Below are 144179 nucleotides of genomic sequence, written 5' to 3'. Positions count from 1 at the left end.
ATAAGTTTCAATTACTTTTAATATTTCAGTTTGTCTTCAAAATCTGTGTCTTCTTCCAGAGGTCCACTTTCAATAACAACATTTCTACTTGCCTTTCTTTAGAAACTTAAACTATCATAAAAGTCCTCATTTCTCTTTTCCTTCTTGAATTATTCAAAGTCTGGTGCCTTAGACTTTCTTCTTCTGCCAAGACTATGCTAACACTGATGAAATCTGCGGAATCTATTCCCTTGGGTTGGGGAATCTTCCTTATTCTCTGCAACAGTAAAGATTAAAGATGGATTTCTTCCTAAATTACTTAAGGGCAGATACACCAGTTACAAGTATATTACATTTTCTCTAAAGCACACATAGTTTAGTCTCATTAAGGAATATAAATTTATCCCATCAATTTGACTTTGACCTGACTTGAAAAATAATAGCCTTAATATTATGATGCTGAGAAGCATTTGCCTCCTTCCCAAGTCTTCTTTCAATCCAGAAAGACACAACGTTAGCTGAGAATGCAATATGTGGGAAATTACCTTGATGCAGTGGAAGCACTGACTGGCAAGCTATCCCAGAGGTCAAGGAACAGAAAGGCTTTCAGACCAAATTAAAATGACCAAACCACATGGCTTATTAAATTGATTAAAATACTGAGCAAAAAACAAGGAGAATGAAATGGGGTAAGGTAATTCACTTAGATAGGTGCAAACAGGGTGAAAGGACTATATTCCCTGAGTCCTAGGGTTCACAATGTGCATAAATCTTGCTTCTCTTTTGAAACATCAGCCTTCACGGGTGCTGGTTGATGAGGGCCAGAGTTAATGTCTAAACAGAGAAGGGCCCCAGGGGAAGATATCCTGAGCCAAGGACACAAACCTCCTCTTTCAGAGAGATGCAGGAGAAGTGTGCTTGATGCAAGAGTAGCATCAATTCATTTGTTGAACAGCCTTTGCTTTTATTTGCACTTTTTGGGCAGGACCAGAATAGAACCAAACTGGGTATCTTATTTGAACTTCTTGGGTAGGACTAGAATAGAACCATGCTGTGTGTCAACAAGTGGTGGCTAATTGAGGTTTAATAAAGTTCTTGGTCAAGAAGAAGTGGCATCCTCAAGATGTGGGTCTTTTCATCCTTTGCATCTAAGCAGCATATTTTTGTTCCATCACATTTTCTATTTATTCTATCTCTGGTTGTCATACAGGTTACTAACTTAGTATCTGTTTTACCAAATCATCTGAATTCTACCTATGTCTCACAAATTACTTCTTTTTCATTGTATATAATAAACCTATCCTGTGGGTTTTGCCTATATCTCACATGCTTATTTTCTAGCATATTATTGTCCATGTTTAGCACTTCTTATGAATTCCATCCATCCTATTTGTTTTTTTTTTATCTTCTATAGCAGAACTGAATATTCTCAACAGTAAAATCCTATTACATAATGCCATTAGCCAATCCTTCTAATTTGATTACTGTTATAATCACAAAATTTGTTCATCGTATTCCCCAATATTTTTCCAGACCGAGAAAAGAGAGCTTGCATTTTTTAAAGGAATTAAGAGACATTTGTCATAGTTCAACTGAGAGATGATTTTTGCCTTAGCCTGGGCCTACCACACAGGATGTGGAAAAATGGATGAAACTGAGAGAAAATTAGCAGAACTAGGTGACTGATTTTATGTGGGATTTGCAGGAGAAAAAGATATCAAGGATAACTCCAAGTTTTTTGGTTCTGTTTAAGTATCACTCACTAAGAAGTGTGGGAAAAATGAAAGAAGAGTTAATTGAGGAGTAGAAGGACGTGATAAATATAAATCCAGTTTTGGAATTATGTCCCAAAAATATACCAGTTGTCAATTTGTTAAATATTGATGTGAAACTTAGAAGACAAATCTATTGAGTATATACAAAGTTGGGAATATAGCGACATATAGATGACATTGAATACAATGAAATAACATGATTTCATCTAAGAAGATAATGTAGAAGTGATAAGAGAAGTCAGTGGATCAATATATATGACTACTTATACGTACATATTTATAGTGTACTACATGCAGGCCAATGTTTTAGTTTTTTATTGTGTCAACTTAACTAAGCTGAAACTAAGTATCTCAGAATTCCCCTCCGTATGTAGTTCCAGGTTAGCTTAGGCCACAGGAGCTATTTTTTCCTGAGATTTGGAAGATGAGAGTAAAGCAGCAGCCATATTTTATTAGACATAGAAGGCTGGTGAAAAACACGAGCCACGTTGCAAGTTAGGTCTGTCGCCACTCTTGTGGTTGGCTGGAGAAACAGCCAAGCCCACAGTTCCTGCGGGTCCAGTCAGTTTTCTCCTTCGGCTTCCTCAATTCTTCAATCAGATGATTACTTAGATCCAGGTATGAGTTTAACATTAGCTCCTTCTGCAGAACACACCCATCTCCAAAGTTGGAAGTGTAGCAACAGTGAGAGACTGGAATGAGTTTAGTCCAGTCTTTTGGTTTTTAGCTGATTCATACAGGTTTTAGGTTGTCTTGCTTCCTTCCCATCAAGTCTATTTTCACTCACTTCTTGCTTACCCTGTCAGGTACCCTACAGGCTCCAGTCATGCACAAAGAAGCATCAGCTTCACATAGACCATTGAAACAGCTTCCAGAAGATTCTGCTTCTCTGATCAAATTCTGAATGATACAGGTACAAACAATCTGATTCTGCTTTTGTGGCAATGCTACTGTAACACTAAGAAGAGCAGAATGATTTTGATAAGTTACATAGGACACAGCAGTGCACTGTACCAGTCATTAAACAATTATTTATCAACTCTAATTTCACCCTTTCATAGTTTGCTCTATGATCTCAGGTTTGGAATTCTGCAAACCCTACTTTTCCTTGGTCGGATAGCTTTTTATTAAATTTTGCCAATAAGGGCTGAAATAAGTGCAGTGGCACATCATATGAGTATGGTGATGAGAAGGGGTATTATTTTGGGCAGTGATGGTAATGGTAGCAAATTCTAAAGTGAGACTGTGCCTAGCGGGTAAGAGGAAAAGCTTGGTGGGGTTTGAATTTGGAGAGGTAGCCCAGAAGATAGTTCCTTTAAGTGCAAAGCAAACATGTGTAGAACCTGTGGGCAATAGGAGACACCAGCTAACATGTAACTTGTATATAGTGACCAATATGCATATGGAAGGATGCTTAACCAATTTATAAAGGAAATAACTAAAATTTAAAGTGATTTTGTTTGTGGCTTGACAAATCAACAGGATTAACTATATATTCACATTAGTGAAACTATAGATAAATGGGCCCTGTCACTTCTGCTCACAGATAGTGCCCATTTGGACAATTCTGTTAACAATACCTTACATAGAAAAGTTAAAATTTAATGCTTTTGACTCTGTTATTTCAGTTCTGAGAGTTTATTCCAATAATTTTATCAGACAGAAACTTAAAGACATATGTACAAGGGAATTTTTATTACAGAAATTCTTAAGATAACACATTTAGAAATTACCTAAATTCATAAAATAAATTCTAGTAGACCTATTAAAAGGAATATTGGGTAGCTATTAAATGTGGAAACAATGCACAGCAGAGGCAGCCAGTTGAGACCCAATATTGTTTTTTCCTTTCCTAATAGAATCCCCAGTATTTAGCTAGTCATGTGGTAACATGTAATTAATATGTTACTTTTCATCTCATTGCTAACGGTTGCTCTGTTACTAAATTCTGCTTAATGGCTTATAAGCATAAATGATTCCCTGAAAGGAAGGGCAAATGTGTTTTTTTCCTCTCTTCCTCCTTGTTGGCTGGAGTATGCTTTTAATCGTAGTAATGGCAGTAGTTCCAGTAGCCACCTTGAACCAAGAGGTGACCTTTGAAAGGCAGGCACCCACAGAGGAGTGATAGAAAAGACAGCTGGTGGCAGTGGGCAGGTGGGACAGAGAGGGGATGAGAAAATTCAGAAAATTATGTAAATATGGCACCCTCAAGTTGTACCATAGATTGTCATCCCCAAGGCTTCTGAATTTATTCCATTTATGTCACCTATTCTTCACATATCTGTTACTCAATTTAATTCTAGGTGATTATTTTTAAGAAAAATTAAAAAGCAGGTCATAGAGTGGCTTGTACAGTATGCTTCTAATTGTATATGTCTTTGTATGTGAGGAGACAAGGAAAGACAGAAAGGTGAAAATGAAAGAACATATGGCATCTTGTGGAACATAGATGATTTTCACTTCCCTCTCTATAATTTTTAGTTCTGTTTGGATAGTTTTACAAAATTGCCAATGTTCTCAAGATTAAAACAAAATAAAGAGTTTTTAGTTTTGCATAACTAAGCCTTCATCTAGATGAAAAGTTAAAATAATCACTACACACGTGCAAACATAGATTGGTAATTTATTTTAAAAATTTACATCATTTTGATAGTTTTTAATAGTAACTATTAAGGATTAAACTTAGGCTGGCCTTTATATGTGCTTATAGGTTAACTTATAGGTGAACTCAGGTATAAAACATGTTCAAGTATTATTGGTTTATTTAAAAATATAATTTGTAGTTCCCTAAAAATACTGTATTATTAAAAATATCCTATGAAATAATGAAAAATAAATCAAGAAAGATGAGAATCCCATCTATAAATATAAATATGGGATTTCAAAATCAACTATTAGCAAAATTATTTTAAGTGTAGGAGAAATAAATAAACCTACATTACAAAGATGTCATACTAAGAAAGCAATCACTGCTTCATATTAGACCACTGGCAAGTATGATCATATAAGTATTCTAAATACAAAGATTATACTTTCCATTTCTTCTATCTATTCTACATGAAGACCTCAAATAACACTGAGAGATGAATCATATGAAAAATAGCAATGTAAACATACATTTCATTATATAAAAGCTTGCTAAAAATCAACAGGAAATATATTTAATCAGGAAACTGGAAGAACTCCTATTAAGATAATAATTAAGAATATTCGCTATCATTATTTTAATTGACTATATTATCTAGACATATAATAAATATAAAACTTTATGAAAATAAAATAAAAACTGTGGATATTGGTGAGAAAGAAACAAATCTAGAATTTGCAGATAATAAAATTTTATGTAATTAGTTTTCAAAGGATAAAACAAAAAATTATCTAGATCCATGAATTGAATTTTCAATAAAGCTGCTAATATGGATATATAATTTGATATTTACAAAAACTGTATATATGTATATATATAAATATTTACACATTGATATGGTTTTCCTGTGTTCCCACCTAAATCTTATCTTGAATTGTAACTCCCGCAGTTCCCACGTGTCGTGGGAGGAACCTGGTGGGAAGTGGTTAAATCATGGGGGTGGGTCTTTCCTGTGCTGTTCTCATGATAGTGAATGAGTCTCATGAAATCTGATGGTTTTTTAAAGAGGAGTTCCCTGCACAAGCTCTCTCTTTGCCTGCCCACATCCACATAAGAAATGACTGGCTCCCCCTTGCCTTCTGCCATGATGGTGAGGCCTCCCCAGCCATGTGGAGCTGTAAGTCCATTAAACCTCTTTCTGTGGTTAATTCCCCAGTCTTGGGTATGTCTTTATCAGCAGCATGAAAACGGACATATATATTTAAGAATCTAAGGAATCTGTCATTTTTTTTCCTTTACATCCACAGCATTGATCAGTTAGAAATGTTGAAGGAAAAACATTCTTATTCAAAATAGTAACAAAATACAAACTGTCTAGGTATATCCTGATTCAGAAATTTAAGGAAGTTATACAAAGAAAAATATAAACATTTGCTCAAAAATTAAAAAATGCATGACAATAAATGTGAAAACCATAGCTCCAGATAAACAAATGTACACATTTAAATTCCATTAGAACCCTATTCTAATTATCAGAAAACTTATACAGTCATTATAAAATTTACCTGGAAACACACACAGTATGTGAATAAAGACAGTAAGAACAAGAAAGAGCTAAAGAGGATAATCAAACAGTAATTAGCAATGTAATACAGCATAAGTCCTGAAAGATGAATCAGTGAATGTAACACATGGTAGAGATAATTATCTCTACCATGAACAATTGCCCACTGTGTGGCAGGCAGTGCAACAGAGAGGTGCTACATGCACATAATATTACACCTGCTCAATATGAGTCAGATACTAGTACACCCACTTCATACCTGGAAACTGGGTCAGATAAGTTAATTTATTAAAAGTACCATAATTAGTAATCTGAAAATTTATGATTCAAAAGGAGTCATTACACAATGAAGATGCTAATCAAAGAGAATGATTACCTAATTTTCAATGTTCTAGACTGTATCTCCAGAGACCTAACTGTGGCTTGCTTTTTATAATGGAGGAATGTGAGATTACCTGTTGTATGCTTATGTCAAAACTTTTTCTTTAAGCTAGTTTGAGTGAGTTTCAATCCCTCATAGTAAAAGTTTCTCTAAAGTAGATACCAATATCCAGTATTTTTCTTAAATATCCTCCAAGACACCCATTCCATAACACATTCTAAATTAATATTAAAAACAATGTTACAATTGGTATATATATATGATTATATATATGATGATATATGATTATATATGGTTATATATTATTATATATATGGTTATATATATGATTATATATATATGATTCAAGTGGTGTATCATTGACAACTGGTAATTCATTGGAAAAAATCAATAATATCCTCATCTCACATTTCACTGCAAAATCATATTGTTTAGAGAATGAATTCATAAAATTTAAAGAATGAGATATTTAAATATATCTTTAATATAATTGTAAGAAATTATAGGTGGTGATACAATATTTAAGCTTGAAAATATAAAAACAAACACAGAAGAAAATATAAATGGATTCTATTAAAAATGTGAGTATTCCACATCACATATCATACATAAAATATAATGTCAAAGAACTAACTAAAAATATTATATGACCTAATGGTATATGAGCTAATACATTGTCATATATAAAGGATTTATACAAATTGATAAGGAAAACACATATAACATTTGAAATAAAATTAAAAAAATAAATAGTTCACCAAAACACAGCAAATAAAGTGGTTAGAATGTCAAATAATGTCAATAACAAAAGACATGTCAATGAAACTGACTATTTTTACCTATTATATCAGTAGTGATTTGAAAAAAAAATTCCTCTACCTACCAGTCATTATCTTGAATTTCTTCTATGCATACAATTTGGCATAAAATTTTGGCAATAATTTATCAAACATTTTAAATGTATGGATCCAGTAATTCTACTTTTTAGTAATACATTCTAAGAAAATAAACCTCTTTCTAGACAAAAGTAAAAGTTAAACATATTCATAATCATATCAACCTAAATGCCCATCAGTGATAGACTGGAAGAAAATATGGCACATACACACCATGGAATACTATGCAGTCATAAAAAAGAATAAGTTCATGTCCTTTGCAGGGACATGGATGAAGCTAGAAATCAGCACACTAACACAGGAACAGAAAACCAAACACCGTATATTCTCACTCATAAGTGGGAGTTGAACAATGAGAACATATAGACACAGGGAGGGGAACATCACATACCAGGGCCTGTCCGGGGGTGGGGGCTAAGCTGGGGGAGAGCATTAGGACAAATACCTAATGCACACGGGGCTTAAAACCTAGATGACGGGTTGATGGGTGCAGCAAACCACCATGGCACATGTATACCTATGTAACAAACCTGCACATTCAGCACATGTATCCCAGAACTTAAATTTTAAAAAAAGTAAAAGAAAGAAAGAAGAAAAGAAAGAAAGAGAGAGAAGAAAAGAAAGGAAGAAAGAAGAAAGAGAAAGAGAAAGAAAGAAAGAAGGAAAGAAAGAAAGGAAGGAAAGAAAGAAAGAGAAAGAAAGAAAGAAAGAGAAAGAAAGAAAGAAATAGAAAGAAAGAGAAAGAAAGAAAGAAAAAAAAAATAGGAGACTTCAGAGAAAATGACAGATAAGAGTCAGGCCTAACTTGCGGCTCCCACTTGGACAGACAGAGCAGCATGTGGAGACCTACATCATGTACTTTGCTACAAGAACTACCATAAGAACATACCAGGAAACTCAGAGAATCCATAGACCCTTTGAAGAAGGTAGATTGCTACTGCAGGCTCTGTGGGATAGCTGAGGAACTGTGAGTCTGCATGCTTTCTCAGCTGGGAGGCTTGTAGTGGGGGCAGGTTCTCAGCCCTGCTCACCGGCTGCCTGGAAATAAATTCAGTGCTGTTGTGGGGACATAGTGGGAGTGAGACTGGCATTTTGAGCTGTGGGCTTCATGGGAGCTGGGTGAGGCCTGTGGCTGCTGGCTTTCCCCTACTTCCTTGGTAACCTGTGTGATTCAACAGAGCCAGCCATAATCCCCCTAGGAACATAACTCCATTGGCCTAGGAACCACACACCCAACCCCACAGCAGCTGCAGCAAGCCCCACCCAATGAGACTCTAAGGTAAGACATACCTAACCCTGCTCCCACCTGATGTTTTTTCTCTACCCACCCTGGTAGCCAAAAACAAAAGACAATCCCTTGGGAGCTCTATGTTCCCACCTACTGCTTGATTCTCCCTATACTGTCACAGCTGATGTGCTCTTGAAAGCACCACCCAGTTGCTAGAGGGTAACCAACACAAAACCAGTGACCTTAACAAAAATACAACCAAGGACCCTCACAGAGTCCACTTCAATCCCCTGCTACCTCCACCAGAGCAGGTGCTGGTCTCCACCTCTGAGAGACCTGAAGATGGATCACATCACAGACTCTTTGTAGACCTCCCCAGTACCAGCCTAGAGCCTAGTAGTTCTGCTGGGTGGCTAGACCCAGAAGAGAAATAACAGTCCCTGAAGCTTGGCTCTCAGGAAGCCCCATGCCTAGGGGAAAGGGGAAGGCCCCATATCAAGGGAGCACCCAGTAGAACAAAAGAATCTGAACAGCAGCCCTTGAGTCCCAGATCTTCCTTCTGACATAGTCTACACGAATGAGAAGGAACCAGAAAACAATTCTGGTAACATGGCAAAACAAGGTTATTTAACACCACCAAAAGATCACACTTGCTCACCAACAATGGACCCAAACCAGTGAAATCTCTAAATTGCCAGAAAAAGAATTCAGAAGGTTGACTATTAAGCCAATCAAGGAGGCGCCAGAGAAAGACGAAGTCCAACTTAAAGGCAAACAAACAAAACAAAACAAAACAACAAAAAAAGAAGATATAGGATATAAATGGAAAAATTTCCAATGAAATAGATAGCATAAATAAAAAATAATCACAACATTTGGAAATGAAGGGCACACTTAGATAATGGCAAAATGCACACTTAGATAATTGCAAAATGCAAAATGCAATTCTATTGCTGGAAAGTCTCAGCAATAGAATTGAACAATAGATGAAAGAACTTCAGAGCTTGAAAACAAGGCTTTCGAATTAACTCAATCCAACAAAGACAAAGAAAAAAGAATTAAAGAAAATGAACAAAGCCTCCAAGAAGTTTGGTATTATGTTAAATGAGCAAACCTAAGAATAATTGGTGTTCCTGAGGAAGAAGAGAAATCTAAAAGTATGGAAAATATATTTGATGGAATAATTGAGGAAAACTTCCCTGGCCTTGCTAGAGATCTAAACATCAAAATACAAGAAGCTCAAAGAGCACCTGGGAAATTTATCACAAAAAGATCATTGCCTAGGCACATAGTCATCAGGTTATCTAAAGTCAAGGCAAAGGAAAGAATCATAAGAGTTGTGAGGCAAAAGCATCAGGTAACTTATAAAGGAAAATCTATCAGATTGACAGTAGATTTCTCAGCAGAAACCCGACAAACTGGAAGGGATTGGGGTCCTATCTTTAGCCTCCTTAAGCAAAACAATTATCATCCAAGAATTTGTATCCAATGAAACTAAGCTTCACAAATGAAGGAAAGCAACAGTTTTTTTCAGACAACAAATGCTGAGAGAATTTGCCACTACCAAGCTGGCACTACAAGAACTGCTAAAAGAAGCTCTAAATATTGAAACAAATCCTTGAAATACACCAAAATAGAATCTCCTTAAAGCATGAATCTCACAGGACCTATAAAACAGCAACACAATGAAAACAAAACAAAACAAAACAAAACAGAAATGTATTCAGGCAACGTACAGCACAATGAATAGTGTAGTACCTCACATCTCAATACAAACATAGAATGTAAGTGGCCTAAATGTTTCACTTAAAAGATACATAATGGCAGAATGAGTAAAAATTCACCAACCATGTATCTGGTGTCTAAAAAAGACTCACCTGACACATAAGGACTCACATAAACTGAAGATAAAGGCATGGAAAAAGATATTACATGCAAATTGACACCAAAAGCAAGCAGGAATAGCTATTCTTATAACAGACAAAACAAACTTTGAAGCAAAAGCAGTTAAAAAAGACAGAGGGATATTATATAATGATAAAAGAACTAGTCCAACAGGAAAATATCACAATCCTAAATATATACATATATGCACCTAACACTGGAGCTCCCAAATTTATAATTACTACTAGACCTAAGAAATCAGACAGACTGCAACACAATAATAGTTGAGGACTTTAATACTCCACTGATAGCACTAGAGAGGTCGTCAAGACAGAAAGTCAATGAAGAGACAATGGACTTTAATTATACCCTAGAACTAATAGATTTAACAAATATTCACAGAACATTCTACATTCCAACAACTGCAGAATATAATTCTATTCATCAGCACATGGAACATTCTCCAAGATAGACCATATGACAGGCCACAAAACAAGTCTCAACAAATTTAAGAAAATCAAAATTATACCAAGTACTCTCTCGGACCACAGTAGAAAAAAAATTGGAAATCAACTCCAAAAGGAAACCTCAAAATCATGCAAGTACATGGAAATTAAATAACCTGCTCCTGAATGATCATTGGATCAACAATGAAATCGAGATGGAATTTAAAAATTCTTACAACTGAGCAATAATAGTGACACAACATGTCAAAACCTCGGGGATACTACAGCCAAGGCGGTGCTAAGAGGAAAGTTCATAGCATTAAATGTCTAAGTCAAAAAGTCTGAAAGAACATAAATAGGCATTCTAAGGTCACACCTCAAGGAGCTAGAGAAACAAGAACCAAAGCCAAATCTAGCAGAACAAGAGAAATAACAAAAATCAGAGTAGAACTAAATGAAATGGAAACAACAACAACAATACAAAACCTAACTGAAACGAAAAGCTGCTGCTTTGAAAAAATAAAATCAATAGACCATTAGCGAGATTAACCAAAAGAAGAAGAGAGAAGATCCAAGCAAGCTCAATTAGAAAGGAAATGGAGATATTACAAGCAATACCATAGAAACACAAAAGATCATTCAAGGCTACTATGAACATCTTTCTGTGCACAAACTAAAAAACCAAGAGGAGATGGATAAATTCCTGAAAATATACAACCCTCCTAGATTAAATCAGGAAGAAATAGAAACTCTGAACACACCAATAGAAAACAGCGAGATCGAAATGATAATTAAAAAGTTACCAACAACAACAATAAAAAAAGTCCAGGACCAGACAAATTCACAGCTAAATTTTTTCAGACATTCAAAAAATAATTGTCGCCAATCCTACTGACACTATTCCAAAAGATAGAGAAAGAGGGAATCTTCCCTGAATCATTCTATGAAGCCAGTATCACTCTAATACCCAAACCAGGAAAGGACATAATTTAAAAAGAAAACTACATGAACATAGATGCAAAAATCTTCAACAGAATACTAGTTAACCGAATCCAACAGCATATCAAAAAGATAATCCACCATGATCAAGTGAGTTTCATACTGGGGATGCAGGGATGGCTTAACATTCAGAAGTTAATAAATGTGATACACCACATAAACAGAATTAAAAATTAAAATCACATGATTATATCGATAGGCACAGAAAAAACTTTGGAAAAAATTCAGCATCTCTTTATAATTAAAACTCTCAGCATTCCCTCTGAGAACTGGTACAAGGCAAGGATGCCCACTCTCGCCACTTCTATTTAACATAGTACTGGAAGTCCTAGCCAGAGCAATCAGACAAGAGAAAGATATAAAGTGCATCCAAATCAGTAAAAAGGAAGTCAGTCTGTCACATTTGCTGATGACATGATCTTATACCTAGAAAACCCTAAAGACTCATCCAAACAGCTTTTAGAACTGGTAAATGAATTTGGCAAACTTTCAGGATACAAAATGAATGTACACAAATTAGTAGCTCTGCTATACACCAACATCAACCAAGCTGAGAATCAAATCAAGAACTCAAACCCTTTTACAATAGCTACAAAAAAACAAAATACTTAAGAATACACCTAACCAAGGAGGTAAAAGACCTCTGCAAGGAACACTACAAAGCACTGCTGAAAGAAATCATAGATAAAACAAACAAGTGGAAACACAACCCATGCTCAAAGATGGATAGAATCAATATTGTGAAAAATGACCATATTGCCAAAAGCAATCTACAAATTAAATGCAGTTCTCATACAAATACCACCATCATCCTTCACAGCACTAGAAAAAAACAACCCTAAAATTCAAATGGAACCAAAATGAGCCCATGTAGCCAAAGCAATACTAAGCAAAAATAACAAATCAGGAGGCATTACATCACTTGACTTTAAACTATACTATAAAGCCGTAGTCACCAAATCAGCATGGCACTGGTATAAAAACAGGTGTATAGACCAATGGAACAGAGTAGAGAAACCAGAAATAAATCCAAATGCAGTCAACTGATCTTTGACAAAGCAAACAAAAACATAAAGTGGGGAAAGGACACCCTATTAACCAAATGGTGCTGGAATAATTGGCAAGCCACATGTAGAAAAATAAAACTGAATCCTCATCTCTCACCTTATACAAAAATCAACTCAAGATGGATCAAAGACTTAAATCTAAGACCTGAAACCATAAAGATTCTAGAGGATAACATCAGAAAAACCCTTCTAGACATTGGCTTAGGGAGAGAGTTTCTGACCAAGCAAATGCAAAACAACTTTTTTTTTTTTTTTTTTTTTGCTTCAACCCAAAAGCAAATGCAGCAACAACAAAGATAAATAGATGGAACCTAATTAAGTTAAAGAGCTTTTTCATGGCAAAAGAAATAATCAGCAGAGTGCACAAACAACCCATGGAGTGGCAGAAAATCTGCAATCTATACCTCGGAAAAAGGACTAATATCAAGAATCTATGAGGAACCTAAACAAATCGGCAAGAGAGAAACAAACAATCCTATCAAATAGTAGGCTAAGGATATGAATAAACAATTCTTAAAAGAAGATATACAAATAACCAACAAATATATGAAAAAAATGCTCAAGTTAATAATGATCAGGGAAATGCAAATCAAAACCACAATGCAATACCACCTTACTCCTGCAAGAATGGCCATGATCAGAAAATCAAAAAATAATAGATGTTGGTATAAATGTGAAAAGTGAACACTTTCACACTTCTGGTGGGAATGTAAACTAGTACAATCACTGTGGAAAACACTGTGGAGATTCCTTAAAGGACTAAAAGTAGATTTACTATTTGATCCTGCAATCTCGCTCCTTGGTATCTACCCATAGGAAAAGAAAGATATTATACAAAAAAGATATTTGCACATGCATGTTTATAGCAGCACAATTTGCAATTGTAAAATATGGTACCAGCCCAATGCTCATTAATCAACAAGTGAATAAAGAAAATGTGATATATATACACACCATGGAATACTCCTTAGCCATAAAAAGAAATTAAATAATGTCATTTGCAGCAAGTTGGATGGAATTGGAGACCATTATTCTAAGTGAAGTAACTCAGGAATGGAAAACTAAATGTGGTATGTTCACAATCATAAGTAGGAGCTAAGCTGTGAGGACACAAAGCCATAAGAATGATACAATGGTCTTTGGGGACTTAGGGGAAAGGGTAGGAGTGGGTTGAGGCATAAAAGACTACACATTAGGTACAGCATACACTGCTCGGGTGATGGGTGCACCATAAATCACCACAAAAGAACTTATTCATGTAACCAAACACAATCTATTCCCCAAAACTTATTGAAATAAACAAAAATAAAATAAAATAAATGAATATTGAAATCAACATCTAAAAGTCAGGTGAAACAAATAGTATGTACTATATATACCTGACGAATATTATAAACTTAAAAGTTATATTTAGGACAGTTTTATTACTAGTAGTAATGTTATAACAATATAATAAAAGGACACAAAATTGGATATACAAAATAAATAAGCTATATAAAATAACTTGAATTTTTATGAATAGTTTTAAAAAGGCTGACAATGATTATTTCTTCATTAATTTTTTCTTTTTTATGATTTTTAATACTTAATTTTTTCTCCTATAAGCATGACTTACTTTCTGACAAAATGAGAAAAGCACAATTTTATAATAAAAATTTATTAAGCATTAATTTAGCAAAAATATGAGATTGAGTTTAGCCTGGTATTTGCAAAAGGTGGACAGCTGAGCACTTTGGTATAAAAATATTCCTAATCAAAAATTGACCTTTTCTAATAGCAGATTCATAGACACCATAATGCCTTCATTTTGCTAGAGAAAGTAGAAGAAAAGAACGTGAGTAATCTGGCAATTATCAGTAAGATGTAAATATAACTAATGTCTACTGTGAGAAGTACTTTTACAAGAGGGCTATGGACCTGTCATCCCCAAATGGGAAGATCTGTACTAGAGTCTCATTGCCTCAGCATAGATTTAGCAGCTAGTCGGACATGTGGTACAGGAAAGCCTCATCACAAAGAGAGAACATGACTCAGAAAAACTGACTTTTGGGTGAAGAGAGACAAACACTGGCTACACATCACATTTCCAATGACTTTACTTTCTGCATACCTCAGAATCCAATATTCCCCACTCGCTGAGTAGTTCCTTGAGAGAAATTAGACATAAAGGATTTTCTAGCTGACCACTATTGGGCTACCATTACTTGTACAACCATTGTACTATGACTGATGTCATATAAAACCAGGGTTTCACTGGGGGTCACTAAGAAAAGGCAAATAACACGAGCCTCTATAACTAGTGGGCAGCTGACATGCCATCATTATTCTCCATTCTATCCAGACTTTCTAAATAGACTGAGCAGGGAGCACCCAAATCCACTTCTAGAATATACTTACCTGAGTTGCTTATGAGTTTTAATTCCCAGGAAAGACTTAGAAATATCGTGTCATGGATAGTCTTCAATGGTGGGCAACTGGTCAGTACATTTGGGGTCTCAAACGAACGTTGAACCTAAAGTAGTAAAGAAAGCCTTCAGAGATGTTCTAAAAGGAAAACCTGACTCTTTCAGGTGTGAGAAAATTCATGGTGTGTATTAAGGCTGTAGCTAGGTAATGTAAACAGAAGATATTTTTAGCTTTTCCTTAGATATAGCACATACACAAATTAATTGTTACTCTAAAAAGAATTCCCTGGGTGAGCAAAGCTATCAGAGTCAGGTTATTGGGAAAACCCACACTGGTTCTGTGTAGCATTTTGGAAGACCCCATCTTTGAATAAACTTGGAGTACAGGAAGGATTGTCAAGATGAATTAAGAGCTTTGGGATTTCCTATAAAAATTCACAAATGGTTCTCCAAAGATTTCTGGGGCATAACATTGAAAATAAAAGAAGACCCTACCTTTCGAAAAATTTCCTCTAGATGATGACTCCAAGAATACTCTTTGAAGCAGTAGATAATGTGGGAAATGAAGACTGAGCCATTTATTTCATGCCTCCAAGAAACATTATCTGCAAATAAAAGGCATCAAAATATTGGAGGATGTGATCTTTTATACATGTTGAAGACTCCTGGGGCCATAACTTTGGGAAAAGAGGGAAGCCAGTGCTAAATAAAGATGGACCTCCAGCTTCCATAGCAGTCCCAGAAACAGCCATCATGGACCCTAGTCACTCATAAATCCCCTTGATTTTCTAGTAGGCTAGACCGAAGTGATATCCTCTGGGTTTGCAAGTAGTGGAAAAGAGTGTAAGTCCTTTCAGCACTAACTACACAACAGAAAAATAATACAGCCTTGACATTCCTTGATTCTGGGAGTGTCATCCTGACTTGTTTCATACCATATATTTTTGCACTTTTTGTTGTATAAAAATATTTTCTATGACTGCTTCTGTTTACCATTTCAATATGACCAAGTTGCTCCTATAATTAAGAAAAAAAGACAATACTTCTCTAACTACTACTTTATTTGCCACCAGCTGCTGATTTCTCCTTACTTTTTAAAGTCAAAATTCCAATTCTGTCTATATTCACCATTCCATTTCCCTTATCCTGCTCACTCCTCTCAGGCTTCTCCTTCCTATACCTAACATTAACTTTGCCAACTGGCTTTCCCCAAGGTCACCATGACCTCCAAGTTACTAAATCTAATAGTCATTCATCAAGCCTCACTTTCACCTGATCTTTCATTCACATCAAAGTCTGACAATGCATACTCCTTGTGTGCTTTCTTATTCTCTGATTCTACTTTGTGAGTCAAATTTGCTGGTTCCTATTTCTCTAATATTGAACTCTAGGGTAATTTTAACCTCCATTTCAAGGCCTCTTCTCATGTGATTCTCAATTTTTAGATGATTTCATCCACTTTTAGGATATTAAATATTATCCTTAGGGCAGCATCTCTCAAAATTTTATCCCAAATGCAAATCTCTCCTCTGAAATATACAACTGTGCAGCTCTCTACTCTTCCTTTCATCTTAAAATATGCCAAAGCACCTCAAAACTTCCTGCAAAACTCCCATTTTAATTAATGCCCCACCATTTACTTGCATGCTGGAGTCACTTCTATCACACCTTCTTGTTCACCTGACCTATATTCACCAAACCACTGGGTGGTTAGTCATATTATTTTTCTATACTAATTGTTTCTTAGATACAACATCCTAAGACTATCAGTATCATCTATGGATGGCAGTATTGTGCTAGCATTTAACGTGTCCTCATGTATCGACTCTTGCTGTACCATAATTTATTCCACACTGAACCTCCAGAATGATCTTCAAAAACAAAGATCTTATCATTTAATTGCTTACAGCCTACTAGAATTTCCTGTTACTATTAGTATGAAGGACCATATAAGGCCTCAGGTGTTTCAGTGCCTGCCTCACTCTCCAGCCTCTCCACTAGCATCTCTCCTGACGCTGTGTTCCAGCCACCCAGCCTCCTCTCCTAAGCTCCTTGTTTGTAAGTTCTCCATATGCACTGGCTTTCCTGTCTAAAAAGTTCCTCTCTTACCCTTGATTTGTTAACTCCTTCATTTCTCAAATGTGAACACATATTTTTTAAGGCTTTTACCAGAGTTGACAATTATTATTTATTTTTCTTATATTGTAACTGTGTTTTTCCTGCAGTTAGTGCCTGCCTTTCTGACTGTAAACTCCATGAAGTTCAGTAACCATAACTGATTTAATTGTGCATCGTATGTCCTGCACCAAGCCCAGGCCTAGAACACAATTACATGTAAAAGAAAGAAGGAAAGAAGGAAGGAAGGAGGAAGGAAGGAAGGAAGGAAGGAAGGAAGGAAGGAAGGAAGGAAGGAAGGAAGAAGGAAGGAGGGAGGGAGGGAGGGAAGGAAGGAAGGAAGGGAGGGAAAGAGAGAGAAAGAGAAATAGAGAGAAAGAGAAAGAGAGAAAGAGAAGAAAGAAAGAGAGGAAGGAAGGAAGGAGGGAAGGAAGGAAAAAGAAACAATTTTGCATATTATATTGTATTTCCCCAACTAAATTAAGTATACTGTCAAAATTTGTACCAGGCCTTATATATCTCTTTAACTTCCTTCAACAGCTGTAAGTGTAGAACTTATTTTTCAAATAAAATCTTATTAAAACTCGAATACATTACATGAATAGGAGGGAAGCTAATCTAGTTGTTTATTCCCCAGGCTGGACTCAGAGTGTCCTCTAGTCCCTCAGTGCTCACATGCAGCCACAAACAACAGCTCTAATCACAACAAAGCTTTTAAGAAAGGCAGAAAGTCAGGCCCTACCCCAGACCTCTGAATAAGAAATCTACTGAATAAGCAAACTACTGAATAAGAAATCAAGTGATTTCTATGTTCATTAAGATTTGAAATCCCTAAATTAGAGCATTTAGAACTGTGAACTGTGCAAAGGAGGTATTTAAAAATTGCTCCTGTTATCCAAATCATTGATAGCATAGTATTGTGGATGATTGTTAAAGAGATTTCCTGCAATGCTGACCATGAGCAGTCAAGAATATTCTCTATTTTTCCATTGTATTATGACTTTCCTGCCAAAGGTCTGATTTTTTTATTCATTGACGTCATTATCCTAAATTAGTTAACATTTAGGCATTTAAATGTTAACTAGTTTCCTGAAACTAGATTAATAATAATAGGTCAAGAGTTACTGGGATGTGTGGAGCGAGTATAATGGTTTCAGTGGTTGGCTTCTTTAATTGCTGGTAAGTGGCTGTGGGGCTACACTGTGAGAAAATGATACTTTCCTGTGCCGTTGCTACATTCTAAAAACAAAATCAAATAATGCTTCACTTTTTGTAGTTACATTATTCCAAGTCTCGATGCTCACCAAATTCCTTCCAAAGTCCTGGTAACTTTGGACTTTTCTTCCCAAATCAAGATTATAGCTTTCTAATTATGAAAGTCTCAGCATTTTAAATCTTTTCTCCACTTAAAATATCCTAGTAATTAGAGAAGTAATGCTCTTATCGGTGATAAGACATGATCATAGCCAAGCCTACTATCTAGAAACCCACTAAGAAATTTAGAAATTATTTTCTCTGAAATCAGTTATGTGGTGTGGAAGATTCGAAAGCAATGAAGTCCTTTTCCACATGAACCTTTGTAACAGCATCATTACAGAAGTTACCTTGCAAGAGCCGACCACGTATATCTGCACTGGCGTTTCCACTGTCAGTGGTGAACCAAAAAATCCCAGCACCATCTGGGAGAGACATTATGTCTTATTAAAGAAGAGATATTTATAAATACACACACATACACATACACACACACATATGCATACACATACTCATGTGCACACACATCCACATATGCACACACATACACACACACGCACATACACATATGCATAGACATACATATACACACACAAATGCACACACATATGCACACACATACACACATACATATGCACACACATACACACATATGCATACACATATACACACATACACATATGCATATGCATACACACAGACTCTTTTACAATGATATCTTTACTGAAGTACATTTTATCATGGCATTACTTAAAAATGCAAGTACCTTACTACTAGAAATACCGCCTCACTTACTGGGAACAAAACAGAACCCACTTGAGTTTAGAACAACCATGTTGACAACATAGTCCCAGATGATTGGGATGTTTCCAATTATTCTACTTACAGTTTCTTTAAAAAATGGTACAGACTTAATACAATTTCGAAGTGCACTGGACCTAGGAGTAGTACTGAAATGTTGTTTCTCTTGCCCATCCCTAGGAAAATGAAGTATAAACGCCAAGCTAATTTTTAAAAGTGCACAGCTACTCCCGGGAGTCTCAAAATCAAGATTTACAGCTTTCTAATTGGAGACTCACTGCCTCTGCAGGCTTGCATGATGATGAACTTGGGTTTGTCTTTCAGACTCCGGCAGTTACGGTTGTTGAAAATTTCAGAGATGGTGTCATCGTGAAGAACATCTGGCTCTGGATCCCAGTGCTTAGTCCCACAGATTCCATTCAGGATGCCATGTGACATAAACACCAGGAATGTGCTGTCTGAGGACTGGTGCTCTGGGTGAGCAGCAAACTGCCTTAGTGCTGTTTCCATTTCCTGAAAGAGACCCTTGAGTCACTATCGATGAAATTTCCACATGTATGTAGTTTGTACTCAAATAGGTGGAGTTCACAAAAATGAACCAGTACTAAGGAATCAGATGGTTTAGACCGAATGGGATTGTAAGATGAATAGTGTTCTGACATAAAACTAGAAAATTTAGCTGTATAGAATATTAAAGCTAGCAGGGTTTTTATGTAGTATCTTGCCCAGTGGTTTTCTGTAAAACCTTAGGTTTCTGAAGATGCTGGGAGATGCAGTAAAATGAAGGCCAAGTGAGATGACAAGACACTGATAAGGCCACTTTGCTGTTTAACAATGGTGTTTCTGTAAGTTTTTATTTAAAAAGATAAAAAATGACAAATAATAAAAATATGAAATTCATTCACTATGGAACAGCAGAAAGTTAGTTTAAAATGGTCTCTCTAAAGTTTTGCAAAATAGAGCTAGAAACACTACTGTTTCATTACGTATTTGTGTGTGTGTGATTTGTTCCCCCATACCTGCCTTTACATTAAGACACTTGCTATTGACATTATAAAAATCTCACAAGATAATTCTGTAGGTATCAGACATTTCAGGGTGCAGAGGTTTGTCTTACGCAGACCATCAAGTAGTAGCTGTCTCCCAGATTGTGAACATCAGAAAGACCCAATGTTTTTACTAAAACTCTGCTACGTAGAATTTCTCTAAATACACACACACGCACACACACATACTCATATGCTATAAGATTGTGCATTAGAGAAGGCTAAAATCCAGGGGATCCTATTCTGGAGAAAATATAATTCCTATAATATATATCTTGCTCTTGCAGCTGCGAATTAAGAGGTTGAAAACTGTCTAAAGGGGCGGGGGGCGGGGGGAAGCAGCTTGTTGATTGGAATTTTTTATTGGAAATTTTCGGAAGGAATGGTACCAGCTCCTCTTTGTACCTCTAGTAGAATTCGGCTGTGAATCTGTCTGGTCCTGGACTTGTTTTTGTTGGTAGGCTATTAATTATTGCCTCAATTTCAGAGCCTGTTATTGGTCTATTCAGAGATTCAACTTCTTCCTGGTTTGGTCTTGGGAGGGTGTATGTGTCGTGGAATTTATCCATTTCTTCTAGATTTTCTAGTTTATTTGCATAGAGGTGTTTATAGTATTCTCTGATGGTAGTTTGTATTTCTGTGGGATCAGTGGTGATATCCCCTTTATCATTTTTTATTGCGTCTATTTGATTCTTCTCTCTTTTCTTCTTTATTAGTCTTGCTAGTGGTCTATCAATTTTGTTGATCTTTTCAAAAAACCAGCTCCTGGATTTATTGATTTTTTGAAGGGTTTTTTTCAGTCTCTATCTCTTTCAGTTCTGCTCTGATCTTAGTTATTTCTTGCCTTCTGCTAGCTTTTGAATTTGTTTGCTCTCGCTTCTCTAGTTCTTTTAATTGTGATGTTAGGGTGTCGATTTTAGATCTTTCTTGTCTTCCCTTGTGGGCATTTAGTGCTATAAATTTCTCTCTACACACTGCTTTAAATGTGTCCTAGAGATTCTGGTACCTTGTGTCTTTGTTCTCATTGGTTTCAAAGAACATCTTTATTTCTGCCTTCATTTAGTTATTCACCCAGTAGTCATTCAGGAGCAGGTTTTTCAGTTTTCATGTGGTTGTGCAGTTTTGAGTGAACTTCTTAATCCTAAGATCTACTTTGATTGCACTGTGGTGCTGAAAATAATGTGAATAATTAGTTCAGCCACTGTGGAAAGTAGTTTGGAGATTTTTGTATCCAAAGAAATATAAATCATTCTATTATAAAGATATATGCAAGCATATGTTCATCGCAGCACTATTCACACTAGCAAAGACACGGAATCAACCCAAATGCCCATCAGTAATAGAATGGATAAAGAAAAGGTGGTACATACACACCATGGAATACTTTCAGCCCTAAACAGGAATGAGATCATGTTCTTTGCAGGGACATGGACATGGGTGGAGCTGGAAGCCATTATCCTCAGCAAACTAACACAGGAACAACTAACCAAAAACTGCATGTTCTCACTTATAAGTGGGATGTGAACAATAAGAACACATGTACAACAGGGAGGGAAACAAGACACATTGGGGCTCAGTGGAAGGGATAGCATCAGGAAGAATAGTTAGTGGATGCTGGGCTTAATACCTAGGTGATGGGTTGATCTCAGCAGGAAACCACCATTTCCTTTGTAACAAATGTGAACATCCTGCACGTGTACCCCAGAACTTAAAATAGCTTGAAAAAAAAAGAACTTAAAGCAGAACTGCCAGAGAAACCAAAAATACTTCCAAACTCACTCTACAAGTACAGTATTACTCTGATACAAAAACCAAACCAAGATACATTAAAAAAAAGAAAGAAAACTATTGGCCAATATGACTGATGAATATTGATGCAAATACTAGCAAACAAAATTCAACAACACATTAAAAAATTGTTCTTCATGACCAAGTCAGATTTATCCTAGGGATGCAAAAATGCTTCAACATATGCAAATCAATGTAATGTAATACACTGTATCAACAGAAGAAAGAACAAAAAACATATAATCATTTCAATTGATTCTGAAAAATAGATTGACATGATTAAAAATGCCATCATCATGAAAATTCTCAAAAAAAGAACAGGTAGAGAAGAAACACTTCAGCATAATAAAAACCATATACAACAGACCCACACATAGTAGTATACTGAGCAGGGAAAAACTGAAAACCTCTCCTCTAAGATCAGAAACATGGCAAGGATGCCCACTTTCAACACTGTTATTCAACATAGCGTTGGAAGTTTTAGGCAGAGCAATTAGACAAGTTAAAGATAATAAAGGGCATCCAGATGGGGGAGGAAAAAGTCAAATTATCCTTGTTTGCATATTATGTGTTCTTATATTTGGAAAAACCTGAAGACTCCACCAAAAAACTATGATAGCCGATAGACAAATTCAGTAAGATTGCAGGGTACAAAAATCAATCTACAAAAATTGGTAGCATTTCTATCGGCCAATGGTAATCAATATGAAAAAGAAATTTAAAAATTTCATTTACAATAGCTACAAATAAAATTAAATACCTAGGAATTACATTAACCAAAGAAGTAGAAGACCCTCACAATGAAAACTATAAAACATCAATGCAAGAAATTAAAGAAGATGTGAAAAAAATTTAAAAATTCCTTGTTTGTGGGTTGGAAGAATCAATATTGTTAATATGTTCGTACTACCCAAAGCAATCTCCAGATTCAATGCAGTCCTTATCAAGATACCATTGACATTCTTCACAGAATCAAAAAAAAATTCTAAAACGTATATGAAACCACAAAAGACCTGAAATAGCCAAAGCTATCCTGAGCAAAAAGAACAAAACTGTAGGAATCACAATACTTGACTTTAAATTACACTACAGAGCTGTAGTTATCAAAATGTCATAGTACTGACAGAAAACCAGACACGTAAATAAATGGAACAGATTACAAAATGCAGAGATAAATTCATACGTCCACAGTGAACTCATTTTTGACAATGGTGCCAAGAATATTCGTATGTTGGTGAGAGGACAGTCTCTTCAATAAATGGTGCTGAAAAATGAAACTAGATATCCACATGAAAAAGAATGAACCTAGACCCCCAACTTTTGCCATATACAAAAATAAAATCAAAATGAATCAAAGACTTAAATCAAACACCTCAAACTATGGAACTATAACAAAAAATGGAGAAACTCTCCATTCCTTTGGACTGGGCAAAGGTTTTTTGAGTAACACTACAGAAGCATGGGCAACCAATGCAAAAATGGACAAATGGAATTATATCAAGTTAAATACCTTCTGCACAGCAAAGGAAACAATCAACAATGTAAAGACAAAACCCACAGAATGGGCAAAAAATTTGCAAACTATTCATCTGACAAGGCATTAAAAACCAGAATATATAAGGAGCTAAAACAACTCTATAGGAGAAAATTTTAATAATCTGATTTAAAAATGGCCAAAAGAAGTAGACATTTCTCAAAAGAAGACATACAAATGGCAAACAGGTATATGAAAAGGTGCACAACATTAGAGAAATGCAAATCAAAACTACAATAAGGTATTATCTCATGCTAGCTAAAATGGCTTTTATCTAATAGTCAGGGAATAACAAGTGCTAGCGAGGATGTGGAAAAAGGGAACCCTCATACAGTGTTGGGGATAATGTAAGTTAGTACAACCGCTATAAAGAACAGTTTAGAGGTTCTTCAGAAAACTAAAAGCAAGCTACCATATGATCTAGCAATTCCGTTGCTGGGTATACACTCAGTATGGAAAGAAAATCAGTATATCAAAGAGATATCTGCATTCCTATGAATATTGCAGCACTATTCACAATAGCCAAGATTTGGAAGCCAACTAAGTGTTCATGAACAGATAAATGAATAAAGAAAATGTGGTACTTATTCATAGTGGAATATTATTCAGCCATAAAAAAGAATGAGATTCAGTCATTGGCAACAACATGGATAGAACTGGAAGTCATTAGGTTGAGTAAAGTACGTGAGGCACAAAAGGACTAAGATCACATGTTCTCACTTATTTGTAGGAACTAAAAGTTAAAATAATTGAACTCAGTGAAATATAGAGAAGAATGGTTACCAGAGGCTAGGAAGCATAGTGTGGGGTGCAGGGAAATTGGGGAGGGTTAATTCCTCCAAAAACTGTTAAAAAGAAGGATTAAGACCTAGTATTTTCTAGCAAAACAGGGTGACTAAAGTCAATAATAATTTAATTCTACATTTAAAAATAACTAAAAGAGCATAACTGAATTATTTGTAATACAAAAGAGAAATACTTGAGGTATGGATGCCTCACTTTTCGTGATGTAATTATTATGTATTGCATGCCTATATCAAAATATCTCATGTAAACCATAAATATGTTATGTGTATACACATAAATATATACCTAAAATTGAAAATTAGAGAGAGAAAAAAACAAAGATGGAACATGGGGAAGTTCCTTCATATAATTTAATCTAGGAATCCTCTTATGCAGCATATATGTCATCCTCCCACCCTGGGTTTATCCTATGTAATTAATATCAAGGAAGATGGGAATTCAAAGAACGCTATTTTTTTTTTTTAGAAGAGCCATAGAATAGAAGTGGTCTAAGCATCTGGGTTAGCCCTTTGAGAAGAGCTCCCATTAGAAAAGAAGGATGATTTTAGAATTTTCATGAATGAGAAATAAGTTTCTAACATGAGCCATTATAAATGTTTCACCTTTTTAAAACATCCTGCATTAATGGATACAGGTGTGTGTAATTTCATTTATATCCCTAAATTATTGGAATGCTTTAATTTCAGGATACAGATTTTTAATTATCTATTCCTTAATGATTTATGTATTCATGTGAGTGCAATAAAAATGGGAACGTTGTTTGTCTTGTTCATTTTTCTCTATCTAGTCCATAGAACAGGGTACGGAATACAGTTGGCGTGTGATTATTATTTTTTCTAGTAGCCTAGAAAGTAATATTGATTCTAATGAAATTATTTAGTGAAGGGTTCTTTTAACAAGTATTTATTGAATACACCTTACGGGCAACCAACTGTTAGATGAAAGCATACCTATGAATAAGTCAGACATTTAAAAATTTTATCTTAAAGCTTAAAGTCCAATGGGGGAAACTGAATTTATTTTTTAAATTACCAAAACATGTAGTAAAAGTTATGGTAAAGAATTATAGGGCATTTCAGGAATAGGGGCTCTGAAATATAGTAGTAGAAATGGAGAGAGAGATCCAAATTTGAACAATAAATCCATAAACTTGACAAAAGCTTGAATGTTGGGTGTGAGTGAGAAGTAAGAGCTCAAGATGAATTTCGGGTTTCCGGTTTGAATAACTAGTAATGGTGACATCATTAACCAAGATAGAAGAAAATGAAAGAGAAGCAGCATGGGGGAAAATGGCACGTTCAGCTGTGGGAATGTTCAGACAAAGGCATCTCTGGGAGATGTGAGTGAATATGTTCACTAAATATTTGAATTGTAAAGTCTGAGACTTAAGTGGGTAATCAGCATTTAATACACAAATTCAAAATTTGTTCATATAGATGTGCACACAGGAGTAGTGAAACTATCGGAATAGCCTCTGTGGAAGCAGAATAGATTAAGAAGAGAAAAAATAATATCGTCAATCTATGAGAATTACCCATAGCCCTCCCACCCTGGGTTTATCCTATGTAATTAATATCAAGGAAGATGGGAATTCAAAGAACGCTATTTTTTTTTTAGAAGCACCATTACCTAGGAAGGGAGAAAACACTGCTTGAGAGTCTTGTGTGTTAAGGTAATTTCCAAATGGTGGACCTGAAGAAAGACGGACATTGAAATAGCCTCACCTTCTCTGAAGAACTTTACCCCAATGTGTTGGATACTCTCTACTGAATTTTTTTTCCACACACTTGACTGATTGATAATAAGTCCTGTTCAAGATGTAAGTCACTTGAAACCATGCACATCACTTGGGAAACAAGAGGGTCTTCACATGAATGACTAGACAGTTATTTAATAGCTAAGGCAGAATAGAGTATCTGTGAGTGACACCTTTAGTCTCTGCTTTGTATGGTGAAAGTGGAATCAAGGTATCTTCAGATATAGAATTAATAATTTTCTTGACATGTGTATGTCAAGGTGGCTCCTGAGGCATCACAGGTGTGTGAAAGTAAAGTTGCCCAACTCAGTTTGATGAACAGTATGGGGGAGAAAAAGACATATATGGTTGGATCCCTAGTTTTGCTAAGATTTATCACAGTAGAAAGTGGTTAACTGCCTCATATGAAAAATGAAATATAGCTCATTCACACTGCCAAATCTCTCTCCTGTTCTACATAATATTTGATGGTGGTGTGATTTCCGATTATTTCCTTGATTCATTTTGAAATAATAAATAATATACTTTACTCTCATTTCTTCTCTCGTCAGTTTTGCACACTAGCTTAATTCTCTTCTGTGTAAGTTGATCAGAGTTTCCCAGGTGCAATTTACTCCATCTTTTCTCACCTCCAATTATCCCTTTTTTCCCCAATGTCTTATTGTGGTAAAAATACATACCACAAAATTGACCATCTTAACATTTTTAAATGTAGTGTTTGATACTAAATCCATTCATAATGTCATATAACAGTCACCCCCATTTACCTTCAGAATTCCTCTTTATCTGGCAAAGCTCAAATTCTGTATCATTAACTAATAACTCCCCACTTCCTCCTCCCCACAGTCCCTGGCCATCACCATTCTACATCCTGTCTCTATGAATTTGATACCCTAGGTACCTCATGTAAGTGAAATAATACAGTATGTGTTTTTCTATTGCTGCCTTATTTCACATAGCATAATGTCAAGGTTCATCCATACTGTAACAAATGTCAGAACATCCTTATCTTTTAAGGCTGAATAAAATTCCATTATGTGTATATACCACCTTTTGCTTATCCATTTATCAGTTATTGGATAGTTCCACATTTTAGATATTGTGAACAGTGCTGCTATAAATGTGGATGTGTAAATATATCTTTGAGATCCTGCTTTCAATTACTTTAGTTATGTACCTATAGGTGGAGTTTCTGGAGCATATGGTAACTCTACTTCTAATTTTATGAGGCACTACCATACTGTTTTCCAAGGTGGCTGTACCATTTGAAATTCTCACCAATAGAACACAAGACTCCAATTATTCTACATCCCTGCAAACCCTTTTTATTTTCTGTTTGTTGAGGTTTTTTTTTGATGGGAGTCATTCAAATGGGTATGAGGCAGTATCTCACTATAGTTTTCGGCAACATCTTCTTTCATCCTATTGTTGGGGATAAGTCCCAGTCAGTTTTCTTCATCAGCCAAGCATAGATGTTTCATGAGCCATAAAGCTCGAAAATCCAGTTAGCTTCCTCCACTTCATTTCCACTCACCCACCATTTTCATTGAGATTATATTCTCTATTAGAAAAAGACACAGTTCGTTTTTCTTCACTTTTACTGAAATACAAAATGTTAAATATGCAAGCTGTACTAATGAAGGTGCTCCTTGAAGTTGATAAAGGGGGGCTGGGCTGCTTGTGGCTTCCTGCAGGGGAGAGAAAAAACAGAATGTCAAGATGGTCACCCCTTGCTGCCTTCATCCCATCCCTCATCATGATTCTTCTTGCATCTTCTTCCATGTGCTTTTGCCACTTCCTTTGACTTCCATCTGTGACATCTTAGTCTATTCACCAAAATGTGATCTTTGTAAAACCTAATTTAAAGCATATTACTTCTTTTTTCTAAAGCACTAGAACGGCGTCCTGTCTCACTCAGATAATAATTTTTAAAGGTTTACCATGTGATAACATAGAACCACGTGATCTGGCTTCTCACTGCTTTTCCTAATTTGTCTCTGCCATTTTCTCCACTCATGTTCTCTTTTGGTCACACTGTCTCATTGCAGTTCTTTAAACATGTTTAGTGCATTTCTACTACAGGGCATTTGCACTGGCTGTATTCTGTGCTGGGACATTTTTCCTGCATAAGAACCACATTATTCACTCCCCAACTCTGTCCATTCTGTATTCTGATTTCATTATTTCAAGAAAAGCTTTTGAGTGAAATATCTATAGGAGTACAGCATCCATCATTCTGTGTTTTCCTTTGTCTTCCTTTATTTTTCCTTTTATCTTTTTTTGCTCTCTGGCCTGTGATATATTTACCACTTTATGTCTTCAGAGTCTGTTTCTACTCACTAGAATATAAGCTTTCTGAGTGTAAGAAATCTATTTACATTGTTATTCGACATATTCCAAGCATCTAGAACAAAACCTGGTGCACAGTTAATGTTGGCAAATATTAGTCAACAAAAAATTCAATGTCCAAATGTAGCCCCATCGGATGGATTAGGCCCTGAAAGCTGTTATGCTGAAATGATGCAATATTGTGACTGAAGTGTCAGAAACCAAGAGTAAAAATTATGTGGTAAATGTTGGAAGTATTGAGAACAACTTTATACATTTCACTATAAAATATAATTTTAAGTATGTATCTTAGAGGGAGATTGATAATAGTCTTATAATCTAGTGTTAAATAAAGCTATTATGAGTGAAGAAAGTAATCATTTAGTCCACACTCAATGTACTCATTCTATAACATTTTGGTCAAAATAATAACAAAAGTTACATGGGAGCTTGAAGGAACTTCTGAATGGTGATTGAGGATTCAAAAGCCAACTCTGAGTGATTGGTGATCTGCATTGTGAGAACAGTCTGAGAACCAGAGCCTGGATCAACACAAACTCTACAGTGTAGGATGTATTCTGTACCATCTGGTAATGGTACCTGGATGTCAGTAATGTGGTATTTGCTGTGACATCCTCACTCAGAGGATCAAAATGCTGCTTTCTCCAGAGTTAGCTCCTTTGTTTACTCTGTTTTGTTTAGGGTTTGATGCAATGTTTGGCTGCTTAGTGTGTCTCTTTCTCTCTTTCTCTCTCTCTCTCTCTCTCTGTATGTGTGTGTGTGTGTTTGTGTGTGTGTGTGTGTGTGTAAGAAAGGGGAATAAAAGAGAAAGACAGACTATGAGAGATAAATGAATATAAATAGTAATGGAAGCATGAGCATGTTTCTATTTTAATAATTGCTATCCTTGGTTTTTCATTATCACATTCTGCTGTGGTTTTCCTTACCTGCTTGATTGATTGATTGCCTGATTAATTGTAGAGTTGGAGGAATCCAAATGCATATAAGTCAGAAAAAAGTAGCAGATAATCACCAGACTATATCAACAAAAACACCAATTTGACCATCCAAGTACTCAGCTGTCATTTGTCATTGGACTTAACCACCAATATCACTCTTTCATTTATTTCACACACCACCAACAACTCTCAATACTTAACCATTTTCAATTGCCAGGAAAGAGGTAGAAATATCTTGTCATGGACAGTCGTTCTATGGTGGGCATTTGGGCTTTAGCCCTTGGAGTTTCAAATGATTGCTGTACCTGAAAAAGAAAATAGGCTGTAGATGAGATATGACTCTTTTCAAGTCTCAGAAAGCATCTTTTACCATGTACCAGACAACACCTGGAATGAAGTGAGCTTGCAGGTTTCATAGAGCCAAGCCCATGGGCATTCTAACTCCTTAACATTGTACCCTACCTCTTAGAATTGACACTCCATGTCAGACTGTACTCTTTACATCAAAATAAACACCTCATGTCTAATCCGAGGTCTTTAAACATCCATTTCCTCTATTTTCCATTTCTGACCTACAGATCTGACAATAAGTTATCCCCTGAAAATTGTTCATGAAAACTGGATAAGGAAGGACTCTGTACTTTCAATGCTCACCAAGGCTGATTCCTCAATTGAAGGAGAATTAAATCCCAGTATCTTATCTTTCTTTTTTTTTTTTTTTTTTTGAGATGGAGTCTTGCAGTGTCGCCTGGGCTGGAGTGCAATGGTGCAGCCTCGGCTCACTGCAACTTCGGCCTCCAGAGTTCAAGCAATTCTCCTGCCTCAGCCTCCCAAGTAGCTGGGATTACAGGTGCCCACCACCACGCCTAGCTAATTGCTTTTTTGTATTTTTAGTAGAGAGGTGGTTTCACTATGTTGTCCAGGCTGGTCTCAAACTCCTGACCTCATGATCCACCTGCCTCTGCCTCCCAAAGTGCTGGGATTACAGGCATGAGCCACCGTGCCCAGCCCCAGTATCTTATCTTTAAGACCCAAACACTGAACAACTTTCATATCTCCACCACCAAGCTGATCTTGTAGTTTTTTTTCGCATCAACTAATTGGTAAGTCTACTTATCCTAAATCCAGAAATTTCAGTTCCTTTTTCTATGAACATCCTGGAAAGTACAATGTCTAACTCCCAATTATCCAAGAAGGTTTAAAAGATTTAACTTTCTAGATCTCTATTCACAGGAAATCTGTCTCAATTTATGCTGCATTTCCTCCTCCTTCTCTTCCTCCTTCTTCTTATTTCATTACTTTTTTTTTTTTTTTTTTTTTTTTTTAAGACAGGGTCTTACTCTGTCATCCAGGCGAGAGGGTAGTGGTGAAATCTCAGCTCATTGCAACCTCTGCTTCCTGGGCTCAAGCGATTCTCCCACCTCAGCTCTCAGGTAGCTCGGATTACAGGTTCCAGTCAATAAGTCAATATGCCCGGCTAATTTTTGTATTTTTTGTAGAGATGGGTTTTGCCATGTTGCCCAGGCTGGCCTCAAATTCCTGGATTCAAGCAACTCCACCCTCCTTCGGACTCCCAGAGTGCTGGGATTACAGGAATGAGTGACTGTGCTGGTTCTGGATGGCTTTCTTCTATAAACGCCAGAGGTATATCTTTCTTTTCCCGTAGGAGTTTTACTGTTCTCTACAATTTTTACTTTATTAATAATTATACTATTCTGTGTTAATACCAATCCCATTTTCTCTTTAAACAAGAGGGTGCATTTATCTATGTATTTATGCATCTATTTATTCAATAATTATTAATTGAATATCTGCTACATGCCAGGTTTGTTGAATTGCTGAGCAAATCCCAGCCATCATGAAGTTTGCATGTTAGTGAGTAAATAAAAGTAAAATAACAGACACATAAATAAACTATTAATATATGCTGAGTGGGTGGAGGTACGAGCTATGGAGAAAAATAACATAGGAAGTAGTGGGAATAAGGAATGTCCCAAGTCGGGCAAGCAGTAGCAAACCTTTCCTTCTGCACTTTTTTATTGAAAGAATGACTTCTTTTTTGTTCCCTCTCACATCTTTATGGATCCTATCGCAGTCTGTAAGCACATATTTGTTTGTTAACCCACATTTTCAGTATCCATATCTCCCACGAAAATGTGAGTCCTAGATAGGATTACATCATGTAGGCCTCATTTACCCCTCTGTCACCAGGAGGAAATCCATGACCTAGCAGACCACCCAGATTTTATTCATTTAATAAATTAAGAAATAAAAATTATTTCAACATATTTTTCCTTCTCTAAAACTTAAGAACTTATAGTCCATAACATAAAGCTTATGGTTGATATTATTTTATTTTACTTTGATCTTCTGCTGGGATATATTGGAATTGTCTTTTCCTTAGCCATATTTTAAACAACTGAATGACAGAAACTAGGTACCTGTCTACTTTCACTTCCCTGACAAAGATTGTCATTGTGAAGTAAAAGGTGAATCATGACAAATTCTTCCTGAAGAAATAAATGAATAACTAGAAAAGAGACACTTACCTTCCGAAATACTTCCTCTAGGTGGCAGCACCAAGAATATTTCTGGAAGCATGTGATGAGTTGTGTGATGAAGATAGAGCCCATTGTGCTGTCTCTCCAGGACACGTTATCTGTAATGATACAGATGGGTATGCCTTGGGCTATGACTTTCACTATGTTTTTGTTCATATTTTTGTTTTGAGAATGTTTTTAAAAAGAAAAGCATAGCTTGGGAATTATCTTTACAGATTTGTAGGAAGCACTTACAACCTTACATTTACCCACTTTCGACAGAAAGTAAACAGAAAACCTAGCAAAAGGTGATCAAAAATTGCAGTTTGTAAGCATTGCAAGAGATTGTGTATTGAATAAATTTTGATTCTTGGGATTGACTTTCTACTACAAAACTCATGTTCATTCTCTCAGCTTTCATAGGGGCTTGAGAAATAACTGGAATTATCCCACTTTACAGAGGAAGAAATGAAGCACAGAAAGATGAAGGAACTTCCCCATGTTCCCACAGTGAGTAAGCAACAAAAAATTGCTACCAGGCTCCAAAGCTGTTTGCAGATTATGCCACACCGTCTTTCACCATATAGTAAACAAAAATAGATAAACACATGACCAGTTTCAGTGATAGAAGATGAAAAAAGTGATAAAAATCTACTGTACAGGATGGTGCCAGTAGTAACCAACATTGTATTATGTACTTGAAATTTGTTAAGAGAGTAGATTTTATGCTAAGTATACTTCTCACACACAATCACAGAATGATGATAACAATAAACAGAGAAGTGTAAGAATCTTTTGGAGAAGAGAGATACGTTTATGGCATAGACAGTGGTGATGATTTCAGGAGTACATACATATCTCCAAACTCATTAAGTTGTATACATTAAATATGTACCATTGTGTATGTCAATCATACCTCAATAAAGTGGTTTTAAAAAGTAAGATTTAAAAATATACAAATCAAAAACAATTAAATGTACGCTCCTTAAGATAATTACCTAGACATGAAATACTAACCAGTGTTCCCTGAGATTAGACCTAATCAGCCCCACCCTATCATTTTCTACTTGTTTTAAAGGGTATCCACAGTTCTAGCAAGGCATACAATGGCACTGCTCATTGTAGAATCAGATGGGAAATATGGAGAAGAAGACTTGAAGTTGGTCATTTGAGAAAGAGAAGCCATTCCTGGAATCCATAAAAACACTTTGTAAAATGTTAAATGGGCTTAATAGAAAAACAGAATTCATCATATGTTTAAATGGTGAGTGGTGAATGGGTTTCCATGTATCGGGTTGCTTTAGGAATCTGTTCTCACAGCACACATAAGATCATGTAAAATATGTGGAGAGCACACAACATTCAATCAGATCATTGTTTCCTAGGGATTCTTGATTTTCTAGATTCATTCAAAGGTGGCCTCAGGCCCACAAATCCCTTACTGCCACTGAAAGATACATACGTGGCGTTGAAGAGCAGAAAGCAATGAAGTCCTTCTCCACGTGGGTCTTGTAAACAGCATCTTCCTCCAGGTTCTCAGGTGACTGTGAAGAGGCCACTTCCAAGGATGCTGGAGAGTCTCTGACCCACAGTTCCCCACGGTTTGCTGTGGAGACATTAACTTTCTGCACACTGCTGTGCCTCCCACAGAATGGCTATCACAGTTGCCCACCTTGTTCTTTTTGAATGTTCATTCTTACTAGTTTCATACATACAGACCCACACACATACAAACGCGCAGAAACACACACACACAGAGACACACACACACACACACACACCACTTTTCTTTCTCTCCAGTGTCATTCAACAATGTGCCTACTGATAGTGAAATCATCTTGAATTTAAGATTTTCTAGAAAAAAAATTCTGTTTTCTTTTGAAAAATAGCTCCCAAGAGCTATGAGACAATTGGTCTCAAATTTCTGGCCTCAAGCCATCCTCCTGTCTTGGCCTCCCAAAGTGTTGGGATTATAGGCATGAGCCACCATCCTCAGCCAGCCATGAAGCAGTTGAATCTCTGGAGCAAAGTGGAACTGCAACATTCTAAAGTCCCCTGATCTCTTTACTAATTTCCCCCTCAATAATTATAAGAAAAAGGGATGCTGTTTTACATAATGGCCCCAGTTTCAAATGAAATTCTTCTCAAACCACACAATGTCAAAATGTCTGTAAAACATTTACAAATCAAGCTATTATGAAAATGATTCCATTCCAAAGTTTGAGTATTTCTGTTTAACTTTGATTTAGGGATTCTGATGATCTCCTTCACCACTTACTGTGGATAAAATTGTACAGAAATTTCTCCATTAATTATGATGAGACAATTTCTTGTTATACCAGACCCTTAGGTAGAGTTTCTTTAGAATTCAATGTACTTTATTTGCACTGGATGGGGTCTAAGACTGTTGCCCCTAAATATAAACCAAACATCACAATCCTGTGCATACACCCTTCATAACTGTTAGATGTTCAGTCTCAGCACTCACCACCTCTGCAGGCCTGGACAATGATGACCTTGGGTTTGTCCTTTAGACTGAGGCAGTTGCGGTTGTTGAATATCTGGAAGATGGTGTCATAAAGCAGCACATCTGGTTTTTTCTCATCATGCACAGTTCCGCAGATTCCCTCCAGGATGCCATGAGACATGAGTACCAAGAACGTGCTGTCGGAGGACTTGTGCTCTGGTCTGGCAGCAAATGCCCTCAGTGCTGACTCCATATCCTGTAAAAGAGCAATGTCTAACTTCAGTCAGAGAAGCATCACAATTAATGGGACCTCCTAGATTTACCATGAGCGAAACAAAAAGCATACGTAACATCCAGGTCATGGTGCTTCACATAGTGCTTACTCAGTCATGACAGCTGTTTTATGGTTTTATTTTTCCTTCTCTATGGGGCTGTGGATTCCCATTTTCTCTTCCTGCTGACATACTGTCTTCTTAGTATATTGTATATTGTTATGTGTTACTCATGTTACTTTTTCTTTTCCATCTCAATCTTTTCTCTCCTTACCTACCAAGAGTCATGTGTTATAAATGCAACACACCACATTCTTTGTAAAATCCATCCCACTATGCTTAGAATAGAATCAAACTTCTGGCCTGACCATACACCACCCTCATACTATGTCCCTTCTCCTTCAACCTCTAGTCACACTGGTCTTCTCTTTGTGCTTCTCATTTGCCAGGTTCATTTTCAGTTCAGCTCTTTCACAGGTAGCGTCTCCTACTTTGAAGGCGCTGCATTCATGTCTTTCCAGAGCCATCTCCAACCAACCCAAAAACGTTGCTCCCCACCCTACAATTCTGTCTCATATTTCCTTTTTCTTTTCTTTTTACTTGCTTTTGGCTGTCTTGTCGCTGTTTTGTAGACACATATGTGCACACCTGGTACTTGAAGTTGTCTTTGTTCTTACAATTTCACTGTTTCTCTCTACTGTAACCTAGATGAATGCTGGCTGGGAACTTCCTGTCTCATTTACAGACCTATTCCCAACGTTAGGAATAGCTCTTAGCACCAAGTTTAAGACTCAATATTTGTTTTATAAGTGTACTGCCATTTAACATTCATTACTCTATAATTTACTGGGGATTCTTGGGGCTGCATCCCAATCACATGATTTTGGAATTCAATAAGAAACGTGAAAACACGTGTCAATCATGTTTAGTCTAGTTTTCCAGAATTGAGGATATTTGGAGGACCAAAGAGACATAGATTACCAGTCTAGTACTCTTATTTTGTATACACACAAACACACACACACACACCCAGAGGTTGTTAAACCGTGTTGAGCTCTTTGAAGCTAGGTAGTTATTAGAAGGATGTGTCTTGAATATGCATGTGTTTGTGGCGGCTGAGGGATTCTTACCCTGGCTGTCAGATTCTCTTCTACATCTACACTATAGTCCAGACCCTCAAGTAGCTCCTTCATCCCTGTGATGTCAAAGTCAGCTCCATTCCTCAGAGGCAGATGGTCAAACTCTGTATTGCATATGATGAGAGCCAGGCGTGTGCGGTTGTTTCTCTCCTTTATTGGATAGATCTGCAAGATATGGAGATGCAATAAATTTAATTTACTCAAGTCTCCTTTCAGCCTCCTTATGCCTATCAGTGTTGCTTTTTCAAGTCTTCATGCAGCTGCTCTCTGCTCTAACTTGTATCAAAAGACACTGACTTTCTCTCTCTCAAGAACCCAGGGAAAGAACCAGGACATATCTGAAATGGTTATTAAGAATCTTGAGGAAACTAGATAATTCCTACCCCTTTTCTTCTCCCTTTTCTTCTTCACCTACTCCAATCTTTCTTAGCATTCAAATTTCAGGTCAAATTTCATACAAAACAAGAGATGTTATCATTGACTCCAATGAAAAATGAATACAGCAAAAATCTTTCCCTTTGGAAGCATAGCTATTTTGTTACTATTTTTAACACATAAATTTATAATGTTTTTCAAGCTTTAATTATATTTCCCAAGCATCCTTCATGTCTAGACTTTTCAACTAGAGTGCAACCAATTACAAGTCAGCTATATTATCCTCCAAATATGTTTATTCCATGGCTAATGCTACAATTGCCATAAAATCCAAATAATTACAAGAATAAATACAGGAGCAATAGAAATACCAATTTTCTTTCAACTCATGATAAAATGATCTGCATCATGGATTGAGAAAGGATTGGTATCATTGTGAAGTCACATAATCTTTCCCTTAGTAAAAGCATTATTGAAAATGGTTACTGTCATTCCCACGCCCAATCATTTAGTGCTGTAAGAAATGGTGCACTGAAGGAAAGCAATGATTTCTCTTCTTTTTTTCTGTTTCATATTGATAGCATAGCACCTCTTCAGCTCTTTCTTTACATAGTCTCAGGAATTCTTCATGAGGGCAAAGCTTGAGGGCATCAGTAGATTCTCCTGACTCAGGTGGTCCAGCCTCCATATTCGGATGAGCTGCAGGATATTGCATAACATAAATTGTGATTTCTGCTTCTGTGACCCAATTTATCACCTAAGAAGATCGAGAGAGAAGACGTCCTGGGAAGATTTCTTCACATATAGGGGTTTTAGTTGTATCTCATATCGAGTATTCTACATCAGGAGATGTATTGTTACGGGAAAAGATAGAAAAGCAGATCCACCCAAACATGTAATCATAGATTCTGATCATTCTGGGGAAAATGTGTCAATGATGTTGGGGTTAAATTTGGCCTTTCCTTATACAGTCAAAAGAATTTGATTTTTCCAAAGGTTTTACTCCAGGATACTCATTTATCTGTGTGGACTTTCTATTGTGTCTGTGCAAGAGTATACTGAGTAAATAGTTGTCAGAACACTATCTACTACAAATTTAATGTGTGTTCCATGTCCACTATTTAATTTCTACTATCACACGTAAAAAGTAAAATTAAACAGGTAAAATTAATTCTAATAACATTTATTTAACATAACATACAAAAAGTATTATTTTAACGTGTATTTTTAGCCACAAGCCAAATGCTTAATAGTTATCCCATACAGGATGGAACAAAATTTCATTTTGCAGTAATCGTCCCCTCCTAATCCCCACTACACATACAGATACATATATACACCAAACCACAGAATATTGAATCTTGTACTTTCAAGGCATTATTTTTTTTAGCAACTTTACTGTTAATTTTTAATGATTCTAGAAGAAATGAACTTCAATTATCCCTGTGCAAATTGTAAAGCCAGCTATTTGTAAAGCCAGCCAGTCTGAGCTCTGGAGATGTAACAAGTTTAAGAGTGTGTATGAATATCAAACCTTCTGAGCATCTCTTTTCATAGATTACACAGTGATATATGACCTTTGGTCCTATTTCAGAAAATTCTGCCAATGTGAAGACATGCTGGATCCTTGGATATTCCCTGGTCAGAGGGTATGTTTTCTAATCCAAAGTTTCCTGTTTCCAGTTCACTTACAGGTTTGGAGAACTTCCTAACTTAGTCATCTCCTAATGATCATTATGTGTGTATGTGAGATACAGTGTTTTCAGGTAAAATTAGAAATTAGATAGAATTTCTATCTTACATCCAATAATAAAATTAGCATGAAAGCAAATCATTTTATTACAAGATAGTACATATTATACTGCAGACTGCTGCCCAAACAGAGCTGGGTACACCCTAGGTACTCTGGCAGTGTACATAAAGTTTCCTGGGATCACTCTGGAGACTCCAACTGCAGATAGAGCCCAGGGAGACAGTAGACCCCTCCTTTGAGGGGTTGCAGCTGCCTTATTCCTGCCACAGCCTCTGCTAATCAGATAGGTTACTTCAGTTTAGAATTGAATGCTCATTGTGATATCTGGGTTTGCTGAAACCATTCTGAAGCCTCTATTACTTCTATTCTAATTCCCATTAGTTGCACTATCACTGACTTTTTGAAAATGGAGATTATTTCCATGCCACCCCAGGTTTGAGAATAAAACTAAAAACCTGCAAAGGAATCAGTTTAAATATTAATGAGAATGCTACCTTCTTATAATCTTGGACAACTATCATACTATCATGTGCTCCCTGTTGGTAGGAACACCCCTTCTTCACAGAGGAGTGCTGATTGAAAAAGCTCATTTGATATAGTGAGGTCTCAACCATTTATATTTCCTTTTGTTTAGCACTATTTATCATTATTGGTAATCTGTAATACTTCATGGCTCAAGATTTCAGCTTAAATTCTGGGGGGAATTGAGTCTGTCTCTGGTGAACTTCAATATGATAATATTTAACCTTTAATAATACATAATTCAATCTGGGTCAAAAGTTCTGAAAAGAGGTTTTAAAATTTTAGACATTTTATGGAGATTCTCCTTATCATAACTCGCAGAAGTAAGCACTGGAAAAGTCTAGTTCATAGCATCCACATAATAATTATGAAAACTAATATTTATTGAATGCATATACTTTATTTATTTATTCATCCTACATTATTTAGGCATCTGCTATGTGCCAAGAAAACTACTGATTACTGTTATTAATTGGTGAAGAAACCAGTTGCATTCTGGTGGGAGAAACTTGGTAGATGTCGTTTCTGTCTACTGAGATGAAAAGGGAATAAAAATGCAACAGTTTTGTCCTGGGGAACAAAGTGTATAGTTTTAGCTGTATTTGTTTTGTGATGCCAGCAAAACACTCAAGTAGACCTGTTGAATATGCAGCTAGAGCTAAGTGATCCTGGAGTTCAGAGGAGAGAGTTCCGGATGAGAGCTAATCTCATGGGAGTTGTTGGCCTGGGGTGCCTGTCATCATAATGCTTCTAGGCTTAGACGATCTTCTGAGAAAGTACTGGAATTGTCTTCATTTCACAGATGGTAGACTAATAACTAGGGAGCTAGGGAAGTTAAGCAACTTGCAGGAAGTCACATAGGTCACAGGTGACAGAATTTAGGTTTAGTTCTATGTGTCCCTTACTACAAGGTGTGAACTATTAACTATTTTTGTACACAGTCTGAACACAAGGACTCAGCCTTTTAGCTGATTGTAAACTGGATTCCACCCCACAAAAGGGAAGTGGTCTCTAAAAGGACAAAGATAGGTTTAGTGAAAATGATAGTTTTGGAAGGGAAAGATAGGGGAATCACAGAAGACACTGCTTAGGCCTTGGAGTTAAACAGATTCAGGGAAAATTGAGACATTCATTGTAAAAGATCCAGTCTTACCTTTTTTATTGGGGGATATTTGGTCTATGTTAAAAAAGGTTTGAAGAAGCATTTGTCCTGCCATACGTTGCTTCTCTTGGATAGAGTCTGCCATGACCCGAACTTTGTCTTCAGTTTTAGCATCATAATATTTTTTTTTTTCCTCTTCCTTCCAGTTCAGCACATTTTGTTCCACCAAGTTATCCAAAACACCAGTGAGGAAATCTTTGCCCAGGGATTCCAACATCTTAAGTGGCTTTTTTCTGTGGTTGCCTTCTGTTAGAAATAGAAAGACTCCTTTAACTATGGGTACAGCTTAAAGAGTTTCACCCTCACTTTAGATATAGTTCTATAATGTGAAATACTTCTGAAAGTATGTCCTACTTCACCATCTGTCTTCTTGTACCTATAGAATTCTGTCATTCATCAAATTCCTACCAGGTTGTTTAACAATTTATTGCCACTTAATACTTTTTATTTTCTTTTTTGTTCTTTTTTCTTTTCTTTTCTTTTAGCTTCTCATCTTCCTTCTGTGGCATTGGACCTAATGCTAACTTCCTGGTCATCCACTGTATTCATTTTTCTCTTTTACTGGTTCACGGCCCATAGTGATAATGATCTGCCTAAAATATATATTCCTGGGAAAGTCAATGCTCTTTTCTAGAATATAAATTCTTCCTACTAGATTTTTACTTCCTATGTGATTTTTACTCTTTTCTGTATTTAGTTTTCTTGGTGAAAGAACTAGATCTTTGAATTTGCGTTTTTTTAACCTGCATCCTATACTCACATCTTTGTATTCAAAATGTTTAAAAGTACTTAATATGCTTGCTAAATACATAAATTAAAGAATAAATGGATGAGTGCATCTATATTTATAATTCTTTCAAATCTTGTTCTCAATGAAAATTTAAAATTGAAAGTAACCTGATTACTAATCTTCCAGTGTGGTGGATTAATTTAATTTGACACCATGTTAATGTATTACTCCTCAGAGTAATTTGAATATTTATAAGGAAATATAGATATCAAAGTAATACATCCTTTGTTTCAATACAACAGATATGATTTTGGCAGATTGTACACAGAAATGCTGGATATATTATCAATTCTCAATCAATGCTATGAAGACAATTATACAATCCATGTAGATGTAAGGATAGTGTTGTCACAAAACGACATCTAAAGAAATCATGTCAGGACATTGCACAAAAGCTTTGGCATAGAAGCACCAGCCTCATTGTCTGGGTTATCTTGAATTAATATTTTCATAAATGTTTATTGGGCAGCTATTATGAGAAAGACATTAGACATTACAAACCAGGAATAAAGTTACCTAATATAAATTAACTTAATAAAGGATAATATCTCCCATGTACTTATTATAAATAAAAAATGAATGCATATAAAACAATTTAAATCATTATTATAATTATCATTATTATTTACAAATCACTGTAACAAAAGTTTTACAAATGTTAATATACTGGACCCTCACAATAAGCCAGTGGGGTAGTTATTATATTCCCTATTTTATGTTCACCATTTAAATAACAACTTGTGTCACATCACATGAATTAGGATTCAAATATTGTTTTTTTCACCATAGTCTATATAGTTAATCATGATACAGTTCAGTTAAAATAGTTAATATTCATTGAGCCCTCATCATGCCAAATGCATTACTGAAATTTCACAAAAATTCCATGTAAAACATATATTAACCTCTCTTATATGGAAAATGAAAGGTAATAAGTAATTGACTCAAATAATGTGAAAGAACACCGAGTATATAGTAACTGGGAACAAGAATTGAAATCTAGGGGTTCAGAATCCAGAGCCCCCATTCTTAATTCATCAAACTACATTGCCTGACAGTTGGTGAAGAGCTTCTTAAAAGAATATAGACAAGATGTTTAAGGGGCTCAGAAAACATTAGTACATTCCAATAGGTGAGATCACAAAGGCTTCTGAGAAGAGGTAGCAAAAATACTAGTCTTGCAACACCATGTACAGATGTTGCAACACAGTGTGATTTGCAAACAGTACACAGATTAGTGTGTGGGATATCCAAACTACCTGAGTTCTGGGCTTCTGTTTTATTTATTTGTGTGCTCAGTAAACTAGTATAGTGTTGACTGAATAAATGATATGTGAAGAAATATAATAAGCAATAAAATTGAAGAGTTTTTAACAAAAAAAATGCCACCTATGACAAACACATAGCTAACATCATACTCAATGGTGAAAAGTTGAAAACTCTTTCTCTAAGATCAGGAAGAAGACAAAGATACTCACATTTACCACTTCTATTCAATGTAGTTCTGACCAGAGCAATTCGACAACAAAAAGAAATAAAAGGCATCAAAATTGGAAAGGAAGAAGTTTAATTGTGCCTGTTTAAAGATGAAATGGTCTTATATACAGAAAACCCTAAAGGATCCACCAAAAATCTTTTAGAACAAATAAACAGATTCAAGAAAATTGCAGGATAAAAAAAATCAACATATAAAAATCTGTAGTATTTCTGTATAATAATAAACCATCTTTAAAAAATAAATTTCCATTTAAAATTGCTACAAAAATACTTAGAAATCAATTTAACCAAGTAGGTAAAAAACATGTACACATAAAAGTATAAAACTCCAACCCGATCAACATGGTGAGACTATGTCTCTACCAAAAATTTAAAAAGTTGGCTGGCCATGGTAGCATGTGTCTATAGTCCTTGCTTCTTGGAAGTCTGAGGTAGGAGGATTGCTTAAGCCCAGGAATTTGAGATTATAGTGAGCTGTAATTGTGACACTATACTCTAGTCTTGGCTACAGAATGAGATCCTGTCTCAAAAATAACAACAATAATAACAAATCTCAAAACTATAAAATATTGATAGAGGAAATTGAAGAAGACAAAAATAAGTAGAAATATATTTTGAGTTGATGGACTGGAAAATTACTATTATTAAAATGTCCCTAATACCCAAAGAAATCTAAAGATACAATACAATTCTTATCAAAATTCTAATGGCAGCTTTTACAAAAATAGAAACAAATCCTAAAATTTATATGGAATCACAAAAAAAAAAAACCCTGAATAGGCAAAACAATTTTGAGTAAAGGGAACAAAGCTGCAGGCATCGCACTATCTGAGTTCAAAATAGACTGCAAAGTACTACAGTCATCAAAATAGCACAGTAGTGGCATAAAAACAGAAACAGAGAACAAATGAACAGGATGGAAAACCCAGAAATAAACCCAATTATTTACATTAATTTGACTTTTCAACAAAGGTGTCATGAACACACAATTGGGAAAGAACAAATTCTTCAATGAATGGTATTGGGAAAATTGTAAAACCACATGCAGAAGAATAAAAATCTCTAAACATATACAAAAATAAAATGAGTTAAATATGTAAATGTAAGAACCAAAACTGTGAAACTACTAGAAGAAAACAGAGGGGAACAGCTTCATAACATTGGTCTAGACAATGATTTTTGGATATGACACAGAAGGACAGGAAACAAAAGCTAAAATATGCAAATGAAATTACATCAAACTAAAAAGCTTTTACACAGTCAAAGAAACAATCAAAAGATTAAAGAGATAATCAACAGTATGGGAGAAAAGATTTGCAAACCATGCATCTGATAAAGAATTCATATGCAAAATACAAAGAACACGAACAATTCAATAGAAAGAAAATAAACTGATTTTAAGCAAAGGACCAGAATAAACATTTTCCAAAAGAAGACATGCAGAGAATATGTATATGAAAAATGATCAACCTCTCTAGCCATCAGGGAAATTGAAGTCACAATGAAATATCACTTTGCACCTGTTGGAACGGCTATTACCAAAAAGACAAAAGATAACAAATGGTGGAGAGGATGTAGAAAAAAAACTCTTGTACACTGTTGGTAAAACGTAAATTAGGCCCTGCTTAGTGGCTCCTGACTGTAATCCCAGCACTTCGTGAGGTCAAGGCGGGCGGATCACCTGAGGTCAGTAGTTCTAGACCAGGCTGGACAACATGGTAAAACCCTGCTTCTAGTAAAAATACAAAAATTAGCCGAGCGTGGTGGTAGGCACCTGTAATCTCAGCTACCCAGGAGGCAGAGGCAGTAGAGTCGCTGGAACCCTAGAGGCAGAGGTTGCAGTGAGCCTGGATTTCACGACTGCCCTCCAGTCTAGGCAACAGAGTGAGACTGTCTCAAAAAAAAAAAAAAAAAAAAAAAGTAAATTAGCATGGTCTTCATGGAAACCTATATGGAGACACCCCTGAAAGTTAAAAATAGGGCTAAAGATATGATCAAGCAATCCCTCTATTAAGTATATATCAAAAATTGGAAAATCAGTGTCTCGAGGAGATATCTGAACTTCTATTTCCATTGCAGCATTATTCACAATAGCCAACATGTAAAATCAACCTAAATGTCTGCAGACAGATGAATAGATGAAGAAAATGTGGATTATATACACAACGCAACACTATTCAGCTTTTAAATGGAAGTAAATCCTATCGTTTCTGACAATATTGATGAACATGAAGAACATTGTATTAAGTAAAATAAGCCAGGCCAGGCACCAAAACACAAAATATCACATTATCTCACTTATGCATATTATGCATACAATCTAAACAGGTTAAACTCATAAAAGCAGAAGGTTATACATAGAAAATATATACAATGTTTATTTGTCAAATAAATAAATAAGTAAATTAAAAGTATGGCCTGAGGTATAATCTACACATTCTGATGGCATCCATTATATGCTTAAAAGAATAAATACATCATTCTTAAATTTATGGATTCAGCCTAGATGTGGATGTCGGTATTGAAACCCATACATCCAATAGACAATGAGATAACTACATCTCACAACCTCATTCAACTCAACTTACAAAGATGAACTGTTTGTTTTTTCATTTCCATCATTCTCTTTTCCATATACTAGTAAATAATATCTATACTCCAAGTGCAAAAAAGCAGCAAAACCTGGTGATACTCAACCTCTTTGGCCTTCCCTATATCTTATTTCCCTTCTTAAGTCACATTGCATCGATTTTATTTGCTAAACATTTTCAGAATCTGACCACTTCTCTCAATTCTAATTGTTCATTACTTCTATTCAGGCCAACATCCTTTCTTTCTTAAGAAATAAATTCATAAGAACTTTATCAATCTACTCTCCATCCCTTCTGTTCTACTCTTTGCAACGAAGAGTGTTCCAATATCTAGATTTGACCATGAAAACTTTCAGCCTATTCTAATCTAGGCCTTCTCATTCACTCATCTTCTGATACTGTTCACACCTTGTACATTACATTCAAAACGTTCTGCCCTTCATTTAATCTCTAGAAAGCTTCTATTTAGGGATCTCTGTATTTCCAGCCCCTACCTTCTCATTCATTCTTGTTTTCCTACTGCTGTCTGTCTAACCTTCAAGTCTCAGATTAGATGACACTTTTCTCAGGGAATCAAGTCTCTACTTAGGGATCTGTGTATTTTCAGCACCCCCGCTTCTAATTTCTTCCAGTTTTTGAACTGTTCTCTGTCTATCTGTCTATCCTTCAAGTATCAGATTAGATGGTATTTTCTCAAGGGAATCCTCTCTGATTCTTCCAGAGGAGACAGTGTCAGAGGTATATGCTCCTACGGCACCTTGTATCTCCTTAGAGTAGCATATTTGTTTCCATTTATTTATTTATGTATTTATATATTTTTGTGAGACAGAGTCTCACTCTGTCACCCAGGCTGAAGTGCAGTGGTGCTATCTTGGCCCACTGCAATCTCTGCCTCCCGGATTCAAGCGATTCTCCTGCCTCAGCCTTCTGAGTAGCTAGGACTACAGGTGCACGCAACCACGCCTGGCTAATTTTTGTATATTTAGTAGAGATGGGGTTTCACCATGTTGGCCAGGCTGATCTCGAACTCCTGATCTCAGGTGATCCACCCATCTTGGTCTCCCAAATTGCTGGTATTGGATTACAGGTGTGAGCCACCACATCCAGCCATTTTTTTTTCCATTTAATTGTGATTCCCAGCCTACTTATCACTATCCACTGTTAGAATTTATGCTCTGTGAGGACAGGAGCCATGAACTATATCTGCACTATTTTTGGCATTCGGGGGATATTTATTAATTATTTACTGAATCAGTAGTCAAGTCCATGTAGGAACAAATGAATAAAATTTAAGTGTGGCTCAACTCTTGAGGAATATGAAACCACCTTTGCAAAATTATAACTGAGGAAATTACAACAATGAACGAAATCAGACTGGGAAAGCATTTGTGGCTACCTGCCTGTGGTTTTGTGCCCCCCACCCCCCCAGCGATGGATCTGGAAGCTAGCCTAAGTGGCCGCCTAGTTCTCTTTGACTGGGGGCTGGCTCTGGTGCTGTCTCCACTGGCAGGCACTGCCAACCCAATGTGCATGCATTTAATTGCAATGGAGAAATAATCCTGGAGAGATGTCCTCTAATTGTAGCCCTATCACAGGGTTTCTGTCTGTATCTGCATTGCAGGGTGTCTGGATTGGTGAGTATCCTAGGTGCTGCCAATGCCTCCTTCCTTCTCCTGACTGGTTCTGTGGCCCAATAGTGGGGTGTCTTTCTGTAGCCCCATTGCAGGGTGTTAGCATTGGTGAATATACTAGGCACTGCTAATGCCTCCTTCCTTCTCTCGACTGGTCTGTAGCTCTGTGATGGGGTGTCTGTAGCCCCATTGCAGGGTGTCTGTTTGTAGCTCCACCACGGGGTATCTGTTTGGCTCCACTGGGGTCTAGGTTGGCTCTAAGTAGTAGGAAGAGTCTTGGTTCAGGAGACTTCTCCTCAATCAGGACAATTTTGAGATTTCTCAGACAGAGAATAGGAGGATAGTTCGGAAGGGATACTCTTGGAGTTCCTGTTTAGGGATCATCTGATTTGGAAGGCCTTCTGTCTGTCTCATCTTTGTGTGTGTTCGTGTATGTGGAGGGAATCTCAGAAGGAATTGCTGAAGGAAGTCCAGCAGGCCTAACTCAGAGAACTCTTATTTGGTTACATTCGATGAGCCCTGGAGAAAGCTCAACAGGCCTGTCTCATGGTGACTATCTGCTCTTTGCCTTACCCAGAGACCCCATTGTGAATTACTATTCTGAGGTCGTGCCTCCCCACCTGGAGTGGATCAAAGACAACAGGGACCAACAGGAAAAAGTCTGAGCTTTGCCAGGTTGATATTGGGTGCTGAACGAGGTGACTAGTGTCTGTTCTGTTATGTGAATTCTGCTGGGATAGAAAATGTTAAATGGTTCCCCATGAAGCCAGTTGGGCAGCATCTTGCATTTTAAGAATCTTGCCTATGTTTCCATAAAACAGAAAATGGTGATTTTCTCTTGTAAAGTGGCTTGAACCCCACAACTATGGTGAGGTGAGCAGGGTGATCAGAAGTCGTTCTGTTCTTCTGGAAGTTGCAGAGGAAGGGAACCCAGAAATCTGGTATGCCAGCAAAAAGAGTAAGAAATTCTTACCAGCTAGGTTTCTGGTCTCTCTTTCTCCATCTGTGTAAACAGTAAACATCACTATATGTTTCTCTGTAAAGGTTTGATTAATAGAAAAAAGAATTTACAAGACTAGTCTTAGCCTGTAGCAAATCTGGTGTATTTTTGTTAAGAATTTGTCTTTCAGTGTCCTGTAATGGAAAGAGGGGTATCACAAGATAGAACATGGGTTTAGGACCCCTATAAGCCTGCTTTTCAAGCCAGCTCAGCAGGCTGGCCAATTATAAACTTTGCTATGGGTCCCTGAAACCAATACTGTATGAAATTTCTGTCTTGTTTGGCCTCCTTAAAAGCTTAATCTTGTGACCATATGTGGATACTTTCTTTTGGTTTATACCATCCAGCCCTAAAAATTTTTCTTGAGCAGTTAAAAGCCTTGGCAAGGTTAAAAGTGGCTTCTTTAGTCTACTTCTTAGAATAGCAATAGAAACTGCTCAATGCTGTAACTCAGTAGCTAAGACTTTGCCTTTTGACAATAGAGGCCCCGGCTCTATTGTTGGCTTCTGGAATGATTTCTTTCTGGTTTGCTATTTGCATAACTTTGTCATTTAATGAGGTTCCCCCACAACCCCATGGATAGCTTCTGATTTCCTCTCTTGAATTTTCCTTTCTCTGAACTACCTTGGTGAAATTCTAAATCTTGTAAAAAGAAACTGCTTACTAAGTCTTTGAAGCACCTGGGAGGTTACTTTTGACAAAGTTCAAAAGCCAGAAATGTTGGCTGCATGGTTAAAGTTGGGTAATAAGAAATTTAAAAGGATTTTTTTAAGAGCACTATGGTTAAAAGTCAGCTTAATTAAAAGTGAATAAACAAGTTATGGATACATTTAAAAGGCCTTTATGTTTTTCTCTTCTTGGATCTTGTTTTTCTGTAAAAAGGTTTTTTTCTTCTTAGTAAACCGAATTATTTTTCTCCATTTTTTGTCTTGCCACTCTTAATGCACACATGAGAGGCCCTAAGATAACTTCTGGTAGCCTGGGACTCCTTGGGAAAAACAGGGGAGGCACCACAGACCCCATTTTGGGAAAAACAAACAACAAAAAACAAACAAAAAACCCTCTGTTTTCTTCATGACAACCAAGGAATTAAAAGTAGATGGATCCCTCTCAAAATCAAAGGCTCTGTTCTGCTTTGCATTGTGTTGTCTGATGGTTTGAGTTTTGGGGATATCAGAAATTACTTTGCATTATGAGATAGCTTTGGTGTATAATAACTAGGTAGGAAATATACTTTAAGGGATGGCTAATAGTATTTTCGGAGGGAAACTTGGCTGTTTGCACACTTGGGTCAGAGAAGCATGCTCTGGGCCACCTGGAAGATATGGAAACATCCCCATGCCTGACTGAGAGATGAGACCTCCATGGGGGATGGGCTGATTTCAAAATGGGCTGATTGGCTTTAGGTTGCCTTGCAATAAAATGCAGGTTAGAAGCACTGCACTGTCTTCTCCAGTAGTATTTCCTTCCTTTTGGGGATCCAGGATCCAGTATAAAATGGCATCCTTCATTTTGGAGATCTGTCTTTGCCTTCAGCTGTGCCTGCTTATTTAGCTCGGAAAAAAATGCATGCTTTCCTGGCTCTGTTCCTCCAAGGGCTCCACTCTGAAGCCAGTAATCCAGTTAACAACTGGCAAATAAAAAATCTTACAAGTGCTGAAATTTCTGTCTGTCTGTGTATTTATATAAACTTCTACAATTCTGATATAATTTACTGTACATTATTAGTAATTATAGTTGTTATGTAAAATTGTTGGATGCCACAGAAGTAAGCAAAATTCCTAGTCAGTTATAGCTTTAATAGTGTCTATAGACTTTTGTCATCCACAGACATTTTATCTTGCCTTGGTCCTTTTCAAAAGGCAGTTTATAATCAGATATAGGACTCTGAGTGCAGGTCTCAGATAACTTTAAAAATTGTGCTGTTGGAATAGAGGAAAAAAACGAAACTTCCAGGACTCTCATGGAGAGCTGATGTCTTAAATGTCAGTAATCCTTTTGTTTTCAGAGTCAGGATAACTTACTTCTTTAGAGATATTTGCAACTTTTAATAAGTAGGTAAAATACACTCCTGTGAAAAAATTGTGAAGCATTTTTTTCTACCTGATTTCTCCAGAATTTGGAAACTCTTTGTAAGTATTCTCAATTTATGGCAGCATGGCTAATTCCGTAAGTACAATAAAAATCTGTTTTCTTTTGTAACATGACACAATTGGAGAAATTGGTTATTTTACCAAGGCTTTGACTGGAATGGCACGCTTCCCTTAAAGAATCAAAGTTGACTTATAGAGCCAATAAAAGCCCCTTGGGGAATCTGGCTTCATACCTTGTCTACATAGAGTCCTTGTACAAGGTTCTTGATCTGTAGTAAGTAAAGAATATCACTTTCTAACAGGTTCATGAGCTCCAAGTTATCTTGGGACCTTGAGAGGAGAGGAATTTACCCAACACATAGGTATTTAAGGGTAAAAATACATGGTTGGGATCGGCTCTTAAAAAGTCTTATCTGAGATTCCTCATAGAACAGAGTTCCATCAAAGCCAATTTAAACAAAAACAGCCTAAATAAAAAATAATTATTCTTGTTGCACTTTATGCAAATAATCAGGCCAAGTACAGTAAGACTAAAGCTTATTTTGGTAAACACATTAGTTCTATCATAATTTATTTTTAATAAAAATAGGGTCTGGAGAGAAAAATTATGCTTCAAAAGAAAACATATAATATACCTGTTGTTAGTTTTCCTTGAGTTTTTTTCTACAGTTTGGACTAAATCCTAAATTCTTTGTGGATTAGAAGTCCCCAAATCAGTGCTTTCAAATCTTTGCTTTTAAAATTGAGAATTGTACTCCTCATCCTAGGATTTGTTATTTACCTTACAGGAGGCTGTTGGCTTAAATATTATAGCAAAACTACAGAGGAAAGTACTAATGTTTTTGCATTCCAAGCACTGGAAGCCCAGCGAGTCCTGCATGAGTATGCTCAGACAGTTGCAAAGTGGTTCCATTCTTCTCACCTTGGGGTTCACTCTAATTTCCACTGTGTCCCCTGTCAGCAGGAAGAAGCCAGAGTGATCGATGGCCTTTTCCCATCTTCATAGCCTACACCTTAAGATTAAGCTATTAGAAAACCCAAATGGAGGGATTGAAACTGCTTTTGCAATATCATAACTGAGGTAATTACGACAGTGAAAGAAATAAGACCTAACCGACTCTATCTTGCTTCTATCCCTTAAGCTGTTCTTATTCATTCCTGGGCATAGGCCAAACTGACTTTGGGAAGGAATTCAGTTCGTGGTTTGACTGAAACAAAACCGATAACAGCCTTTTCTCGAAAAGACCCTCTTCTTGCCTGGGGTCCGGTCTCCCTTTGCAGGACTAACAAATTAGCTAAAAGACTAAAAATTACAATGTAAGCATCATGCAGCCTCTGGCTCCTAGAGTTGGAACGTCCTCATTGTGCTCCCAGGGATAATATCACTTTATAAAACCTAATATCGGCACTTAAGATATTTTTCAGACACTGCACTCAGTGGATCAGCTGACACCACCCAGATCAGTAATCTAACCCAACCAGTTCTGCCATCACATCCAGGAAGAGAAGACAGCAAGAAAACCTCACTTTGACACCCTATGATTCCATCTCCCACCTGAGTAATCAGCACTCCCTACTTCCCAAGCTGCTACCTGCCAAATTATCTTTAAACGTTCTTATTTCTGAATGCTTGGGGAGACTGATTTAAGTAATAATAACACTTCCCTCTCCCGAACAGCCAGCTCTGCGTGAATTACTCTTACACCATTGCAATTCCCCTGTCTTGATAAATTGGCTCTGTCTAAGCAGTGGGCAAGGTGAACCCACCTGGTGATTACAAATTCTTAATAGCAAACCAGGTAAGTTTGATTTCATTTAACAGACGATAGTTGCATGTTGGACGTTTCAACAGAAGGAAGGCATGTTCATTCCCTTATTCATTCAGGTATATTTAATGAGCATAAATTCTTGAAACTTACTCTGCTATTATCAGGGGTACCGCTTTGGAAGCATGTCTGTACACTTTAAAGTTTGCAGTCAAGTGGAAAAATAGATATGCAAATAAGTAAAGTGAAAAATATTATAAGAATGTAAATAATTAGCAGACACTCAAGAAAAGCATAAGCAAAGTGTGTCTCAGGTAGAAGACAGCTGTCCAGAGAAGGGAGGGCTTGGCACTGAGACCCGAAGGACTGGTAGGTATTTGTCCCCTGGAAAACTAGGAGCTGGTCTCTTGGCAGAGAGCAATAAGGAAAGAAGCACAAAGGCTTGAGGGTGTCTAGCGTAACCAGAGAACTGGGAGAGCTGGGCTTTAGAAAAAATAGAAATGTGAAGCCAGGACTGAAGTGGCAGTGATCAAAGACAGGGCAAGTATTTGAAGATGTTTGCAGAAAGTTAGATTAATGGCAGAGTTTGAGAGTCATGCCAACCTGAGACCACTCCTCAACAGACTTTCGACCTAAAGCGTATTTTGAAGGCATTCTCTAAGTGCCTTCAACTGTAATATGGAAATAATAGCACAACTGTATTGATTGATTTTAAATATTAAATCAGAGAGGGTGCATGAAATGGCTATCATATGGTAAGTATTTTTTAAAGAAACGGTTACTATAGATTATTTTTTGTTATTATAATAATCACTGAATGAAATCTACAGTGATAATAAAAATGGAAGGAATCAATTAGAGGAAAAAACTCATCAAGACCACAGTTTTGGTTCCAGGCAAAGTGATGTAATGCTTAAACACATTATAGGATACAATTCCTAAAGAGTTTAAGGTAACAATAGCTGACTACATTTGGTTGTTTATAATTATCAAACCACGACTTGTTTTTGACTAGTGGCTTTCAATTTCCCCTATCTTTGTATAATGATCTCTTGATTCTTGAGCTTAAGTTAAATGTCGTGAAGTGAGACATAAACCCCGGACAGAATTGCTCTATAGGGAGAATCAAAGGAGTAAAGAAACTCAACAAGAAGGTAATATGATTGAAGTAAATACAGTATTTTTTTATGAAGCTGATATCATGCTTTACAAAGATTAATGGAAAAACTGGATACACATGTTTCAAAACGTAGAAAAAATTGTCTGAAAGTTCAGATATTTAAAAAAAAGGCAATAGGGAGCCACTGTCCATCCCTGAGCAAAGTTAATTACATTAATAGATCACTAGCAGGTAAGCAGAGAGTGTTAACTAACTGGTCAACTTTCCTAATAGCACTAATCTGTACACAAACCTATGTCAAGTCAGTTTCATAAGAATTATGTGATGATCTTCAAAGGTAATAAATGCCTGCAGGGTATTTAAGATTGAGCTATTCACGGTAAGGAAGTGGGTAGTCATCTGACTTTTTTTATATGACTACAGATTGCTGTGGTATGTGATAAGGTTTAGAATTCACTGATCTAGTCCAATTTCTTCCTTTTCCTGTGAGGAGAATGAAGCCAAAGAAGTGTTATGACCTGCTGGAATAATAGCTGCCCAAGTAACCCATGACTCTATCCCTTAGGCTTTTTCAGCTTCTGTATATAAGACAGGTGACCTAAAAGTTGTGTGCAGAATGGATTGGAGAGTTAAGTGCTGGAGAGAAGGATATCAGTTAAAAACAATAACAACAGCAAAACAAAACAACTGTGATATTAACCCATGAAATATTATATTAAAGTAGTTAGTACCAGGACCAAAGAGAAAGGGGAAAAAATTGAATCACTTTAAACAGACCAAGAATGTAATTCACAATAAGAGATGTCAAAGAGGATAACAATTCAGAGGCTCTCAGATCTGATTCTGGGAGAAAGGTTTATGATCTGGGCAATTAATTTTGAATCAAAAGAAAGATTTCAGAGAGCATTTCGAAACCTCTAGAATTGTCTCACACAAATAACTTCCTCTGGCTTTCTTTACCCTCCCTTTGATTACCAGAAGCTGAAAGAAAGGAATTAACTTCTTTCTGGCTCAAAGACATCTGGAAAACATATGACCTCCATCAATATCTCTAACACCAGGTCCCATGATTCAAACTACACACAATCAGTAAGAAAAGGAATTCAGCATGGGTGCTATCGGCTCACTTCCTTTCTTGTGTTTATTTCAGAGCAATAAAACAAGTGTTTTCTAAGATCCTACTCCCAAGCTCCTAGTCAGAAAAGGACTCACCTGCCATAGGGAACAGCCTCTGTCCTTTTCTACAGCGTTGAAAAGAGCCTCAGACTCAAAAATGAAAGTAAACTATGTATTTCCTTATTGCAAAGGGCGGAAACGTGTAATTACAGATTGTGAAACTGCTGCTCAGAATTCCAGACTCATTATCAGGAAGTGCCTTGTCATCAGCAAATTGGCATCCAATTACTGGAATTTAGTTTCTGACTTGGGGAAAAAAAAAATGAAAATGACAAAACATTATCCTGTGGGTTGACACGTCATCTTGTTTCTTTTCTTGTTTCCTGTGGCCACCCCAACTTCTTCTATCCGTCTCTTCTCTTCCTGATCTCTCAGTTTTTCTTTCTCTGATCACAAAGAACTACAATGACTGAAGGAGTTTAATCTAACAACTCTTCTTTCATTTCCTCATAAGAATTAACCAAATAGTTCATATTTCTGGCTTTTTGGGCAGGCACTGAGCTGCAGGAGTTTTTACATAGTCCAGCAGCTCCTGGAACTCTAGTGAGGCAGGAGTCCCGTCCACTCCCATGGGAAGGGGGCTGAAGCCAGGGAGCAAAATGGCCTTGCAGCAGGTCCACTCTCACAGAAGCCTGCAAGCTTAGATCCGCTGGATTAGAATCCCCACTAGCCAGCATAGCAGCCTGGAGTACGCCAGAGATGACCGAGTTCCCCAGGGGAGGGGCGACTGCCATTACTGCAGCTCTAGTCAGCGGTTTCCCCCTACCAGTGCTAGGGAAGCTGGGCAGATTGGACTGGGCAGCAGTCTTCACAGCGCAGCACAGCCGCTGTGGCATATCATGGCCAGACTGCTTCTTTAGGTGGGACCCGGATCCATCCCTCCTCGCCCGGCAAGAAATCCTTGCAGAAATTCCAGCAACTCCAGCTAGGAGTTTACAGACAGAGCTCTCATTTCCGTCGGACAGAGCACCTGCGGAGAGGGGCAGCTGTGGTCTCAGGTTCAGCCAACTTAATCTTTCCTGCCTGCTGGCTCTGAAGAGTATCAGCGATCAAGACAAGGGGGATTCCCCCAGCCCAGTGCACCAGCTCTGCTAAGGGATAGCCAGACTCCTTCCTTAAGTGGGTTCCTGATCCTGGGCCTCCTGACTGGGTTAGACTTTTCAACAGGGGTCGCCAGACACCTCATACAGGAGAGTTCCAACAGGGATCAGGTCAGTGCTCCTCTGGGAAGAAGCTTCCAGAGGAAGGAGCAGGCAGCACTCTTTGCTGTTCTGCAGCCTCCATTGATGATACCCAGGTGAACAGTGTCTGGAGTAGACCGTCAGCACACTGCAGCAGACCTGCAGAAGAAGGGCCTGAATGTTAGAAGAAAAACAAAAAACAGAAAGCAGCAATAACAGCATCAACAAAAAAGACCCCACAAAAATCCCATCCAAAGGTCAACAGCTTTAAAGATTAAAGGTAGATAAATCCACAAAGATAATGAAAAACCAAAGCAAAACTGCTGAAAATTCCAAAAGCTGGAATGCCTTTTCTCCTCAAATGATTTCAACACTTCTCCAGCAAGGGCACACAACAGGGCTGAAGCTGAGATGGATGACTGACAGAAGTAGGTATCAGAAAGTGGGTAATGACAAACTTTGCTGAGCTAAAGGATTATATTCTAACCCAAGGCAAAGAAACTAAGAACCATGATAAAAGATTACAGGAACTGTTAATTAGAATAACCAGTTTAGAGAGGAATACAAATGTCCTGATGCAGCTGAGAAACACAGCATGAGAGCTTCATGATGCAAACACAAGTATCAATAGCTGAATCAACCAGGCAAAAGAAACAATATCAGAGCTTGAAGACTGTCTTGCTAAAATAAGGTAGGTAGCAAAGATTAGAGACAAAAATAAAAAGCAATGAACAATACCTTCCAGAACTATGGGACTATGTAAAAAGACCAAACCTATGACTGATTGAAGTACCTGAAAGAGATGTGGAGAATGGTGCCAAGTCAAAAAACACACTTCAGGATATCATCCAGGAAAACATCCCCAACCTAGCAAGACAGGTCAACATTCAAATTCAGGAAATTCAGACAGCCCCAGTAAGATACTCCACAAGAAGATCAATCCCAAGACACCTAATCATCAGATTCTCCAAGGTTGAAATGAAGGGAAAAATGTTAAGGGCAGCTAGAGAGGGAGGCCAGGTCACCTACAGAGGGAAGCCCATCAGACTAGCAACAGACTTCTCAGCAGAAATCCTACAAGCCAGAAAAGACTGGGGACCAGTATTCAACATTCATAAAGAAAATAATTTCCAACCCAGAATTTAATATCTGGCCAAATTAAGCTTCATAAGTGAAGGAGAAATAAAATCCTTTTCAGACAAGCAAATGCTGAGGAATTTTGTCACCACCAGGCTTGCCTTGAAAGAGGTCCTGTAGGAAACAGTAGTCATGGAAAGGAAAATCTGTTAGCAGCCAGTATAAAAACACACTAAAATACACAAGCCAATGACACTATGAAGCAACTACATTAACAAGTCTGCAAAATGAACCAGGCAACATCATCATGACAGGATCAAATTCACACATACCAATATTAACCTTAAAATAAATGGGCTAAATGCCCCAATTAAAAGACACAGAATGGCAAGCTGGACAAAAACACAGGACTCATCAGTGTGCTCTTTAGTTTAATTAGATCCCATTTGTCAATTTTGGCTTTTGTTGCCATTGCTTTTGGTGTTTTAGACATGAAGTCCTTGCCCATGCCTATGTCCTGAATGGTATTGCCTAGGTTTTCCTCTACGGTTTTTATGGTTTTAGGTCTAACATGTAAGTCTTTAATCCATCTTGAATTAATTTTTATATAAGGTGTAAGGAAGGGATCCAGTTTCAGCTTTCTACATATGGCTAGCCAGTTTTCCCAGCACCATTTATTAAATAGGGAATCCTTTCCCCATTGCTTGTTTTTGTCAGGTTTGTCAAAGATCAGATAGTTGTAGATATGTGGCGTTATTTCTGAGGGTTCTGTTCTGTTCCATTGATCTATATCTCTGTTTTGGCACCAGTACCATGCTGTTTTGGTTACTGTAGCCTTGTAGTATAGTTTGAAGTCAGGTAGCGTGATGCCTCCAGCTTTGTTCTTTTGGCTTAGGATTGACTTGGTGATGCAGGATCTTTTTTGGTTCCATATGAACTTTAAAATAGATAAAACCACAAAGATGGGGAAAAAACAGAGCAGAAAAACTGGAAACTCTAAAAAGCAGAGCGCCTCTCCTCCTCCAAAGGAATGCAGCTCCTCACCAACAATGGAACAAAGCTGGATGGAGAATGACTTTGACAAGTTGAGAGAAGAAGGCTTCAGACGATCAAACTACTCCGAGCTACAGGAGCAAATTCAAACTAATGGCAAAGAGGTTAAAAACTTTGAAAAAAAATTAGATGAATGTATAACTAGAATAACCAATACAGAGAAGTGCTTAAAGGAGCTGATGGAGCTGAAAGCCAAGGCTCAAGAACTATGTGAAGAATGCAGAAGCCTCAGGAGCCGACGTGATCAACTGGAAGAAAGGGTATCAGTGATGGAAGATGAAATGAATGAAATGAAGTGAGAAGGGAAGTTTAGAGAAAAAAGAACAAAAAGAAATGAACAAAGCCTCCAAGAAATATGAGACTATGTGAAAAGACCAAATCTACGTCTGATTGGTGTACCTGAAAGTGACGGGGAGAATGGAACCAAGTTGGAAAACACTCTGCAGGATATTATCCAGGAGAACTTCCCCAATCTAGCAAGGCAGGCCAGCATTCAGATTCAGGAAATACAGAGAACGCCACAAAGATACACCTCGAGAAGAGCAACTCCAAGACACATAATTGTCAGATTCACCAAAGTTGAAATGAAGGAAAAAATGTTAAGAGCAGTCAGAGAGAAAGGTTGGGTTACCCACAAATGGAAGCCCATCAGACTAACAGCGGATCTCTCGGCAGAAACTCTACAAGCCAGAAGAGAGTGGAGGCCGATATTCAACATTCTTAAAGAAAAGAATTTTCAACCCAGAATTTCATATCCAGCCAAACTAAGCTTCATAAGTGAAGGAGAAATAAAATACTTTACAGACAAGCAAATGCTGAGAGATTCTGTCACCACCAGGCCTGCCCTAAAAGAGCTCCTGAAGGAAGCACTAAACATGGAAAGGAACAACCGGTATCAGCCACTGCAAAATCATGCCAAATTGTAAAGACCATCGAGGCTAGGAAGAAACTGCATCAACTAACGAGCAAAATAACCAGCTAACATCGTAATGACAGGATCAAATTCACACATAACAATATTAACTTTAAAGATAAATGGACTAAATGCTCCAATTAAAAGACACAGACTGGCAAATTGGATAAAGAGTCAAGACCCATCAGTGTGCTGTATCCAGGAAACCCATCTCGTGCAGAGACACACATAGGCTGAAAATAAAAGGATGGAGGAAGATCTACCAAGCAAATGGAAAACAAAAAAAGGCAGGGGTTGCAATCCTAATCTCTGATAAAACAGACTTTAAACCAACAAAGATCAAAAGACACAAAGAAGGCCAATTACATAATGGTAAAGGGATCAATTCAACAAGAAGAGCTAACTATCCTAAATACATACGCACCCAATACAGGAGCACCCAGATTCATAAAGCAAGTCCTGAGTGACCTACAAAGAGACTTAGACTCCCACACAATAATAATGGGAGACTTTAACACCCCACTGTCGACATTAGACAGATCAATGAGACAGAAAGTTAACAAGGATAACTTATTTCTTTAGAGCTGTTTGCAACTTTTAACAAGTGAGTAAAATATCCTCCTGTAAAAAAATTTTGAACCATGTTTGTTTCTCTCTACCTGATTTCTCCAGAATTTGGAAGCTATTTGTAAGTATTCACAATTTATGGCAGAATAGTTAATTGCATAAGTACAATAAGAATCTGTTTTCTTTTTTAACAGGACACAATTGGAGAAATTGGTTATTTTACCAAGAATTTGACTGGAATGGCATGCTTCCTTTAGAGAATCGAAGTTGACTTATAGAGCCAATAAAAGCCCCTTGGGGAATCTGGCCTCATACCTTGTCTACACACAGTCCTTGTACAAGTTTCTTGATCTCTGGTAAGTAAAGAATATCACTGTCTAACAGGTTCAAGAGCTCCAATTTATCTTGGGACCTTGAGAGGAGAGGAATTTACCCAACTCATAGGTATTTGAGTGTACGAACGCATGGCTGGGCTGGGCTCTTGAAAAGTCTTATCTGAGATTCCTCATGGAACAGAGTTCCATCAAAGCCAATTTAAACAAAAAACAGGCTAACTGAAAAATAATTATTCTTGTTGCACCTTATGCAAATAATCAGGTCAAGTACAGAAAGAGTAAAGCTTATTTTTGTAAACAAATTATTTCTGTCATAATTTGTTCTTAATAAAAATGAGTCTGGAAAGAGAAAAATTATGCTTTGAAAGAAAACATATAATATACCTGTTGTTAGCTGTCCTTGAGTTGTTTTTTTTTTTTTTTCCTGCGGTTTGGAATAAATCCTAAATTCTTTGTAGATTAGAAGTCCCCAAACTAGTGCTTTCAAATCTTTGCTTTTAAAATTGAGAATTTTACTCCTCATCGTAAGATTTGTTATTTACCTTACAGGAGGCTGTTCACATAAATACTGTAATAAAACTACAGAGAAGAGTACTAATGTTTTTGCACTGGCTTCCTAGTATCCTTGCCCTTTGCTTCAACGCTGAACTAGTCTTATGACTTGGTTTTGGCTAACATAATGCAGTAGAAGGATCCGGTGCAATTCCCAGCTCAGGCTTTACAAAGCCTGGTACTCTTCTTCCTCGTGGACACCTGAACCTAAATGAGGTTGAGCCTGAGCTACATTGCTGGCTAATAAGACACATCATGTGGAAAAGAGCCCAGTTGCCCCAGCCAAGGTCATTCTAGACCAGCCATGTGCTTTCCAAACATATGAGAGATCCCAGCCTTTCGGTAAAGATGCCTACCCCATGCACAGGTGATCTCAGACACATGGATAATCTCAGCAGAGTCAAGACCGACCTAGCTAACTGGTAACCTTGTGAACAATAGTAAATGCTTATTGTGTTAAACTACTGAGGTTTTGGGTGTTTTGATACCCAGAAATAAATAACTGGCAGACACATATTTACCTATACCTTTTTTCCTTATAGCACCAGTATCATATTATTATATTACCAACAATTTGCTCCATTTGTTTAATTTTTGCTTCACAACATAGGACAAAACCTTTAAAAATCCAACACATTAAAATTCAATACTATGTGATTTTTATAAATCTATAAATTATTAAAAGTGTCAATTCAATATAATTTTAAGTGTTTTGTCAAAGTAATACATTCATGAGACAGTCCATAATACAGAAAAGAATGCAATAAAAATCATATTTCCCAGTACAACTCTCCCCACCTTTAGTCCCACATACTGGATGTAATTTCCTTCAATTATTTTTGTTTTGTTTTGTTTGGCAGTAACATTTGGAATTCTCAATAATGACTATTACAGCTCTGTGTTTCCTGAAATATAGAACATAAACAATGCCATTGACTACCTCATATGAAAAACGAGATGCAGCTCACTTACATAGCCACATATCTAGTCTATTCTACCTAATATTTGATGATGTCATGATGTTCAAACTTTTTAATTGATTAATTGTGAAACAATAAATAATTTATTTAACCCTAATTTCTTCTTTCATCAATGTTGCTCAGTAGCTAAAATTTTCTCTATGTAAGTTGATTAATGTTGCCCTCATACCTTCTCACTTTCAATTATGTCATTATATTTTTGCAATTTTTATCGTAGCAAAATGTCATAACAAAATTACAAGCTTAACAATTTTAAGTGTACAGCCAAATAGTATTAAATACATTCATAATTTTGCACAACAATCACTCATCTACCTCCAGAATTCTTTCTATCTTGTAAATCTGAAACTTTATAACCATTTAATGACTCTTCATTTTCTCCTGCCCTAGCACCTGGCAATCACCATTCTACTTTCTGTCTCTATGAATCTGATAATCTAGGTACCTCATATAAGTGTGATCATATTGTATTTTTGTGTGTGTGAATGGCTTATTTTACCTGGCATAATGTCCTCAAAGTTTCTCTATATTTTAGCATATGTCAGAACTTCCCTCCTTTCTATGCTAAATTATATTTTATCTATATATGATATTTTACTTATCCATTTTTCAGTCCATGGAAACTTTTGTTGCTTCCACATTTTAGATATCATGAACAATGTTGCCATGAACATGGGTGTATAAACGTATCTTTGAGACCCTGCTTTCAATTATTTTAGGGATGTACCCAAAGGTGGAGTTTCTGGATCCTATGATAATTCTGGCTTTAATTTTGTGAGGAATTGCCATACTGTTTTCCACAGTGGTGCCATTTGACATTCTCACCAACAGAGCACAGGGTTCCGATTATTCTACATCCCTGCAAACACTTGTTATTTTCTGTTTGTTTGTATGTTTTGATGGGAGTCATTCTAATGGGTATGAGGTGGTATCTTATACTTTTAAACACCATCTTCTTTCATCCTATTGTTGGCGGTAAGTCACAGCCAGTTGTTTTCATCAGCCAAATGTAGATGTTACAGGAGCCATAGAACTCGAAAATCCAGTTAGCTTCTTCCACTTCATTTCCACTCATCCACCATTTTCATTGAAATTATATTGTCTATTAGAGAATCTATGAAGATACAGTTCATACAATCTAAAAAGATACAGTCTTTACTTTTATCGAAATACCAAACGTTGAATATCAAGCTATACTGGTAAAGGTGCTCTTTGATGTTGACAGAGGAGAGCTGGGCTGTCTGTGGTTTCCTGCAGAAGAGAGAAAGGACAGAAGGTCAAGATGGTTACCCCTCACTGTCTTCATCCCATCCTTCATTATGATTCTTCTTCCATCTTCTGCCATATGGTTTTGCCATTTCCCTTGCCTTCCATCTGTGACCTCTGTGTCTATTTAGCGAAAAGTACTCAGGAATATATTTGTAAAACCTAAGTTAAATTATGTCACTTCTCTTTTCCAAAGCACTGGTAGGGTTTCCTATCTACTCAGATAATATTTTTTTAAAGATTTACCATTTGATGTTCAAGCACATTGTGATGAGGCTCCTCACTGTTTCTCCTAATTTGTCTCTGTCATTTCCCTCACTTGCATTCTCTTTTGGTCACACTATCTCATTGTAGTTCTTTTTAAACATGTTCAGCATATTTCTGTCACACGGCATTTGCACTTGTGTTCTGTGCCAGAACACCTCTCGTGCATAAGAACCACATGATTCACTCTCCAACTCTGTCCATTCTTTATTCCAATTTCATTATTTCAAGGAAGGTTTTCCTGAATAAAATACCTATAGTTGAACATGTATTTTCTACAGTCCAATAACTGTGACTGAATGTCAGTAATGAGACAGCCAAGTAAAAAGGGCTCCCTGGCAGAACCTCCTACCAGCCTGTGCACTGGGAAGAATGTGCACTGCGGTGGAGCCTTGGGAAGTTCATGCCATTTGCAGCAGGGAGAAGCCTGGCCCCTCCTCTTCCTGGGTGGTACCTGGTATTCAATCTGCGAGGCAGGAAGGGCATTAGCAGGACTCTGGCTCTGTGAAGGGTCTGTTTCCCATTTTTTTTCCTTTTCACACAATAAATCCTGCCCTCCTCACCTTTCAGATTGACTGTGAGTCTAATTTCTCATGGTCGTGTGACTAGGACCCCATCTTTAGCTGAACTAAGGAGAAAGTCAATAACAGGAATGTGACACATGCACTCAGAGGACCAAAGCCTTGCTTTCCCCATAGTTAGCTCCTGTGTTTACTCTGTTTTTTTTTCAAGATCTGATGCAATGTTTGGTAACTAAGTGTGGCAGGTGGGAGAGAAACAGAGAGAGAGACAGAGATATTGTATGAGAGATAAATGAATATAATTAATAATGGTAATATTTGTACATTACTATTTTAATAATTACTAGCCTAGGACTTTCATTGTGTATTACATTTTGCTGCAATTTTCCTTACTCCTTGATTGATTGTATAGTTGGGGAAAACTAAATGCATATAAGTAGAATAAAAAAGAACAAATAAATACTCACCAGACTACATCAATAAAGAACACTAACTTGACCATAGAAGCAGTCAGCTGTCATTGGTCATTGAACTTCACCACCGATATAGCGCTTTCATTTATTTCACCCTCCAACAACTCTCAATACTTACATTTTCAGTTGCCAGGAAAGAGGTAGAAATCTCTTGTCAAGGATGCTCGTTCTATGGTGGGCATCTGGGCTTTAGCCTTTGGAACTTCAAATGATTTCTGTACCTAAAAGAAAAAACAGTGGATGAGATATGAGGGATTTTGGATTCTCAGAAAGCGTCTTACACCATGAATCAGGAAATGCCTGAATGAAGAGAGCTTCCAGGGTTGATAGCACCAAGCCCATGGATATCCCAACTCCTTAACACCACTACTCTACCTCTTAGAATTGACACCCCATGTCAGACTGTACACTTTACATCAAAATAAACACTGCATGCCTAGTCAAGGTTTTTCAACCTCCATTTTCTCTATTTTCCATTTTTGACCTACAGATGTGGAAATCAATTAAATATCCCTTGGGATATGCTCATGAGAACTGGATATGGAAGACTTAGTACTTTCAACCCCTACCAACGCTGATTCTTCAATTTAAGGAGAATTACATCCCAGAATCTTGCTTTAAGGCCTGAACACTGAACAACTTTCATGCCCACACAACCATGCTGACCTCTGAAATCTTATGCATGGACTGATCAATGAGATCCTGCTTACCGTAAATCCAGTATTTCCAGTCTTTTTCCAGGAATACCCTCAAAAGTACAATGTATAATTCCTGATCATCCAAAAGGACTTAACTTCCCAGTTCTCTATTCACAGAAACCCCGTCTCAATTTATGGTACTATCTTCTTTAAACATCAGTGGTATATCTTCCTTTTCGCACAAGAATTTTACTATTCTCTACAATTTTTAATTTAGAAACAACCACACTTTCCTGCGTTAATACCAATCCTATTTTCCCTTAAAAAGAGAAGGAACATTTATCTATTCATTTAGGCATCTATTTATTCAATATATATTAATTGAATGTCTGCTGTATGTCAGGCATATTGAGGTGCTGAGCAAATCCCCGCCATCCTGAAGTTTGCATGTTAGTGAGTAAATACAGGTAAAAAACAGACACATAAATAAGCTATTAATATATGCTTAATGGGAGGAGGTAAGAACTGTGGAGAAAATAAAGTAGGAAGGATGGGGAATAAGGAATGTCCCAAGCTGGGCAAGGAGTAGCGAACCTTCCCTTCTGCCCTTTCCCATGGAAAGAGTGATTTCTTTTTTATTCCCTCTTACATGCCTTTATGAATTCTACCACAATCTGTAATTACACATTTTTTTGTTAACCCATATTTCCAGTATCCACATGTCTCACAAAAGTGTGAGTCCTAGGTAGTCTGAAGCCATGTAAGCCTCATTTACCCCCTTGTCATCAGGATGAAGCCCCTCACCTCCATCCAATTTTTATTCATTTAGTAAATTAATCAAAATTATTTCAAAATATTTTCTATTCTCTGAATTTTAATAACTTATAACCCAAAACAGGAAGCTTATAGCTGATATTATTTTGTTTTACTTTGCTCTTCTTCTGGGATATATTGACATTTTCTTTCTCTAAACCAGATTTTAAACACCTGAATGACAGAAATCAGGTGCCATACTACTTTTGCTTGCCTGAAAAAGTGTGTCATTTTTATTCGATTAGTGAATAATGATAAATTCATTCTGAGCAAATAAATAAATGACTAGAAAAGGAAATGGAAGTTTACCTTCTGAAATATTTCCATTAGGTGGCAGCAGCAAGAATATTTCTGGAAGCATGTGATGAGTTCCGTGATGAAGATGGAGCCCCTTGTGCGGTCTCTCCAGGACACGTTATCTATGATGATACAAACTGGTATGCCTTGGGCTACAACTTTCACTATGTTTTTGTTTATATTTTTGTTTTTGCATAGCTTAGGAATTTACTTGATAGATTTATGGGAATCCCTTATAACCTAACATTTACTTAGGTTTCACACAGAGGAAACAGAAAAGCTGGCAATGATTGAACAAAAAAGACAGCTTGTAAGCATTATAAGAGATTGCATAGTGATTCTATTTTGATTCTTGGAACTGACTTTTTATTATGGACCTCATGTTCACTCACTTTGCTTAGAAGAGGGGACTTGAGAAATAACTGGAATTGTTCCACTTTACAAAGGAAAGAATAGAAGCTCAGAAGGATGAATAAACTTTTCGGTTCAGTGAGGAAGCAACAAAAGATTGCCATCGGGCTCCAAGATTGTTTACAGATTGCACCATGATGTCTTTCACCATATAATAAACAAAGTAGATGAACACATCCAAAGTTTCAGTTATAGAAGATTAAAATATCATAGAAAAATACTGTATAATATGGTGCCAGTAGTAAATAATACTGTCTTATATACTTAAAAATTTGCAAAGAGAGTAGATCTTATGTAAATTATCCTTATCACACCCTTGCAGAATGATGATAATAATAAATAGAGAGCTGGATGAATCTTTTGGAGGAGAGATGTTTACAGCATAGATTTGGGTGATGATTTTAGGGGTGTGTACTAATCTCCAAACTTATTGAGTTGCATGTATTAAATATGTACAGTTTTCATATGTCAGTTATGCCTCCATAAAGTGGTTTTAAAATAAGACTTGAAAATTTACAACTTGGAAAGAGTAAAATATAAAGCCCTTTAGGATGATTACCTTGAGGTGAAATGCCAACCACTGTTTCCTGTAATTAGACCTAATTAGCCCCACCCTAACGTTTCTTACTTTTTTTAAAGGGCATTCACATTTTTATCTGGACACTTAATAACATTGCTCTTTGTAGGATCAAGTGGGATATATGTAGAAGAGGGCTTGAAGTTGATCATTTGGAAAGGCAGCCAGTACTGGGATCCATAAAACTTCTATTCAAAATGTTAAATGGATTTACTAAAAAAACAGAATCCATCATTTATGTTTACATGATGTGTGGCGAATGGGGTTCCTTGTATTGTATTGCTTTAATATTTGGTATGCCTTTGACTGTAAAGTGTAGCACTTATAATAAAAGTACAATTTTTTAAAATGTGTGTGTGGGAGGGGGAAGGAATCTGTTCTCACAGCACACGTAAGATCATGCAAAATATATAGACAGCACATACCATTCTCTCAGCTCATTGTTGCATAGGGCCTATCTTGATTTCACAGAATCATTCAAAGGTGACCTCAGCACCCCCAAATTTTTGACTGTTACTAAAAGACACATACGTGGTGTTGAAGAACAGAAAGCAATGAAGTCCTTCTCCACGTGGATCTTGCAAACAGAATCTGCCTCCAGGTTCTCAGATGAGTGTGAAGAGATGACTGCCAAGGATGCTGGAGAGTCTCTGACCCAGAGTTCCCCATGGTTTTCTGTAGAGACATCAACTTTCCTTTTTTTTTTTGTATGTTACTTTAAGTTCCAGAATAGAAATGCAGGACGTGTAGGTTTGTTACATAATTATACGTGTACCATTGTGGTTTGCTGCACCTATGAACCTATCATATAGGCTTTAAGCCCACATGCATTAAGTATTTGTCTTAAGGCTCTCCTTCCCCTTGTCCCGCACCCCCCGACTGGCCCCAGTGTGTGATGTTCCCCTCCCTGTGTCCATGTATTCTCATTGTTCAACCCTCACTTATAAGTGAGAACATGTGGTGTTTGGTTTTCTGTTCCTGTGTTAATTTGCTGAGGATAATAGCTTCCAGCTTCATTCATGTCCCTGCAAAGGACATGATCTCATTCCTTTTTAGGGCTATACAGTATTCCATGGGATATATGTACCACATTTTTTTTGTCCAGTCTATCATTGATGGGCATTTGGGTTGGATCAAGAGACATCAACTTTTTATACACTGATGTGCCTCACTTAGCATGGCTATCACAATTGCCCACCTTGTTATTTTTCAGTGTTCTTTCTAACTAATTTCATACATACATACAGACCCACACACATGCAAACACACACACACATTTTGCTTTGTCTCTAGTGTCATTCAACAATGTGTAAATTAATAGTGAATTTATCATGCCATTACCAGTTTTCAGTTAAATTATTGCTGCTTTCTTAAAAAAACAAAACAAAACATACATCCCAATAGTCATGAGGTAATTGGAAGTCAGGAATAAAAAGAGGGAGAGAGAAGATTGACTTAAATCCCCTCAAGTTTCCTTAACTCCCTACTCATTTTCCCTTCAATAATTATGAATAAATAGGGTGCTTGTATCACATAATAACTTCAGTTTCAAGGGCAAATTCTTCAGAAACCACATCATGTCGACATGTCTGTAAATCATTTACAAATCAAGCTATCATGTAAATTATTCCATTTCAAAGTTTGAATATTTCTGTTGAACTTTGATTTAGGGATTTGATGATCTCCTTCACCACTTACCGTGGATAAAATTGTACAGAAATTTCTCCACTGATGAGACAGTTTCTCATTATATCACCCCCTTAGGTAGAGTTCCTTCGTAATTCAATGTACTTTATTTGCACTGGATGGGGTCTAACATTGTTTCCCCTAAATATAAACCAAACATCACAATCCTGTGCATACACCTTCAAAACTGTTAGATGTTTAGCCTCAGCACTCACCACCTCTGCAGGCCTGGACAATGATGACCTTGGGTTTGTCCTTTAGACTGACGCAGTTGCGGCTGTTGAATATCTGGAAGATGGTGTCATAAAGCAGCACATCAGGTTTTTTCTTTTTATGCGCAGTTCCGCAGATTCCCTCTAGGATGCCATGAGACATGAGTACCAAGAACGTGCTATCGGAAGACTGGTGCTCTGGTCTGGCAGCAAATGCCCTCAGCGCTGACTCCATATCCTATAAAAGAGCAATGTCTAACTTCAGTCAGAGAAGCATCGCAATTAATAGGACCTCCTAGATTTACCATGAGCGAAACAAGAAACATATGTAACATCCGGGTGGTGGTGCTGGCTGTTTTATGTTTTTTTTTGTTTTTTTTTCCTTTGTAATGGGGCTGTGGGTTCCTTTTTCTCCCTGCTGACACACCATACACTGTCTTCTTAATATATTGTATATTTTTATATGTTACTTATATTAATTTTTTTTTATCTCAATCTTTTCTCTGCTTTCCTAACAAGAGTCATGTGTTATAAACGCATCACACCACTGTCCTTGTAAAACCCAACATACGTTGCTTGGAATAAAATCAATCTTCTGGCCTGACCATACTCATCCTTACACTATGTCTGTTCTGCTTCAATCTCTAGTCACACTGATCTTCTCTTGTGCCTCACATGTGCCAGTTTCATTTTCAGCTCAGCTCTTTCACAGGTAGCTCCCCCTACTTGGAAGGCGTTGCATTCGCATCTTCCCAGAGCCATCCCATTCCTTCTGGTAGCGCCATCCAACTCCTGTGTTCTCTCCCCACAGAGGCCCGCACAGAAACATCGCACCCCATCCAACATTCTCTCTCATGTTTCCTTTTTGCTTACTTTGGATTCTCTTGTTATTCTTATATAGACACATACACACACTCATTCTCTGAAATTGTCCGGTTTTGCTTATATTGTGAGATTTTACCTCCACTCTAACCTAGATCCTTGTAAATTTGAAACTTCTTGTGTCATATACAGACTTATCCACAGTATCAGGAAAAGCTCTTGGCTCCAAAGTTTGGATTTAATATTTGTTTTAAGAGTGCACTCCTGGGCCGGGTGTGGTGGCTCACGCCTGTAATTCCAGCACTTTGGGAGGCCAAGGTGGGCAGATCACAAGGTCAGGAGATCGAGACCATCTTGGCTAACAAGGTGAAACCCCATCTCTGTTAAAAATACAGAAAATCAGCCGGGCGTGGTGGCACGCTCCTGTAGCCCCAGCTACTCGGTAGGCTGAGGCACGAGAATCGTTTGTGGGAGGTGGATGTTGCAGTGAGCCGAGATCACGCCACTGCACTCCAGCCTGGGCAACAGGGTGAGACTTGGTCTCAGAAAAAATAAAAATAAAAAAAGAGTGCACTCCTGCCTAAAACACATTACTCTGTGATTTTGTGTGGAATCTTGGGGCTACATCCCAATCACCTGATCTTATTGGAACTCAATAACAATTGTGAAAATACATGCCAATCATATTTTGTCTAGTTTTATGGAATTGAGGGTATTTGAGGCTCAAAAGAGACACGGATTTATGTATTCAATAATTTCATTTGCTAGTGCATGTGCGCATGTACACACACACACACACACACACACACGAACCCAGAGGTTGTTAAACCTTGTTGAACTTCTATAAAGCTCACTAATTATTAGAAGAATATGTGTTGCCTATGGATGGGTGTGAGATGGCTTAGGGGTTCTTACCCTGGCTGTGAGGTTCTTTTTGTCAACCACAGTGTAGCCCAGGCCCTGAAGCAGCCCTTTCATTCCCAGGATGTCAAAGTGAGCCCCATTCCTTGCAGGCAGATGATCAAACTTTGTATTGCATATGATGAGAGCCAGGCGTCTGCGGTCCTCTCTCTTTTTTATTGGATAGATCTGCAGGAGATGGAGATGAAGCAACTTTGATTACCCGAGTCTCTTTTCAACTTCCATATGCCTCACAATTTTGCTTTTTTAAGACCTCATGCAGCTGCCCCCTTCCCTAACCTCTATCAGAAGACACTGCCTTCCTGTCTCTCAAGAGCCCAGAGCAAGAACCAGGACATATCTGGAATGATTATTCAACCTCCTTGTCTCTCTAGAGCCCAGATCAAGAACTGGGACGTGTCTGGAATGATCATTCAAGAATCTTGAGGAAACTAGAATAATTCCTACTCCCTTCCTTCTCCTTTTTCTTCTCCACCTACTCAAACATTTCTTACATTCAGGTTCAAACCAAATTTCATATAAACCAAGGGGTGTTGTCATCGGCTCCAGTAAAAATAAATATAGCAAATTTTCTTTGCCTTCTGTATTATGATTATTTTGGTACTATTTTCAAAACATAAACTTACAATGATCTGCAAGATTTAATTATACTTTTCAAATATATTTTATGTCTAGGCTTTTCAAATGAGTACAAACAATTACTACTCAGCCATGTTATCTTATAAACATTTTATTTTGTGGCTATATCTGAAATTGTAATAAATCCCAAATAGATACAAAAATCAATAAATGATAAAAAAGAGGAAGCTACATTTTATCATGGATTGAATGAGCATAGGTATCTGTTTGAAGCCATATGAACCCTTTCCTGCTGAAAGCATCTATCATAAAGGTTACCACTGTCACCACCCCCTCATCATTTAGTGCTTTAAGTATTTGTGCATTTATGGCTGGCACTGTGGTTCCCACCTGTAATCCCAGTGCTTTGGGAGGCCAAGGCTGTGGATCTCATGAAGATAGGATTTGGAGAACAGACTGGGCAATATAGGGAGACTATATCTCTACAAAAATTAAAAAAAAAAATCAGCCTGGCAAGGTAGTTGCTGTAGTCCTAACTCCTTGGGAGGCTGAGGCTGGAGAATCTCTTGAGCCCATGTGTTCAAGATAGCAGTCAGCTATGATCACACCACGGCACTCCAGGCTGGGCAACAGAGCAAGACCCCATTTTTAAAAATGTGCATTTAATGAAAGCAATTGTTTCTCTCTTTTTCCCCATTTCATACAGAGAGCACAGCACCTCATCATGTTTTTTTTTACACAGTCTCAGGAATTCTTCATGAGGACAAAGTTTGAGTGTATTTGTAGATTCTGCTGACTCAGGTGGTCCAGCCTCGATTTGTAGAAGAGCTGTGGGATATCACAAAATATAGATTATAGTTTCTTCCTCTGTGAACCAATTTATCACCTAAGAATTTTGAGAGAGAGAGAGAGAGAAATCCTAGGAAAAAGACTTCTTTGTAGGTAGGGGTTGTAGCTGTAGCTAATTTCCGGCTTAAGGAAATGTATTGTGAGAATTCCCTGATAGAGAAAGCAGTCTCCCACAACCCCACCAAGAAGAAAATGTAACTATAGATTCCAATTATTCTGGAGAAAAAAATCTTGATGATTTAAAGTTAAATTTGGCTTTTCTATCTTCAGAAAAACTGTTTGATTTTTCCAGTGGTTTTACACTAGGGTACTCATTCATTTATTTGGACTTTCTGCTGTGTCTGGGCAAGAGTGCGCTAAATAAATACTTGTCAGAGTGCTATTTGAAATACAATGTGAGTTCCATGTGCAATATTAAATTTTCTAATATCACATTTACAAAAGGTAAAAATAATTGTAATAATATATTTATGTAACATAATATATTCAAAATATTATTATTTCAACATGTTTCACTAGCCACAGGTTATGTCTGGTGGCTACAAAAGTGGATGGGACAACATCTCATTTTGAATTGATAGTCCCCTCCTAGTTCACACCACATACAGATACATGTATACAACAAACGCTTAATAGAATATTGAATTCTGTACCATCCTGGTATTTTTTAAGCAACTTTTATGTGAATTAATAATTATTCTAGAAGAAATAGGCTTCAGTTATCTTTCAACAAATTGTGAAATCACCTATTTATGAATAAAGGTTGTCTAGTGACAACACAGTCCACAATAGTACTGTGTCCAAGGTCAAAGGGACAAATATTTGTATGAGATTCTGACATAACTCTGGACATCTTGTCTCTAAACTGCTGGACAGCCAACACTGTCCAACTCATATTTTATAATGTGAGGAAATAATATATCTGTTTTGGATAAGTTTGCTTCTGAGTAATTCTGATCTATCCCCTTGTGAAATGTAATATTGATCTCTTTTGACCGATATTGTGCAAAAAACTGGGAGATTATTGAGCCCTCCTTCTGGAAAAGAAAAAGGAATTTACGTATACAAATTCGAAGAAGAATTTAGTAAGATCTAATAACAAGATTTCCTTTCATGAAAGAAATAGACAAGCATACTTTTATGTTTGGTTACGTGACTCAACCAAGACATAGGAATCATGAGTAAAGTAATATTATTCTGTATAAAATTTATATTGTTCTTTAATATTTCATGTATTTTTTATATTTCAATCATTTGTTTCTGTTCATTTTTAATAATATTTTAAAGTAAATGTCTTGCTAAAGTGTATGATAAAAGCCTGAGTTCTGGGAATGCAATAAGTTCTAAGTGTGTAAGGAAACCATACCTTCTAAGCATCTCTTTTTTCATAGATTAAACAGTGACAGATGCTTTTTCTTCTCATTTCAGAAAACTCTACCAATGTGAAGACATCCAGGGTCCTGGGATATTCCTGGTCTGAGGGTATGTTTTCCTGTTTAAAGGTTTGGAGAACTTCCAACTTAACAGCCATCTCCTAATCACTTTTATGTGTCTGTGTGTAGAACAGGTGTTTTCCAGTAAAATTAGAAATTAGACAGAAATTCTATCTTATATCCAGTAGTAGAATTAGAATAAAAATATTATTTTATTACAAAATAATAAATACTATAGGGCAGTCAGCTTCCAAAAAGAGTTTTTATTAGCCTGGCAGTGCAACAAGAAGTAATGTGGAAATCAGGAGTTTAGATAAAAATTTCAATTTGAGTCTTATCTGTTATCTAATGAAACAGGAATCTCTCAGGAATCTGCTCAGGAATCTCTTTACATTGACACAACAAGAAAGGGAGTGGTGGATTGGTACAGGATCAGAAAAGCAATTTCCCACAGCACATAGGGACTTATGTGGTTATCTCCTGACTAAATCAGATCATCGGTATATAGTGTGTATATATATGTGTGTGTGTGTGTGTGTGTGTGTGTGTGTGTGTGTGTGTAAACAGTTTGTTAAATAACAAACGAATAGCTAGGATTCTTCTTATCCTGCTATCCTGCATTCCAGGTTCCAATGCTCTGCTGGAAACCCTCAGAATTATAACCATGTCCAAAGGCCTAGCCAAGGCCTGTACCTCTTCTTATAGCCCAGCCCACCCAGCTTCCTGGTCTGCTGGGCCAGTGTACTCAAAGTGTTCTGGGATCGATCATTCTGGAGAATACAAATGCAGATAGAGTGCAGGGAGCCACTGGACCCCTCCTGCAGGGATCTGCAGCTACCTCCTTCTTGCCACAGCCTCTGCTGATCAGATAGGCTATTTCAGTTTGGAGTTTAGTGCTCATCATATATGATATCTGGGATTGCTAAAATCATTTTGAAGCCCTTATTGCTACAAATATGATTCCTACTTTTTGCATTATCTCTGATTTTTAAAAACCGCTATTTTTTCCTCATGCCATTCCAGGTTTGAGGAAAAAGAAAATACTTGCAAAAGACCAGTTTAAATACTAATAAGAATGCATCCTTGCCTAAAATCTTGGACAACTATACTAGCATGTGGTTTCTGTTGAGGGGAAACTTTCCCCATAGAGAAGGGGAGTTTATTTTGCATAGTGAGGTTTGAACAATTTATGTTACTTTATGTTCATGATCGTATATGATTATTGGTAAGCTGTAGTAGTTCAGGGCTGAAGATTTCAGTTTAAAGTCTATGGCAAATTGAGTCCTTCCCTGGAAAACATGGATCTGAGAACATTTAGGCTCTAATAATACTGATAATTCAATCTGTGTCAAAAGTTTTGAAATGTTATAAAATTTAAACATTTTATAGTAGTTCCCTGATCATAATTTTGTAACTCACAGAAATGAGTAAGCACTGGAAAATTCTAATTTGTAGCGCCCAAATAATAATTAAGAAAGCATTCTTTATTGCATGCATATACTTCATTTGTTTATTCATCACACATTAATTAGGTATCTGCTATGTGCCAGGATCTCCATTAATTACTGTTATTAATTGGTGAAGAAACCAGTTACATTCTGGTAGCAGAAACTTGGTGCATGTTACTTCTTTTTACTGAAGCGGAAAAGGGTTAAAAGTGGAGCACGTTTATTCTGGAAAACAAAGTGTTTAATTTTAGCTGTATTCATTTTGTGATGCCAGTGAAACACTGGAGAGAATTATTTTATATGCCGCTACAGCTAAATGAATCTGGAACTCAGATGAGGGAGTTCTGAATGAGAGCTGGTATCTTGGAAGTTGTTGGCATGTGGTGACCGGCATTTCAATGTTTCTAGCTGTAGACAGTCTTGTGAGAAAGTACTGGAATTGCCCACATTTCACAGGTGGTAAGACTGATGACTAGGGAGAATGGAAGGTCAAGAAACTTGCATGAACTGCATAGTTCACATGTGACAGAATCTAAGTTTAGGTTTAGGTATCTCCTACTAAAAAATCTCTCTTATTAACTATTTCTGTGCACAGTCTAAACACAAGGACACAGCTTTTTGGCTAATTGGAAATTTGATTCCATCCCATAAAAGGCAAGATGGTCTCTAACAGGACGATGACATGTTTACTGAAAATGAGAGTTTAGAAATGAAAGTGTAGGTGGATCACAGATAACACTGCATGGGCCTTGGAGTTGAATATATTCTGGAAAATTTAACATATTTATTGTGTTAGATGCAGCCTTACGTTTTACACTGGTGATCTTTTGGTCCATATTGAGAAGTGTTTGGGTAAACATTTGATGAGCCACGCGATTCTTTCTCACAGAGTCTACCAAGATCAGGGCCTTGTCTTCAATTTTGGCATCATAATATTTTTTCTTTTCCTCTTCCTTCAATGTCAGAACATCGTGTTTTGCCAAATAATTAAAAACACCATGAAGAACATCTTTGCCCAGGTATTTCAACATCTTAACTGTTTTTTTTTTGTGTGTGTGGTTGTCTTCTGTGAGAAATAGAAAGACTCCTTTAACTATGGGCACAGTTTAAAGAGTTCTGCCTTCACCTGAGACATAACTCTGTAATATGAAATTCGTCTAAAAATACATTCTATTTTACCATGTCCCCAACGAATAACACACATCTTTTTTTGCAACTGTAGAATTCTCTCACCTATCAAATTCATACCAGACTGTGCTTAGCAATTCATTTCCTCTTAAATTTGTTTTTATAGCTTTTCTTCTTCCTTCTGTGGCATTGGGAATAATGCTAACTTCCTGATCGCCTGCTATTTTCATATTTCTCTTTCTCTTGCTCACAGCTCATGATGATGATAATTTACCTGAAATGCACACTCCCAGGACAGTCCATGCTCTTGTCTAGACTGTAAATACTACTAGACTATACAATCTTGCCTCTTTGCTGTATTTAGTTTCCTTGAGGAAAGGACTATATCTTTGAATTTGCATTTTTAGCACACATCCTATACCCACATCTTTGTGCTCATTAACATCTTTGTGCTCAAAATGCTTAAAAGTAGTTGGCATGCTTGCTAAATACATGACTTAATGAACAAATGAATGACTGCATCCAGAGTCCTAATTTTTAGCATCTTTTCCTCAATCAAAATTTGAAATTGAAAATAATATGACAACTAATCTAGCATGGTGAATTTATGTGACATCAGGTTAATCACTACACCTTAGCATAACTTGAATTTTTATTGAAAAATATAGGTATCAAAGTGATAAATTTTTGTGCCTGGCCCTCTTCTAATTACTGCCAGTCATTGGTACAGCAACCTGTTGCATTCTGGTGGGAGAAATTTGATATATATTAGTTTCTTTTACTAAAATGGAAAGGGGTTAAAGTTGGAACAAATTTGTTTAGAAGAAAAAGTGTTTAATTTTTAGGTAATATTAGTTTAATAAAGCCAATGAAACACTGGAGCAGAATTGTTGAAAATGCATCTAGAGCTAAATGAGTCTGGAGCTCAGAGGAGAGAGTTCTGGATGACAGCTAATACCTTGGGAGTTATTGGCATGTTGATGCCTGCCAACACAATGTTTCTAACCTTCCACAGTCTTGTGAGAAAGTACTGAAATTGTCCCCATTTCATAGATGGGAAGATTGATGATTAGGGAGCAAGAGAGGTTAAGATACATGCAGGAAGCCACATAGATTATTAATAACAGAATCTAGGGTTAGGTTTGAGTATGTCTTACTACAAGCCTCTACTATTAATTATTTCCATGCACAATCTGAACCCAAAGACTCAGCCTTTTAGCCGATTGGAAACTGGATCCCACCCGACAAAAGACAAGGTAGTCCCTGAAAGAAAAATTATAGGTTTGGTGAAAATGATAGTTTCATAAAGGAAGGAGGATGGGGGATCACAGATGTCACTGCATGGGTCTTAGAATTTAACAGGTTCTAAAAAATTGGAAATATCCATTGTAAAATATCCAGTCTTACTTTTTACGCTGGTCGACTTTTGATCTGTATTAGGTAGGGTCTGGATAGATGTTTGTCCAGCCACGTTGTTCTTTAGCGTGTGGTTTATCACCAAGTTATTCAATCCACTCTGAAGGACACATTTGAACAGAGCTTCAAAATTCTTACGCCTTTTTTTTTTGCAGCTGTCTTCTGTCAGAAATATAAAGACTCCTTCAACTATGGGCACAGCTTAAAGAGTTTTGCCCTTGCTTTAGACAAAGCTCTGTAATGTGAAACACCCTTGAAAATACATTCTGTCTTACCATGTCTTCAACAAATACTCATTATTTCTTTGTACCCGTAGCATTCTGTGACCCGTCAAATTCCTACCAGGCTGTGTTTAACAATTCATTGTCACTTAAGTTTGTTTTTTATAGCTTGTCTTTTTCCTTTCTGCGGCATTGGGCCCAGTACTAAATTCCTGGTCATCCATTGTATTCAGATTTGTCTTTCTCTTGCCCAAATCTCACGATGATCTACCTGAAATGTGTGCACCCAGGACAGTCCATTCTCTTGTCTAGACTGTAAATTATTCCTACTAGACTGCAGGATCTTTCCTTTTCTCTGTATTTAGCTTCCTTAGTGAAATAACTATATCTTTGAATTTGCATTTTTTAACACACAGGCTATACCCAATTGTGCTAATTAACAGTTTTCTGCTCAAAATGCTCAAAAGTGCTTAATCTGCTTGCTGAATACATAAGTAAACATGCAACTTAATCGTTAAGTGGATAAATGCATCTAGATACCTAATTCTTTAGCACCTTTTCTCGAACCAAAATTTAGAATTGAAAATATTTAACAAATATTATGGTAGATTAATATGACACTGAGTTAATGTATTACTCATTGGTATAATTCAAATTTTTACCAGGAAACATATATATACATATATATACACACATATATACATATATATACACACATACACATATATGTCAAAGTAATAAATCGTTTATTTCAATACAAGTGATATGATTTAAGCAGGTTGTATGTGGAAAAGCCAGATATCTCCTCTCTTCTCAGTTAACTCTAAGAAAGATCGTTATCTAGTTCATCTAGATATAAGGATAGCTTTCACACAAAATACATTTTCTAAAGAAAACATTGCAGGACATTGAATAAAATTTTGGCCCAGAAGCACCAGACTCATTTTCCAGGTTATCTTGAGTTCATATGCCAATAATGAACCAACCATTATTAGAAAGACACATGGAAGTTACAAAACAGGATAAAAAGTTACCTAATAGCATTTAATAAACGTAGCATCTCCTATGTATTTTTTGTGATTAAAAAATGAATTCATATAAAGCAATGACAATCATCATCATTATATAATATGAATAATTATCATGATTATTATTAACAATATCGGTAATTCTCATTATTGTAATGATTTAATAAATCAGTAATTATCATTATTATTATACTCATAATAAATCAGTAATTATCATTATTATACTGATATAATAAATCAGTAATTATTATTATACTGATATAATAAATCAGTACTTATGATTATTATATCATATCAGTAATTCTCATTATTATTTACAAATCTCTTTTCTAAGTGCTTTACAAATAGTAGTATAATGGACCCTCACAATAAACCAGTAGAATATTTATTATTTTATCAATTTTATAAGTCATTTAAATAATAGCTTGCCCTAAATCACATGAATTAGGGTTCAAATACTATTTTTACACCACATTCCATAGAGTTAACCATGACAGGCTTTTGGTGATAATAGTAATATATGTTGAACCCCCGTGAGGTCAAGTGCTTTACTGAAATTTCACAAAAACTCCATGCAAAATGTATATCAACCTCTTTTATATGGAAAAGGAAACATATACAGATAAGTTGCTTAAGAAATTGAGTGTAACCCTGTGAAAAGAAAACAAAGTATATAGTAACTCCAGAGCAGGAATAGAAGTACAAGTGTTCAGAATCCAGAGCCCCAACTCTTAAGTCATCAAGCTACATTACATGACAGTTGATGAAGCGCTTCTTAAGAGAACACAGATAAGATGCTTAAGGAACTCAGAAAAGATGATAAAATTCCAGGAGGAGAGTTTACAGAGGCTTCTTAGGAGACAAGACAAAAACGTTGGTTTTAAATGCAATGTAGATGTTGGAACAGAGAATGTGAAGATTTGCAAAGAGTACACAGATTAGTTTATGGAATGTCTACTCTGCCTGAGTTTGAAGTTCTATTTAACTTATTTGCATGCTTAGTAAACGAATATAGTATTGACTGAATGAATATGTGGAGAAATATGAAAGGCAATTAACCTAAAGAGGTTTACAACACAATAAATGCCACATATGACAAACACACAGCTAACATCATACTCAATGGTGAAAAGATAAAAGCTTTTCTTGAAAGATTAGAAAGAGGACAAACACACCCACTTTCATCACTTCTATTCTAGAAATCCTAACCAGAGGAATTAGACAACAGAAAGAATTAAAGGCATCAAAATAGGAGAGGAAGAAGTTAATGTGTCCTTTTTATGAATGACATGATCTTACATACATTAAGAAAACCCTAAATGCTCCACGAAAAATCTATTACAACTAATACACAAATGCAGTAAAGTTGAAGGATACAAAAACAACATGCAAAAATTTGTATCATTTTTATAATAACATCAAACTAAAAAATTGGATGATAAAAATCTCATTTATAATGGTTATAAAAAATTTCATGAAATAATAAGGAATAAATGTAACCAAAAGGCTAAAGACGTATATACTCATACCTATAAAACATTGACAGAAGAAACTGAGTGAGATTCACAAAACTCGAAAGATATCCCGTGTTCATGAATTGGAAAATATTACATTATTATGTATGTACTACCCAAGAAATCTATGAATTCAGTACAATTCCTATTAAACTTCCAATGGCATTTTTTACAGAAATAGGAAAATCAACCTTAAAATTCATAATGAATTATGAACAAATTTAAATAGCCAAAGCATTCTTGAGTAAAGAACAAAACTGGAGGCAGCACACAACCTGACTTTAAAACATACTGCAAAGTTATAATAATCAAACATAGTACTGGCATAAAAACAAACACAGAGAACAATGGAATAGAACAAAAAGGCCAGAAATAAACCCAATTATTTACAGTAAATTTATTTTTTACAAAGATCAAGAACACACAATAGGCTAAGGACATTTTCTTCGATAAATGATGTTGGGAAAATTAAATATCCAAGGGCAGAAGAATGGAATTGGGCCCTTATTTACCACCATATACAAAAATCAACTCAAAATGGATTAAAAACATAAGCCTAATAACTGAAACTATGAAACTACTACACGAAAACATGGGAAAGCTTAATGACATTGGTATAGACAATGATTTTTGGATATAACACTAAAAACATGGGAAAAGAAAGTAAAATTAAGATATGAGATTACATCAAACTAAAAAGCTTTTGCAAAGCCAAGGAAACAACAGTGTGAAGAGATAACCAACAGAATAGGAGTAAATATTTGAATCCGTATATCTGATAAGATATTAATATTCAAAATATATAAGAAACACAATTCAATAGGAAGAAAACAAATATTACAAAATGACCCAAGGACCAAAATAGGCATTTTTCAAAGGAAGATGCATAAATGGACAACAGGTACATACAAAATGCTCAGCATCTCTGTTCACCAGGGAGATTAAAACCACAATGAGATAATGCCTCACACCTGTTAGAATGATTAGACTGGATATTATAAAAAAAAAAGATAACTAGTGTTGGAAAGGATGTAGAGAAAAAGGAACTCTAGTATACTGTTGGTGAAAACATAAATTAGTACAGTCATAATGAAAAACAATAGGAAGCTCCTCACAAGGTTAAAAATTAAAATGAATTAAAAATGTTAAAAATGATGTAGCAATCCAAATATTTAGTATATATTTTAAACATTAAGTCAGTGTGTTGAAAAGACATATACACTTCCATTGTGATTGCAGCATTATTCACAATAGGCAAGATATAAAATCAACTTAAGTATCTGTAGATGGATGAATGGATGGAGAAAATATCGTAATGCAACAGTATTCAGCTTTAGAAAAAAGAAAGAAATCGTGTCATTTGTGACAACACTGATGAACATGGATAACATTATATTAAATAAAATAAGCCACGCTGGGCACCAAAAAACAAATACTATATGATCTCACTGATGTGTAGACTCTAAAAAAGTTAAACTCATAAAAGCAGAGGGTAGAATGGTGGTGATTAGGAGGAGGCAGGAAGTTTGGGGAGATGTTGATCAAAGGAAACGACATTTCAATTAGATAGGAGAAATAAGTTTAAGAAATCTATTGCACCACATAGTGACTATATTCAATGATGTATTCTTGAAAATTGTTTGACAGTGTAAATTTTAAGTGCTGTAATCACAAAAAAAGATAAGCATATGAGGTAATGCGTATGTTATTTAGCTCTTTAGGCATTCTACAATATATATTTCAAACATCATTTTGTACATAAGTATATAAAATATTTATTTGCCAATTAAATAAAATAATTTTTATAAAAAACAATTCAAGACGTTTGGCTTGAGAGCCTCTTTTCATAATCTATAAATTCTCATAGCATAAATTATAAGTTTAAAATAGTAAATAAATGACTCAAATTTATGGATCAGCCCAGATGTGGATCCCGTATGGAAACCCATACCTCCAACAATCAGGCGTCACTTAAAATAATCCCACAACCTCATTCAATTGAACTTTTAAAATTGAACTGCTAATTTTCTTCTATTTCCATCCTTCATTTCCTGCTCCATATAGTAAAAAATAACACCTAACTTCCAAGTTCAGGAAGGCAGCAAAACCTGGTGATATTAAACTTCTTCTGCCTTCTGTATGTCTTATTCCCCAGCTCAATTCACACTGCGTTGATTTTATTTACTAAACATTTTCAGAATCTAACCACTACTCTTAATTCTAATTGTTCATTACTTCTATTCAGGCCAACACCCTTTCTTTCTTAATTACGCCAAGAACCTTATAAACCTTCTTTTTGTCCCTTCTATTCTCTTCTTCACAATGAAGAGTGTCCCGATATCTAGATTTGACCACGAAACCTCTCAGCTTATTCTAACCTAGGCCTTCTCATTCAGCCTCATCTTCTGATACTGTCCCCACCTTGCTCATTACAATTAAAATATTCTGCTCTTCATTTAATGTCTAGTCCAGTCTCCCACCTTCTCCTTGCTTCCTATTCTCCTATACTTTCTGTTTATTCTCCAAGTCTAAGACCAGATGGCATTTTTTTTTTCAGGCAATCCTCTGATTCTCTGAAGGGAGACAATGTCAGAGGTACTTGCCCCTAGGGCACCTTGTTTCTCTTTAGGTAGCATGCTCTTTTACCTTTAATTGTGATTTCCAGCCTACTTCTCAGCATCCACCATTAGATTTTATGCTCTGTAAGGACACGTGGCCATAAACTAGGCCTGCACTACTTCTGGCATTCAAGGGAAGCCTAATAATTATCTACTGAATCACTAGTTGAGTGAATGTATAAACAAATGAATAAATTTTAGGTATGGCCCAACTCTTGAAGAATATTTAATAAAAGGTAAGTAAGTTTGATTTTATCTAATAGACAATAAGCACACACTGGAAGTTTCAAGCAGAAGGAAGACATATTCATTCTGGAAAATTTGGTGAGCAAAAGTTTGTGAAAAATACTCTGCTAGTGGTGAGGGTACCATTTTTAGGAAATATTTTTACACGTTGAAGCTTACAGTCAAGTGGAAAGATAGATATGGAAATAAGTCAAATAAAAAACATTATAAGAATTTAAATAATGAGCAGATGCTCAAAAAAAAGCATGAGCACACTGTGTCTCAGGTAGAAGACAGCTGTCCAGAGAAGGGAGGGCTTGGCACTGAGACCTGAAAGACTAGGAGAAATTTGCCCTTGGGACAAGTGAGGGCTGGTGCGCTAACAGAGAGCAGTGTGGGAAGAAACACAAAGATTTTAGGGTGTCTAAAGTAATTAGGAAGCTGGGCTAGCTGGGCTTTAGAAAGTATTGAAGTGTACAGCCAGGACTGAAGTGGGCGTGATCAGAGATAGGGCCACCATTTGAAGATGTTTGTTTGCAGAAAATTGACAGAACGTTAGAGTGTCGAGTTTAACAGTCAGGCCAAACTAGATTCACTCTTCTCAACAGACATTAGACCAAAAGAAAATTTTGTAGTCCTTTTCCAGACATCTTCCTCAACTATAAAATGGCAATAATAGCACAAACTTAACTGTCTGGTTTTAAATATTCAGTCAGAGAGAGTGCAAGAGATACTGATCTCACAGTATTATTTTTAAAAAACAGTTTTTATTGATTATTTTTTGTTATTTTAATAATCACTGAATTGAAGATGCAGTGATAATAAAAATGAATGGAATAATTTAGAGGCCAAATTCATCGAGAGCAGTTTTAGTCCTAGGCAAAGTGATGAGATGTTCTTACACATTTTATATAGGGTACTGTTTTTCACTAGTTTTATTTAACAAAGTCCAACTACACATGGTTGTTTATAATTATTGACCCACTTAACTTATTTTTGATTTGCGCCCTTCAGTTTCTCCTATCTATTATCTCATGATTCTCCTGACTCCAGTCTATGACTGGTAAAGTCAGCCTGCCCGGCCAAAGAGGTAGCCATGGCTATGAATTTGACTTACTCCTCCCTGGCCAAATGCTTTTTAGTATCATAAAATAGACAAAAAATTTTTTAAAAGCAAGCAATTCCAGCATTTTAGGAGTGTCAGTTAAATGTTGTGAGGTGAGACGTAAACCTGGAGATAATTAAGCTACTGGGAGAATCAAAGGAATAAAGAAACTCAACAGCAAGGAAGTACAAATGAAGTAAAATACAGTAAATATTTGCTTTTTTTTCTTATGAATGTAAAAATCATGCCTTAGAGTGATTTAATGGAAAAATGAATAAGTATTATTTTGAAAGACAGAAACACCTATCTGAAAGTTTAGATATTTTTAAAAAGGCAATAGGGAGCCAATGTATGTTGCTGAGTAAGAAAATTACATTAATAGATCCCTAGCATGTGAGAGGTGAGAGTTAACTAACTGACCACCTTTGCTAATAATGCTAACCTGCAGAAGAACCTGTGCCAGGCTAGCTTCGTAAGAATTGTCTGCAGATCTTTAAAGGTTAATAAATGTCTACAGTCTGTTAAAGATTGAGCTATTCATGGTTGAGAAGGCAGTGGTAATCTGATTTTTAATATGTCTTCAGATTCTTCATATATGTTATAAAGTTTAGAAAGCACTGATCTATTCCGGTTTCTTCCTTTTTCCAATGAGGAGAATGAAGTCAAAGAAGCAATATGACCTGCTGGAATGCGAGCTGCTTAAGTAGCCCAGGACTCCAACTTATAGGCTTTTTTAGCTTCTATGTATAAGACAGTTGGCCTGAAAGTAGTGTGCAGTATGGACTGAAAGGTTAAGTTTTTGGGAGTGGGAAGCCAGTTAAAAGTCTAGGATAGCAATCTAAGATATATTACAATAGTCAGTACCAGGACTACATAGAAAGGTGGAAAAATTCAATTATTTTAAACAGACCAATAAGATAATTCAAGATAAGAGATGACAACACGTTGAGAACACAGAGGCTCTCAGATCTGATTGTGGGGAGAAGGTTCATAGTCCGGAGGATTAATTTGGAATCAAGAGGAAGCAGAGAAGATTTCAGAGTGCATTTAGAAATTTCCGGAGTTTTATCACACAGATAACTTACTCTGTCTTTCCTTACTCTCTCTTTGATTACCAGAAGCTGAAAGAAAGGAATTAAACTTTTTCTGGCTTCTAGAGAACATACTCTCCTTCAGTGTCTCTAACACAGGGTCTCATGGTTCAAACTACATACCACCAATAAGAGAAAGATTCAGCATGCACACTACTGGTTGATTTCCCTTTTGGTATTTCTGCCTGTCACATAGCAATAAATCAAGATTTTTCTAAGACCTGAGTCCCAAGCTGCTAGTCAGAAAAGGGCCCCAGACTCACCAGCCATAGCTAACAGCCCCTCTGTCTTCGTACACCACTGGAAAGTGCCTCAGACACAGAAATAAAAGACACCAGGTATTTCCTTATTGCAGGGAGTGGGGACAAGTGATTACAGATTATGAAGTTGCTTCTGGGAACCTCTAGTTTCATCATTGGGAAGTGCCCTGTAGTCAGCAAATTGGCTTTCTAATCTTGAACTCTAGATTCTTCCCTGGGGAAAAAAAATGTAAATGACAAAACATTGTTTTGTGGGTTGAAACCTCAGCCTGGTTTTCTTTTTCCTTTTCTCTCTCCATAGCCCCACATCTTCTTCTATTCATCCTTCTCTTCTGATCTGTCAGTTTTTCTACCTCTGCTCATCTAGAAACACATATCCTGAATGAGTAAAATCTAACTAGTTTCCTTGCATCTTCCCATAAGAATTAACCAAATATTTTGTATATCTTGGGTTTATTTATTTTTCCTTTCAATTTTTATTTGAGTTTCAGGGGTACATATGCAGGTTTGTTACAAGAGTATATTAGGTGATGCAGAGGTTTGTGGTACAATTTAACCTATCACCTAGGTAGTGAGAATAGCACCCAGTACATAGTTTTTCAGCTCTTGCCCTCTTCCTTCACTCCTCCCTCTAGTTGTTCCCTGTGTCTGTTATTCCCATCTTTATGTCCATGTGCACACAATATTTAGCTAGAACTTACAAATGAGATCGTGTGATATTTGCTTTTCTGTTTCTGCATTAATTTGCCTAGAAAAATGGCCTCCAGTTGCATCCATGTTGCTGCAAAGGGCAGGGTTTCATTTTTATGGCTGTGTAACATTCCATAGTAGGTGTGTACCACATTTCTTAAAATCCAATCCACCACTGATGGACACCTGGGTTGATTCTATTATTTTGGCTATGGTGAATAGTGCTGTGACAAACATTTGAAAGCACATGTGTTTTTGATAGAACAGTACGTTTTCCTTTGAGGATTCAGTCAGTAATGGGATGCTTGGACAAATGATAGTTCTATTTTTAGTTCTTTGGTAAATCCCCAAACTGCTTTTCACAAAGATGGATGCATCACATTACCGGACTTCAAGCTATGCTAGAAGTCTGCAGTAACCACAACAGCAAGGTATTGGTACAAAAAAACAGACACATAGCCCAATGGAACAGAAGAGAGAACCCCAAAATAAAGCCACACACCTAAAACCAACTGATACTCAACAAAGTCAACAACAACAGCAAAAAGAAACATGGAAAGGATTGTTTATTCAATAAATGTTATTTCTTGTTTAAATTATGCTGAGGAATCATGATGAAGTCTTCTCCTCCCCATGTCCCTGTCATCTTACCCTTTGATTGGAGACAGTTCTAAAGGAATCCTCTTATCTACTTCCTGGAATGCTGTTCTTCAACTGACTAAAACTGCTTTAACAGTTAATTTTTACTTAGGGTGGCAATTCACTTCTGCTTTTTGATATTCTCTGAGCAAAGACTGATCACAGATGTAGTCTCAGGTTGAAGTAGAATATGCCTGATAGTACAAAAGAGATATGCCCAGAGAAACAGTTAATAAAAGGCAAAAAAAAAAAAGACAGTAATGTGTTCAACTATGAAGGTTTTTAAAAAGTCAGAAATTAACTCTCATTTAATATGTTTAATATTAGAAAAAAACTCATATTTGCAAGTAAGGGATAGTTCTTCGAATCCTCCCTAAATCTTAACATCCCTGAGTGAATGATTTCACCCCAAACTCGTTTTCTCTGCACCATGCCAGGACTTCATTGTGCACACCATGCATCCTAGAGTTTCTTCAGGGTGTCATGTACCATCTGCCAAGCGCTTCATTTTGGATGGCTGTCTCATCTTTTCAAGAAGTCTGTGAACTACTGAGGGTGTAGGGTTGATTCAAAACTTACTTTCTTTGTCTTAAATATTTTTGCAAAGGGTAGGAACATGCAGGTTCTGTTCATGGATTTGTCAGTAGTAAATTGTGGGATTTGGGAAAAGTTCCTTATCACACTACACTGTCACTGTCATAACTAGCTGTCTTCCCCCATCTCTCCAGCTGAGCTCTAAATTATTTGAAGTCAGATACCTGCTGTAACTTATACTGCATCCCCAAAGCAGAAAGACCAGCAAATGATCTTTCTTTTTTTAAAAATGGCACAAAATAAATTTTTGTTCAAGAAAGTAATAAAAACATTGCTATGTTTGTAAGTCTGATTTTCTTTTTTAAATTTTTATATTTTATTTTAACTTTAAGTTCTGGGAAAGAAAGGTGCCAATAGCCTGTTTGGGTCTGACAGATTAAGTCGAACACTCTAAATTCCTTAGTCACTCTCAGTTCCAGTCCCTGTTTCTTCAGTGTGGGAGAAAAATGAGGACAAGTTTTCATTTTTCTAACAGATTTATTATTTCAAAAAAGTTTACTATTCAGCAGACATAATTCCAAAAACCTTTACAGAAGGATCTCTTCTTCCTTCCTGTGAGAAAAAGAAATAATAATAAAAAAAAAAGTAGGAAAGAATTTTGTTAAAGACTTGCAAGTTATAAAGTTATACCACCAATGGGAACATACACAATTTTAAAAGGAAAGACCACATGCTATGTTTAAATATACCCTGCTGAGGTGAAGGACCGAAACATCCAGAAGTGAGAGTTCATGGTCTTACAGCCACTTCTAGGCCAATATCAGCTGAATCTCAGAAGAGGTCTAAATGAAAAACTTTGGGAGAAGAGCAACGTGCTCTGCACTGACCAGAAGAAAGGCATTACTTCAGTATTTTCTGTAAATGGCTTGATTATGCCTTATCCAAAATGCATGCTACCAGAAGTATTTCAAATTTTAGATATTTTTGTATATTGGAATTCAGCAGTATACTTACTGTTTTAACATCCCTAATCCAAAAACCTATAATTTGAAATGTTTTAATAAACATTTCCTTTGAATATCTTGTGGGCGCTCACACAGTGTTGGATTTTAGAGCATTTCAAAATTCAAATTTTTGGATTAAGGATTCTCAGCCTGTAGACCTAGAGTTCTTGACTAAAATGGACTTTCAGTACCCTTTCCTCAACCTTCCCACACTCCCGACCATACACATGTACCTGCCCACAGACATTCATACAGTTTCCTTATTTTAATGTCCTGGGAAGAGGTAGAAACATCTTGTCAAAGTCACTCTTTCAGTGGTGGGCATCTGTGCTCTACCATCTGGCTGCTCAAATGAAAATCGAACCTAAAAGAGTAAAGAGAGTCTGTAGCCCTTTTTTTGTTTGCTGAGATATTTTTTCAAGAGTTTCTCGAGTTATGCCAAAAAACTACAACAAATATAGCAAAATAAGTGACAAAAACAAAAAGTACTTCCATCTGCAACAAGTATAACCATATATGTATGTAAGCATTGAACGACCCTCCTCAGGGCATTTTAAATCTGCTGCTGGATCTAATAGCCATCATAGACACAGGTAAATTAGAGTGCATTCATTTGTCTCTGCAGGGCAGGAGCGGGGTGAAACTGAATGACTGTTTTCTCAAGGCTGTGGGTCTTAATAGATTGGATTAGGATCCTAGGTTTGTCCACTCTCCAAAGAACTCCAAAACTCTTTTGGAAAGAAGGGCATTATTGGAAGATAAACATGTCTGGATCTGCTTTCTATGCTTCCAATTGCAATAGCCAAGCATTCAGGGAAATAGAGTGAAATAGCATCCACTAGAGTCCTACCTTGCGGAAAATTTCCTCCACATCACAGGAACAGGCATATTCTTGCAGATGTTCAATTAGTCTCATAATAAAAACAGAACCCTTTGTGGGATGTCTCCAAGAAACATTATCTATGGATAAAGCACATTTCAAATCTCAAGACTGGCTCTTGACTGAAGAAAGAGAAGAAACCCTAGTATTTCTACTCCAGCTGAGGAATGTTTGAAATCATAAATTTAGTAGCAAATAAGGAAAAGGCAGAATGGGGTAGAGGGGAGTGATTGGGATTTGGAAACGAAATATCTAAATGTACATTCCCAAAGTGGTATTACTGACTGTGATTTAAGTTAATTATGCATTCTGATATTTAATAGACTCAGCTAGCTATACAGGGGATGGTAATAACTCCATACACAAGAGGTATCTGAGGTCATGCAAGTGTTTGAGATAACCCAGGATATGCAATACTCAGCCTACATGGGGTAATTATATTAACAAATTCTCAATTTATGTACTTCATAAAAGATTAATCGAAATTAAATAACATTGACAGTAAGATATTTACACACAAAAAGTTAACTATAAAAATCATAAAACAGAACAAAAGTAGAAATCTAGGAGGAGTAGATAAGGAAATAAGCACATTATATTGGAGGAAAAAAGTTCTTATGAAGAAGAGAAATATTAAAGAAAAACAATATTAATTTATTACATAGTAGACACAGAAGTAATGAAGGCATAAAATTATGCAAAGGAAGGTATAAGAGAAAAGCAGCAGCAATAGCTCTGTATATAATGGCAGACACATTCTTTAATGACACATTTTAGCCAGTTATAATGGTCATAAAGTATATATTGATAATAAAATTCTATTTAGAAACACAGCTATCTCAGCTAAATGAAGCCCTTAACTGAGACTTGTTCTAGTAAAAGGAAGTAAGTGAAAGATATGGTGGAGACAGATATCTCTGCAAATGTTTTGTGAAATTAAGGAAGTAGATAATTATTTTTCTTCAGGAGATCACTATGATGTGGTTGGGATTGGCACAGCAGAATGTGGAGATAGGTTTAACATGGAAGTTATAGATAACTGAATTGGAGTTTCTGACAGTCATCTGGAAGGGAGGAGTAAGGAAAGTGAAAGAAAAGAAAGACACATAAATCAGCCAGATTGATGATGAGAAGCCAGGGGCCTACAAAGAACTACTTAGAGATCAGTGAATGGCATGTGGAAGGCTGGGATCAAAGGACACTAAATAACAGTTCTGTCTAATATTAAACTCTGCTATATGTACTCAGGCTGAAAATATATGGTGTTTTTGGGTGGTGTCATTGTTTCTGATCATTGTGGAAAAAAATTATTGAGTTCTACATCAGGGCATGTTCAACACAATGTAGAACCAAGCTTCTTCTGAAAGAAGATATCTCATTTTAGAAAATATTTTAGAAAACTTAACTATTTGAGCAGAGGCAGGGCCTTTGGGCCAGAGGTGACCAAGAGAATGCGAGTCCTCTCAGGAAACTGCCAAAGGTGGTGAATGAAAGGATTTAAATAATTTTTATTTAAACCTTGCTTAGAAAAGTAACTGAATTAAGTTATCAAATATATACATTTTAAATAATAGCAGTTTTTTAATGTGTGCTTTATTTTGTGTCGTGCCCAATATTTCAAATATATTAATTTATTAAATCCTTAGAAAAATAATACTTATATTCACATATTAGTGAGCAATTCAAGGAAAGCCCAAGGAGGAACTAGTGGAACTGGTTTACAAATACTAAATGTCTGGGTCAGTCAATAATAGCAAGATTCTTACTCCAAAGCATACATTTAGAAAAATTCAAATATATTCTGTCTTATACACTTCATGCTTCTGCGTAAAACCCGTTTTAATTTAGGGCCCCAAAGTGTCTCTCTTGCTGTTCTACTTTTCGGAACCTTGCTCCTACTCTTCTCCTATAAATATTTGATGTCTGGGCAAATTGGACTAATGAATGATCTCAACATGGCGGAATTTTCTGTGCAGAGTCATATTCTAATGTACTACAGCACATACCATCTTCCATTTAATTCTCTGTTATTGCTCAAAGTTCCAAAAATATTTTGAAACATAGATGAATTCTTTAATTAGTAATGCATTGAACAGATATGTAAAATTGATCTCTTGGATAAAGAAAATTGTGTGTATAACTTGGAACAAAGATTGAGCTGGTCTTGAGTTGTTAATCACCACCTCTAGTAGGTGATTGTCACTTTTTGTATTGATAGCCCCAACAAAGATGTCCTGGTAGAAACCTGTTACCTGGTGTGGAAGAGCAGAAAGCGATAAAATCCTTCTCTATGTGGGCTTTCTTAATAGCATCATCTTCAAACTCTTCTGTAGTTGGTAAAGATACGTTTCTTGAAACTCCCGCTGAATCTTTTAACCACACCACACCATAGCCGTCTGGAAAGACACAATTTGATTTGTTACTACTATCAATGGCTGAGAAGATGTTTTCCTCCTAGCCTCTGTTCAATGAGATTTATTAATGTGTTTGCTCTATCATTAATTCACATGCAAATACACACCTACATTTCAGTTACAATCTTTTCAACAATGTTTATCTTTTCTAACCATCAAACAAATTGTAAAAATTTCCAAACATCAAAATCTCAAGCTTGAATATGGAACAAATATCTACCAACCAGCCATTCAATTCACAGAAGCTGCAATCTGGAATACTGACAGTCCATGTTCTTTGACATTAAAAGACAAACAATAAGAAACCAGAAATTCCTGGATTCATACAGAGTAAGATAGTATTTGATTGTCTGGTGTTCTCAAAGGCATCAGCACTCACCACCACGGCAGGCCTGGATGATGATCACCTTCGGTTTGTCCTTCAAACTTGGGCAGTTCTTGGTATTCAACATTTTAAAGATTGCATTGAGTTGTAACACATCTGGGACTTGCTCAGAGTGTTTCTTCCCACATATGCCTTCCAGAATACCATGAGACATGAACACCAGAAATGTGCTGTCAGAGGTCTTGTGCTCTGGGCGGTGTGCAAATGCCTGTAGCTCTGTAGTCATGTCCTGAAAGAGACCATATCACTGATTTTTGACTATGTAATTAACTATCATGGTACCTTGGAAAGTCAATAAATAAATACTTAAGGAGTTTCTTAAGGAATTCCATGACAAACAATGGGGTGCCAAAAAAAAACGTACTCTTAGTTTCAAGAAAGGTGAAGGAAAGTGTTATAGGAAGTCATCCAGAGTTATCTTGTAGAGAGACGGTGGCATTACTGAGTCAATAAAACATTTCCCAATTCAGTTATACCAGGCTTGTGCTGAATGACTCTTATGTTACAAAGGACCATGTAGTATCCAGCACTCTCTCATGGCAAGTTTGTATTTTAGATTATCAAGAGATTACATTTCTTGGTCTTACAACCAAGCTTTCTAATATTATTTAGTTATACAAGGGGCATAACCATGTTTCTGTTGTATAATAGAACTTACCGAAGCAGCAAGATTTTTTTTCACATCTACACTGTACCCCAGATTTTGTAGCAGCATTGTCATGCCTGCGATGTCAACCTCAGCTCCAGTTCTTCTGGGAAGAGTGTCAAATTCTTCATTGCAGATAATGAGAGCAAGACGTGTGCGGCTTGACTTGTCCATTATTGGATAAATCTGTAGGAAATGCAGTTTGAATGAACAGCCTTGTTCTCTCCAATTAAATATTTCCCTTACTGGTTTATGACAGCTTCCCCTTCCTTAGTCCTATCAAGATACCAAACCCCATGAACCATACACTGAAAAGGAGGAACAGAAATGAATGCTGCTTCAAGAGTATGCGTGGACATTACAAATGCCCAGATGGCAGCTGAGCTTCTGACTTCATTGTTCTTGATAGGCAGGATTTTGAAAGATGCACAAGCTTTGAAGCAAAAATGACTGAATTCTAAAACTGATTGTTCCAATTTCTGATTCTTTTTCTTTGGGAAAAATATTTAACAATCCCCTGTCTCAGCTTCTTGATCTCTAAAATGGGCTATGTTTAAGGTTAAAAATTATGTATTATCATGTGCAAAATGCTTAGAACAATGCCCATTCATAATAAGCATTCAATAGCTGCCATCACTGATGTTATTTACCCAGGAAGTGGATCCAATTTGGAACTCTTTCTATAAATCTGGGATTCTAGGATATAGAAATTCTTTATGTAAGGGGAGCAGAAGTATGATTCTCCAGAACTGCTCAATGAAGTTGGCTCTAAGAATAAGCCACTGCATTTCAGAACTGCCTCAAGTGTTCCTTTCACCCCACTCTGTCCTTGTGTCCTGAGCATGGCACCTCTACCGGCTTTTCTTTCCATATCCTTTGAGCTTCTTCTAGGGAGCAAAGCTTGACATTCCCTTCTGAGCCTGAGGATGTGGGCATAGTTGGGTTGTCCTGCACTGCCTGAAGAGCTGCAAGAGACAAAGAACATCATGAACAGTGGCATCCCTGTTTGTTCCACTTTGTGTTTGTTACAGCCTCACCTACGGATGAAGCCACAAAAGAGGAAATGCACTCTGAGGAGGACAATCCTGAGCTACATCATTAACACAGCTGAGTGAGTTTGCTCCTAATAGAGCACATTTCAAGCCAGAGATTTCCAGGTATGTGTTACAAGTATCTTCTTTCATATTTCAGGATCAGCCTTTCTACAAGCATTTTAGATACTAACATAGAAAGGGAAAATTTCAATTCTATGCCTGATGAAACACTCAGAAAACAAACAATGTGTGAGATAAAATAGTTAGAATATAAACTTTTTTCAAAATATTCAAACCCTAGGATAAAATTTAATGGGATCAGGTCTTAATTTAATCTACTAAAATATTTTTTAAAATACATGTTTATCTTTTTATTTATTTACTTAATATACATGGTAGTAAGCACTAGGAATATTTTTTAATGAATCTTTGTCCTGTTCTTCAGGATATCTTCCTTCTATGTATACATATGAAAGGACATGAATATTGAATATACGAACTAGGATGAAGATATAATGATAAATGCTAAAATCAAGGTACACACTAGGTGGATTCATAGCACTAAACATTCATTGCACAGACACATAGGAAATGTTTTCACAGAGTTTATGTGAGAAAATCCTTGAGCCTTTTATTTCATCACAGGTTCAACACAATCCAACAATGTGATGTCCTTGTTAAAGAAATTAATGTAACCTTTGTTTTAAAATAGAAATAAGTTTTCTAGATGTGTGGAGGATCTTTTAGAAACTATTAAGGCAAAAAATAATATTTAATTTTAAAACCAAATTTGATAAATGGTTATACAATCAGTTAGATAAACAAAGGCAGCATAAAATGTGTTGATGTGGAGAAGAACTAATTAGAATAGATATACTGGAGAAAATTATAGAATAATCATTTGTTGGATAAAATGTTGGATTCCTTCATAAAGAAGTGTGAAAACAATAGAAAAAACTAAATAGAAGTAGTTAGGTTATTTTTGAGCTATTTTTTCATAGTAAAGAAGACAGTATTTCTTTATATATTGAATATCCCATGCTGTGAAACATTTAAGAAAATATTCATGATATCCAACCTTAATAAATTCAGTAGAGTAATATCTGAACTTGATAAATAATTTGCATTCCTAGCCTCTACACTGCTTTCAGATATAAGTTTCTTTTAAGAGTGCACTATGGGAATAGGGGTTCTTTAATAAAATAATAGAAGTAGAAATAGAGAGATGGTTCCAAATTTGAGAAAAGCCTGCATAAAACTTGGCCATGGCTTGAATGTTAGAGGTACATGAGAAGAAAGGGTCCCATATGAGTTTCAAGTTCCTGGTTTGAACAACTGGTTACAGTGGCACCAATAACCAAGTTACACAAAACCGGAAGAGAAGCAGGGTGTGAAAGTGTGGCATGTTCAACTCTGGGAAAGTTTAGAATAAGGTGACTCTGGGAGATGGGAGTGAATATTTCAGTAGGCTTAAATAATGAAGCTTGGTACTTATTTGAGTAATCAGAATTTGAGACACAGATTCAGAATTTTTAATATAAACGTGGAGAATGAAGCTGTGGAAACAGTTTCTACAAAGCAGAATAGATTACAAAAAGAAAATTATATGACCAATCTATGAGAATTCTCCATAGCCCATTTACCCACAGTTCATCCTACAAAGTTAATGTCAAGGAAGATGTAGGTCAAAGAATGCTCTTCCTTTAAAAACAGCATTACCTGGAAAGGAAGAAAGTACTCCTTGAGAGTCTTGCATATTAAGGGAATTTCCAGATGTTTGATCTATGAAAAGATAAAGGATATTGAAGTAGTCACTTATTATCTCTGGAAAACTTTACCCCAATCTGTAAAACACTCCCCACTAAAAATTTCTCCCATAACACTGACTGACTGACATTAAATAATGTTCAAGATGTTCTTTAATTTAGAGAGTGGTGGGAGGTAGAAAATGAAAGAGGCATTGATAGAAAAATACGTGTTTATTACACATAGATGAAAACAGAAACATCTGTAATGTCTGCTTAGACAGGCATAAGTTTTCCCTAACCCTTACATCAGAAGGCTTTTGCTTTCAAAGAACATCTCCCTCTGAAGTGGCTTTAGGAAGTGCCACAGACATCAATGACTGGGAATCCACCAGAACTCTCATCCTCACCACGTGGTAGATCCAAGTGGTCATGAGATTTGGCCAGCTCAGTTCCTGAGCTGTATTGGGCCTGAGGAAGGTTGCAAGTGGAGGATTTCCAGGCCTCACAGCATGATCCACAGCCTGGTAACAGGCAACCGGGTGATCTTACTCAAAGAAAATACAAGGAGGCAACTGGAGGAATGAGCCCACTAGAAATCTTTACTTTTCTATATGTTTAATGCGTTCTCTGAGTGTATCACCAATGTGTTCTCTGAGTGTATCGCCATCATTGAAATGTATTTTATTCTTTTAGGAGGGTAAAATTTTGGAGAAAAGTTATAAAAAGTATTTGATTATAAACTTTAAAGCTTCATGTGACTTTACAACTACATAAGTGCCTTCGGACCCCTTGCACTCAACAAAAATAAATCCACAAGTAAATATGTTGCCTTGCCAGGAACACTGGAACACACAGCATGAAGCTTTTCAGATGGTTCTCATGAGCTTCAGCAAAGGAGCTACCACATGCTCAGAACAGGAAATGAGCTTTAATCAGAAGAGTACCACTGAGGATGAAGGAAAAGAATCAAAAGGAGAGTCAAGGGACATGCAATAGAGACCCTGCTACAGAAATATGGCCCTGAAGCCAGAGATAAGAAAGTTTTCTTCAAATTAACATAAAGGCAGGCATGAAGAGAGGCCCTAGGTGAACTTGAGTGTGAGTCACTGACCCTTACCTGCTGAGAGTCCCAGCGTCTGTGCCAGGTACTTGTCTTCTTCACAAATGTATGTGATGCAAATTTGGCATGCCTGTGCCCCTTTCGGAGTAACGGAGTCAATCAAAGCTCGGGTCTTATCCATAACTGTAGCATTTTCACGTTTTACTTTCTCCATCTCTTCCTGGTTCAGTACCCTTGTCTGTAATAATTCATCCAGCAAGCCATTTATTGTACCTTCACCCATGGAACGGATAAACAGCTTTCTCTTCTCCTTCAGGACCTTGTCTGTTTGGAGCACAAGGATTTCTCACTCATGAAAACAGCCTCATATTCCTCTCATGTAATCAACAGGAAGTGACCTCATTAGATTTCATCAGTGAAATGTCCCCCTCCTCACAATTGGGTAATCCCTCTTCTTACTGTATCGCTGTCCTACTTGTTTCCCTCAATAGTCTCCATACATGTGCATGGAGTGGCCTGAAGACTGAGTTTACCATTTCCACATTAGTCCCTGGAAAGCAGAGATCATCCTTTTATGTCCCGTGTTTATTTATCTCTGATTAATAAAGTAATGAAGCAGAAATAGCCCATTTCATTTAGGAACCACTGCTGCTAGTACTCCTCCAGTGCCGATTCTGTACCCTCTGTCAGAGTTTCAACATGTAAGTAAGAGTTTAATTAAGACTGCAAAATGACAGCAGGCTTCCCCTAAAGCCTCAGTTCCTTCCTGGGCTTGCCTTTCCTTTCTAAAGGCTGCAAAAATCTTCTAGTTCCTTCTTTCCTCCCTCTCCCCGCTTTTCCTCACTTCTACTCAAGTAAACTTCCACAGATGCTAATTATGGCTTCCAGAAGAGCCAGCGCCTTCCAAAACTCTTTGTTCCCAGGGACCTGTTCTTGGAACAGTAAAAGACTCACCGGCCATGGCTTTTCTCTCCTCCCTTCTTGTGTGACTGAAACTGAAAGTATGCTTCGCCTTCCTTTTTGGCAGGGCCTGTACACGTATTGGGAAATACTCACTGTGCATGTATATGCATATCTTTATTTTTCTTCCCATTAAAGAATCAGAACTGTAGCCTGCATCAGGTAGTGTATCCATGGGAAATTTTCTTCACCAGCCCTTGGATAGATCAGGGTAAGAGGGGAATGGGGCTTGGAGAGTAAGACAGGATTGAAAAAGTATGTATACAATTAAATTCACACAGTGAAGAATTTCTCAATCATTAGAAAGCTTGACGGAGAAAAGTAACACAACCTTTGGAGTATGTGAACCACTGTTCCCCTGACCCCACCTCATAGCTCTTGGGAAAGTTGTGGGTAATGTATGTCCCTGTGAAACATTTTTGCTTTAAGAAATGGAAACATTTTTCACCAGAATTAAAGCTTTTCTTATTTAATGTCCTTCTTTTCACATTGCTTTTTTCTTTCTTTCTTTCTTTCTTTTGTTTTCTGATACAGGGTATCATTCTGTCATGCAAGCCGGAATGCAGTTATTCGACCTTGGCTCACTGCAGTCTCTACTTCCCAGGCTCAGATGATTCTCCCAACTCAGCCTCCCGAGTAGCTGCAATCACTGGCACATGCCACCATGGCCAGCTAATATTTGTATCTCTTGTAAAGACAGGGTCTCCCTGTGTTTCCTAGGCTTGTCTTCCGCTCCCAGGCTCAAGCAATGTGCCCACCTTGGTCTCCCAAATTGCTAGGATTACAGGTATGAGCCACCCACCCATCCTGGAGGGTTTATTTTTGAGGGAAATTGCATTGTAGAGGCCCAGAGCATAGGCTCTGGAATCAGAATGTTGAACTTAGCATTTTAAACTTCCCTTCCTCGGCAAGATATTGAACTTCCCTATGCATTGGTTCCTCTGTATGTGAAATAATTTTATTAATAGTAAGTACGTACACAGTTTTGAGCATTAAGTGAGAGAAAATGTGGAAAATGCATGGAACATAGCCTGGCAAATGGTAAGCAAATAATGAGTGATATTACTATAATTAATACAAATGTTTAAGGTTAGAAAAATAATCAAGGATGATTATTTGCAGATTATCTAGCTAAGTTTATCTTTTGTTAGAATCCTCAAGCAGTGCATCTAGTCATTCATTTAGCAAACATATATGGACGACATCGCTCTAGGTGCCAGAGGTTCAGTCAAAACATATCATGGTCCTTTCCCCTTTATTCTCACATTCAAGAGGGGAAGGCAAACATGAAGGCTGGTGATATGGTCTGTCTCTGTTTCTGTACTCAAATCTCACCTTGAATTGTAATAATCCTCATGTGTTATGGGAGGTATCTGGTGGGATGTAATTGAATCATGGGTGCTGTTTTTTTTCCATGTTGTTCTCTTGATAATGAATGTCTCATGAGATCTGATGGTTTTATAAAAGGGAATTCCCCTGCTCATACCCTCTTGCCTGCACCCATGTAAGATGTGTCCTTGCTCCTCTTTTGCCTTTTGCCATGATTCTGAGGCCTCCCCAGCCATGTGGAACTGTAAGTCTATTAAATCTCTTTTTTGTTCTATATAATTACCCTGCCTTGAGTATGTCTTTATTAGCAGTGTGAGAAATGACTAATGCAGTAAATTTATACTGAGTAATGGAGTGCTGGTGTAAAGATCTCCAAAAATGTGGAAGCGACATTGGAACTGGGTAAAATGCAGAGCTTGGAACAGTTCTTAGGGCTCAGAAAAAGATAGGAAAATGTAAGAAAGTCTGGAACTTTCTAGAGACTTGTTGAATGGCTTTGACTAAATGCTGCTCCTCTCGAATGAAGATAGGAACTTGTTGGGAAGTGGAATAAAAGTGACTGTTGCTGTGTTTTAGTGAAGAGATTGGTGGCATCTTGCCCCTGCCCTAGAGATCTGTGGAACTTTGAACTTGAGAGAGATGATTTAGGGCATCTGGCAGAAGAAATTTCTAGGCAGCAAAGCATTCAAGAAGTGATTTGGGTGCTGTTAAAAGCATTCATTTTTATGTATTTGCAAAGATATGATTTGGAATTGGAACTTATGTTTAAAAGGGAAGCAGAGCATAAAAGTTTGAAACATTTGCAGCCAGATGATGTGCTAGGAAAGCAAAACCCACTTTCTGGGAGAAATTCAAGCCAGCTGTAGAAATTTGCAGAAGTAACGAGGAGCCAAATTTTAATCTCTAAGACATTAGTCTCCAAGACAATGGGGAATATGTCTCCAGAGTATGTCAGAGACCTTACAGGCAGCCCCTTCTATCACAGGACTGGAGACCTAAGAGGGAAAAAAATGTTTTCATGGGGTAAGCCCAGGGCCCTTCTGCTGTATGCAGCCTAAAGACTTAGTGCCCTTCCTCCCAGGCCACTGAAGCCATGGCTAAAAGGGGCCTAGAAATAGCTTGGGCTGTGACTTCAAAGGGTGCAAGCCTCAAGCCTTGGCAGCTTCCATGTGGTGTGGAGCCTGTAGGAGCACAGAAGTCAAGAATTGAGGTTTGGGAAACTCTGCCTAGATTTCAGAGGATGTATGGAAATGCTTGGATGTCCAGGCAGAAGTTTGCTGCCGGGGTGGGACCCTCATGAAGAACTTCTACTAGGGCAATGCAGAAGGGAAATGTGGGGTGTGAGCTCCCACACAGAGTCCTCACTGGGGCACTGCCTAGTGGAGCCATGAGAAAAGGGCCACCATCCTGCAGATCCTAAAATGGTAGATCCACCAACAGCTTGCACCATGCACCTGGAATAGTCACAGGCACTCAATGCCAGCCCATGAAAGCAGCTAGGAGGGACGCTGTACACTGCAAAGCCACAAGGGTGGAGCTGCCCAAGGCCATGGGACCCCGACTCTTGCATCAGCATGACCGAGATATGAGACATGGAGTCAAAGATCATTTTGAAGCTTTAAGGTTTGGCTGCCCTACTGGATATTGGACTTGCATGGGGAATGTAGCCCCTTCCTTTGGCCAATTTCTCCCATTTGGAATGCGTGTATTTACCCAACGCCTGTATCCCCATTGTATCTAGGAAGTAACTAACTTGCTTTTGATTTTACAGGCTCATAGGTGGAAGGGACTTGCCTTGTCTTAGAAGAGACTTTGGACTTGGACTTATCGGTTAATGCTGGAATGAGTGAAGACTTTGAGGAACAGTTGGAAGGCAGGATTGGTTTTTAAATGTGAGCACATGAGATTTAGGAGAGGCCAGGGGCAGAATGACAGAGTTTGGCTCTGTGTCCCCACCAAAACCTCACCTTAAATTGTAATAATCCCCAGGTGTCATGGGAGGCACCTGCTGGGAGGTAATTGAATCATGGATGTGGGTTTTTCCCATGTTGTCCTCATGATAGTGAAAAAGTCTTATGAGATCTGATGGCTTTATAAAGGGGAGTTCCCCTGCACATACCTTTTTGTCTGCTTCCATGGAAGATGTGTCCTTCCTCCTCCTTTGCCTTCCACCATGATTGTGAGGCCTCCCAAGCCATGTGGAACTATGAGCCCATTAAACCTCTTTTTTTCTTTATAAAGTACCCAGTCTTGAGTATGTCTTTATTAGCAGCATGAGAACAGACTAATACACCTGGTATGTAATATGTAACTGGAATATTCAGAATGTTCAAATGTAGCAATTGATGAGATTGATAAAAAATTAATTGGCAAAGTAGGAGACAAAATATTGCAGGACTCATGAACTTTAGACAGAGGAGCCAGGGAAGGCAATCACATGTTCAATTGCTTATCCCAGAAACAAACTCAATGTGGCTAATTTATTTTATAAATCTATTTGATGAAAGGTGGGCTAATAGCAAAATGCACACGATATGTTACACTTACCAAATTCTTTACCAAAAATTCTCCTGAGTAGTTACCTTAATATTTTTGGAGATTAAAGACCCAGAGTTAGAAAAACATCCACCTTTTGACATGTGGGCTACCAGTTTTATTTCCTGTGCTCTAGGTGAAAGGTTAAGTGTGTTTGAGTTTGACTAGAACTCACTGTGTAGGAGGACATCGTTTTTTATTTTTATTTTTTTTTTTTTATTTTTTGACAGACTCTCGCACTGTCGCCCCACTGGAGTGCAATGGCACCATCTCCACCTCCCAGATTCATGTGATTCTCCTGCCTCAGCCTCCCAAGTAGCTGGGATTACAGGTACCACCACACCTGGCTCATTTTTTGTATTTTTACTAGAGATGGGGTTTCACTATGTTCACCAGACTGGTCTCAAACTCCTGACCTCGTAATCTGCCCACCTTGGCCTCCCAAAGTACTGGGATTATAGATGTGAGCCACCATGCCCAACCTCTCATGGTGTTTTATCTTTACTTTGCCAATGACTTAATCCGATGGCAGCACAAACTTGTGCTCCTTGCCACTGGGAGGATTTGTAGCATGGAAGAAAGCAGAAATTGCCTGTGTATTACTTATCTTCCAATCATTTACTTTTAAATGATTCATTTTTTTTCTATTAACTGAAGTGTTTCACATGGGGGTTTCCCCCGGAGCCAGAGCCATGAACCACTGAGTTGAAGCATGTCAGAGTGACATCCCGGAAACAGAAGCCATGACTAAACCATATATCTGGGAATGTAGAACCATGAGCCTTGAGTCTCATGTCATGGAGAGCTAAACACTGAGCCACTAGATGGCAAGGGCCCACTGTTTCCTCAAAAATGAAGATGTCAAAAACTGGAAACAAATCAATATCCAATTCCGGAGCATAAAATAACAATTTGTGCCATACATGTACACTGAAATGCTATTCAGTCATGAAAGGGAAAAATTACTAATATATGCAATAACATGGGTGAAAAAAATATGTTTCAATTATGAGTGAAAGAAGCCATATAGGAAGGAACACATACCCTGTGATTCCAATTATATAAAGTTCTAGATTAGGAAGAACTAACGTATAGTGATAGAAATTCGATGACTACTTATCTGAGGAGGAAGTGGAAGGAGATTGAGAACAATGGGCATGACAAAACTTTCTGGGGTGACAAAATTGGTTTGCCTATCACTGGGATGTTATTATACTAGAATATCCATGTATCATTAATTATCAAATTGTATTCTTAAAAGGGGTACATTTTCTTTGACGTAAATTATACAAAAATAACATTAAAATTTTGAAGCGAAAATGGTCAGTGGTTGTAATAATAGATTTTTTTTTGTTGATTTCTGGCTGGACACACTCCACAAATTTGTAAAACTTTGGTAAGAGGAAGTTGTTCTTATAGTGACTGAGTTGTAATTACCAACCACCCAAGTTGAATGAGGAATTGTAGACAGAGTGGATATAATTTATAGGAACCAAATTGTTGACTTAAATGTGTACTTGGAAAATAGAATTACAAAGGTAAAATCATCTCAAAATAAATGAATGTAGCAATTCTATTATAAGTAGTATTTTAAATGTGCATAATGTTATAAAATCCTGTCAGTGTGAAGTCTAGGAGACAATATCATTTTAAATGACAGAGTAGGTACTATAAAAATCTCTGACATAGAAGGCAGAAAATTCTGTGCTTGGGTTTTGGCCATCCCATTTCCAAACCTTCGAAGTTCATGGACTCTTTCAGTTTATCCAACTCTTCTTAGTTATATTTTTGGACTATCAGCACATTTTGTGTAGTAAAACTTAGAGCACTAATCAACTATTACATGTTACTTTATTTTTTCTTTGTCTAAAAGCCTCTTTCTTTCTGCCCGGCTTATCAGTGTGGACTTTGGCGTCTAATAGCCCTAAGGTCAACTTCTATTTATGAGCTGTAGATCTTAGACAAGTTATTTAACATCTACCATCCTCTGTGTTCTCGTGTATAGGAGGGGCATCATTATCATTCTTACCTTCTAAGATGCAATGCCAGGTGTAGAGAGCATGCCACTATATCTCTCATTTATAGTAGTCATAGGCTATAGCCCAGAAGCAAGGTAATGTTAAAATGCACTTTTTGGTAAAGTGCTTCTAACTTTTTCATGTGCTTCATTTCAATATGTTAAATAAACATTAATTTCATTTTATGAATAGGAACAACAGGTAAAAAACTGACTCCAATACTTGGTAAACACAAGTTGGAGAATTGGGTGAGAAGCCGGAGTCCACTTCAATACTTGTTCAATGTGATGTGCTTTTTTCCAACTGGGCACTACCCTGGAAAATCTGGATTATACAAGCAGACAAATGGCTTGTTTGTGTCAGTGGGAAATAAATTCTAAGAGACAGACTGGATGAAGTCTATGATAATTTATGAGTTCCAGTTTGCAACTCTTTACCTAAACCTGGGATTCTAGGATATAGAAATCCTTTATGCAAGGGGAGCAGAAGTATGATTCTCCAGAACCACTCAATAAAATTGGTTCTAAGAAAAAGCCACTGCATTTCAGAATTGCCTGAAGTATATCTTTCACTCCACTTTATTATTGTATTCTGAACATGGCACCTCTGTGACTTTTGTTTCCATATCCTTTGAGCTTCTTCTAGAAAGCAAAGCTTGAGTCTACCTTCTGGGCTTGAGGATGTGGGCGTAGCTGGGTTGTCCTGCATTGCCTGAGGAGCTGCAAGAGACAAGGAATATCATGAACAGTGGTATCCCTCTTTGTTCTTATAGCCTCACCTATGGAGGAAGCTACAAAAGAGGAAATACATTCCTAGAGGACAATCCTAATCTAGTCATTAACATAGTAGAGTGTGCTTGCTGCTATTGGAGCATATTTCAAGCCAGAGGTTTCTAGGTATGCATTACAGGGAGGATCTACTTTCATATTTGAGCATAAGTATTTCTACAAGCATTTTAGATAAAAACATAGAGAGGAAGCTTTTCAAGGCCATGCATGATAAAACACTCAGGAAACAGTCAATGCGTGATATAAAACAGTTAAAATATGATTTGTTTTCAAAGGATTCAAACCCTAGGATAAAATTTAATGGGAGCAGGTCTTAATTAACATTAATTAATTTTTAAAAGATGTGTTTATCCTTTTATTTATTTACCTAATATACATGGTAGTAAACACTGGGAATATTTTTTTAATGATCCCTTTTCCTGTCCTTCAGCATCTCCTACAATGTATACATATGGGAGGACAAGAATATTGAATACATAAACTAGAATAAATATAAAATAGAATGATGAATGCTAAAATCATGGTGTGCTCTAGATGGATTCATAGCACTAAACATTGCTTGCACAAACATATGAGGAAATGTTTTCACCGAGTTTATGTGAGAAAATCTTTAAAGCTTTTATTTCATCACAAGATCAACACAATCTGACAATGTGATGCACTTGTTAAAGAAATTAACGTGATGTTTGTTTCAAGATAGAACTGAGTTTTCTAGATATCCAGAGGATCTTTTAGAAACTATTAAGGCAAAATAATAATATTTAATTTTGCAAACAAATTTGAAAAACTGCTATACGATCAGATAAACAAAAGCAGCATGAAGTGTGTTGACATGGAGAACTAATTAGAATGATTATATTGGAGAAAACTATAAAATAATAATTTAGTAGAAGAAATGTTTGTTTGCTTTGTAAAGATTTGTGAAAGCAATAGAAAAAAAACTAAAGAAAAGCATTTGAGCAGTGAGCTGAGATCGCACCATGGCACCCCAGCCTGAATGACAGAGCGAGACTCTGTCTCCAAAAAAAAAAAAAAAAAAAAAAAAAAGCCAGGACTGTGTCTGTTCATTTTTACTACATTATCTGAATCAGAGCGTTTCAGTTCTTGTTTATACAGGAGCTCAGTAAATCTTTATCAAAAAATTTGTACACCAAATGTTTTCCACAATCTAAATATATAATTGACTATTATTCCACATCACAGGTTATCTTCATAGTTTATTTTTTTTCTCTATGAGGAAAAAATATTTATATCTCTTATCTCTCAGATTTTTAATATTTCAATAAATATATTCAGCATGTATTGACTTTCTTTGCTATCAGAACTTAGTGTTTGGGAATAATTAAAAAGCAAAATATAGCACAATGTGAATAATTTACATAAAATGTTTGTGTATCATTTGTGTAAAATATGTAGGTGGCTTATCATATACATTTGTTTTGGCTTGTATGAATAAATAAATGAATGTAACATATAATATGGGTCTTACAAATATTTCCACAAGGTAACAACATCAAGAATATATTTGGAGTTACTTGGCCGGGCGCGGTGGCTCAAGCCTGTAATCCCAGCACTTTGGGAGGCCGAGGCGGGCGGATCACGAGGTCAGGAGATCGAGACCATCCTGGCTAACACGGTGAAACCCCGTCTCTACTAAAAATACAAAAAATTAGCCGGGCGTGTTGGCGGGCGCCTGTAGTCCGAGCTACTGGGGAGGCTGAGGCGGGAGAATGGCGTGAACCCGGGAGGCGGAGCTTGCAGTGAGCTTGCAGTGAGCCGACATCGCACAACTGCACTCCAGCCCAGGGGGACAGAGCAAGACTCTGTCTCAAAAAAAAAAAAATATATATATATATATATATATATTTGGAGTTACTTTATGAGTTGTGTGATGAAGAGCGATCCATTTGCACTTCTCCAGAAAACGTTATTTTTGAATAAAGGAAATAATAAATCCTAAATAAAGAAAATAATAAATGCTTCATCCTTTTTTTAAAAAAAGTCAAAGATTGTAAATAACAGATTAAAGCAAGTAGGAAAAATAAAGACTCAAATTTCTTTGTCCATATACAAAGAGTAACATGATGGGCTTAGATTATTATAAAAGACACATGCAAAGGTTATAGCATCACAGGTGAAGGAATAGGGCTCTAGAACCATAGTTCTGTAATTCAGAAGGCAAAACTATTATTTTATATTTGATACTATACGTCATGTTTCCAAAAAATATTATTTTATTTGATCTTCAAAATTTACTCAAGGCAGAACAGCTGCAAAGCGATACAGTAGCAACTGAACCCACATTTGTGCTGAAGATTCTTCTATACCTTCCTACAGATGCCCTCTTCTGATAACAGACCAGCCAGTAGGTAACACTGAGGACACTTTATCTCAGTTAATATTGACTGGTCCATTTCCCATAGCAGTCATGGGCAGAGACTACCTTTGCTAAGGCAGCTGTGTCCTGGGGGATTTTGTAGCCCTTTTCTTGGCACAAAAGGCAGCATGTTCTGCATTTGGAATGGTTCAAAGTTCTAAATAATATTGCCTTATTGTTTTTGTGGTTTACCTGAAATAGCTTAAAATTCAGAATCAAACTGCCTTGAATTCATACCTGGCAAATTCTACCAGTGTTTATTCAGGCAATGTGTAGGATTTTTGCAAGCTTCCGCTTCCTTATCGGTGAGAATGAGATAGTAAAGCTTATCTGGCACATTGGGGCTAAATATTAAATATATCTACATGTCTAGACAAAATAATTAAATAAATAATATATTAAATAAGAATAAGGTTTTGCTTGAGCGTTTTAGAAATTCTGTCTGTTCTGCCCAGGCCTTGAACACCACTGGAAATACTCTTCTCTCTACTATACTATCTCCTTTTAAAAATTATATTACCTTAAATAAGATGATTTGGGGAATGGATCTTTTACATATAGTGCTATGTGTGTGTATATATATATATATTTCAATGTTTTACTCATTTAATACATATGATGCTGGTATGATGTGGATAATATTATTAATCCCATTTTACAGATAAGAAAAATGAAGCACAGAGCTTGAACACCTTCCCAAGGTCACAAAGCAAGGAAGTGGCAGAGCCAGAATTCAAATTCAGGTGGCCCAGCTGGAGAATGTGGTTCTTCATCATTATTCCAGACTGTCTCTCAGAACTTGGTTGTAGAAAAGATGACAGGTGTCTGGTAAATTAAGCTCTTACTAGAGCTTAACAGTCTGTTGATCATTAGCGTTAGCTTAGTGTTATTATCTTATACAGCCCTGAAAACAGGTGCTGTGCCACATGTTTCCTTTTGTACTTTTTATACTGCACCCTTACAAGTGAGCTAGATAGCACAGGCAAGTAATAGCTTCTTCACCTCATGAATAATGAGCCTGCATACTTGTCAAGAGATGAGATGAATCAGAATGAGAGTCCAGTTTTTCTCATCCCTAGGCCAGCTCTCTCTAGTATCACAAGCCACCTTTCTTGTGAGCATTGTGCCAAGTCTTCTGAGAAGACAAGAAAGGTAATATTGAGGGGAGAGGGAGGTCTGCTTTCAAAAGGCTTAGTGTAGACTGAAGGACAAAAGCATAAGCACAGGGGAAAATATGTGACAACAAAAGAGAAGTAGAAAATCCTCTAAAGGGCAAGACAAACTAAGAGTGCTATAAATGGACTTTAGAAAAACATGGATTTAAAAGTGCTCAGGGCTTTAAAGAATGACAGGGTTTTGAATACACAAATGAAGAACAAAGGGGACTATATTTAAGGAGAGCCTATTCTGTGCCAGGCATTGTGGTGAGTGCTTTATGTACAATGGGCATTGTTCACTCAGCACCACAGTGAAGAAGATGTTAGTGCTATATTCCCATTTTACAGATGGTAAACTGGCCTTACCCACATTAAAACTCTTGTATGAGGTCACATTGTTAATCTCCAGTGGACATCAAACTTAAGTTCACTCTTCCGATTGCAAAACCCAAGCTGTTTCGTGTGCAAATACAAGAGACAGAAAGACATTTCATGCCTATAGAATGGCATAAAAATTGAAAGCACAGAAATCGGAATGCAGAGAATAAAAACAAAATTATCAGGATAAATTGGTTTCTTTACAAGGCACTTATCACTAACTGACACTTTCTTTCATTTATTTATTTGTTGTCTGTCTAGTTCTACAAAATGGGCTTCTAGGAAATAACGAATTGTCCATCTTCTTTGCTTCAATACCCACATCACCTAAAACAATGGTCACATCACATTAAACAAATATCATCAGTATATGTTGTAAAATATAAATGATTTAGCGTGAAAGGAAGAATATATATCAAATACAGCAAATTTATGAATGAAAATTAATTTAGAAAAATATTTGATAATATAGGGCAATCAGTTTAAAATTTGAAATTAAATGAGGGAGATAAATGTCGAAGAATATGAATTACTGGGTTAATCATAACATTTCATTTATTTTCGTCCATTGAATATTTATTTATTGAGTATCTAATAAATGTCAGGTAACTGAATTAGAATATAAGGATTTATTCGTAAAACAAAAATACAGTATTAACCTTGTCCATAAGGACTTCTGCTGACTAATAGAGAATGTGGCCATGTGAGTTAGTAGTTAAACTACAATTGAAGTTACAAAATTAAAGTCTGCATGGCTGGGAGGTAATGCATGTAATCCATTGCTCCTCTACTAGATGCATGTAATCCATTGCTCCTCTACAGGTCTGGCAATAGCTTATTTCAGAGAACAAAAACCTCAGGTTATTTCATTCTTTCATAAGTTTAATGTGGACCAGAACAATTTTAGATTGTATACATCTTAATTCACTTAAAAATATTTATTTTGACATTACTAATTACATATTATACTTGGTGAGAATAGTATAAGTCAATAAGAACATAGAGTCTTGACTTCATAAAGCTTACATTCCAGTAGAGAAGAGGGACTTAATAAGTCCACAGGCCAATAAATAAAATACCTGCAAGTCATAATGCACACCATGAAGAACACGTATGTGGAGAGGTGGGTTAATTTACTACTGCTTTTGTAAACATTATCACAAATGTAGTGACTTGACACAACACAAATTTATTGACTTATAGTTTTCGAAGTCAGAGTCTGAAATGGGTTTCACTGGGCTCATATGAAGGTGTGGGCAGGGCTGTGTTACTTCTAGAAGCTCTAGGGGACAATTCTTACTCTTACATTTCCTGGTTTTTAGAGGCTGCCAAAATTTTTTAGCTCATGGCCCTGTGTCATTCTGATCTATACTTCTGTTTTCACATCTTCTTCTTTACTCTTTTGCTGCCCTCTTTCCCTTATAAAGACTGTTGGGATTAAATTCGGTGCGTCTGGATGATGCAGGGTATTCTCTCCTTCTCAAGAGACTTCATCATATCTGCAGAGTTTCTTTTGCCATGTAAGGTAACTTATTCACAGATGTGGGTAATTAGGACATGGACAGTTCTGAGAGTCCATTATTCTGCCTACCATGGAGGTAATGTTGAGAAACAAGGCACTTGGGGCAGCAGAATTTCCATAAGAAAGTTCTCGCTGAGTTGTTGATGCTATGTATTCTATAAAACAATTAAAGGGAAAACACCATTTCACTAATTCTGGGACTACCTAAATCATATCTAGAACATTGTCTTTTATTTTTGGACATCAATTTTAAATAATTTTTTGGCAAACTACAGAATATACAATTTTCAAATCTGAAAAATTAAGACATAAGGAAATTGCAATATGTGATAGAATAAGGTGACTTTGAGCCCAGTTTAGAGTGGATTGTAAGTTAAAAAGTATAATAATGTTATGATTATTGTCATCATTATTTTCAGCATGGAAGAAAAGAATTGCCTACATAAATTCAAATATAATAAGTAATAGTGTTGGAATCTTAAATACGATTCGAAAATACAATTGCAAATTCATAATACCTCCAGTTTTAGCAAAATACGTATTTCCTATCTTTGTGAAAAAGGCCTAGAGTTATAACAGTCTAGTAGTAATAATCACCTCTAGTTTCCAATATAATTTCTAAAAACTATTTACCACTAAAGAAGGTAAGGGCTTCTTGGAGAAGTAGCTGATCCAAGGCAGGGGGCAGAAAATTTATGACATATATGTAGAATGCTTTCTTGAACCAGAAAGCAAGGAAGCTCTCATGGGTCATACTAAAGAGGCAAAAGAGCCAAACTGAAGGACTTCCACGGAGCAAGACGGGGAAATTTTAACTTCAGAAAGAATGATGTCTTTAAATGAGTATTAAAACACATACGGTACATTAAAAGCGGTGAGTATGAACTAAGTTTCTTAGACAGTATGAGAAACAAAACAAAACTCTTGAGCACCAGTAAAAGTTGCCAGGGCACCAATTGATAATTAAAGTGAAATAATTAAGTCTTTATCTCGATCTTTTCATGTGAATTATAATTCTGAATTTGATAATTAAAGTGAAATAATTAAGTCTTTATCTTTATCTTCTCATGTGAATTGTGTTTCAGGCTAACAAAATTAGGAGCTAGTACATAAGGGAAAATTCTTGTATTAAGAAGTGCAGTTAATTAATAAATGGATAAAAAATTAGAAAAAAACTATAATCTCGCAGGTTGTAATGACAGATATGACCATGACAATGGCAATCAGTGGGTGGTAAAATCATTAGTAAAGGTTCACCAGGACCTTTATAGAGAAAGGATCACGCCGAACCCACAGATTATTTCTAGTATCATTAAGGCTGAGACAGTACAGGTGTTATATACTTTCTACTATTCTACAGTATGAAGTAATCAGCATCACCTAAGAAGTATTCTTGCAAAATAAAATTAGCCTGAATCTAATCAAATTTTAGAAGTAACTTTCAGGCTAGGCGCGGTGGCTCACACCTGTAATCCCAGCACTCTGGGGGGCCGAGTCAGGTGGATCACCTGAAGCCGGGAATTCGAGACCAGCATGGCCAACATGGCAAAACCTTTTCTCTACTAAAAATACAAAAAGTAGCTGCGCGTGGTGGCACACACCTGTGATCCCAACTACTCAGGAGGCTGAGGCAAGAGATTCGCTTTAACCTGGGAGGCAGAGGTTGCAATGAGCCAAAACTGTGCCATTGCACTTCAGCCTGGGTGACAAAGTGAGGACTTGTCTCGAAAAAAGAAAAGAAGTAACTTTCACAACAAATGTGGGGCATAGATGAAGTAGTTAAACACCACCACAAGCAAGAAGTCAGCTAAATCCTGAATGTGAGCTATTCTATAGGAAAATTTACCTAATTATTTCAAAAGGCTTTTGTACTTAAAAAGGGAAAACCAAAAAATACTTATAAAGGACTCAGATATAACCAGATGCAAAGAGCAGATATCATTTGCATTTTGATTTATATAAACCAAGTATACTACTTTTTTCAAAATACATAATAAACTAAATGACATCACAAACAAATAAATATTCATGAGTTCATACTGATATATAGTCATGTACTACATAAAGACATTTTGGTCAAGAATAGACTGTATATAAGATGATGGTCACATAAGATTATAATGGAGCTGAAAATTTATTATCTAATTTTTGCTATACTATACAGTATATCATTATTTTATAGTGTACTTCTTATACTGATTGTTTTTAAAGTTAACTGTGAGACAGCCTCAGGCATGTCCTTCAGGAGGGATTCCAGAAGAAGGCAGTGTCATCATAGGAGATGACAGCTCCATGTTTGTTTGCCCCTGAAGACCTTCCAGGGAGACAAGATGTGGAGGTGAAAAAGAGTGATATTGATGATCCTGACCCTGTATAGGCCTAGGCTCATGTGTGTGTTGGCTCTTAGTTTTTAATTAAAAAGTTTTCAAAGTAAAAAAAAAAGTAATAATACACATTTTAAACAGAAAAAGCTTATCAAATAAGTTTATAAAGAAAGAAAATACTTTTACACAGCTGTACTATATGTGTTTCAAGCTAAATGTTATTACAAAAGAGTCAAAAATTTAAAAAACCAAGAAGTTTATATAGTAAAAAAGTTACAGTAAGCCAAGATAAATATATTACGAAGACAGGAAAGTATTTTTTAATAAATTTGGTATTGCCTAAGTGTATGTTCATAAAGTTTGTAGTAGTTTACAGTAATGTCCTAGGACTTCACATTCACTCATTACTCATTCGCTGACTGACTCACACAGAGCAACTTCCTGTCCTGCAAAGTTCATTTATCATAAGTACCCTATAAAGATGTACCATTTTTTATCTTTTATACGATGTTTTAATGTACCTTTTATATGTTTAGATACACAAACACTTACCATTGTGTTATAGTTAACTGCAGCATTCAATACAGTAACATGCTATACAGGTTTATGGCCTAGGAGCAATAGGCTATACCATATAGCGTAGGTGCGGAGTAGGCTGTGCACTCCATAATGCTTGCATAATGAAATTGCCTAATGACACATTTCTCAAACGTATCCTTGTCATTAAGTGATGCATAGCTTTGTAAAGGAATGATTGAATAAATAAATAAATGACAGAAAAGTTCAATGCTCTTTTTAGAAAAACACAAATAATATATGTAATTAGTCCTTTCTCAGCACACTCCTCCTTTGTGGTCTCTTTCCTCAAAATTCACAATCTAAATATGAGGAAGCATCAGACAAGCTTCGATGAGAGACATTCTACAAAATGCCTCTTCTACAATGTCAAGGTCATAAAAATCAAGGAGATACAGAAAAACTGTCACAGACCAAAGACCGAGATATGACAACAAAGGGCAGTGTGGCATCCTGGATTGGGAGTGGGCACTGATAAATCACGTGGTGCTGAGGGTAGCATGACTCAAATTCTAAATCTGGTTTCATGATATCTGTCACTCTTTGAGAGAGAATGGAGAACACCCAAGCAGATGTTCAAATAGAGATACGTAAAACATAATGACACAATTAAATCTTTGATGACGGTGTCCTCCTTATGTTTAATTTTGTGGGTTGTAAATAACAATATATCTAGAAACTTTGCCCAGCACTCCAATAAATCCAAATTTAGTTCTTTCTCTCTTTTCATAGTTTTATTTTTTATAATTATTATTCTGACATAGGGCTCTAGGGCATTAATGTGGCCACATGCACTAGTGGTTTAAGAAAGTGACTCTGTCTTGAGAATGAAGCTTCCTTCTGAGTTTTCCTTCAATGAGCCCAGAGGAGCAAGGAAAAGTGTAGAAGTTCAGAAAGCATAGCCGACTCACATCATTTCTGCATAAAGGCTCCTAATTTTCTCATTCCACTTGGAAGATTTAAACTAAAAATCTATACAGCTCCATTTAAAAACACGTTTACAAATGCCAAGACTTTCTGTTTCTTAAATCAAAATAAGCTTGCTTAATACCACATTCCAAAATAAGAGTTTTATCTCATCTTCCACCCCCTGATTCTGATTTTTTTTTTTACCTTTTTTTTTGGGAGGGGGACAAATTCTTACTGCGTGTTTGGAATAATGCACTTTACGTTGTTGCCATAACTGGCTTGCTTCAACTATCACCTGTCTCTAAACATATTTGACTTTATACTCTTTGACCTAGGGCGTTCTCCTACTGAGTTTGGTATGAAGATCACAATTGAAATTTGATTCCCCTCATTTCCCACACTCCACTGGGTCATGTGATTAGATACAGCAATCAACTTTCTTTGCAAAAGCAGGCAGAAATGTACATCTGTCTGTTTTGAAAACCCCCGTGGACCTCCAGACGTGTGTACATCTTGGGGAATTAAATTATTCATATTAGGCCGGGCGCGGTGGCTCAGGCCTGTAATCCCAGCACTTTGGGAGGCCGAGGTGGGCAGATCACGAGGTCAGGAGACCGAGACCATCCTGGTTGTCTCTACTAAAAATATAAATATTTAGCCGGGCATGGTGGTGGGTGCCTGTAGTCCCAGCTACTCAGGAGACTGAGGCAGGAGAATGGCGTGAACCCAGGAGACGGAGCTTGCAGTGAGCGGAGATCGCGCCCCTGCACTCCAGCCTGGGTGACAGAGTAAAACTCTGTCTCAAAAATAAAATAAAAAAAATAAATTATTGATATTAGAACAATCAGCTACCTACTGTTTTTACTTTTTACTTTATTTTATATTATTTTTTTTATTTATTTATTTATTTATTTATTTATTTATTTATTGAGACAGAGTCTCACTCTGTCGCCCAGGCTGGAGTGCAGTGATGCAATCTCGGTTCACTGCAACCTCCGCCTCCCGGGTTGAAGCGATTCTCCTGCCTCAGCCTCCCGAGTAGCTGGGATTACAGGTGCCTGCCACCATGCATGATTATGTTTGGTGAGGAATAGTGTTAGAGACAAAGTTTTTGCTGCTTCCAATTTATTTAGACGCTTATGCAGATACATCTTGTAATTTTTACACGAATATGTACAGTGAAGCAGGGTGATTAGCCAATCCTGAAACATTTTTTTCTTCACTCACAGGGGCCATGAGTTAATGTCTGTGTCTCCAATTTAATTCTGTTTTGTTTGATCTTGTTCTAATATGAATGAAAGCTCGTTAACCAATTTCTGCTATTTTCTGCTCTACTAGATCTATCAAGTTACACATGGTCATCTCAATCCATAATCTTATAATATCCCTCAGACTTAGGATTAATTATTTAATCATTTACTTTTCCACTTATTTGCTTATTTATCATTTTATGTCTGAAATTAGCATCTCAGAAATGGCCCCAAATTGTAGAAGTATAGGTGATATTTTTTCCTGGTGTTAACCTAAACATTAATTGCTTAAAAATAAAAAAAAAAAACCACTTCCCCAAGTTAAAAAAAAGGTCTTTCATAAACTGAAACCACTTGAAATATTACAGCAATTATCACTGGGCTAGGTCAAAGCAATGGCTATGATGAAAACAACCGAATAAGAGCCTGTGAGATTTCATTGAAAACATACCTTTAAACTTTCACGGGCAGGAATATTGCTCTGTCTTTTTAGCTAGTTAGCTAATCGAGTAAATGTAGATGTTTATTATTGTAGTCTTTTAAGAGTTCGACATTTACAAAATCTAGTTGAGAATGACATGACATACAACCACAGTAATAATAACAATTGCTGAATCTTTTCAGACTTTACTAAAAAGTTTAAGTGGATCAGTTATTGCAGTCTCAATGTTTCACAGTCTTCTAACTCATAGAAGCCAGGATTATCTGTGGATTATGATATGTTCTGATGAGGAAGCCAGTATGCCTTGGTCTCTGCCCAAGTCTGTGCTAGAGCAGTGATCAGTCCCCTCCTCTACTGAAGACACAGCATTTAGAAGTACTTCTCATTCTTTCCTGCATCCCTCAATCCCTTCCTTGGACTCAAGTTTGCCCTTTTATTCTGGTGCTCTTTCTATGGGTTGTAACTGATGCTTTGCCCACCTCCTGAGTCTTCTTTTTTCTTCTTCTTTGTTGAGATGGAGTTTTTCTCTTGTTGCCTAGGCTGGAGTGCAATGGTGCAATCTCAGCTCACTGCAACCTCTGCCTCCTGGGTTCAATTGATTCTCCTGCCTCAGCCTCCTAAGTAGCTGGGATTACAGGCATGCACCACCATGCCCAGCTAATTTTGTATTTTTAGTAGAGATGGAATGTCACCATGTTGGTCAGGTTGGTCTCGAAATCCTGACCTCAGGTGATCCACCAACCTTGGCCTCCCAAAGTGCTGGGATTACATGCATGAGCCACTGTGCTTGTGTCTAGGTTGTGTCTAGGCTTTCTGAGCACCATTTAGTCGGAGTAGGGGCTTGAACCCCTTGACCTACCATCTACTCTTTTTTTTGTTTTTATTTTTCAGATCCAAAAACCTTGGTACCACATTAAATAAGTTTGACACTTTGGAAATATACATATGTAACTGAGTATTGTGTTGGCGTAACACACTTGAGAAATTTAAGCCTTGGCCAAAAGGTAAACCCTTACTTTTTCAACTCCCTTTAGAGATTATTGGGCTCCCCCTGACTTGGCTAACAAAATAAGAAGGTAAAGAATTGTGCTTGAGCTCCCTTGTGTTGGCTTGGCTCTCTGAATCTATCCAGCAGGATCAAGTAGGGGAGGTAAGAAAGCAGTGGTCAGACTCTGCTGAAAAACTGATAAAATTCCTTCAGAAACAGCTCTCAGATTTCCCTCTGAGCAGCTCTCTCTTCCATTGACTTCCAACACTTCTTCCAGAATGAAGCAGCGGTTGGGGGCATTTGTCTTCCTTCCTGTTCCTCCGCAAAGGCAATCTGCAGCATCAGAATCATAGAAAGGGGAGGGGATCCTGGAGAAAGACTGAACACGGGCACTAGATACAAGAGGCTCATGAATTGGGTCAGAACTCACTGGAAGTAGGGGTCTATGCAGAGGAGGTTAGGTGTGGTACATCCGTGCGGGGTTTTACCCTGGATCCTCTTATCCTGTGGTTTTCCCCAGGACAGTCTCCTCAGGTATCCTGTCAAGAGGTGAAAGGGAAGTTGAACTCTTGTTACACCACTGCCATTATCTACTCAAGCTTACATCATCATCTAGGGAGACTTTAAGCTGGTGGACGAGATGTTTGTGTTGGAGGCAATAATGCCAGCCTGTGGAGGGGACAGTCTTTACCAAAGAGCTAATGAAAGAGCTATTCTTCAGGCCCACCTGTCCTTGGCTCTGCTTTCTCCTCCAGAAGAAATCTTGATTGAAGCACCAGCAAGTATGTTTCTTGCCTTTGTCATTGTTTCCTTGGTATGCATCTCATTTGGCAATCTCACAGAAAGAAGGTGCGCCAGCGTCTTTGGCTGCATTCAGGCGTTCCTGTTTTTATTTTCTGTTAGCATTATTGTCTTCAAATTGCAAGGAGCATTACAATACATACTGAAGGCTAGGTATTCACAAAAGCTGATTAAAATAAATTAGCTAAATATTTTTATCATTAATCTCTTTTTCAGATATGTAAACTTTGAGAGGAATACCAGGGTGACCCTGTTGTAGCCCTCTATTTTGGACACTTCCTGCATCAGGAGGTTTACAATTTGAGATGTAGGATGTAGGAAAATCAAATTTTAAACAAGACTAATTACGAGAAAGATGCGAAAGATTTATTTTTCTTTTATGCTTATTTCTTACAGACAGGATTTCCTCTGTCTAGGCTGAAGTATAGTGGTGCAATTATAGCTGAGTGCATCATTGGACTCCTGGCCTCAAGCGATCCTCCGACTGGAGCCTCCCTCCTGAGTAGCTGGGACTACAGATGTGTGCCACCACGCCCAGCAAGATCCTTTATGATACATATACAAAACTGCCTCCTAGTAGTTTCCATGTTTTAAAACTTTTTCTGATATCCTAATTCATAAAATAGTGCCTCTTTAGGAACTGTTCAAATATTTCAAGTAACTAGTTTCTCCTTAGGTATACCCTGAGATAAGCAACCCCACTCTCTTAACCCTCCTCATATGCACAGGGTCACATGGTGTGTAACAGATGGATACCAAAGCAGACAGAACAGTCATGTGGCTCCTAACCCAGTGCTCTTTCTATGATCTCACACCATTTTTCTATCTACTCCTGATTTAGCTCTGTGACCCCTAACAGGCCATAGATTATGTCATTGCCCATTGACTCAATAAAGAAAATTATTGCTGAAAGCATAAATTGCTGTAAGTCATGCATATGATGAGAGGTGTCATCCATTTCTTTCTTATAATGGTTCGGGGTTCCCACAAGAATGACCTATTAGTAATTGAATTTCCCCCTTTTTCATTTCTTTTTTTTCTGGAGGACTCCTATTCCTTGTGCTCTAGTGCTGTTAGAACTGTGCAGCTGTGTTTTTTGTTTGTTTGTTTGTTTCTTTTGAGACAGAGTCTCGCTGTCGCCCAGGCTGGAGTGCAGTGGCGCGATCTCGGCTCACTGCAGGCTCCGTCCCCTGGGGTTCACGCCATTCTCCTGCCTCAGCCTCCCAAGTAGCTGGGACTACAGGCGCCCGCCACCTTGCCCAGCTAATTTTTTGTATTTTTAGTAGAGACGGGGTTTCACTGTGTTAGCCAGGATGGTCTTGATCTCCTGACCTCCTGATCCGCCCCCCTTGGCCTCCCAAAGTGCTGGGATTACAGGCGTGAGTCACCGCGCCCGGCCAGCTGTGTTGATATAAATGTGTGCTACCCTCTTTTTGTCTCCTTTGTCATCTGATTAGTCTTTAAAGATGCAGCCCTCTCTTTCCACCTCATAAGTCCCTCAGTTCCTGAGAGCTCATCTTGATCTCATTCAGGAGAAAAGTAAATCCCTTAAGTTCTTCCTTATAGGGCTTACAGTCCATGCTGCTCTTCCCATGTGAAGAACTGACGTCAATCAAATTTGGCCCAATCAAGAAATCAAAGAATAATAAAAGAAGTGCAATGCATTAATAAAGACCCAGATCCATCCAGACTTTATGATCCTCTTCCAAAAGTCCAGTGGGATACCTGATTCATCATCCTGTCTTTCACCAGCCCAGGAATGCAGAGCCTCCTGGTCAAGAGGCAAAGCTGGTCAGACAAGCTTCCGCCGGTAAGTTCATTTCTTCTTCCATATTTCTGTCATTCTCTTCTTCTCTGCCTCTCTCCAACTCTCACCAACTTGTGATGAATAATTACTTTGAAAACAGACATTATCTTTCTCAAGGACGTCCTCAAATATCAGTTCTTTTAGATCCTTCATGGCTCTGTCCACCAACTTTGGGACAAGTAAAGGAAGAATTAAAGAAAAACATATTGTTCCTTTCTTTTTGATCAATGTGTTTATGTAATAATACTCTTTTACTCCAGGCCTCCTGTGGAATAGGAAATTAAACAAATTCTTACCTACTTCCTAACTACATTCAGCATACTCCCTCTTTCCCCAGTCTCGGTCTTAAGATACTTTCTTAGCTGGAGTTTTTCAGAACCGTTTTCTTTGATAAGGGTGTAAGGTGGGTGAGGGAGATCACTCTCCAGATCCAATGAGAGAAGGGCAGGCCAGGGGTGGGAGTAGAAATACATAGATTCCAAGTCTCTGTCATTGTGAGCAATTAATTAACTTGACACATGGAAGAAGCCTGAGTTGGGAACAGAAGCAGGAAAATAATACCTGGCTTTAGTTTTTGTCCATATAAAAACCAGGTTTGATAAAAGATGATCGACCAGTATATCATGATAAATATATGTGCTGAATTTAGCTCAGGAGATATGGAGCTAGAGATATAGAGCCACGTAAGTGGCTAACCTGAAAAATAATTTTAGTCATTGTGTGAATACACATAGAATTAAGGAAAGGGAGAAGTCTGGGAAATTGGACCTTGGAATTTTCTCTTTGCTTTGGTGGGTGAGTTGTGTTAAAATTTAAGATTGATTAGAAAATGAAGACTTGAATGTCACCCATGTTTTTTCAATGATCATAACTATCTTGCAGATACCTAAATACAATTTTAACCAACTGAGAACATAAGGATTCATGCTGCGGATGTGGGAGCAGAAACGGTTTGAAAACCTGTTAACATTTTCTTGAGAAAAAAAATTGTTAGCCTGCTTGATTGCAACCTCTGTGCTGCTGCTGTGGCTTTTTTGTATTACAAATGTGATTCTTTATTTATCTCAGTGTAACATAAATTGAGATGTTGGTGGGTTTTTCCAAGAAAATAAATGAGTCATAATAAACCTTTTCTTGTATAAGGATGAATGTGAAGTACATAATCATTATTTGAACAGGACGTTCCTTTAAAAAGCAATTGAGATTGTACAATGCCAGGCTGTTTGTGGGCAACTTAGCTTGTCTGGCAACAGGAGTTTGTTCCTTCTGTTTCTCAACAATACTTTCAGAGGTCACAAAATTAAAGCCTTTGGTTGACATATACTCCATCCTTGTTTCCGTATTTAGATTTAGTGACTGGACTCTCAATGTTTTATCCCTGTCTGAATTTCTTGGCAGACTGTGCTTTAACCTTTTATGTGTGGTTTGTTAAATTTAAAATTTTAGAAAGTGACCTCCTAAATAATAAAAAGATAGATTCAGGGTAGAAAATTTTTATATAAAAATGTATAAACAGATATAAAATGCTTTTTAAATTTCAATACAATATGTGTGTCTGTACATATTCATTCCTAATTATGGTGATTATGGTAAATTATTACTAGCAATAATTTTTTTGGTTTTGACATGGTCTCACTCTATCACCAAGGCTGCAGTGCAGTGGCACAATCATAGCTCACTGAAGCCTCAAACTCTTGAGCTCAAATGATCCTCCCGACTCAGGTAGGACTACAGGTGTGAGCCACCATACTGGGCTTTAGAAAGAATTCTAGTGAAAGAAAAAATGCCATGGTTAAGTATTTTTTTTTTTTTAGGTGGAGTTTTGCTCTTGTCACTCAGGCTAGAGTGCAATGGCACAGTCTTAGCTCACTGCAACCTCCACCTCTCAGGTTCAAGCGATTCCCTTGCCTCAGCCTCCCAAGTAGCTGGGCTTATAGGTGCCCCTCACTATAATCGGTTAATTTTTGTATTTTTAGTAGAGACGAGGTTTCACCATGTTGGCCACACTGGTCTCAAACTCCTGACCTCAGGTGATTTGCCCACCTCGGCCTCCCAAAGTGTTGGGATTATAGGCGTGAGCCATCACGCCTGGCCTTAAGTAATTTGTATTACCTCAAATCAATATAATTTCACCATGGAAAATTTGAAAACTATGGAAAAATTTTAAATAGAAGAGAAATTCCACCTACATTTCCACTATATATAGAATATATATATATATATGTCCATATTGTCATTTTTGTACTTTTAATTGCTCTGCACAAAGCACATAATAAAACTGAATTATTTTTTAAATATAAGGACTATTACACTATATACTTATTAGTGATAAATACATTTGGGCAGCAGTCCCAAAACTAGAAACTTACCAAAATAGGCTCACGGCATCCTTTCTACACTTACTATTCTTCGTCTATGGTTGAGTAAGTGAAAACATCTAGGAATAGAGTAGTCAGGAAACAATGATATGCTATAATTATAACTTTAGAGAATTTTATTTTCAAAATTAGAAACTTTATAGGATTTTATTTTCAAAATAAAAAGAAATACAAAGAGAATAGAGTTACATTTGCTTTTATTTTTTCTTTGGTTAGTGGTTCAGGTTGATCTTTTGACTTCTGATGTTCTCGTTTTCTCATAAGTTAAATTAGCCATCTGTCTGCCACAAAGGTTTTGTGGAAGAATCACCTAAAAATTGTAAAGATTTTTGAGCTGCTAAAGATAGAATTAAAAAGCATCGTAATGCCTCTAAGCCATGCTAATTTGATATGAACTAAAATTGGTGACCTAGATTTTCTTCTCTCATTTCATAGATCCTAATTTATTTAGAGCACTGTATTTTATTATTTCATGAAAATACTAAGATGTATTTAAATTTTTCTAGATATGGAAATAACTGTAAGGGAAACAAGTAATTTAGATGAGTTTACTAAATAACGTGGTGGAACTAACAAAATGAAACACAGAGTTGATTGTTCTATAATCAGTACAAAGTGTAGTGTAGCTGTCTATCCATCACTTTGTCATTTCAGTTGTATCTCTATAGCATATAAGAAAAATGTATTGGTTTACACTGTATAACTATAATATCATAATAACACTTTGTATGTGTATGGATTCTAGATTTACAATGTGACCTTGGGCAAAATCTAAAAGAAGGCTATAGATCAAAGAGGAACTATTAACTCTACAGAAATGGAAAAGATTTCAAATTAATATGATAAAACATACTCTGTTAGAGAAATCGATAGGTACACTGCAAAATAATTCCAATGCAGGGAAGGAAAGATATAAGAGAAGCTCAGTGCTGGGTAGTGCATGGAAAGAAATATCAAGGACCAACAGGAAGATTACAGGGTTAGTAACAGTCATATTTTAGCAGATCAAAACAAGAAAGCTAAAACAACATTCAAATATTCATTTTTTCATTCATATTCTAATTATTGAAACATAATAAGTGAGTACTTTTTGGCAACTGATAGACCAACAAAAACAATGATTTAGATTCTCTATAATTTTTCTGTTGTGTATCTGACCAAGAATTCTGTAAATATATTACAATATAATACTAATACAATATGATAAATAGGTATGCTAATATAATGTGAGATGTCCTCTAAACCATAATAGATAACCATACCAGAAGGTTAAAAAATATGTGTAGAGAACACACTGGGATTAGCTTTGGAACTGACATTTTTCCTCTCCTTTTCAGGACTGAGATGTCAGCACTGACTCCAGCATTCTAAAAATCCTGAAGATCACCACAAACAAATGAGAAACTAAAAGTCTCGTAGAACAGAGGCCATGACTGGGTGAGCAGCACTGTCTCGCTTCCAAAAATTTACTCTTCATGAAAAATGAAAATCATGGTTTCTCAAAGGCAACTTCAGTAGCTACATTAGTTAAAATTGCCTATATTTATTATTTTTAGGAGTTACATATTTTAAATCTCTAATTTCTTCTCCATTCCTCCCAGTATTTTTTAACTTTTTCATCATTTTGTTTTATAACCAAGTTCTAAGGAAATTTGGTTTCCAAAACCAATTGCGTAATATACACAAGGGATATTATAACATGAGAAATCATCTGATAAGGGCCTTTATGGTAGGATCATTTCATGAGCTTTGAATTAATACTGAAGTTCAAATTTGGTTTGATCTTACAATTTCTGAGCCTTTTGTTTCATATGTAAGTATAGTGACAATAGTTTAAACAGTTACTGGGTTGAATACATCTGATCATGTAACTCAACATATTTAACATACATCTGGATCATAATATTTACAAAAATCAATTTCACTTTCTTCACGTTCTGAAATGTTCCGATTACTCCACCATTAAATCTCAGTCTAATAACGCTTTATGTAGAGATAATAGTCATGTCCTATAAGAATTTTTATTTTTTGTTGATTACTATTGACTGTGTTGAAAGTTGCTGGAATTCTAATTTCCAGGCAAGTGAAATGTTACTGTGCATTCAGATTATTCTAGACACACAATCTTAATCTGTGTATAGTCAGGGCTCAATATGTAGACTGGAGGAAGGCGTGGGCAGGGCAAAGGAAGGTGGCTGAGAATACAATTCATAGAACACAGATATGCCCTCCTTTTCATCACTTTCTATTCTGTATGTCATACACTTTCCTTTGGGGTCAAGGATAAATATCTTGCTCCTTTATATACTGTTCACTAGGCTATAATCTTGAAAGAAATTTGATGCTAGAATGTAATTAGCTCCCGTGTATATTTGTTGAATGAACGACTGCGTGAACAAATGAGTGTTATTAATTAATTGCTTGGTTACTTGGTTACTAACATGGAGGAGTTCTTTTCTGCTAATCATTTCCAGCTCATTTTCAACAGTCTCTTTCTTCCTACAGACAAATGTCAAAATTTCAACTTTGCCTTTGCTCAGTAACAAAAGATATCTGGGTTTCTTTAATAGACTACTACTTTTTTAAACTTATTAATTTTAGTAAATAGATAATGCTCATTAGAAATATTAAAATACAAGTAATAGTCTCACTTTGAAAGTACCAAGTGACATTTTAATTTTGGTATTTAATCTTTACCCACTGGGTCTCTCTAAGAAGCACTGTCACAGATTACAAGATAAATGAAGTAAGTAGCATTTCTTTGCCAGAAAAAGACAGTCTGGACTGTACACAGATTTTAGCAGCACTTAATGCTTTTCCCAACTTCATTCTATTTCACAAGAAGAAAAATCAAAGAGACAAGCAAACAGCAACTCTGTAAATGACTGCCAACTGTTACTGGAAGGAAATGGGTCATGTTTTTCACCAAAAAGATGACTGACAAATAACCAGCAAATTCCATTGCTTGGACTCATCATGCACTCAAAGTTATTGGCCTATTCACTACAACAATGGAGAGAGGACAGCTTGTAACAAAGGCAACATTTTGGAAAAGATGTCAAAATTAAAGAACTCTTCATAGTAATTTGAATACACTTTGAGAAGAGAGTGGACAATATTTTTCTCATCTTTTTTTTTTTTTTTTTTTGAGTAGAGTTTCGTTCTTTTGGCCCAGGCTGGAGTGGAATGGCACGATCTCGGCTCACTGCACCCTCTGCCTGCCAGTTTCAAGTGATTCTCCTTCCTCAGCCTCCCAAGTAGCTGGGATTACAGATGTGCACCACCACACCCAGCTAATTTTGTATTTTTAGCAGAGACAGGGTTTCAACATGTTGGCCAGGCTGGTCTTGAACTCCTGACCTCAGGTGGTCTGCCTGCCTTGGCCTCCCAAAGTGCTCATCTTCTTAAAGTTAAAATAAAATATCAGAAAGATCTGTTTAATATTTTTAGAGATAAATTCAGCCTTAAACTGAATTTCAATTTTATTTTATTTTATTTTATTTTTTATTTTTTATTTTCATACGTTTTTGAGGAACAGGTGGTGTTTGGTTACATGAGTAAGTTCTTTAGTGGTGATTTGAGAGATTTTAGTGTACCCATCACCCGAGCAGCATACAGTGAACCCAATTTGTAGTCTTTTATCCCTCACCTCCTTCCCACCATTTTCCCCCAAGTCCCCAATGTCCATTGTATCATTCTTATGCCTTTGCATCCTCATAGCTTAGCTTCCACTTATGAGTGAGAATATTCTGTGTTTGGTTTTCCACTTCTGAGCAATTCACTTAGATTAATAGTCTCCAATCCTATCCAAGTTGCTGCAAATGTCATTAATTCATTCTCTTTTATGGCCGAATAGTATATTCCATCATATATATCTATATAATCATATAGATAATCATATATATATATATATATATATCACAGTTTCTTTATCCACTCCTTGATTGATGGGCATTTGGACTGATTCCACATTTTTTCAATTGCAAATTGGGCTGCCATAAAAATACATGCACAAGTATCTTTTTTTTTTATAATGACTTCTTTTCCTCTAGATAGATACCCAGTAGTGGAATTGATAAATCAAATGGTAGATCTACTTTTAGTTCTTTAAGGAATCTCCGCACTGTTTTCCTTAGTGGTTGTACTAGTTCACATTCCTACCAGCAGTGTAGAAGTCTTCCCTTTTCACTGCATCCATGCCAACATGTGTGGTTTTCAGATTTTTTTTTATTATTATGGCCATTCTTGCAGGAGTAAGGTGATATTGCATTGTGGTTTTGATTTGCATTTCCCTGATCATTAGTGATGTTGAGCATTTTTTATATGTTTGTGGGCTATTTGTACATCTTATTTGGAGAATTGTCTATTCATGCCTTAACCCACTTTTTGATGGGATTGTTTGTTTTCTCTTGCCGATTTGTTTGAGTTCATCATAGAGTGTGGAGAATACACTTTCTTCTTTTTAAAGATAAAATAAAACAGCAGAAAGATCTGTTTAATATTTTTAAAGACAAATGCATCCTTCAACTGAATTTCAATTTTAATAAGATAAATATTTGACATAGATATAGTAATATTTGTGAGTAAATTGTATCTTATGGTGCTGAAATGCCTTTTTCTGCATTATTCTTATTAAAATCCATTGTTTCCAGGATGACTTCAACAGGTCATGGGCCTAATGAATCAAAATAAGTAACATTTTCTTTCTGACCTATTTTTTTAACGATTATTTTAGGTTCAGGAGATACACTTATAGGTTTGTTACACGGATAAATTGTGTGTCAATGAGGTTTAGTGTACGAATGCTCTCGTTACCCAGGAAGTGAGTGTAGTAACCCATAGGTAGCCTTCCAGCCCACACCCATCTTCCACACTCCCCATCAAGCAGTCTCCAGTGTATTATTGATCCCATCTTTGTGTCCATGTGTATTCAATATTCAGCTCCCACTTTTAAGTGAGAACATGTAATGTTTGGTTTTCTATTTCTGTGTTAATTTGCTTAGGATAATGGCCTCCAGCTGTATCCATGTTTCTGCAAAGAACATGATTTCATTCTTTTTTATGGCTGCATAGTTTTCCATGGTGTCTATGTACATTTTCATTTTTAGCCAGTCCACCGTTGATGGGAATTTTGGAGGATTCCATGTATTTGCTATTATGAATTGTGCTGCAGTAAACATATGAGTGCAGGTGTCTTTTTGGTAGAATGATTTATTTTCCTTTGAGTATGCAACTGCTAGTGAAATTGCTGAGTTAAATGGTAGCTCTGGGTTAAGGTTTTTGAGAAATCTCCAAACTGCCTTCCATAGTGCCTGAATTAATTCACATTTCCACCAGCAGTGCATAAGTGTTCCATTTTTTCCACTACCTCAAGATCATCTGTTGTTTTTTGGCCTTTTCATAGCCATTCTTACTGATGTGAGATGATACGTTATTGTGGTTTTGGTTTTCATTTCTCTAATGATTAGTAATGATGAGAATTTTTTTATATATTTATTGTCCACATGTATGTTTTCTTTTGAAAAGTGTCTGTTCATGCCCTTTGCCCAAATTTTAATGGGGTTATTTGTTTTTTATTTGTTGAACTATTTAAGTTCCTTATAAATTCTGGATATTAGACCTTTCTCAGATGCATAGCTTGTGAATATTTTCTCCCATTCTGTAGGTTGGTGGCTCTATTGATAGTTTCTTTTGCTGTGCAGAAGCTCATTAGTTTAATTAGATCCCACTAGTCAATTTTTGTTTTTGTAGTAATTGCTTTTGAGGACTTAGGCATAAATTATTTGCCAGGGCTGATGTTCAGATTGGTGTTTCCTAGGTTTTCTAGAGTTTTTATAGTTTTGCTGACTTTTTATTTTTTTTAACAGCTGCTGACAGAGAGGTAAAAGAAGAGAGAGAGAGAGAGAGAGAGAGAACGTAATTAGCATCTAATAAGAATGTAGGCGTCATCAAGTTATAACTCCATTCTTTCTACAACATCCTTTGTGGGCATGTATAGAGGAAGACTAAATATTTTCAGAAATGGAGATTTTACTACTTCTTTATCTCCTTTATAAACATAGATTCTTCATCCTGAAATTTTATTTAATTATTTTAAAATTATCTCTGCTCTGCCAGACACTGAATTATCTTTGTCTAATTTTGTGGGGTTGTTGTTGTTGTTGTTGTTGTTGTTGTTTTTGCTTTGTCTTATTTCCTATTCCTCTTCAGCGGGAAGATACTCAAATACATAACTGCTTGGTCAGTTCTCTTGTTTTCTTCTTATTGAATTTGAAAGGGTTTTTTTTTTGGTATATTTTAGATAACAGTTCTTTATCAGATATGTGTCTTGCAAATATTTTTTCCTAGTCTGTGGATTCTTCTCTTACTTTCTTGTGGTTCCAGTTTATTATTTCTTTCATTGATTGTGCCTTTGGTGGTGTATCTACAAATTTATGGCTATACCCAAGGTCATCTAATTTTTCTCCTGTTATTTTCTAACAGTTTTATAGTTTTGTATTTTATATTTAGGTGTGTGATCAATTATGCATTAAATTTGATGAAGAATGCAAAGTTTGTTTCTAGATTCTTCTTCTTCCTTTTTTTTTTTTTTTTTTTTTGCACTTGAATATCCAGTTGTTTGAGCATCATTTTTTGAAAAGGCTACCTTTTTGGGTTGTATTGATTTTGCTCCTTCATCAAAGATCAGTTGACTGTACTTTTGTGGGTCTAAGTTCTCTGTTCTCTTTCATTGATCTATTTGGCTTTTCTTTCACCAATAAAACACTATGTTGATTACTAGAGCGCCATAGTCAGTCCGAATTCAGTAGTGTCAGTCGTCCATCTTTGATCTATTTCAATATCGAATCGGTTACTCTGGGCTTTTTGCCTCTCCATATAAACTTTATAATCAGTTTGTCAATATTCATAAAATAACATTCTGGGATTTTGATTGGTATTGCGTTGAATCTATATATCAAGTTGAGAAGAACTGATATCTTGACAATATTGAATCTTCTTGGCCATTAACATGAAATATCTCTCCGTTTATTTAAATCTTTGATTGGTTCATCAGACTTTTGCAGTTTTTTTCTGTGTATAAATCCTATACATATTTTATTAGGTTTATACGAAAATATACTATATCATTTTGGGGATTTTAATGTAAATGATGTTTTGTATTTCAATTTCATTCGTTCATTGATTATATATAGGAAAGTGAATGACTTTTGTATATATCCTTGTATCCTTCAACCTTGCTGTAAGTGATTTTTATTTCCAGGAGATTTTCTGTTGTTACTGATTTTCGGGGTCTTTCTGCAGAGATGATCCTGTCATCACTGCACAAAGACTGTTTCATTGTTTCCTTCCCAATTATTATACTTTTTATTTCCTTTCCTTTTTTTCTTGTATTAACTAGATCTTCCAATAGATTTTTAAGCTAATGTGTGCACATGATTATTCATTATCATTTTTAACTGGTTATGTTTTTCTATAATATTTTAAAAAGCAAGTACAGAGAAGATGTAAATTCTTTTCTAATTGATGGATAGACCTTCTACATTTCCAATAATATCGCAGGCAAATTTTAGAGTAATCAAATAAAATAATATTGGAATTCATCCAGCAGAAAGCAATAATATTTAAATTGCTAAAAAGAGGCAGAGAAAATTTAATCAAACTATCAAAATATTAGAACACCTTAATAATCAAATATTCTCTTAGTACTGTACAAATCAGTGGCATATAAAATTTAGGATAGACAAATAACTTCTCTTAAGTGGAAATTTAGTCTCAACAACATGTAACACATACCTCTTCCCCAACTTAAAATTAGAGTTTAAAGAAAACAAGATAAAAATAAATTTAAATTATAAATAAATAAATAATTAAAAAATATATAGTGGCAAAGGAAGACTCAATAAATTATACTGTGATTATTGGTTTATCATTTTGAAAATTCAAATTAGCAAAATCACAAAAGAAGTAAAAACAACAATATGAAAAGGATATGTGGTATATGATACAACTATATGACATTCTGGAAAAAGTAAAACTATGGAGACAGAAAAAGGAACACTGGTTGCTAGGGGTTGAAGGGAGAGAGGGATGTATACAGAACACAGACGATTTTATGGCTGTGAAACTACTCTGCATGATACCATGATGGTGGATACATGTCATTATACATTTGTCAAAACCTATTTCATATACAACACTAAGAATAAACCCAAATACAAACTAGCAACCTTGGGTGATGATGTGTCAGAGTAGGTTCATCCTATTGTAACAAATGCATCATTCTAGAGAAGGATCTTGATAACGGGAAAGCTGTGTATTTGGTATATGGGAAAGCTGGCAGGGGCCTTCTGCTCAATTTTGTTGTGAACCTAAAACTGCTAAAAAAAAAAAATAAAGTCTGGTTATAGGAATAAAGAATTAAAATAAATAATGCAGAGTTTTCTAGAGTATCACATCTGAAGATTCTATAATTTATTTAAAATTATCTAATTTATTCTTTATATCAATCCTGTAAAATGTTTTAAAATATACCGCAAATATTGATTTAGTGTTAAAAATAATTTCAAGCAATAGTTATTCTGAAAAATTTATTTTTCCCAAATTTGGAGAATATTTTCAGTCAAAACTTTTCAAGTGAATTTTGTAAAATTGTACCTAGTTGTACAGCTGGAACACTCTTTTATATGTAAGGAAATGTAAAATTTCAAACAACGTAGACTTTTTGACTAAAGGGAAGTCACTGTAAGAAAAATGGCTTTGAAAACCATGGAAGACAATCTTCTATGCTTTTTATATAGGAAAGAGAAATGAAGACTCATAAGAACTGAAATTATTTTATCACAAAAATGGCAAAGTAGAAAACCAATTTGTTCAGGAAGCACTATGAAAAATACTGCTAACCTCTACTTCCTGAAAACAGGATGACATAATTGAATCTCTATGGATAGCTACAGTACATTTATTTATCTTTTCATGTTCTCCAAAGTCTTCTGCCATTTTCCTTTTTAAGTCTAGTTTAGAATACCCTCTTAAGTGTCTTTTTTATCAAGTGTCTACTTTAAATTCCAGGAAAAAATGGTTGAAAACTTTATTTTTCATTCTTCTTTATTCAATTCTGTTAACTAAATAAACAGATCATTACTTTTCTTGTGTTTGTACAATTTCCCTATACATTCTTCCAAGTAAAGACAATTATTCTCTTCAGACATGGGCTGTGTATGCTAGTCACCATTTTGTCCTGACAGGAGAAGTGCTCAACTTATGTTCTTTGATCAAAAGGTTTGGGACATGTGGTCTTAACCAAAATACTTTTTCTTCACTGAACACAATGTGTACTTTAATATAATAATATATGTTTGACTCTTAAAGCTAAAGTACAGTGTTCAGTTTTTCTTAATGACTTTTATTTCACAGAACATTAAAACTTAAAATTTTTAAACGTTTTAAAATAATTATAGATTCACAGGAATTTGCAGTAGAGTGTACTGAGATTTCCCCTCTACCCTTTATCTAGTTTGCCCAGATGGTTATACCTTACAAAATTACAGAAAAATATCAAAGCTCCCTGGCGAATTGGCATTGGTAGAGCATGTGTGCTTAAGGAGGTGTATATTTCTCTGTCAATCCATCACATGTAGAGTTCTATAACCAACACAGTAAAGACACAAAACCAGTTCCTCACCACAAAGTTATCCCTCATGATACCATTTTAAAGATCCGCCTTTACCATCCCCACCTAACTCTCACTATTCCTAAACTCTGGCAAACACTAAGCTTTTAGTGATCAGTGCTTCAAATGGACTTTTTCTAATCTGTTGAAATGTCCAAGAGTGCAGTTGCTGGTTTCTATGATAAGTGATGTTTAATTTTTAAGAAACTGATAAAATTTTCCAGGCTGACCAATCCATTTTACATTTTCATCAGCAATGTATAGGAGATCCAGTTTTTCCACATTCTGTATTTTTTATTTTAACTATTCTGCTAGGAGTGTAATGACATCTCATGGCGTTCATAATTTACGTTCTTCTTAATGGACACTAATGTTGATTATCTTTTTATGTGCTTATTTTCCATCTGGATATGCTCTTTGTAGAAGCATTAGTTTATGATTTTTGCTCATTTTAATTGAATTGTTTGTTTTTTTCTATTGTAGAATTTTTAGAGTTCTTTATATGTTCTAGATATAAGTCCTTTGACAAATGCGTGGTTTGCAAATATTTTCTTACAGTCTACAATTTGTCATTGTATCCTTCTGAACAGCCTTGCAGAATAAATCATCTTAATTTGAATGATGTCCAGATTGTTACTTTTTTCTTCTTATATTCTTATAGGTGGGTTTGTGTCTAAGAAATATTCACATAGCCTTACATCCCAAAGATTTTCTCCTATGTTATTTTATTTATTTATTTATTTATTTGAGACAGAGTCCTGCTCTCACCCAGGCTGGAGTGCAGTGGCGCTATTTTGGCTCACTGCAGCCTCCGTCCCTCAGGTTCAAGCGATTCTCATGTCTCAGTCTCCCAAGTAGCTAGGGTCATAGGCATGTGCCACCACAGCTGGCTAATTTTTATTTATTTATTTATTTTTAGTAGAGACGGAGTTTTGCCATGTTGGCCAGGCTGGTTTGGAACTCCTGACCTCGAACAATACACTTCAGCCTCCCAAAGTGCTGGGATTATAGGTTCTATGTTATCTTCTAAAGGTGTTATAAGTTCACATTTTGCAGTTAGCCTGTTTTCCATTTTGAGTGAATTTTTGTATAAGCTTTAAAGCTTGTTAAAGCCTTGTTTTTTATAATTTTTATGTATCCATATGTGTATTTATGTATGTATGTACATATGTATGGAAGTATTTTTGTCTATAGATGTCCAGTGTTTCAGCACCATTTAATGAAAAAGCTATCCTTCCTTTATTTAGTTGCTTTTCTACCTTTTTTTAAAAAAATCAGTTGATTGTACTTTATAGAAACAACTTCTGGAATCTCTATTGTTCCACTAATCTATGTATCTATCCCTATGCCAATAATACACAATCTTGATTTCTATAGTTACATAATAAGTCTTGAATCTTAGAATTATTCCTATCACATTTTCCCTTGATTTTCAAAATTGTTTTAACTATTCTAGCATTTATGTTTCCAACTAAATTTTAGAATAATCTTGTCTATATCTACAGAAAAATCTTGCTTGGGTTTTCATAGAATAGCATAAAACATTATATCTACATCTATCTACATATATGTGCATATATTAATAACTATATATAATACATAAAAAATGAAGATAACATCTTTGGATTTTTCAATTTGTAAACAAGTTATATCTTTTCATTTATTTAGATCTTCTTTTATTTATTCTATTGGTGTTTTGGAGTTTACAAGTTAGCATATAAGTCTTGTACATATTCTGATAGATTTATAAACTAACAATTTCATCTTTCTTAAGAAAGTTTAAATGGTGTTTTATTTTTAATTTCTTTCAATTAGAAGGTAACTACATGTATCAGTCCGTTCTCACACTGCAATAAAGAACTACCTGGGACTCAGTAATTTATGAAGAAGAGAGTTTTAATTGACTCACAGTTCTGCAGGCTTAACAGGAAGCATGACTTGGAGGCCTCGGGAAACTTACAATCATGGCAGAAGGTGAAGGGGAAACAAGCACCTCTTACCACGGCAGAGCAGGAGAGAGAGAGAGTGAGGGGGAATACACTTTTAAACCATCAGATCCCATGAGAACTCACTCACTATCAAGAGATCAGCATGGGAAAATTGGTCCCTATCATGCAATCACCTCCCACCAGGCCCCTCTTTCAACATGTGGGGATTACAATTCCACATGAGATTTGGATTGGGGCCGGGAGCCAAACCATATCACCACAGAACCTTTGTCTTCTCTCCTACAAGTCTTTAGAATAGTCCTGGCTTTGAGAGAATGAGACAGACACAAAGTTGTCTTAATATGTTTTTAAATGGGATTCTTTTTTAAGAAGATGAAATCTCCCAACTGCTATAGTAATGAATCATCATCTAATGTCTATATTTACTGGAAGAGTTACCATGTCAGCCAAACAGAGCCATCTGGACCAATCCTTACTGTTATATTAAGTAGCATTTTGGAAACTAGTTATAGAAATTGGGTCTATGACTTTTTCTGCCATTGATCTCTTTTGAGGAATATGTTCCTAGCAGAGACTCTCATTTATATTGTTTTTTTGAATAACTCTGAGTTGCATTTAGCACTGGAATGGAGAAAGTTTTGTGAAACTAAATCTTAAAACTAGAAACCTAAGCAGAGATAAAAGCTTTATTTATTTATTTTTTCTTAAGACTTGGAGACATATAGTTATTTGCAAGTACCACATAAAATACTTGTTCCTTGCTTTCAGTTATGTGAATAAATTGGATTGAAATGTTGCAATTAGGATGTACTGTGAATAGGTACAATAAACATGTTATGTCATGGTACAATTAGAGACGAATCACAGTTCTATAGAGATTAGAACCTAAATTTTTCTTGAAAAGGCAAAAAGCAGACAACTAATCACAATTATCCTTGAATATCCTGTAAATTGTCTATAAAGTTAAATAGCATAGTGTAGCATGTATCTCTCTAGTGATTCTTCTGAATTTCAAGGTTGTCAACCATTACACAAGACTAAAATAAAGAACAAAAGAAAAGTCTATATGCCGAGGTCTGGGAACTGAAGCAGTTCTGCCTCTAGGGAACTCTCTGGCCTAACCATGATGCTGATATGAATAAAAAATTTATACTGTTAAACATATATAACATAATAAATAATTATTTTTAGATGAAAAGTGAAAAATACATTGGATCAGCATCTTAGAGACCAATTAAGTTTTGAAATCAACCTGATAGTTCCATAAATATATTTTTGATTCTGGACACAGTCTAAAAATTAAAAGAAGATAAAGTGCTAATTCTTTTCAATGCCTTAAATTTTGTCTTAACCTTTTCTAGAACTGGAGATGCATATTGTTATAGAACGGATTCATTTTTTATCTCATTCCCCAGCATATACAAATTAATATTTATTAATATATTATTTTCATACATGTCTAAAACAACATTAATTGTAACGGAATGGAAATTAGCTCTGCATATAAATAAAATTTTCTAGTATAATCTGGATATCTGATCAACATTTTGTCTCTCTACTGACCTCCCTATCTGAAATATATTTTTAAGCTTTTAGCCATAAAATGTTCTATCTGGTTGCACAAGCTTACAAGAATGCTTTTTTTTTAAAAAGTAACTTTGCCTTAGACACAGTTCTATCATTTCAACCATTTGCTGCACCCATATACATCAGAATATTTTTCTGTTCAGATTAAACTAATAAAACTAAAAAGTGATATAAATACCATATGGTACACTCAATGACTTGGTATTTTTAAAGGAAGGGATATGACACTTTTTGGGGGATTCCTCTTATGACTTTAAAGATTATTCTAATGGTGTAGATATAGAATCCTCTGGTCAATTGGATAAATGCCAAGCATTTAAACTCTGCTTGCTAATATTTACATAGCTACCTTTAGGCCAGTGGGCCACTTGCTTTCCTTTTTTGTTTTGAGAACTAGAGCTGCCCTGTGCTCCCCTGAAATTGTGGAATAAACTTATTAAAATGAATGATAATGCATTCGCTGGTAAATTTCACAAAGTGTGAAGGACACAAATATATGAACAAAATAAAGTTATGTATTATTGAGAAATGGGTTATATACTTCCAGAGATATATTGCTCTTGTACTTACATAGAAGTAGAAATAAAGAATAGCTCTTTAACATATTAATTGATGTTTCCAGTTTGGGACCATGAAACATCCCAGAAACAGCTGATTGCTTTTTTAAAAAGTCCTCTGTCTTTGTTCAGCTAGTCCTACAATAGTAAATTACTCATAGTACACATTTATCATATGCTAGCAGTCTGTCCACAATAACCTCGTCTGAAGAAAAGATAGGTCAAATGCACATTCCAGGGAATATTTGCAAAATAATATGTATTTTCTTGCAAAATTTTAAACAATTAGCTCTTAAGGTCACTTTCATATCACCCAGCTCTGCTAGTTTTGTTCCCCTTCTAACATATTTTAAAAGTATGCTTGTTTTAAAAGTCAAATAAATAAGATCTATGATAAAAATACAAGATAATAGTTGTGACAAAGTATTCTGAAGAAGTAAGTTTCTACTCTAAGTGTGGGCAGGATCCTTCTAATCAAAGAGGAGTTCTGTGTTTATCTCTTTAAAATAATTGTGATTTAGTTTCTTCATTTATTTATCTATTATTACTGATTGCCTGGAAGTGTACAGAAAGTCATGTCAAGGACTAAAGCAAACTCCTCTCAAAATATTCTTCTTGAATAAACTAGATTTTAATATTAGTTAATATTTATGTGTACGATGTGTTAAGCATTTTAGTATGAGCTTGTTTCATGGCCAAAATAATAGTGTGAGAGTATGAGATTTCATGTCTTCATTTTAGAAATGGAAAAATTAATCTGTGAGCAAGGTTGTGCAGGTTTATTAAAGTTGAATAACCACCAATTGCTAGAGTGAGAATTAGAAATCAGGATTGTCTGAGTCCAGAGTCTATGATCTGAACCACTCATAAAGACTGCTTTTCTACACTTGTATTTCCCTTCAAATCGGTTATTAAAGTAAAAGCTAAGGTCTCACTAAACTATTGCTTAACAGATATTCTATTAAGATAATTCATGGCCTTTTACAAAGACAGCACTAAAATACGATTAGTAGAAATTCCTCTGAACAACTTGGCCTTGAGCCAACCCAAGTTTCAGAGACAATGTGAATGATTCAGCCGGTGCCTTGTAACTGAGATCCAGAAATAGCTCTGAATCCTACAAAGAACTAAAGAAGTATATTCTCCAGCAGACAATGGGCAATAATGAGCTTCTGATGAGCCATATATAAATTTTTAAAATATTACAATATTTTTAGCCTATTTTAAGATATAAACATGTTTCCGAAAATACAGATTGTGCTTCTGTTTATTGATTTATTATCATTTGGTGGTCTATTCAAAGGTCTTCATAGAGTCAATAAATTCTGATTATTTTTTCAAGTTAAAAAGCGGCTGGGCGCGGTGGCTCACACCTATAATCCCAGCACTTTGGGAGGTTGAGACGACCAGATCACGAGATCAGGAGATCGAGGCCATCCTGGCTAACACAGTGAAACCCCGTCTCTACTAAAAAAAAAAAAAAAAAAAAAAAAAAAGCAAAGGGATTTTTTAGCAAAAGCACAGCCTCCCAGAGTACAGGGAAATGATATTAAGATTATCTAATAGGGTTATTGGGGAAGTATGTGTTACAGAAACCTGTAGTTCTGCAATTCTTGAGCAAGAGCTACTGAGGCCAACCAACAAGAAACTCTTGTCAGGAACCTGGCCATTATGTGAATTTATCCAGTATGCTTATTGGAGATCACTTGACTCTAAATACAAGTGACAAACATCACCTTGTGTTTTCTGAGCAGGAAGGAAAGGTGCAAGCTAAAATGTGTTGTTATGATGCTAGTTGACTTTGAAATTACTTTTCAAACAAAGCTGCTTTTGATGAGACCTAATCTGATATTCACGCACAGAAAGTGAAGATATAGCAAGTATACTTAAAGAGAACTATGACTTAGAAAGCAGAACATTTATATTTATGTTTGTAGAGACTAGGAGAGATAATTGTCCCAGAAGTGATTTAAATGCACAGAAAGTAAGTGCCCAATTTCCAAAGAATTAGAGACCTCAAAAGCCTTTATTAGAAAATCCTTGTGTTCTTTTTATGAAATGTCAGTGAAATGAGAGATTGTCATGACGTTAAACCAGAGTAAGAATTTAAGGAATGGAGAAAAGCAATGATGAAAAAACTGTATGTATAAACCTTTGATCTGAAGTTTTCCTCTTCTTTGGAAAATGTCAAATTTTATGTGCATATTACTTGTGCTGAAATGTAAAATCTTAAGGTTTATGCTGAAGCTTCCTATGACTCTAATGAAAATTTAGAATGTGAATAAGAACTTTTTAGAAATACTTTCTATTGTTATAGCTTCAATAAATTCTAAAAATTGTTTTTACATAACATTCATGGCAAGAAAAATTGTCTATACTAATCATGACATTCTTCTTCCATACTTCAGTATAAGAATACAACCATATTATTTTCTAATATTAAGGTCTATTTATTGATCCTCAGCAGCATTATTACAGTTATCTAATCTTTATTAAAATCACACTGTGCACAAAAACTGTTCTGACATTTAACTAATTTCCAAACATCTTAAACCATTCAAATATAGTTTCCATTGAGTATAATTTGACTTTTATAAAACTCAGTTGAGAATTCCTTGTTTGCATATTTGTTTTACTTGTTTACATTTGTTTTTCTATCATATGCTATATTTTCTCTATTGTGTAAACCAGGGAACTGAGAGTTTGCAGACCTTGGTTACCACACGCATACCTAGGATCCAACACAACAGCGTTTCTGAATTTATACCAGAATCAATATACTAAAAAGTATCTAGTGCACAGTAGGCACTCAATAAATGCTTGTGAAAATGGAAAAATATTTACATATAAACTTAGCAATTAAGGTAAAAACTTATTAATTTGTGAAGTTCTCAATTCTTCAGATAATTTTGGAAGGGTGTTGTCAAGTGATTTATCCTGATTTTATTTTCCTTGCAATCATTTCTCCCTATTCTCCAGTTCTAGCATTCACATAATTTCTCTCTGACACAAATCTGTCTTTTTAGCTCATCATGTATTTTTCAAATAAGTTGTAAATCATTTTACTTATTTTATTGTCTGTCAATTTATTTCTCTAGTAGTCTCTCAATTTTTTTACTTGGCCTCACTGTGCATATACATACCAGCACATTCTCAACCCCTTTCCCTGTTTAAAAAAACTGGTTACCTACTCATCTGACAAAGGGCTAATATCCAGAATCTACAATGAACTCAAACAAATTTACAAGAAAAAAACAAACAACCCCATCAAAAAGTGGGCGAAGGACATGAACAGACACTTCTCAAAAGAAGACATTTATGCAGCCAAAAAACACATGAAGAAATGCTCATCATCACTGGCCATCAGAGAAATGCAAATCAAAACCACAGTGAGATACCATCTCACACCAGTTAGAATGGCCATCATTAAAAAATCAGGAAACAACAGGTGCTGGAGAGGATGTGGAGAAATAGGAACACTTTTACACTGTTGGTGGGACTGTAAACTAGTTCAACCATTGTGGAAGTCAGTGTGGCGATTCCTCAGGGATCTAGAACTAGAAATACCATTTGACCCAGCCATCCCATTACTGGGTATATACCCAAAGGACTATAAATCATGCTGCTATAAAGACACATGCACACGTATGTTTATTGCGGCACTATTCACAATAGCAAAGAGTTGGAACCAACCCAAATGTCCAACAACAATAGACTGGATTAAGAAAATGTGGCACATATACACCATGGAATACTATGCAGCCATAAAAAATGATGAGTTCGTGTCCTTTGTAGGGACATGGATGAAACTGGAAAACATCATTCTCAGTAAACTATCGCAAGGACAAAAAACCAAACACCGCATGTTCTCACTCATAGGTGGGAACTGAACAATGAGAACTCGTGGACACAGGAAGGGGAACATCACACTCCAGGGACTGTTGTGGGGTGGGGGGAGGGGGGAGGGACAGCATTAGGAGATACACCTAATGCTAAATGACGAGTTAATGGGTGCAGGAAATCAACATGGCACATGGATACATATGTAACAAACCTGCACATTGTGCACATGTACCCTAAAACCCTAAAGTATAATAAAAAAATAAAAAATAAATAAAAAAAAACTGGTTACAGTGTGATTTGGATTTGAAGCAGTAGATAATATACATGCAACTGCAACATTTTTCCTTTTCTTTCTAGCTACAGTAAAGTCAAAGTCTATACACCAAAAATAGAAAAAATGAGAAAAATAAATGGAAAGAATGAAGAAAAAAGAGAGCCATGAAAGATACAAAGAGGTGTATTTAGAAAGTATAAGGATCAAGACACTGTGTGCCTCAGAAAAAAGCAAGGTAAGCAGCAGTCGACTATATTTTTTAATTGAGATTTTCTTATCTAATTGGAATTATCCATGTAAGGAAACGAATCAGCAACTTGGTTGCCAGATGCAGAGAAGTAGATAAGATTTCCCTCTAGCTATATGCTTGTGCTTTTGGCCTGATTAGCAGCGGATTGAATGACGGCCCTCCTCAAAAGGTATGCTCATGTTCTAATCCCTGAAAAATGTAAATGTGACCTTGTTTAGAAAAAATGGTTTTCGCAGATATAATTAAGTTAAAGATTTTGAGATGGAGTAATTCAGAGGAGGTGAAGATATGAAACAGAGGAGAAGAATCCCACTTGAAGAAGGGGACAAAGATTGAAGTTATACAGGTGCAAGTCAAAAAGGCTGAAGTCATCAGAATGTGGAAGAGGTAAGGAAGGATTCTATTGTACAGCCTTCAAAGGGAGCATGACTTTGCTGAGAACTTGATTTTGGAATTCTGGCTTTGAGAACTGTAATATAATAAATTTCTGTTGTTTTAAGCTATCAAGTTTATTGCTATTTGTTAAGAGAGCAGTAGGAAACTAACAGTATGTATATTCCTTCTTTAGTGACAGTTATGAAGTAAAAAAAAAAGAGAATATGGAAACTGCTATACACTAATGATTTTTTTCTGCCCATACCCATCTGAAGCAGTTCCTGTTTTTGAAGGTTCCTTTCCCTAACACACACACACACACACACACACACACACACACTACCACCACCACCACCACACCAGAATTAAATAAAGTACCACACAATGAAAGAGACTAGAGGTTGAGAGGCCTTCTATAATTTAAAATGTGGACATTGCGGCGTCATCTTTGAACCCACTTGATATATACTAATTCGAAATGGAAAATTGTTGAAAACATATTGTGCTATGTTAAATGTATAAGACCATTTATGAATGATGCATGGGTTCTCTATACAGTAAAGCAAGTCACTTCATACATTTCTGCTTGGAAAGGAAACAGAACATCATTAATGCTATAAAAAATGAGATGGTGATAAATAATGTTTGAGATTCTCTTTGGTCTATCAGCTGCTTTCAAGAGAGTTGAAATGATTAATGCAAAGTTTAGTATGAGCTTGACAAAATATATATGCAGATTATATTTTCTTAAGTGAATAAACTTGGAGTTCTTATTTTTCTTCTAATTCTATGTGCAGATTCATCCAGAATCAGCTTGGCTATAGCTGCAAGCAATTAAGAATATGCACAAGAGCCAGGCGCAGTGACTCTCGCCTGTAATCCTAGCACTCTGGGAGGCCAAGATGGGTGGATCACGAGGTCAGGAATTCAAGACCAGCCTGGCCAAGATGGTGAAACCCCGACTCTACTAAAAATACAAAAGTTAGCCAGGCGTGGTGGCAAGCTCCTGTAATCCCAGCTACTCAGGAGGCTGAGACAGAGAATTTCTTGAACCCAGGAGACAGAAGTTGCAGTGAGCCGAGATCGCGCCACTGCATTCCAGCTGGGAGACAGAGCGAGACTCTGTCTCAAATAAATAAATAAATAAATAATAAAAATAAAAATAAAAGAATATGCACAAAGATTTGAAACTCTATTAAATTGTTTTTATCTCTAATAGATTTCAGCGAAGTTAAATTGCATTGGTCACAAGGGAAAACTTGTCATGGTGACTCATGTAAATTACTAAAATTGCTTTCATTTGGGAAATAGGCCTCATTAGTCCTAAATTTTGCCTTATGATTATGTCAGGTAGCCAAACATCATTGCTTATACTAAAATACAGCTCTAGGTACTATTTCTTTTAATAAAAAACCCAATGATCCTAGCACATTACTTTAGTTATAATCTCAAAACTAGTACCATATATAAGGAAAGCCAATGGTATTACTTATACCTCCTTCTCATGAAATCATCATTAAAGGCACATTTATAGATAGTGGGAACTGAGTCAAGATGTTCAGCCCGACAATCCACTCCTATCTCCTGGGCCCAGATGCCCGTCCTTTAGCTCTTTAGGAGAAGGAAAAGTATGCACTCACTACTGATATCCAAAACTGCCTATTAGCTTGTAAGCTTCCAGAACGCATCTTTTTCAAATAGCAAGTAACATATTCTTACAACTTTCTGGGAAGAGAAAAATACTCAAGAGCTTTGATGCTTATCTAGTATAATTTCTTCATTTAATTAATAGAGAAACTAGAGAGCTTGAGGGTTGAATTAATGTCTCGGACCTCAAGTTCCAAAGTACAATCAACTTTATTGACATTTGTATTAAGCTAGAATTTCATGAAGAGATATAGTACAGCCATGGCTGTAAAAACATGTATACTTGCCAAAAAGGAATTCTCCACTTGCAAATATATGTGAGAACAAAATATTAAAAGAAGAGCCAAAACAAAGGTAAAAGAATACAAAATTGTAGAAAGATATTTTGATAGTTCAACAGAGCTTTATTTTTTGGTCTGCTATTTTCCTGGCACTATATTAGATTCTGAGGCTCTCCCAGTGAATTAAACACTGTCTCGATCCCTTAGAAACATAAAACATTACGGCAGACACTAGTGAACAAATTATTTTGTAAACAGAGATAGAGAATGGTATGCGAGAAGAAGAAGGACAAATAATTCCATCCTGGGAAGACTGGGAAAGACAGTCTACAGCTGGAAGCTAAATTGAATCTAGATCAATAAATGGAAGATAGTTTGATCAAGAAAAATAGGAGGAGATTACTGGAGAATAAAAAATATATATAAAAAATAGGTGCAAGGAGGCCATCTCTGTTTCACCTCCAGGCATATATCTCAAGGCATCCAGAGGATCTGCTTGTCTAGTTAAGCAGCCTGATCCACTGCATCCTTCCTAGGCATAGATCATGGTACAGCAGGGGTCTCTACACTTCACATCGAGGAAGATTTCAAGGCACTCAGAGCACCAGATTGTCTGGATCAGCAGTCCGAGATGACCCACCCTTCTGTGCTGATATCCTGGTGCAGGGGAGTCCTTTCTGCTTCATGACCAGACAAATCTCCAAGCATCCAGAGCACTCACTCATCTGGTTCAGCAGTCAGAGATGCCCCACCTTTCCTAGGCATTGATTATAGTGCAGAAAGATCCTCTTTGCTCCACATCCACGCAGATCTCCAGGTAGTCAGAGCACCAGCTCACCTGGATCAGAAACCTGAGGTACCCCACCCTTCCTTTGCAGAGGTCCTAGGGTGTGTGTGTGTGTGTCCGTGTGTGTGTGTGTGTGTGTGTCCGTGTGTGTGTGTGTGTGTATGTGTGTGTGTGTGGAGGGGGATGCGGACTCTGTCCTACACACCTAGGCAGATCTCCAGTCATTCAGAACAACTGCATCCCTGGTTCAGCAGCCTGATATGCCCCACTTCTCCAGCTGCATGCTTGGGCACAACTTGGGCATTTGGTGGCTACTCACTGGATTCTCCCTTTGTGTTTGTTCTTGTACCAGCCTTGGGGGTACCTGTAGGTGGAACTGCCCAGTCTTGTGCCACCCTCCTATCATGTCTCCTATCTCCCCAGAGCTGAGCAGGATGCCCAGACCATTGTGCATCCCATGAATCAGCCCATTGCCTGAGGCAACAGAAAGCTTCTGGCAGTAAACATGGATCAAGTATATACCCACCTCAGTGGCTACAGCCAGCTTTTACATATAAGTGTGATCTAGTAGCTTGTAGGTCAGTCTGCATAGACCAATATAAAACCTGCCAAAAGAAATACATGCAGCTATAGAAGCAAAGCCAAAAGACCCTACCCAGCATTCTGTACAGTATTACCCACTGAGGAAGGAGAAGGGAAATAGAAAGAAAAAATATTATAGAGTAAGAAAGAAAAAGAAAAATCTTACCCAAACAATAAATAATTTTTAAAAATTAGAAGTGTCAGCATCTGCAGATGAGAAGGAATTAGTGCAACAATTCTGGCACCACAAAACATCTGAATATAGTGACAACAACAAAGGACCACACTTGCTTTCCAGCAATAGTCCCTAACCAAAATGAAAATTCAGAAATCACAAATAAAAAATTCAAAGCATGGACTACAAGGAAATTCAATGAGATCCAAAACAAGTTTGAAAGTCAACACACACAGAGACACTTGTGAAGTATTCCAGCAAAACTCTTTGAAATGCATAAAAACAAAGACACAACCTACCAAAATCCCTGGGATGCAGTAAAAGCAGTGTTAAGAGGAAAGTTCATAGTGGTAAACACCTACCTCACAAAGTCAGAAATATTTCAAATAAAGGACCTAAAATCACCCCTAGAAGAACTAGAAATAAAACGACAAACTAACTCCAAAGCTATCAGGAGAAAAAAAATACCTAAAATCGGAGCAGAGCTAAATGAAATTGAGACCATAAAGTCCATGCAAAGAGTCAACAAAACCCAAAGTTGGTTCTTTGAAAGGATGAACAAGGTCAATAGACTGCTAGCTGTATTAACAAAGAAAAAAAGAAAATACAAATAAGTACAATCAGAAACAGCAAAATGACATTAAAACTAATAAGTGATGTTATAACTATAAGTGACATTATAACTAATCTCAGAGAGACACAAAAAATTTCAAGGACTATTATGAACACTTCTATACACACAAACTAGAAAATCTAGAGGAAATGGATAAATTCCTAGAAACACACAATCTTCCAAGATTGAAAAAGGAAGACATTGCAACCCTAAACAGACCAGTATCAAGTTCTGAAATTAAATCACTAATAAAATAAAAACTACCAGCCAAAAAACAAAAGCTCCAAACCAAATGAATTCACAGCCAAATTATTTTTATGTATGTATGTATGTATGTGTGTGTATTTTGAGACAGAGTCTTGCTCTGTCACCCTGGCTAGAGTGTAGTGGCAGCAATCTCAGCTCACTGCAACCCAGGTCCAAGAGATTCTCCTGCCTCAGCCTCCTGAGTAGCTGGGATTTCAGACATGTACCACCACACCTGAATCATTTTTATACTTTTATTAGAGATAGGGATTTGCCATGTTGACCGGGCTGGTCTCAAACACCGGGTCTCAAGTGATAGGCTGAACTAAACCTCCCAAAGTGCTGGGATTACAGGCATGAGCCACCCTGCCTTCCTGTCATAGCCAAATTCTACCAGATTACAAAGAAAAGCTGGTATCAGTTCTACTGAAATTATTCCAAAAAATCAAGGAAGACAAATTTTTTCCTATTTATTCTGTGAAGCCAGCCAGCATCACACTGATAACAAAACCTGGCAAAGACACAGTGAAAAAGGAAAATTACAGGCCAATATCTGTAATAAATGTAGGTATAAAAATCCTCAATAAAATCCTAACAAGCTGAATCCAATAGCACATCAAAAAGTTAATTCACCATAATCTAGTCGGCTTCATTTCTGGGATATAAGTTGGTTCAACATATACAAATCAATAAATATAATCCACCACATCAACAGAATTAAAAGCAAAAATGATATGACCATCTCAATAGATATGAAAAGCTTTTAATAAAATCCAACATCCCTTCATGATAAAAACACTCAAGAAATTAGGCATGAAAGGATTATATCTCAAATAAGAGTCATCTATGACAAACCCATAGCCAATATAATACTGAACTTTGTTGATGAAATCATTCTCATCCCAAACTTCAGCATCATGCAATACACACAGGTAACAAACCTGCGCATGTACCCCTGAATTTAAAGTTGAAAAAAAATCCAACAGATTTAAAAAAATAAGGCATAAAAATACACCCACTGAAATGTAAAACAGTATCAAGTTTACAGAAATCTACAAATGTGTTTTTATCCACTGGGATTAAGTTGGAAGAATTTGGGGAGATGAGAGTATTTGGGGAGATAATGGCTAGTAATGATGGCTCTTGCATTGTACTCTAAGAAGTGTGGACTTTAAAGTAAAAGTAGTAGTTAGCACTGAAGCATTTATGCTAGAAAAATTAAATTCCCAAATTTAAATCTTAGATAGTTCATTCTGAAAGCATGAATTGAGGTGGTTTCAAAGAGAAAGAGATAATATCGGATAAATCTAAAAGGTAGAGCTGAAGTAATAGGCTCAAGTGAGAAGTAAAATCTGAAGTAAATCAAACATTAAGTTGTAAATAATCTAGCGGACATGAGGAATAAGAGAGAAAGGGGAAACTCTTGAGTAATTGCCTTTTCTGAAATGCTTGAATTATTGAGTACAGTCATCTACTAAGTTGCTACACCCATGAGAAAAAACATGCATGCTGTAGGTGATGGTGAGTTTGTTATTAGCTTTACTGTGAGATTATTTTAGGACATCCAAATTAAGATGTTTGCAGGATTGAAATATCTGCACATAACAGGGGCATATGTGTCTGAAGATCAGGAATTCAGTCAGGGATAGAGATTCAGATTTGTGGGTCACCATGACGTAATTGGTAGTGAAAATAATCAGAGAAATAGAATAACCCATTATGTAGGATAAGATTGGGATCGAATAAAATCAGAATCTCAGTGGACATCAAGACTGACAGGAAGGCAAAAAAACTAGAGTACA

General features: G+C 36.4%; 4 protein-coding genes across 9 annotated transcripts; all 4 read right to left on the bottom strand.

Moving 5' to 3' along the window:
• Nucleotides 1–15222: 15222 nt before the first annotated feature.
• LOC100587073 (inactive caspase-12) lies at nt 15223–20508 on the bottom strand. The gene is given in 6 exon segments (XM_004092996.3): nt 15223–15268; nt 15270–15319; nt 15708–15817; nt 18857–19006; nt 19661–19895; nt 20500–20508. Coding segments are annotated over 6 exon segments (600 nt in total).
• A 7385-nt stretch (nt 20509–27893) lies between these two features.
• On the bottom strand, nt 27894–54448 carry CASP4 (caspase 4). Its single transcript, XM_012495980.2, has 9 exons — nt 53531–54448; nt 39822–40076; nt 36983–37092; nt 36010–36183; nt 34629–34863; nt 33603–33746; nt 32150–32259; nt 29802–29905; nt 27894–28001 (listed from the first exon to the last, which is right to left on the bottom strand). Exons 1-8 carry the CDS (start codon nt 53535–53537, stop codon nt 29807–29809), a joined length of 1134 nt encoding a protein of 377 aa, XP_012351434.1. The 5' UTR covers nt 53538–54448; the 3' UTR covers nt 27894–28001; nt 29802–29806.
• A 6843-nt stretch (nt 54449–61291) lies between these two features.
• On the bottom strand, nt 61292–84004 carry CASP5 (caspase 5). Of its 4 annotated transcripts, none has more exons than XM_003253064.2 (10): nt 83972–84004; nt 75898–76107; nt 74171–74428; nt 70351–70460; nt 69048–69221; nt 67314–67548; nt 65944–66087; nt 64437–64546; nt 62795–62897; nt 61292–61403 (listed from the first exon to the last, which is right to left on the bottom strand). In XM_003253064.2, exons 1-9 carry the CDS (start codon nt 83976–83978, stop codon nt 62799–62801), a joined length of 1347 nt encoding a protein of 448 aa, XP_003253112.1. In that variant the 5' UTR covers nt 83979–84004; the 3' UTR covers nt 61292–61403; nt 62795–62798. The 4 variants fall into 4 exon arrangements, with proteins under 4 accessions (XP_003253112.1, XP_003253114.1, XP_003253115.1 ...); XM_003253065.2 differs by having other exon boundaries at nt 61297–61403; nt 75898–76068; XM_003253066.2 differs by lacking the exon at nt 75898–76107.
• Nucleotides 84005–86348: 2344 nt separating this feature from the next.
• Nucleotides 86349–96094, bottom strand: CASP1 (caspase 1). Of its 3 annotated transcripts, XM_030829649.1 has the most exons (9): nt 95957–96094; nt 95060–95326; nt 93914–93976; nt 92010–92125; nt 91173–91346; nt 90509–90743; nt 89968–90111; nt 87686–87795; nt 86349–87199 (listed from the first exon to the last, which is right to left on the bottom strand). In XM_030829649.1, the coding sequence occupies exons 1-9, from the start codon at nt 96063–96065 to the stop codon at nt 87101–87103; spliced, it is 1317 nt and encodes a 438-aa protein (XP_030685509.1). In that variant the 5' UTR covers nt 96066–96094; the 3' UTR covers nt 86349–87100. The 3 variants fall into 3 exon arrangements, with proteins under 3 accessions (XP_030685509.1, XP_030685510.1, XP_012351233.1); XM_030829650.1 differs by lacking the exon at nt 93914–93976 and having other exon boundaries at nt 95957–95993; XM_012495779.1 differs by lacking the exons at nt 89968–90111; nt 90509–90743; nt 91173–91346; nt 92010–92125; nt 93914–93976 and having other exon boundaries at nt 86349–86439; nt 87069–87199; nt 95276–95326; nt 95957–96001.
• Between the last annotated feature and the right edge of the window lie 48085 nt (nt 96095–144179).

The sequence above is a fragment of the Nomascus leucogenys genome, chromosome 15 (assembly GCF_006542625.1).
Source record: "Nomascus leucogenys isolate Asia chromosome 15, Asia_NLE_v1, whole genome shotgun sequence".
NCBI classification, from domain to species: Eukaryota; Metazoa; Chordata; class Mammalia; order Primates; family Hylobatidae; genus Nomascus; species Nomascus leucogenys.
Note: the sequence above shows the minus strand (reverse complement) of the source record. Positions and strands in the feature narration are given on the sequence as shown.

Bases quoted from the DNA above. Each gene is read 5' to 3' on its own strand.
- CASP1 (XM_030829649.1), bottom strand. From the start codon at position 96,065: ATGCACAGTGAGTATTTCCCAATACGTGTACAGGCCCTGCCAAAAAGG. The intron at 95,327-95,956 runs GTGAGTCTTTTA...TGCTCCAAACAG, and splicing joins GGAGAGAAAAGCCATGGCCG to ACAAGGTCCTGAAGGAGAAG. The intron at 91,347-92,009 runs GTGCCATGCTCA...CATTTCCTACAG, and splicing joins GGAAAGAAAAGCCGGTAGAG to ATTTATCCAATAATGGACAA.
- CASP4 (XM_012495980.2), bottom strand. The intron at 36,184-36,982 runs GTGCTATGCTAT...CATATCTTGCAG, and splicing joins GTAAAGAAAGAGCTGAAGAG to ATCTATCCAATAAAGGAGAG. The intron at 33,747-34,628 runs GTGAGTGCTGAG...ATGTCTCCACAG, and splicing joins TGTCCAGGCCTGCAGAGGTG to CAAACCGTGGGGAACTGTGG.
- CASP5 (XM_003253064.2), bottom strand. The intron at 64,547-65,943 runs GTATGTGTCTTT...GTATCATCATAG, and splicing joins TTTCTGTTCTTCAACACCAC to ATAACGTGTCCTGGAGAGAC. The intron at 62,898-64,436 runs GTAAACTTCCAT...TTTTTCTTTTAG, and splicing joins TAATGGAAATATTTCAGAAG to GTACAGAAATCATTTGAAGT.